Source organism: Pan troglodytes, chromosome 23 (genome assembly GCF_028858775.2).
Source record: "Pan troglodytes isolate AG18354 chromosome 23, NHGRI_mPanTro3-v2.0_pri, whole genome shotgun sequence".
In the NCBI taxonomy this organism is placed as follows: domain Eukaryota; kingdom Metazoa; phylum Chordata; class Mammalia; order Primates; family Hominidae; genus Pan; species Pan troglodytes.
In genome coordinates, this window is record NC_086016.1 from 44,579,858 (window position 1) to 44,720,533 (window position 140,676).

The following is a 140,676-nucleotide window of genomic DNA, read 5'->3' on the forward strand; positions in this document are numbered from 1 at the left end:
CACCATGCTGGCCCCAATAGGCAACTTCAAATGTGGTGTCAAGGCTCCCAGAGAATGTTCCAGGCACAGGAAATGGAGAAGTGACCATCTTTAAAAGCCTAGGCACAGAAATGGCAGAGTCACATCTGGTCATAGTAACAGAGCACACTTGGGTTCAGGAGGGGCACAGGACCCCACCTTCTGGAGAGGAGTATCAAGTAATTTGCATCCCTGGCGGGGAGCAGTGGCTCATGCCTGTAACTCCAACACTTTGAGAGGCTGAAGCAGGAGAATCACTTGTGCCCAGGAGTTCAAGACCATCCTGGGTATCATAGCAAGAAGCTGTCTCTATTTTTTAAATAATTAAGTTGCACCCCAAATGTTGAAATCCCTACAAGATTAAAACCCTTGGCTGGGCGTGGTGGCTCACGCCTGTTAATTCCAACTTTGGGAGGCCGAGGCAGGCAGACCACCTGAGGTCAGGATTTCAAGACCAGCTTGTGCAACATGGTGAAACCTCATCTCTACAAAAATTAGCCAGGCATGGTGATGCACGCCTGCAGTCCCAGATAATTGGGAGGCTGAGGTGGGAGGATTACTTGAGTCTGGCTGCGGAGGTTGCAGTGAGCCGAGATAGTGCCACTGCACTCCAGCCTTGGCAACAGAGTGAGACTTTGTCTCAAAAAAAAAAAAAAAGATAACTCAAAGGTAGGAATAACAAATGTTTATTCAGAAATGGATAAGTAATACATAATCACCCTTCATCTCTTAATGCCCCTTCCTGTCCTTCTGCACAGGAGACACAGATGGGTAACATAGAGGCATGGGAAATGGAGGAGGACACAGGACTAGCCCACCACCTTCTCCTCCCGGTCTCCCAAGATGACTGCTTATAGAGCGGAGGAGGCAAACAGGTCCCCTCAATGTACCAGATGGTCACCTATAGCACCAGCTCCAGATGGCCACGTGGCTGCAGCTGGACTCAATGAAACTCTGTGACAACCAGAAGATACCTGCTTTGGGATGAGAGGGAGGGTAAAGCCATGCAGGCAGGATATTTACCATCCCTACCCTAAGCAGAGTGCAAGCAGTGAGCCCCCTGCTCCCAGTACCTGAAAAACCAGGTCCTACTGCCTTCTGGATGCTCTCTTGGGCCAGGAAGGGTAAAGTGTGGGAGGAATGTCTTCCAGCTGCTAACGAGAAGTCTGCACCCACTTGAAAGGGTTAGGAGAATAAAAAGCAGCATTCTTCAAAGAACTGCAAGTGGAGCACCACCAGGCCCCTTCCTTGGACTTTCCCGTCCTGGGCAGCCTCAGAGCCTGCACACTGAAGCTGGGTTCAAACCCTGGGTCCTTCCTGCCTGACAGACTGACCCCTGGAAACATGAGTCTCTGGTTTGTCTTCACTGGGCTAGCCTCAAGCAAATCTTGGGAGCTCTTGAGTATCTTCAGCATGCGCCTTTCCCAGCACTTGCTACTGATTTTGCAGAGCTCCCAGAACCGTGCTCCCCAACTGGCTCCAGCTCTGCCAGCCTGGATTCTCTTCACTCCCAACCAGCAGGGGACCACTCAGTGACAACACTGGCCTGGTCATTCAGGGACTGCCTGGGCTCTGAAGTTTTGTCCCAGCTGCCTGCGCCTATGCTGGGGAAACACCTTGCCTGGCAGAGCTGCCCTGCTCCCTTGACTCCTCCTCCTCTGCCAAGGCAGGAAAATAATCCTCTGGTCATGGATGGATGGGTCACTCACATAAGTGGGAACAAACAGTGCCCCTTGGTGGCAGCTGGATATATGCCTCCAGGCATCCCTGACCACTGTCTTGTAGACAACTGAGGCCAGAAATGGAGAGCCAGGAACAAACTGACCTCTTCCATTCAAATAAGCTCCAAACCCAAGCACTGCACAATGGGAGGCTGAGCCTTTCAAAGGCACAAACAGAAGAGAGCTGGCGGCTACACAAAACCAGGGTGTGGTTAAGTGCCAGGCGAGGTGAGAACCGGGAGGGCTCACAACACAGCCCCCTCCCAGCAGAGACACCCAGAAGGGAAAGAGAGCTGGGGTGGGGCATTCAGCACAACTCAAGGAAAAGGGAAAGGTGAACTCTGGAGAACTTCCTCTGGGCAGAGACGACACGGGACTCCAAGCCAAGAGCTTAGATAGACTCTTCCCAGTGGTGCAGCCTCATCCTGCCCTTGCCACTAGTGAGGCCTGGAGCCACTGGGGAGAGGACAAGAGGCCTGAGACCTGCTCCCCACCCAGGCACCTCCACTGACAAGACAGAGGAGCGGCACAGCTCTCAGGCCGACCTGGCTCCCGTCAGGACACCAGGGCTTTTCATCCCCTCCATTGTTTGAAAAGCTTAATACACACAAAGGAAAGGCAGCCCCTCGGCCACTGGAAAAAGCAGGGTCCTTCAGACAGCCCCCACGCTGCATCCCATGGGGCCACAAGAAAGCCACCCAGAGAATTCAGTGTACCATTTCCAGATAAGAAATCAGCTTGGGGCTGAGGCTTGGGGAGGCACACACTGAAAAACACAAGCCTACCTTGGCGATGAGATGGAGAAGAAACATACTACAGGAAACGTTAACGTAGAGAGAAGAGCACAGGGCAGAACACAACACAGAAAGGCGGGTCCCATCCAGTGAGGAAGCTCTTTATCCCTGGCAACCCTTCCCACAATCAGGGGTCTCCAGTCCGATGGCCCATTGGTCATAAGCTTTGCCTTGGGGAAACAGAGCCACCCTCCTCTGCCCCCACTTCTGGCTGCCTCACTCCCCTGCTCAAAGCTTGATTTTGAATTCTGTGGGCTGCGTGGTCACAGAGGCCCCTGAGGACTTGAAGAGTGCCTTCAGGATGGTGTCAGGGTCCACTTCAGCAGGGGGGTTGGAGGAGGAGGCAGAGTTCACCCTGCGAGGCAGCTCGCTCTCCTTTTTCACTGATGGGCTGTCACTCAGCCGCCTGTGGAGAGCAGAGAAGAGTCAAAAATTCTTGTCAGTTTTTCCTTAGATGGGGAGGGGACCTACCATTTACTGGGCATCTGTCATGAGCTAGGCACTGGGTGTAACACTTTCCATACCCCTTCATCTCATTCCACCTTGCAGCAAACTCAATCACAGCTCACATCAGCCTCCATCTCCTAGGCTCAAGCAGTTCTCCTGCCTCAGCCTCCTAAGGAGCTAGGACTATAGGCGTGTACCACCATGCCTGGCTCATTTTTAAAAATTATTTGTAGAGACCAGGTCTCGCTATGTGGTCCAGGCTGCGTTTTTCTTATTTACTGATGAGAAAATGGAGACGCAGGCAGTGCTGTATGTTCTAGGGTTTTGTGGGGTTTTTTTGAGACAGAATCTCACTCTGTCACCCAGGCTGAAGTGCAGTGGCATGATGATGGCTCACTAGTCTCGATCTTCCAGGCTCAAGCGATCCTCCCACCTCAGCCCCCCAAGTAACTGGGACTATAGGTGCATGCCACCACACCTGGCTAATTGTGGTTTTAAGTTTAGGAAACACTGCATGTTCCTTCTGGATGGTAACATACATTAGCATATTACACAATCTGAGAAGCCCAAAAGTGAAACAGATGTAACTCTGTTTAGCCCAGTGGTTCCCAAACTTATTAGGTTACAAAACCCTAAGAAATATTTCTTATTCCTTGAACACAGTTTAAGAACTTATCCAAATCACATAATTCATTACCCAGGGTTCAAATCCTAGTCTTTTTAAATCTCAAAGTCTATTTCAGGCCTGCCCCACACTATCCCACTCACCCTGGCAAGTCTAACCTCCTCCCTGGTATCTGCTTCCTTATCTAGAACGTGAAGTCCTCACAGTCTCAACGTTTTATGCATCTCAGGCTTCAAAACATCCCTCAGTCCTGGGCGAGGCATGTATACTCAGCTGTGTGCAACAAAAGCCTTCAATGGCTTCCCACTGTACTTAAAGCCAAATCCAGCTGGGCGTGATGGTGTGCGCCTATAGTCCCAGGTCCTCAGGAGGCTGAGGGGAGAGGGTTGCTTGACCCCAGGAATTTGAAACCAACCTGGGCAACACAGTGAGACTCTCAAAATAACTAAAAAAGCAAAAAACAAACAAAAAAAACCTCACTGGGGAACAAAATAAGGGGTAGCATCTGGCACTGTCTCCATCAGGGCCAATCATGAGGTGGAGTTCTCTGTTACCGGGATGATGCACACAGCTAGGAGACCCAAGCAGCCTCCCCCTCCACCTTCCACTCAGATATTTCTAAATCAGAAAGCTGAGGACGAGATCATAATGCTAGCCCCTATAGGGTCAACCCCTGGGGAAATGACAAAGCAAACCATTTTGGTCAAGTTTAAGCATATGAAACGACCAGCTGCCATTAGAACAGAGGAAACGGAATGGGGGGATGAAGGGGAGCTGTGATGCAGGCAGTTTACCCATTAGAACAAAAAGAGATGGACGGAGCTCCCTCTCCCCAGCACCCCGCCTTTGGAACTCACAGCAGGATGGGCTGGTCTGAGGTGATAACATTCCCATTCATGTGAAGGTTGCACTTCATCGGCTGCCCTGAAAAACCAAAGAAAGAGAAAGGCTCTGCTATGAGACCTCGGCTCCTCACACAAGAGGACGAGGGCTGTACCTCCATTATCAATGGTCAAAGCACCCACCACTGGCAGTTCTGGCTCCACAGATGGAGATGGGGCTGCTAGGTTCCAGTCAAGCCAGACACTAAGAAAATCCCAGGGCGTGAGGAAACCTCAGCAGTGGGGCACCAAGAGGCAAAGTGGCCACAAACCTTGCTTCATACAGGAAGAGATGAGTGGGAAGTGAGGGAGAAACGAGACTCAATGTGAAGCCATCCAAGTAGTAAGGGAAAAGGTTTATGCTATCAAATTCAGTGAAAAGATGATCAAAAGCATTAAGTACAGGCTTCTACTCTGTCTACAAAGGATGAAGCACTAGGAAGACCACACTCCCACTGTATACAAAGCATAACATGTGTAATGGTAATAGCACAAAAAAGAGGAAGAAGGAACAGGGCCATGTGGGAGTAACATTTCCATATCTTACTCGAGTTAAGTTAGTGAATACATCATTAAAGGAATTAAAATATTGGGGAAAAAATGTGAAAGAAAAGCCACTGAAGAGGAACAAAAAAGTAAAATGGGGCCGGGCGCGGTGGCTCACGCCTGTAATCCCAGCACTTTGGGAGGCCGAGGCGGGTGGATCACGAAGTCAGGAGATCGAGACCATCCTGGCTAACACGGTGAAACCCCGTCCCTGCTAAAAATACAAAAAATTAGCTGGGTGTGGTGGCGGGCGCCTGTAGTCCCAGCTACTCAGGAGGCTGAAGCAGGAGAATGGCGTCAACCTGGGAGGAGGAGCTTGCAGTGAGCAGAGACCGCGCGCCACTGCCCTCCAGCCTGGGCAACGGAGCGAGACTCCACCTCAAAAAAAAAAAAAAAAAGTAAAATGGAAGAAATAAACCTAATTATCAATATTAAATATGAATGGATTAAATAATCCAATCCAAAGACAGATTGTCAGATTGAATTCAAATAAAAAAAAAACAGTAAGATCTAACTATACACTCTCTATAGGTGACACATTTTTCTTTCTTTCTTTTTTTTTTTTTTTGAGATGGAGTTTCGCTCTTATTGCCCAGGCTGGAGTGCAATGGTGCGATCTCGGCTCACAGCAACCTCCGCCTCCTGGGTTCAAGCGATTATCCTGCCTCAGCCTCTCGAGTAACTGGGATTACAGGCATGTACCACCACGCCTGGCTAATTTTGTATTTTTAGTAGAGATGGGGTTTCCTCATATTGGTCAAGCTGGTCTCGAACTCCCAATCAGGTGATCTGCCTGGCGGATTACAGGAGTGAGCCATTGTGCCCAGCCTAGGAAACACATTTTTACAGTCGATGAGAGAAAAAGATTGAAAGTAAGAGTGGGCCAGGCTTGGTGGTTCATGCCTGTAATCCCAGCACTTTGCAAGGCTGAGATGGGCAGATCACTTGAAGCCAGGAGTTTGAGAGCAGCCTGGCCAACATGGCAGAAACCCCATTTCTACTAAAAATACTAAAAATTAGCTGAGTGTGGTGGTGCACACCTGTAGTCTCAGCCACTCAGGAGGCTGAGGCACAAGAATCGCTTGAACCTGGGAGGAAGACGTTGCAGTGAGCCAAGATCATGCCACTGCATTCCAGCCTGGGCGACGGAGCGAGACTCCGTCTCAAAAAAAAAAAAAAAAAAGTGAACAAAGATACAGCACTTAAATAGCAACCCTAAGAAAGCTGGTCTTTTACTTATTAGCTTATTAGCTATTAGTAATATAAAATGAAATATACTTTAAAACAACAAAAAAAGTGACTAGAGGTAAAGAGAGATTTAAATTTGATTGAAGGGTCAATTCATCAGGAAGAAAACAATCAAACATATATGCAAGTAACAACAGAACCTCAAATATATAAAATAAAAATACACAGAAGTGAAAGGAACAGACCAACAGTAATAAAGATCTCGCCGGGTGCGGCGGCTTACACCTCTAATCCCAGCACTTTGGGAGGCCCAGGTGGACGGATCACTTGAGGTCAGGACTTCAAAACCAGCCTGGCCAACATGAGGTCAGGAAATCAAGACCATCCTGGCTGACACAGTGAAACCCCATCTCTACGAAAAATACAAATATTAGCTGGGCATGACAGTGGGCACCTGTAATCCCAGCTACTTGGGAGGCTGAGGCAGGAGAATTGCTTGAACCCGGGAGGCAGAGGTTGCAATGAGCCGAGATCATGCCACTGCACTCCAGCCTGGGTGACAGAGGGAGACTCCGTATCAAAAAAAAAAAAAACAAAAAAAACCCCAGAACCTCAGTATTTCACTTTCAATACTAGATAGAATCAAGCAGATCAACAATTAAACAGCACTTAAACATTACAAAGCAACAAGACATAATAGACATGTACAGAACATTCCACCTAACAACAAGAAAATACATATTTTCCTTAAACACTCACAGAAGAAAATAAAATCTGGAAAATTCATGAATATATGGAAATTGAAACAATCCTAAATAACCAATGGGTCAAAGGAGAAATCACAAGGGAAATTAGAAAATAATTCAAGATGAATGAAAATGAAGGCATGATATACCAAAACATGGAATGCAGTTACAGCCATGCTTAGAATATATAGCTGTAAATGCACATACAGTCATGTATCATTTAACCATGGGAATACATTCCAGAGTGCAGTGGCACGATCACAGCTCACTACAGCCTCAACTTCCCAGGCTCAAGTGATCCTCCCACCTCAGCCTCCCCAGCATCTGGGACTACAGGCACACGCCACCACGCGCCCAGCTAATTTATTTTTTGAGACAGGGTCTTGCCACGTTGCACAGGTTGGTCTCAAGTTTCTAGGCTCAAGCGATCCTCCTGCCTCAGCCTCCCAAAGTGCTGGAATTACAGGCTTGAGCCACCACACCCGGCTGTACAGCATGTTACTCTACTGAGTAGAGTAGGCAACTGTATTTGTACATCTAAACGTAGAAAAAATACAGTAAAAATATGGTATTATCATGTTATGGGCCCACTGTCATATATGTGGTCTGCTGTTAACCAAAAAGTCCTTATACTGCATATGAATACATTAAAAAGCAGAAATAAAAAAACCTACAGAATGGGAGAAAATATTGGTAAATCACTTATCTGATAAGGGACTTAAGAATATGTAAAGTATTTTTACAACTCAGTAATAAAAAAGAACCTAATTAAAAAGCAGACAAAGATTCTGTACAGGCATTTCTCCAAAGATAGCCGGGCACAGTGGCTCATGCCTATAATCCTAGCACTTTGGGAGGCCGAGGTGGGCAGATCACCTGAGGTCAGGAGTTTGAGACCAGCCTGGCCAACATGGTGAAACCCTATCTCTACTAAAAATACAAAAAAATTAGCTGGGCTTGGTGGCGTGCGCCTGTAGTCCCAGCTACTTGGGAGGCTGAGGCAGGAAAACGGCTTGAACCAGGGAGGCGGAGGTTGCAGTGAGCTGAGATCACGCCACTGCACCCCAGCCTGGGCAACAGAGAGAAACTCAAAAAAAAAAAAAAAAAAAAAAAAGGAAAGAAAAAGGAAAATAAGTATCTTTCCACATCCAAACATATGACAAAAAATAAGAAAAAACAAAAAAAAGAACAGAAATTCAAAACAAAATTAAAAATAATTTTTTTAATGACATACAAATGGCCAATAAGCACATGAAAAGGTGCTCAACATCATTAGTCATGGGGAAATGCAAATCAGAACTCCACTGACTCACCCAGGGGAGTTCACCCAGGTGCCAAGATTTAGCCAAGGCTCCAGGTCTTTTATTTGTATTTTTTTTATTGTTGTATTGTATTATTAGTCTCTGCTTCTCCACTTCTAGCACAGGGCCTTGGTCCACAGTAGGCACTCAATACATACTGAAAGAACAAATGAGTGGAAAAGGAGCATGGCAGACAGAATTCTTCTCTACAGGCTGTCTGGAGATGAAAAATATGAACCTCAAGTCAATAAAGTCTGTTGTTTACCCACCAGGAGCAGCTCTCACCCAGGTGTCAACATTCAGACAAAACTCCAGGGCTTGGAGGAACTTCTGCCCCAGCACTAAGCAGATCAACATCTGGGAGGCAACAGCTGTGCCTCTTGGCTTCCCTGGCAAGACCCCTTAAGAGAACCATCCATGGAGAAATGCTGTTTTCCTTTTTGCTGGGCTCAAAAGCTTAAGGGCTGGGTGAAAATCCAGGGCCCTGTGTAACCCACAGCTCAGGACTACTCAGAGACTGCACAGCAGTTCCTGGTGCAGACGAGGCCCCAGAGATGGGTTCCACCCATCTCACAGAGACTTCCCCTGGAAGGCCTGCTACCTGACAGCAAGTAGAGATGAGTGGGAGGGTCAGGGGACTGCTTTCTCCCTAACTTACCGTCCAGACACCGGTTGTTGTACTTCTTATATGCGGTGATGGCATCGTCCTTTTTCACAAACACCACCTCCGCTACCCCAGGATGGACCAGTCGAGCTCGCTTGAGGGCCCCACACACACAGAAAAGCTCCTGCACACAACAAGAGGGGTTGGGATTGGGGAAGGATTTCTCAGCACCTGCTGCTCACACACTCTGAAGGCCCTGGGGTGTGGTGGCTCTGCTGCAGCTAAATGCGCCCTGCGCCTGAGACTGCGGGGAGGCTCCACGCGAGGTGGTGCTCTGGAGACATCCACAGGCCTCAACACAGCACCAGATGAGGTCAGCAGTGGGAAAGGGGCTGGGCTTACAAGGCTTGGATCACCTGGGATCTCCCAGCAAGCCACCACCAAAGTCTTCAGTGCCCACCTCAACAGGGATAAAACAGTTATGAAAATTTTCGCAAAGAGCCCTGTCATTAGAATACATGTATACAAAGAAAGACAGCTGCTAATATGTCACCTGAGAATCTGTTAGAAATACAAATTCTGGAGTTCTACCCAGAGTCCTGGTTTGGCTGGACTGAAGGGTTTCCCTGGACATGAGACTTTGAGTGATGAAACCAGGAGAGTCCCCAGCAAAACAGGGACAGTTGGTCACTCTAAGTCAGACCTGAGTTTGATCCCCCAGGCTCTGCTTTCTATCTGCTATGAGACGTCTAGCAAATTACTTAACTTCTCTGAGCCTGTTTCCTCCTCTGAAAATAAAAAGGACTAGCTTACTTCCCAGCGTTACTGGAAAGCTCAACTGAGATAATTTTTAAGGCAGTGCTTTGCACACATTATTGACTCCGATCTCCACCTCATTTTACAGACAAGACGACTAAGGCCAGAGAGGGAGCAAAATGTAAAGATGGACAGAGGCTGACTAGCACTCACGCCATTTCTTCACCTGCAACTGCCTTCACAAGGTTGCTGTGAGAGCCAAAAGAAGGTTTATGAAAAGGTCCTTGACATGGTTTGTTTTTAATGGTAAATATCAAAACAAGATGCCCCTCTGCACCTGCGGGAGACTGGTTCCAGAACCGCTCGCAGATACTAAAATCTGTAGATGCTCAAGTCCCTGCTATAAAATGCTGTAGTATTTACACATAACCTATGCACATCATCCACTATACTTTAAATCATCTCTAGATTACTTATAATACCAAATACAATGTAAATGCTATATAAATAGTTATACTGTATTTCTAAAATTTGTATTATTTCTCATCATACTGTTATTTTTAAAAATTTGAGTATTTTCATTCAGTGGTTGGCTAAATCCACAGAAGCAGAACCGACAGATATGGAGGGCCAACTATAAATAGTAGGTGTAATTCCAATTTTATTACCATTGTCCTTTTAACATTGCCTATTTGGGTAGAAGAGAAGCGAGGGTGATTATTACTAGCAATTTCCCCTGAGCACTGATCATGACTGGTGTTTAGTTTTCCACCATTATGTATCTTCCAAGAGTCTGCCTAAAGTGACTGGCACATAGCAAGTACTCAGTAAATGGCAGTTGTTATTACGCTTCTTAACAGCTTTAATTCTTTTCTTTTTTTGAGACAGAGTCTCACTCTGTCACCCAGGCTGGAGTGCAATGGCGTGACCTTGGCTCACTGCAACCTTCACCTCCCAGGTTCTAAGTGATTCTCCTGCCTCAGCCTCCTGAGTAGCTGGGACTACAGGCACGTGCCACCACGCCTGGCGAATTTTTCTGTTTTTAGTAGAGACAGGGTTTTGCCATGTTGGCCAGGCTGGTCTCGAACTCCTGACCTCAGGTGATCCACCAACCTTGGCCTCCCAAAGTGCTGGGATTACAGGCGTGAGCCACTGCACCCGGCAATCAGCTTTAATTCTTAATGACTTGTCAAGTATTACACAAAATAGGCTACAATTTCCATCCTCAAGTGCACCATTCACAGCACTGTCCCTGCTAAAGGAGAAGGGGATATGAGTGACCCATCTCACGGCATGTGTGTGTTTCACAATTAAGATTTAACCTCAGCTGGGCACAGTGGCTCACACCTGTAATACCAGCACTTTGGGAGGCCAAGACAGGCAGATCATGAGGTCAGGAGTTCAAGACCAACATGCCCAACATGGTGAAACCTCATCTCTACTGAAAAATACAAAAATTAGCCGGGTGTGGTGGCACACGCCTATAATCCCAGCTACCAGGGAGGCTGAGGCATAAGAATCACTTGAACCCAGGAGGCGGAAGTTGCAGTGAGCCAAGATCGCACCACTGGCACTCCAGCCTGGGCGACAGAGCAAGACTCTATCTTTAAAAAAAACAAATCGAGGCGGGTGGATCATTTGAGGTCACAAGTTCGAGACCAGCCTGGCCAACATGGTGAAACCCTGCCTCTACTGAAAATACAAAAATTAGCCAGGCGTAGTGGCAGGCGCCTCTAATCCCAGCTACTCGGGAGGCTGAGGCAGAAGAATTGCTAGAGCCTGGGAGGCAGAGGTTGCAGTGAACCGAGATCACACCATTACACTCTAGCTTGGGTGACAGAGTGAGACTCCATCTCAAAAACAAAACAAAACAAAACAAAACAAAACAAAACAAAACAAAAAGATTTAACAAATGTAGTGACCAGTGCAGTCTGTGAGTCTGGGACTTAACTGCAGGGAGAGGCTGGATTCTCCAAACGTATTCATTTTGTGATCTGACAGTTCAAAGGATGCCTGGATTTCTAAACTAATGGCTCTTTTGGGTGCCTGAATGAAAATGATGTTGAAAAGAAGTCCTAGCTGCATCCAGAACCCCGCTCACAGACATTTGACAGGTTTTGCCCATGACTGCCATGGGTGGGACGGGATGGACCAGGAAGGTGGATACCACCAATCCATCTCACTTCTTTCACTTTGGAATCATCTTGTAATACCTCCAAAGGACACAGGAAAACACAACTACTGGATACTGCCCAGTGGGACTAAAGGATCCCATTTAGGACCCATTATAGCATAGATATCCCCTGACTCTGAGATTCAGGCCAGGCACCTGGCCTTGGCTAGAAGCTGTGCAGAAGAGTGAAGCAGCTGGGCTGACTGCTATTGTTTGAAAGGTCCGATTCCAGGGGGTGGCCCTTGGCTGGCATCTGGAAACTCGGATCTCAGGAGGGCTCCTGCCACCCCACAGTTCACTGTGCCTGGACTGTGCAAACAACATGGTTTCTGCTCAACAGCTGCTTTCCCTCTGGGAGTCTGGAATTTTAGTACATGCTACACAGAGAATGCCAAAGTGACCAGCCCCCAGTAAAACCTTTGGGTACTGAATCTTTAATGAGCTTCCCTGGTGTCACATGTATTGTCACAACTTGCTGCGAGTTGCACCCAGCATCCTGTGCGACTCTGCTGGGAGGGGCCTCTGGAGGCTTGCGCCTCGTTTCCCCCCGACTTCACCCCATGAGCCATTTGCTCTGCATCCTTTTGCTGTCATTAGTCTCAGCCCTGAGCGTGACTATATGCTGAGTCTGGTGAGTCCTAGCAGTCATCAAACCTGAGGGTGGGTCTTAAGAGACCTTTGCCACAGAGGCAGTTTGAGATTTAAATGTTTGGTAGGTCACAGTACTTACAACAATGTCCTCCTCAGTGACTCGAGGGTGCAGATTATTCACAGTCATCTTGGTGCCTTCCAATGGGCTGAGAACAGGCTGCCACATAGACAAGAGCATTACCAGAAGCCAGATGGCTGATAAGCATTCCCACAACAGAAATTCCTCCAGGCACGTGACTAGGAAGGCCCAGAGGAAAGCTCCATGGAGAGTTACCACAAATGGGACCCCTGAACTTCAGTGTCCACTACACCCCCCATCACTCTATGCTAAAAGCATGGACCCTCTCCCATCTCCCAGATACGCAAGCCTCTCAGGCCCTGAGCCTCTACCTGGAAGGCTACTCATGCTTCCAGACCCACTCAGCTAAAAGAGCCCTTTTTCCCAGACTTCCCAACTGGAATGAGATAATCTGTCCTCAGCCCTCCTAATAGCTTTCTTCTGAGAGAGTCTAACATATCACCAGATACCGCAATCTCTCAGCAGGTCTGCCGTCCCCACTAGCCTGCAAGGTCTTTGAGGGTAAGAGTCCCTAGGTCTTGGTTTGCTCATCTGTACAATGGGGGTGGCAATGCCCACCTCACAAAGGCGTTGTGGGGAACACAATGAGATACATATAAGCATACAGCCCTCCTGACCCCAACTGCTGCAGTGACCACCGTCACCTCACCTCAGCAGTTGGCAGCTCTTTGGGGGGTTCTTCCTTGTTCACCAGTGTCCTGGACATGTTGGTCAAGGCTTTTGTTCGAATAGAGGAAGGGAGAGCAGGAGCTGTGTATGCATCATTCTGAACCACTTTGGTGAGAGGGAGGGCCTTGGACATGGAAAGCTTGGAACTGCTTAGCCCAGCCTAAACGAAGAGACAGAAAAGAATCTCAGAAGCCAGATCTGCAATGTTCTGAAGAAGCCCCAAGAGGTTGACAACTTGCTGAGAGCATGAACCCTCGATGCCTCCCAGCTCTCTAATTCTATTAGAGGTCTGGAGCCAAAAAAGCTGCCGGCTGCCAGTGACATCCCATAGGGAAGGGGCAGGGGGAGAGAAAAACACACAGCCTGAACGTGCACTCACAGAAGCCACTCCCCACAGTGCTAGAAGCTCTTGGCAGGAAGCTTCCATACAGCCCTGACCTGGAAAATTACCCAGGAGCCACAGGCTCACCCACACCACTTAGACTTTCTAAAAATTCTACAATATGAGGCTGGTCAGAAGGCCAAAAGCTTGGCCAGGCATAGTGGATCACATCTGCCATCCCAGCACTTTGGGAGGCTGAGGTGAGAGGACTGCTTGAGGCCAGGAGTTCAAGACCAACCTGGGCAACACAGTGAGACCTCATCTCTATAAAAAATGTAAAAGAGCTGCTCTGCCTATGGAGTAGCCATTCTTTTATTCCTTTGTTTTCTTAATAAAGCTGCTTTTGCTTACAAAAAAAAAAATTAAAAGGCCAAAAGCTTGAGGCCAAGTTCATTCCCAGATATGCTTCTATCACAATGTGCTGATCACCACTCTTAAGAAGGCCCAGAATTCAGTGTTTTGGTTCCTCTTCTGGCCATCCAGAGGAACCACACACAGCCTTGGCCTCATCAGCTCCCAGACTATCAGGGACACTCGGGCATTTGGCAGTGCAGATCACCAAAAACAGCCCCTCCATCTGGATGTGGTCCCTTGGAAACAAAACTCCCCTGTATTAATGTGTCTGAGGAAAAAGGTGCATAAAGCAGAAGTGACGGGGGCCCTGCTGATTTAGGGCAGTGTTTACAGGCACTGACCCAGGGCAGGGAGAAAGGAGGAACGCAGCGGCCAGAGAGGCACATCAGAGCATGAGCAGGGGCAATTCACCACGCTCCTCCAAGTCTGGGTGAAGCAGCGTCATCCCCATGCTGAATTCCACATTCCTCACGTGGAATTCTGCGTCTCCAGAGCTGGGACAGCACAGTGACTCCACACAGGGCCCTGAGAGCGAGACTGCTCGGGCTCCATTCCTAGATCCACTGCTTCTCATCAGCTGGGTGATGTTGAACAGGCTTATTTCACCTCTCCATGCCTGTCCCTCATCCATCAACGAGGGTAATCAACAGTACCCATCTCACAGGGTACAAGACGCATGAGTATAAATATGGCATTTATTCAATTAGGGTATCAAATAGGGATAGAGACTCACTGAGCAAGCTGATAGTTCCCTTGATAGCAGACTTGAGCAGTCTAATAACTGGAAAGGCCTGGTCCCTTTGTAAAGAAACAAACTGGCATCATTCAGCTTCACGACTTTTTTTTTTTTTTTTTGAGACGGAGTCTCGCCCTGTCACCCAGGCTGGAGTGCAGTGGCGCAATCTTGGCTCACTGCAACCTCCACCTCGGGGTTCAAACAATTCTCCTGTCTCAGCCTCCCGAGCAGCTGGGATTACAGGCACGCGCCATCATGCCCAGCTAATTTTTGTATTTTTAGTAGAGACGGGGTTTCACCATGTTGCCAAGCTGGTCTCCAACTCCTGACCTCAGGTAATCTACCCACCTCAGCCTCCCAAAGTGCTGGGATTATACGTGTGAGCCACCATGCCGAGCCAGCTTCATGTTTCTTTTTTTTTTGAGACAGAGTCTCACTCTGTCGCCCAGGCTGGAGTGCAGTGGCGCAATCTTGGCTCACTGTAAGCTCTGCCTCCCAGGTTCACACCATTCTCCTGCCTCAGCCTCCCGAGTAGCTGGGACTGCAGGTGCCCGCCACCACACCCCGGATATTTTTTTTTTTTTTTTTTTTTTGAGACAGAGTCTCGCTCTGTCGCCCAGGCTGGAGTGCAGTGGCACCTCTCAGCTCACTGCAAGCTCCACCTCCTGGGTTCGTGCCATTTTCCTGCCTCAGCCTCCAGAGTAGCTGGGACTACAGGCGCACACCACCACGCCTGGCTAATTTTTTTGTATTTTTAGTAGAGACGGGGTTTCACCGTGTTTGCCAGGATGGTCTCGATCTCCTGACTTCGTGATCCACCCACCTCAGCCTCCGAAAGTGCTGGGATTACAGGTGTGAGCCACCACGCCCGAACTTTTTTGTATTTTTTAGTAGAGACGGGGTTTCACCGTGCTAGCCAGGATGGTTTCCATCTCCTGACCTTGTGATCTGCCCGCCTCTGCCTCCCAAAGTGTTGAGATTACAGGCCTGAGCCACCGCACCTGGCCCATATTTCTCTTAATTACTAACCAGGAGGCTGGTCCACATACTCAGGACAGTAACCAAAACTGAGTCTTTGAGCGTCTGAAGGAAAAACAAAAGAGGTGGCTGCCACAAGGACCCACCTAGGCAGCCCACTGGCCTCCCTGTCTGACACTTGGCTGTACCACTGAGCTGAGCAGCATGGACCTCCCTGATGATCCCAGATGTTGTTTTCTTTCCTTCTCTGCATGATGTCTGACCAACACTCTAGCCTAGCAAGCTTTCCCTGCATGCAGGCTGCACCTGGTAGAGCCCACAGATCAGGTGAGATGTATTCCTGCTAATGTCAACCAACAGAATCCAGACTCCAAGAGCAGCGCCAGAGCTGCTGACCACAAAGGGTTACGAAGCATGCAGAATGGCCAGCCACCAAGGAAAGAACACAGACTCCCCACTGTGGGATCACTCACATTTCCCCTGTAGTGTCTCAAACACAGCACCTAGGAGCTGCAGCCCTGTACTTCACTTGCTGTGGGACCTTGAACAAATCAGAAAGCACCCCAGTGTCTCAGCGTTTATAAAACTAAGGGATTGGACTAGTTCCAGCTCTGAAAATCTTACGGCCCAAACAAAGAAATATTTCTGCATTGAAAGGCTCTATTCACGCCGGGCGCAGTGGCTTACGCCTGTAATCCCAGCACCTTGGGAGGCCGAGGCGTGCGGATCACCTGAGATCAGGAGTTTGAGACCAGCCTGGCCAACATGGTGAAACCTCATCTCTACTAAAAATACAAAAATTAGCTGGGTGTGGCGGCAGGCGCCTGTAATCCCAGCTACTAGGGAGGCTGAGGCAGGAGAATAGCTTGAACCCAGGAGACGGAGGTTGCAGTGAGCCAAGATTGCGCCACTGCACTCCAGCAGCCTGGGGGACAAGAGCGAGATGTCGTCTCAAAACAAAAAAAAAACAACAGGTTCTATTCAACACAACCTCTCCCACCTGCCTGATCAGACACGCAGTGTAAGAAAACACGAAATGCCATACCATGTGGTGGAGAAAGCCGCCTGAGGCTGCAAACTTCATCTGTTTAGTAGGAACGGAAGCTATACCATCATCATCTTCATCCAGGTCATATAAATTCTGAGAATATAACATAAAGAAATATAAGCACATGTGGCATCTGGGCCCTCAACAGACATCTAGAACAGGCATGGCAAGGAAATGGCTGCTGGAGAAACAAAGGGACCAAGGAGAAGTAGGCACAGGGGTGACGGTGCCTGGAAAGACTGGGGCCCAAGTCTTCACAGGCTAACTCCCTGTCAACAATGACCCAGTGAAAGTCCTACAACTTCCAGATACATCAGAAGTCCTTTTTTCCCAGTGGGCAGTATGTACCAAGAGTCCCTAAAATGTTTCTTTATATCCTTTGGCTTGGAAAGTCCATCCTTGTTAATATGACCTACAGAAATAAATCCAAACCCTAGAAAGAGCTTTATTTACAAAGATGTTCATAGCAGAAGGATTTCTAACAGTGAAAATGACAGGAAAATGGTTTAAATAAAACTGGAATGCCAACTATATGGATTTTGCAGTTACTAAAACATGTACAGTAAATGTGAAATGTCACAGAGAAATGCTTGAGTTACAAAGTGAAAAAAGAATGATACAAAATTGGATAAGAATATAACCATGGCTGGGCTCAGTGGCTCAAGCCTGTCATCCCAGCACTTTGGGAGGCCGAGGAGGGCGGATCACGAGGTCAGGAGATCAAGACCATCCTGGCTAACATGGTGAAACCCCGTCTCTACTAAAAATACAAACAATGAGCCAGGCATGGTGGCATGCGCCTGTAGTCCCAGCTACTCGGGAGGCTGAGGCAGGAGAATGGTGTGAACCCGGGAGGCGGAGCTTGCAGTGAGCCGAGATCGCACCACTGCACTCCAGTCTGAGTGACAGAGCGAGACTCGGTCTCAAAAAAAAAAAAAAGAATATATAACCACAACCACAACTATGAGTTAAGTAAAAAACAGACTGGGGCTGGGCACAGTGGCTCACGCCTGTAATCCCAGCACTTTGGGAGGCCAAGGTGGGCGAATTACCTGAGGTCAGGAGTTCGAGATCAGCCTGACCAACATGGAGAAACACCGTCTCTACTAAAAATACAAAATTAGCCAGGCGCGGTGACTCATGCTTGTAATCCCAGCTACTTGAGAGTCAGAGGCAGGAGGATCGATTGAACCCAGGAGTTCGAGACCAGCCTGGGCAACATGACAAGACTCCATCTCTACAAAAATTAGCCAGATGTGGTGGTATGCACCTGTGATCCCAGCTACTCAGGAGGCTGAGGTGGGAGGATCATTTGAGCCCAGAAACTCAAGGCTGCAGTGAGCCATGACTGCACCACTGCACTCCAGCCTGGGGGACAGAGTGAGACCCTGTATCAAAAAAAAAGAAGCGTACATGTAAGGAACTACGGCAAAATTTCAACAGTGATTGGCTTTGGAGAATAGGAACTTGAGGGACTTTTTGGCAAGTTTTCTATATTAAGCACATAGAACTTTTATTTAAAAAAATTAGGCCTGGCGCAGTGGCTCACGCCTGTAATCCCAGCTCTCAGGGAGGCTAAGAGGCGGGAGGATAGCTTGAGCCCAGGAGTTCGAGACCTGCCTGGGCAATATAGCGAGACCCCGTTCTCGAGAAAAAGGAAAAAAAAAAAAAACAAAACAAAAGACAAAAAAAAAAAAAAAGCGTAAAAAAATTTAAAAAAACAAAACTTTTTTTAGCCTCTCTGCCCCCTATGCCTCCCTTCCTCTGTTAAGAAGTTTCTTCTTGGCTGGGTGTGGTGGCCCACGCCTGTAATCCCAGTACTTTGGGAGGCTGAGGCGGGGGGATCACGAGGTCAAGAAATTGAGACCATCCTAGCCAACATGGTGAAACCCCATCTCTACTAAAAATACAAAAATTAGCTGGGTGTGGTGGTGCACGCCTGTAGTCCCAGATACTCAGGAGGCTGAGGCAGGAGAATCACTTGAACCCGGGAGGCAGAGGTTGCAGTGAGCCGAGATTACGCCACTGCACTCCAGCCTAGCAACAGAGCGAGACTCCGTCTCAAAAAATAAAAAAAAAATAAAAAAAATAAAAATTTCTTCTTTAAACTCAAATTGCAAAAAGTTCGCTGTAACCCTGCCTCCAATACTACCAACTGGGAACTACCAACTGAGCAAGCCTCAGTCCATCCACCCAAGTAGGCCTCATCAAAACACGTGCACACCTACATGTTCGCTACGTACACACAGATTCTCTCTCTCTCACTCACTCACTCTACCTGTTTGGCCTGGTGGTTATTGACAACATTGATTCTCATTCCGGCAGGATGGGGATGAAGTGGTGCCATGGCTTTCTGCTGTGGAACCTGGAAACACTCAGTGGTCAGAATCCACCCCACAGGGTCCACATGCATTCTCTAGAAGAAGGGGGTTACTGAACTTGATACATGGTGGGCATGCAGCTTTGGTCTTTGGTAAAAGGCACTACAGAGGGCCTTATCCTCCACAGTAGGAAGTAACAGAAGAATCATCAATCCAGAGACCATGCCAGTAATGCACATGTAGGGCTTAATGGACTTGGCTCAGTAAATGTTTGCTGTGGCCACTGCTGTTCCTATTACCAAAGCTGCTATGAAGGTTAAATGACATTGTTTCCTTTCCCTCTGTGGTGGCAGCTGTGAAGGGTGGCCAGGGCCTTGGACTAGGGGCCAAATCCCACTGGGCCTGGGGGTGGAGTGAGGACTGTAAGGTCACAGATGTTAAGGGCCTGCCACATAGCATGTGCTCAATAAATCTTTTGTCCTTTCCTCTCTCTTTCTTCCACCAGTATCTCACCTGGGAAAGTCACCAAATTTCTATGGGCCTCCTTTTTCTTTTTTTTAGAACTGAGATAATACCTTTCCTTCCTTGTATAGTTCCTTGGCTATAATGTACTTAAAGCCTCTGTAAGGAGCAAAGTGTGTATTATACCAACACTTGAGAGGACAGTATTTTTGCCCAATCATTCCTGGCACCTTGCCTCTAAATCTACCTTTGTTACTAGCTTTCTGGGAATTCATGACAAAAGCCACAACTTACCTGGATGGTTTTGGTGAGCTTCAGAGCAGGGGTCACTGTCCCAATGGGTGGGTTTATGAAGGCAGCAGGGGAACTCCTCTTCAAGCTGATCTTCTCCCGGGCATCAGCAACCTGGCGGGGCTTCTGGGGCACCGTGGTCTGCTGCTTGCGAGAGTTCAACATCTCTCTGGCATCCTGCACTTTCCCTTTGATTCGAAATCGGGCATCTTTCTGCAAAAGCTTCTCCCGGGCATCCTTGACTCCCAGTTTGAGCCGGGCATCTGAGAGGCCAATCTTCTGCCGGGCATCAAATCTCTGTTGGAAGGTGGCTGTGCGTGTTGACTGGCTGAGAAGGCCTTGCTGGATCCCAACTCGAGATCGGACACCTCCAACTCCCGGTCTGGCATTAAGCCTGTAAATATAAATTGCAATCAATATTAAGTGGATCTGGGTATCTACAGCAGTCTATGAAAGTGGAACTGTGGTAACACTGGGGACAGAGGAGGCCCTGGAGAATCAGAAAGCGGCTCCTTGCCTGTGATTGAATAAACAATTATGCCTACATGATGACTCCTTTCCTGGTTTCATGATGGCTTTTAACTTTGCATTTTAAGCAAAATTAAGAGAGAGGGGCTGGCAAGTTTTATCCCTAGTTAAGACTGTTTTGCTTCCTAGACCACGTGTCTTGAGACACCAACATGGACAATAACTTCCCAACAATGCCAGTCAAATAAAATAAACATCCACCAAATCTAATCCCACTCATCTGAGGAGTAACTTTAGTTTCCAAGGCCCATCCCCATCCATGTTCTCACTCAGCCCTCTCAGCACCCTGAGAAGTACTTACTATGCCCACTTTACAGTGGGAGAAGCAGGTTTGGAGAGGCTCAATGATTAACACAGAGTGTCTCTAAGGAAGGCAGACACCATCTACTGGGCTAAGACCAAGAGAGCAAACATATGGGTCTGGCTTAGAGCTAGAGGAAAACAGAAAACACAAAGACTTGGTAGGAAAGAAAGAAAAAGTTGCAATAGCAAAAATATCAAATACAGAAACCACTGAAATTGGAAATGATCGGGTACAGGGTTCACTATTTCGGTAATGGGTACACTAGAAGCCTAATCCTCACCAGTATGCAATATAATCCATGGAACAAACATGTACATGTACCCCCTGAATTTAAAATAAAATTTTTTTTTTAATTGGTAATGAATTAAACTCCATAAACAGGCCCCGGTCTCTTTCTTGGGTTCCTCTGTTGGCCTACAGTGGCTCGAAAGTGAACAGAAGGCCCTCCTGAGTACAGTGCTGGAGATCCTCCCCAAGGTCTTTGGGCTTCTTCTGTCGCCTCCCACCCTCAGGCCTCCCTACAATAGCTACCCTCAACGGCCACTCATGCGGCAGACGCTCTGCCTGCGGACTCCTATGTCAAGGGGTGCTCTTTGGGAAACCCTCCCGGATTTCTCCAGGCCAACTCTCCTCTGTGCCTATTATTATACCTGCTTGTTTCCTTTTTTCTCTCCCTACCCTGGGTGGGGCAGGGGGAGGAGAATGGGGTTCAGTCCTTTTGCAGGGCCCAGCACCTCCTAAGCAGCATCGAGCCCTGGCTGAGTGTCAGAAACTCCTGTGGAGCTTCTTAAATACAGAGCTGTCCAGATCCCACCCTAGATACTGAATCCAAAATCTGGGGCGAGGCCTGGCCATCTGCATTTTTAACTCCATGGGTGATTCTGGAGAAGAGCCATGTTGGGGATCTCTGACCTGCTGTTAGAGGGTAAACTCTGCTGCATAAACGAGTTCCTGTACTGCCTCCCACTTCACTGCCGGGACCTCCCAGGAGGCATCTCTCATACTGGGTCAGTCACTGGCACTCTCCCACTGCTGCATTCCAGTGGCTGGAGTGAGATTGGCTGTCAGTTCCTCTGCTAATAAATACCAGAAGTGCAGCCAAAGGTGAGTCTACCTGGTACCAATAAAAGCAAAGGTGGACCTTCATCTTGTTATCCCTCAATGGAAAAACACCTGCTGCCTCCAATATGCCAGTACCAAACCTAAGGCGGTAATACAGACTGAACATCTGTGTCCCCCAAAATTCCTCTGTTGAAGCCTAATCTGCAATGTGATAGTGGTAGGAGGTGGTGGCCTTTGGGAAGTGATTAAGTCATGAGGACAGACACTTCACAAACGGGATTAGTGCCCTTTATAAGGAAGAAGCCCCAGAAAGCTCCTTGGCCCCTTCCACCATGTCAGGACTCAGCAAAAAGACCATCTAGAACCAGGAAGCAGGCAGGCCCTCATCAGACATGGAATCTGCCAGCATCCTGATCCTGGACTTCTCAGACTCTCTGTGACAAGAAAGTTTCTTTTTTTCAGTTTTGTTTTGTTTTGTTTTGAGACGGAGTCTCGCTCTGTCGTCCAGGCTGGAGTGCAGTGGTGCAATCTTGGCTCACCACAAGCTCCGCCTCCTGGGTTCTTGCCATTCTCCTGCGTCAGCCTCCCAAGTAGCTGGGACTACAGGCGCCCGCCACCACGGCCGGCTAATTTTTTGCATTTTTAGTAAAGACGGGGTTTCACCATGTTAGCCAGGATGCTGTCGATCTCCTGACCTCGTGATCCGCCTGCCTTGGCCTCCAAAGTGCTACGATTACAGGCATGAGCCACTGCGCCCGGCAGTTTCTGTTTCTTATAAGTTACCCAGCTTAGGGTATTTTCTTATAGTAGCCTAAACGGACTAAAACAGGCAGTGATGCATGCTATCATTTTTCTCTTTGGAGTGGCAAGTTCGGATTTAAAGATTTTCCAGTGGGTTCTGGGTAGAAGGGCCATTTATACAATTAATCAGATAAGGCTTAAGGTTTACTTGGCCATTCCTGCCCTATTTTTTTAATGTGAGGACTCTGGGAGATGGAGGCACTAGAGAAAGCAGGGCCAAAGGAAGGGGGTGTTCAGGGGGCTGGCATGCACGATTAGAAAGAAATGGTTGTATGTGGTAGATGGTATCCACCCTCCCTAGGACTGGGCTACCCTAGGCTTCGTGTTCCATGGCCTACAAAGCCATAGACAAACTGGGACTATGCTTTGGGGTGACCTCAGAAACTTGCAGCTAGGCCAGGCACAGTGACTCACACCTGTAATCCCAGCACTTTGGGAGGCCGAGGCTGATGGATCACTTGAGGTGAGGTGTTCAAGACCTGCCTAGCCAACATGGTGAAACCCCGTCCCTACTAAAAATACAAAAATTAGCCAGACGTGGTGGCACGCGCCTATAATCCCAGCTACTCGGAAGGCTGAGGCAGGAGAATCACTTGAACCCAGGAGATGGAGGTTACAGCAAGCCAAGATCACACCACTGCACTCCAGCCTGGGTGACAGAGCAAGACTCTGTTTCAAAAAAAATAAATGACATGATCAATGAAAACTTTTGAGTATTACTCACTACAGGTTGACAATTTTTCGCACAGACTTTTTTTTTTTTTTTTTTTTTTTAAGAAACAAGGCTGGGCACAGTGGCTCATGCCTGTAATCTCAGCACTTTGGGAGGCCAAATGGCAGGATGGCTTGAGCCCAGGAGATCGAGAACAGCACGGGCAACATAGCAAGACTCCCTGGGCATGGTGGCTCACACCTGTAATCTCAGCACTTTGGAAGGCTGAGGCAGGAGGACAGCTTGAGCCCAGGAGTTCAGGACCAGCCTGGGCAATACAGTGAGACTCCATCTCTATAAAAATGAAAGCAGAAAATTATCTGGGCATGGCAGCATGAGTCTACTCCAGAGGCTGAAGCAGGAAGACCACTTGAGCCCCAGACTGCAATGTTGCCGTGAGCCAGGATCGTGATACTGTCCTCCAGGCGGGACAACAGAGCAAGACCCTGTCTCAAAAACATATTTTAAAAAATTTAAAAGGACAGAATCTCATTCTGCTGCTCAGGCTGGAGTGCAGTGATCATAGCTCACTACGGCCTTGACCTCCTGTCTCAGCCTTCTAAGTCTGGGGCCACCATGCCCAGCTTTAGACGTCCTTTAAATGTTACAACCCCGTGAATCAGGTTATTGTTCACATTTTATAAATGAGGAAACTCAGAACCAAGGAGATTAACTATCCCAAGAGCTACTAAGGGGTGAGGAATGGACTTGAACTTCACCGTACCTGGTTTAAGCATCAATTAAATAAGCATGAGTCAAGAGTAAACACCAGAGCTGGAAGAGTTAAGAAAAAAACTTTTAAAAAATAAAAAACGCCAGGAGCAGTAGCTCATGCCTGTAATCCCAACACTTTGGGAGGCCAAGGCAGGCAGATCGCTTGAGCCCAGGTGTTCGAGACCAGCCTGGGCAACATGGCAAAACCCTGTCTCTACAAAAGATACGAAAAACTTCCCTCCCCCTCCCCCTCTCCCCGGTCTCCCTCTGATGCCGAGCCGAGGCTGGACTGGACTGCCGCCATCTCGGCTCACTGCAACCTCCCTGCCTGATTCTCCTGCCTCAGCCTGCCGAGTGCCTGGGATTGCAGGCGCGCGCCGCCATGCCTGACCGGTTTTTGTATTTTTTGGTGGAGACGGGGTTTCGCCGTGTTGGCCAGGCTGGTCTCCAGCTCCCGACCGCGAGTGATGTGCCTGCCTCGGGCTCCCAAGGTGCCAGGATTGCAGACGGAGTCTCGCTCAATCAGTGCTCTATGTTGCCCAGGCTGGAATGCAGTGGAGTGATCTCGGCTCGCTACAACCTCCACCTCCCAGCCGCCTGCCTTGGCCTCCCAAAGTGCCGAGATTGCAGCCTCTGCCCGGCCGCCACCCCGACTGGGAAGTGAGGAGCGTCTCTGCCTGGCCGCCCATCATCTGGGATGTGAGGAGCCCCTCTGCCCGGCCGCCCAGTCTGGGAAGTGAGGAGTTCCTCTTCCCGGCCGCCATCCCATCTAGGAAGTGAGGAGCGTCTCGGCCCGGCCGCCCACCGTCTGAGATGTGGGGAGCGTCTCTGCCCGGCCGCCCTGTCTGGGATGTGAGGAGCGCCTCCACCTGGCCGCGACCCCATCTGGGAACTGAGGAGCGTCTCTGTCCAACCGCCACCCCGTCTGGGAGGTGAGGAGCGTCTCTGCCCGGCCACCCCGTCTGGGAAGTGAGGAGCGTCTCCGCCCAGCAGCCGCCCCGTCCGGGAGGGAGGTGGGGGGCAGCCCCCGCCCGGCCAGCCGCCCTGTCCGGGAGGGAGGTGGGGGGCAGCCCCCGCCCGGCCAGCCGCCCCGTTCGGGAGGGAGGTGGGGGGCAGCCCCCGCACAGCCAGCCGCCCCGTTTGGGAGGTGGGGGGCGCCTCCACCCGGCCACCGCCCCGTCTGGGAGGTGGGGGGCACCTCTGCCCGGCCACCCCGTCTGGGAAGTGAGGAGCCCCTCTGCCCGGCCGCCACCGCGTCTGGGAGGTGTACACAACAGCTCATTGAGAACGGGCCATGATGACGATGGCGGTTTTGTCGAATAGAAAAGGGGGAAATGTGGGGAAAAGAGAGATCAGATTGTTACTGTGTCTGTGTAGAAAGAAGTAGACATGGGAGACTCCATTTTGTTCTGTACTAAGAAAAATTCTTCTGCCTTGGGATGCTGTTAATCTATAACCTTACCCCCCACCCTACAAAAAAAATTAGCTGCAAGTGATGATGCACATCTGTAGTCCCAGCTACTCAGAAGGCCAAGGCAGGAGGATCAACTAAGCCCAGGAGGTCCAGGCTGCAGTGAGCCAAGATCACGCCACTGGACTCCAGCTCGGGAGACAGAACAAGACCCTGTCTCAAAAATCAAAACAAAACAAAACAAAACAAAAACACCACCACCAAAACAAAAAGAAACAATCTTCCTTATCATTATTGTCTGGTATTTCAGTTTCAATATGTTGTTAAACCCTTAAAAATTTATACATATATATAAAGGAAGGATGAACAGTCCGCAGACTGAAGAAATCTTAGGACTCCGGTCATGCCCAGGGATACGGAGCACTCTCTAGCGACCAAAGGGTGAGCACAAGCAGCGAGGCGAGCGGGTGGTGCACGCACTGAGAACTCACATACCACAATGCCTGCCTGGCAGGAAGGACCACCAAGATGCTTTGTGCTGGCATTTTTATCTATTTGAACAGCCTAAAAGGCACATTTAGGGGTGGGAGTTAACGGTAGTTGAGGATGTAGTAGGAGCTCTCACGGTGGGAGGGAGTAAGCTATTTCCCTCAATCTGATGCACTCAGTTCCCTGGTTCCACCAGTGCTTTCAACTTCTTTCGTGAACAGCTTGAGGGGGCTTCAGTGTTCAGGCTTTTTATAATCACAGCTGCTCTTCCTGCATGAAAAGACAGCTATTCATCCCAGCAGGCAGCAGTACTGGTTTCAGGCAGGCATTAGTCATCGGAAATTTTTCAAATCAACGCTCCTGCCAGGGGTAGGTCTCTAAAACATAGACTCAATTATGTTACCCTCCCGCTTCTAGAACTGCTGGGGGCTCCTTAACAAAGCCCAACCCCTGGGGGGGCCTCGGCTCTGGCTCCAGCTTATGGCTGCAGCCTTACTCCCCACTGCAGTGACTACTGACGTTCCCAAAACACATCCTGCACTTTTATCCTCAGTAAATGTTTGGGAGGGCGAAGGAGGAAGGTTTTGACTGAGTCTCGTAATGCCCCACCTCCATCGCACCGAAACTATAGCTCTGCAACTGCTTCTAGGGCTTCACCAGGTATTCCGCGAGGTCCTGGCAAGAGCGCTGCTGCCAGGTGAGAAGGCAAACGTTCCCTGGACTCCAAATTCTCTCCCCTATACCCGCTACGGGAACCTGGCATAGGTGTGATGACCAGGGAGGGTCTGTCTGGGCTATAGGAATATTTCACCCTCCTGGCTGTCTGGGGAGGGCAGGGCTACAGCCCATTCTGGACAGATGTCCAGTCCAAAAGATTCAGGCCCATGAAGTGGGGCCCTGGATTATTATAAAGCAGATTTTAACCCATGGGTTTAAAATCCTCTGGGTTATGGGAGGCAGAGGTTGCCATGAGCCAAGATCGCACCACTGCACTCCAGCCTGGGTGACAGAGCAAGACTCCGTCTTATAAAAACAAACAAACAAAAAAAACTTCTGGGTTAGGGAGTGTTCGTTTAGGTGTGTGTTTAGGTCATTTTTATAGAGAGAAAACAGCTTAATTCTAACTATGATTGAGGGTCAACTCTGAATTAGGTGTTTAAGAGACACAAAGAAAAACAAGACACTAAAATACTATCCCCTGCTGGGCGAGGTGGCTCACGCCTGTAATCCCAAGCACTTTGGGAGGCTGAGATGGGCGGATCACTTGAGGTCAGGAGTTTGAGACCAGCCTGGCCAACATGGTGAAACCCCGTCTCTACTAAAAATACAAAAAATTAGCCGGGCGTCGTGGCACATGCCTGTAGTCCCAGCTACTCAGGAGGCTGAGGCAGGAGAATCGTTTGAATCCAGGAGATGGAGGTTTCGGTGAGCTGAGATGGCGCCACTGCACTCCAGCCTGGGCAGCAAGAGCAAAACTCTGTCTCAAAAATAAATAAAATAAAATACTATCCCCTTACCCAAGAGTCTTGTGCAGATGTTTCATTTTAAAACATAATTCGTTCCCTAGAGTTATGTAATAACTCATTTCCTCCCTTTTGTGTTTAGGTCTTTATTTCCTTTATCTTATTTCAACAAGGAAACAAGCAATCAGTACCAGGACCAGAGTCCTGGGCTGAACTGCAAAGTTTACAATCCACCCTGTCCCCCCACAACCTCCCACTTCCAGCTCCAAGGACTCCCCAGATGAGGCGTCTGGCCCAGAGAGCTGCTCAACTCCAGCCTCCAGCACATTCAAGGCTGCCACACTGAACTGCTTGGAGGCAGCTGACAGAAAGCTATCCGCTGAGGGTTAAACTCATCGAACTAACAAGAGCGGACATGTCAACTGACTTAACTGGGGATGCCCTCATATCTAAAGGAAGAAACTGCTGGGCACAGTGGCTCACACCTGTAACCCCAGCACTTTGTGAGGCAGAGGCAGGAGGACTGCTTGAGTCCAGGAGTTCGAAACCGGCCTGGGCAACGTGGCGAGACCTTGTCTCTACAGAAAATACAAAAATAATTAGCCAGGCATGATGGCATATGCCTGTGGTCCCAGCTACCTGGTAGGCTGAGGCAGGAAGACTGCTTAAGCCCAGGAGGCAGAGGTTGGAGTGAGCTGTGATCTTGCCACTGCACTCCAGCCTGGATGACAGAGCAAGATCCTGTCTCAAATAGATAAAGGAAAAAACCAACATGAGGGGCAGGCCAGCACTGCAACTGGTACCTAATGCTATCCTGAGGAGACTCTCTACGGATCTTTCACAACTAAAGTCACTGGAGATGTGCTGTGGTGAGGAAAGATAGCACCTCACCATGGAGGAAGGTATCACTCAAAACCACCCTCTTCTGGTTCAATCATTTCCCATTAGTCAAGGAATCTTTTAATAATTAATTGGAGGCCTAGGTAATAATAATGGTAATGACTTTTTTCTTTCTTTTTTAAAGAGATGAGGTCTTGCTCCGTCAACCAGACTGGGGTGCAGTGGTGCAAGCATGGCTCACTGCAGCCTTGAACTCAGGCAATCCTCCTGCCTTAGCCTCCCACACAGCTGCAGTTATAGGCATGAGCAACCACTGCATCCAGCTATGACCCTTTTCTTGACTCAGAAGGTGTGAGGAACACAAAACAGAATGGCTGCTTTTGAGAACAAGCACATTCCACAAATGTGATCCTTGGGATCACAGGAAACAAAGTGAGCAGAGTGGTGTGGAAAGAGGTTATTTACACTTCCGCAAGCTGGATCTTTGGCTATTTCTACTAAGAGGAAAAAGCTTTCTTAAACAACAAAATTCTTCCTGGAATATCCATGCAACATTAAAACCAAAGTTCCAAGTATGCAGATTCTTCTAGGCAGTATGTAAAATAGAATGTATGGCCAGGCACGGTGGCACTTTGGGAGGCTGAGACGGGTGGATCGTTTGAGGTCAGGAATTCAAGACCAGCCTGACCAACACGGTGAAACCCCACCTCTACTAAAAATACAAAAAAATTAACCAGGCGTGGTGGCGCATGCCTATGGTCCCAGCTTCTTGGGAGGCTGAGGCAGGAGAATCGCTTGAACCCGGAAGCCAGAGGTTGCACTGAGCTGAGATCATGCCATTGCACTCCAGCCTGGGCAACAGAGTGAGACTCCATCTCAAAAAAAATAAAGAAATAAAATAAAAATAAACTTACTGCAGGAAATGACATCTGTTCATTGAATTTGTTCACATCTTTCACATTATCTTAACAGTGACCACTGGATCTAGTTTTTCTTTGTTGGCTGTGCAAGTGAGATAAAAACAGAGTTTCCAGAAGATTTAACTCAAACTCAGCATGCACTCCAGGTTCTTCCATGCTAGTCTCTCTGCCTGCACTCTTTGCCCCAATCCAATCCTCACACAATGGCAAAGAAATATTTTCAAGCTAAAAATTGAATCATGTTACTCCTTTACTTTAAGAAGCCTTCAATGACAATAACGAAAGCTAACATCTATCAAGCACTTAACTACCCGTTGTCAGGAACTTTTCAATGCACTTTAGGTATATTAATTCACTCAGTCCTAACAATAACCTAATAAAGTAGATATTACTCATGTTTTATAGATAAGGAAAGAAAGGCAAGGAATGGTTAAGTAACTTGCAGACGGTTCTAGAGAAAGTGGGAGAAGCAGGGATTGGAAGCTTGGCGGTCTGCCTCTAGAGTCCCAGTGCTCACCTATGCTCCAGGGGCGTTGTGTGCTTCTATGCCTTTAAGGAAAGGTCCAAGATAATTACCAGCCTTTGCTGAACACTTGCCACATGGCACAAACTTTAAAACATACCTTCTGGCCCGGCGCAGTGTCTCATGCTTGTAATCCCAGGACTGGGAGGCCGAGCGGGGTTGGATCACCTGAGGTGAGGAGTTGGAGACCAGCCTGGCCAACATGGTGAAACCCCATCTCTACTAAAAATACAAAAATTAGACAGTCGTGGTGTCGGGCACCTGTAATCCCAGCTACTTGGGAGGCTGAGACAGGAGAATCGCTTAAACCCAAGAGGCAGAGGTTGCAATGTGCCAAGGCTGTGCCACTGCACTCCAGCCTGGGCAATACAGTGAGACTCCCTCTCAAAAAAACAAACAAAAAAAACCCTTCTCACATTTAATCCCCCTCAACCAGGAATCACCATTACAAGTGAGGAAACTGCCTAGTTCAGAACTCCCCTGGCCAGGGAAACAGAATCCAACAGTGGCAGGTGCCAGGTGTATCCAGCTGCAAGGCCCCTGTTCCTGTGGATCCACACATACCTACCCCCCATTCCTGCAGCCCCACCTACTGCCCAAAACAAAACTCTGCACACACTAAACCCAAAAACATACAGATCAAATAGACTACAGTGCAGTCCACCTGCAGTCAGAAACTGGGGGAGTGACCTCAGAGACAGAAGAACCTGGGGTGGATCATTCTGTCGTTTCCAAAGGAACCTACAAAATGTGGATGGACTTAGAAGTGGCCAGAGAAGCCAGCACCAGCTTCACATCAGTCACTAGATGGAGATCTGAGAGAGCTTTCACAGTCAGTAGTTGAGGAAACAAATACTAATGTGTGCCCGTTATGAACCAGAAGCCAGGTAAGTGCTGGCTGCGAATTATGAGGTGGTGGTGGCAGTTGTAGTTGATGCAAGTGTCCAGGATGGGGAAGGAGGTGAGGGATACATTTCAGACATCAAGAGAAAAACCTAGCCACAGGCATATGGGTGGTATTAATAAACATCTGCCGAATGGCCGGGCCGGTGGCTCACGCCTGTAATCCCAGCACTTTAGGAGGCCGAGGCGGGAGGATCACCTGAGGTCAGGAGTTTGAAACCAGCCTGACCAACACAGTGAAACTTCCATCTCTACTAAAAATACAAAAATTAGCCGGGCGTGGTGGTGCACACCTGTAGTCCCTGCTACTTGGGAGGCTGAGGCAGGAGAATCGCTGGAACCGGGGAGGCGGAGGTTGCAGTGAGCCGAGATCGCACCACTGCACTCCAGCCTGGGCGACAGAGCAACACTCCGTCTCAAAAAAAACATAAAAATAAAAATAAACATCTGCTGAGAGAACAAATGTCTGAGAAAACAATATCTAACATATTTACATCCTGGCTATTTACAAAGACATTTAAACTTAATGTGTGTTGGGAAACTATTGGGCAAAGTTCTCACTTCTTCGTACAGATGAACTCAGCTCACAAAGGCTTGAAATGACTAATAACATTTAAGGGTCTAGGGGAAGTTTGGGAGACATGACTGCAAATCACCTCCATGGCTCCTCAGCCAGCTCAAGCACTTTCTCCTGCCCAACCCACCAGTTTTTCAAGCCCATGTAGGAGGCCAACTCAGCCAGCAATTAAATCGCGCTCAGCCCGCCGCTCAGTTCTCCGTGGCCTCGGGCAAGTCACTCTACCACTTCCAGCCTGAAGTTCCCCATCAGTAAAAGGTGGGTAACATGAATAGCTAGCAGACAACAGGACTGTAAAAGATTAAATGAGGCATCGTGTATATGAACGGGCTCAGAAAACTTAAAACGCCGCACAAAGGGAGGCGAGTGTTAACAGGGGCCGCGTGGAGGGGGATTTGGGCTTGCGCCTCAGCTTCGGCCGTCGGAGCAAGTCACTTTCCTGCTACTAAACTTCGGTTGTCTCAACTCTAAAATGGGTGGAGACCAGGCAGCGCCGAGATCACGGAGCGGGGCCCAAATGCCAGTCCAGACATGCGAGGAGGCTGCGCCGCCGAGACCCCAGGACCCCGGAACGCGGGGGCCCCAGGGGGCAGCCCCTCAGGTCCACGAGGCGGCACCCTGTCACCGCCGCGGCCCCGTCGGCCTCCCAGGCCCGCCAGAGGGACTGCGCCTCGGCCAGTGGGCGGGCGGTCGGGGCCGCGGCGGGGACGGCGCGGACGGCGGCGGCCGGCCAATGAGGAGCGCGGCTGTGGTTGGGGGCGGGCGCACCCGGTCCTCCGCGTCGCTCCCGGACCGCTACCTCCCCCGCCTCGAGCTCCACTAGGCCGCGGACCCTAAACCCCGAAGAAAGGAAAGGCCTCTCACCGTCCTTTCGCCGCCGCCCCGCGCTTCCTGATGAGTTCGTCCAGGGAGATGTCCGCCATCTTGCTCCGCCGAGCAAGCCGAAAGCAGTCGAGACACCCCCAGCCCGCGAGTCCGCCCCTTCGGCCGCTAGGGAGCGACGAACTACTTCCGGCGTCCGCGGACCAACTCTCGCGACAGCCAGCTCAAAGCAGGCAAGAACCGGAAGGGGCGGGGACGTTCCCCGTGAGCCTTCGCGGGGCTGGCTGCTCATCTGCATACGGAAGTTCGGCACATTATGAATTATTTATTTTCCTCGACGGAAAAAAATTAAATGAAAAGCAACAAAATACATTATTAACAAGTAAGAAAAACTTCAATGGAACTAGATCATGACCTCGACAGTCAACTACGATAGTCATCATACGCCTAATGAGAATAGAATTCATTACCTAGGAAATAAACGAAGGGGTTTTTCATGCCTTAAACTTATGAGTAAGGAAAATAACGATTCGGGGTGACGCCCGAATCCTCACTGCTAATGTGAGACGAATTTTTGAGCGGGTAAAGGTCGCCCCTAAGGTGACCCGCCTACTTTGCGGGATGCCTGGGAGTTGCGATCTGCCCGACCCCATTCACACCTAAAAAGTAGACTGACAGGGGGGTGGCTGTGTTTCTGTTTCTTGTTCGTGGGTGGTAAGTGCGTTTTTTTCCTTGTTTTCTCCGTTACCCGCGCTGCCGGTTGCTTGGCAGTCTTGTTGTTGGCTGGGGACGCTGTGCACTTCATCACTGTCCCCAACTGCGCTTTGAGCTGGTCTAAGTGTATTGACGTTGTGACCCACGAAACTGGCAATTTCCATATGTGCGGCCTTACCCAGTTCTCCCAAACTTCCCCGTATAACCGCTTCTCTGTGCTTCAGAAAGATAAGTCCGGCCCCGGCCTCACACAGCAGCTCAGTTCTGACAGCGTTTAATATGTAAAATGGAGCAAATACTTTATAGGAGAGTTAAAAAGACTAATTCATTTACGTGTTAAATACAGGGAATGGCTTTTGCATTGATATAACCCCAGCCTCCAGCATGCGCCAGGCCTGAGGTAGGTGTTCGGCACATATTTTGTCCAATCACTCTAAAAATACACTCCATGCCCTTAGAACGGGTGGGGTTATGTCCTCTTGGCCATCAGGCATCAGGAGCTCCGTGTAGAAACTGGGTAAGAGGCCAGGAGCGGTGGCTCATGTCTGTAATCTCAGCACTTTGGGAGGCTGAGGCGGGTGGATCACCTGAAGTCAGGAGGTCGAGACCAGCCTGGCCAACACGGAGAAACCCCGTCTCTACTGAAAAAAAAAAAAAAAAAAAAAAATTAGCCGGGTGCGGTGGCGCGGCCTGAAATCCCACCTACTTAGGAGGCTGAGGCAGAAGAATCGCTTGAACTCGGGAGGCGGAGGTTGCGGTGAGCCGAGATCGCGCCATTGCACTCCAGCCTAGGCGACAGAGCAAGACTCCGTTTCAAAAAAAAAAAAAAAAAAAAAAGAAAAGAAAAGAAAAGAAAGAAAAAGAAAGAAAGAAAGAAACTGGGTAAGAGCAATCCTGCAATCCTCCTGCCTCAGCCTCCTGAGTAGCTGGGATTACAGGCCCGCCTCACCACGCCGGGCTCCTTCCCAGACCTCTTTTCCTCACCCATAGAACGGGACCTTAAATTAAGCCTTTCCTCCCTTCCAGGCGTGCCAGGAGGAACGCGCGAGAGGTGGGAGGAGGACAGGCTGGCCAGTCGGGTCAGCTGGACAGTGTAGGGCAGATGCGGAGGACGATTTTATTTTTATTTTTGAGACGGTGTCTCGCTCTGTCGCCCAGGCTGGAGTGCAGTGGCACAATCTCAGCTCACTGCAGCCTCCGCCTCCCAGGTTCAAGCGATTCTCCTGTCTCAGCCACCCAAGTAGCTGGGATTACAGGCGCACGCCACTACGCCCGGCTAATTTTTGTATTTTTAATAGAGACGGGGGTTTCACAATGTTGGCCAGGCTGGTCTCGAACTCCTGACCTCAGGTGATCCACCCGCTTCGGCCTCCCAAAGTGCTGGGATTACAAGCATGAGCCACAGCACCCGGCCTCCTTTCTTGCTCTTTTATAACTCATTTAGAGCTGTGTTGATTTTTAAAATTCTTCGCATAGGTAGGTGATACTGCCTGTGAATTCTGCAGCATAAAGGGCCTGTTACAACTGTTATTTTAAAGGTGTTGGCCGGGCATGGTGGCTCACGCCTGTGATCCCAGCACTTTGGGAGGCCAAGGAGGGTGGGTCACCTGAAGTCAGGAGTTTCAGACCAGTCTGACCAACATGGTGAAACCCCATCTCTACTAAAAATACAAACAAATTAGCCGGTGTGGTGGTGCACGCCTGTAATCCCCAGGTATTCCAGAGACTGAGGCAATAGAATCGCTTGAACCTGGGAGGCAGAGGTTGCAGGGAGCCAAGACCGTGTCACTGCACTCCAGCCTGGGAGACAGAGCGAGACTCTGTCTCAAAAATAATAAATAAAGGTGTCGAGTCGTAACGGAGAATCGCTGCCCTAGAGCCCTCTCCCATTTTCTGAATGGGGAAACAGACCTGGAGAGGGTGGGAATCAGGTCCAATTGATCCCCTTTTCCCAGGTCCCGGAGGCAGCCTCTTGTGGGCTCAGGCAGGCCTGTGTTCAAATCCTGTGCCTTTCAGCCTCAGACAGGGACAGAAATGAGGATGAAACCTAACGCGTGTCCATCGCTAGCAGTCCCCCGCCACAGTGTGAAGGCTATCTTGGGTCTGAGATTCCTTTTCCTGCCACTGTAGGTAGTGAGGTGGCCAGAGACAGAATGGAAAATGCGAAGTGAGAGGAGACAGGGCTCTCCTGGTCCCCGAGGTTGGTCTTGGGCCCTCCTTCCTGTGAACCTGCCCCGTCCCCTCTTCTTCCCCACTCCCCTCCAGCCACACTGGCCTCACTGTGCTCCTAGGGCCACCCAGCAAGTCGCCCGAGCACCAGCCTAGCCCCGCCTCCCTCTCCAGCCTCATCGTTGCTGCCCCTTCCAGCCACCTACCTTCTTTGATCTGTTTCTGAAAGTTTATTCCACAAGCTGGTCCCAACGGCAGGGCCTTTGCGTCTGCTGTTTCCACCATTTGAACAACCACCCACCCCAGCAGGGCCCGCTCTCTCTTCCCGTCCCAGCCCAAATCCATCTCCTTGGGGCCGTCCTGCTGCCCCATTTTAAGAACAGCCCCACACCCGCCTTGCCTCATCACCTCTGTAATTCACCACCATGCAGATGGCATCCTCTGACTTTCCTGAGCCTCGAGGGTCATCTGACCCTGACAGGAGGCAGCAGCCTCACGGTGCATTGGGGTGACTGGGGTTGCGTGGTTTCAGCTGGTTTGCCTCTGGGGGTTGGGAATTTTTCTTCCTGTGTATACTTCTCTGCACTTTCCAAATTTTCTACCATAAAGATACATCAAAAATAAATGCTGGAGCCCGGCGCAGTGGCTCACGCCTGTAATCCCAGCACTTTGGGATGCCGAGGTGAGTGGATCACTTGAGGTCAGGAATTCAAGACCAGTCTGGCTAACATGGCAAAACCCTGTCTCTATTGAAAATACAAAAACTAGCTGGGTGTGATGGTGGGCACTTTTAGTCCCAGCTACTCAGGAGGCTGAGGCAGGAGAATCGCTTGAACCCGAGAGGTGGAGGTTGTAGTGAGCTGAGATCATGCCACTCCAGCCTGGGTGACAAAGGGAGACTCCGTCTCAAAAAAAAAAAAAAAAAAAAGAAAAACAAAATGCTAGGTCTTCCCCAGCCCTTTCCTGACCCCGCCCCTTGTGTTGCAGGTCACAGACCCTCGAGGAGCTAGAGAAGGGTTAATATTAGCAAAGTTTTACTTTTTTTTTTTTTCCTGCTCATAAATGACTCTGAAAAAGCCGATACGCAAGAGGCTAACACAACTGTAGTCTAAAGGCAATGTCGAGGTCACTGATATGTCCCTCAGACAAGAGGCACTGCTCAGAATCCCCCTGTGCTGGGGTGAGGGAAGGAGGGGACGGTTTAGGACAGAGGAATAAATACATGTGGTTGTGGGAGTTCTGCCATCGGGGATGGTGGCCCCAGCCCAGGACCCCAAAACCCTGAGGCGGTGCAGCGGGCTGCCAACCCCCCAGCTCGGGGTTCCCCAAGGCTGCCTCAGTGTTTGGATGGGCTGGAAGGAAATGCTGAGGTTCTGGGAGGGCCCCATGGCCAGCCCCCTCTTCCCACTCTAGCCAGAGGAGAGCCAAGCTCCCGGCTGGCCAGGGCCCTGGGGTAGGGAGCAGTGCCCCCAAGAGGGCTTTCTGGTGTCAATGTCTCATGCAGCGCCAGGTGGTGAGGCCTGGGCCTGGCCCTGAGGCGGGAGTGGGGGTGACAGGCGAGGCTGGGGTGGGCCCTGGCACCTGCAGCTTTGGGCTGCCCATGTGTGTCTGCTGACATCCTGACTATGGTCCACGGCCGGCAATGGTGGGCAGACGGGGCTGCTGGCAGCCCTCAGCCTTGTAGTGTGTGTGTGGGGTGGACGAGGGGTCATGAGGACAGGGATGGGGCTGGGCGTCTCTGGTAAGGACCAGTAAGTGCCAGGCAGGACCTACTCTGAAGGCTCAGCCGTGGCCCACCTGGGACACAGCCCTGCTCCCGAAGGGGCCCCAGGGGGCCTGCTCAGCCAGGTCATTCACCAGGGCACGGGCAGGCCAGGCTGAACCCGGGGCCCCAGTGTGCGATGTGGGGAGGTGACCGGGTGAGCGTGAACAGGGCGTGGGGTACGCGGGGCGGGTGGCCGTGTGACCGTGCCCGGCCCTCAGAAGGCGAAGCAGCGCTCCTTGGGGTGGCCCACGCGGTCCAGGTTGGGAAGGCAGGCGTACTGGATCATGGGTGGGGGGCCACACATCAGCACTAGCGGCTCCTCCTCTGGGGGTGGAAGGTGGTCCCGGATCATCTCCTCATTCACGAAGCCCTGGCTGTAGTCCCAGGCTGTGGGGTGAGAGACCAGGTAAGCTGACGTGTGGCTGTGTGGTCACCAACCTGCTGACTGACCAACCCTAGGCGGTGAATTCCTTAAATGCTGAAGAATGGAGAGGCTGATCCCAGCAAACTGTCACCAGGACCCCCTGCCCCCAACCCTGACTCAAGCCTATGGCCTCAGGCCCTGCAGCCTGAAACCAGTGTACAAAGCCCATCATGGTTCCCCTGACTGCACTTTACAGTTTGCAAAGCCTTTTGCTTCCATTTGGCCTCCGGGGTGTCCCTTGGAACAACCCAGTGGGTGGACAGGGCGGGGAATATGAATCCCATTTTACAGATGTGGCAACCGAGGCCCAGAGGACCCAGAGTTGAGTTGCTCAAGATCACACAATGAGGCAGGGACACGACTGAGATGTACCTTCCAGGATCCAGAGGTCCCCAGGCTGGTGCTCTGCCCCAGGCTGCTCAGGGTGACAGTCTCTAACTGCCCCCACCTCCATGAGCCCACTGTAACTCCCCAAGAATGTCGGCCCATGAGGAACCGAGTCTCATCCACAGCTGTGTGTCCTGCCCCCTCGAGCCCTGAGCGCCCACGATGATATGGCTGGTCTCTATCCTTAGTAACCAGAAACAACCACCCCACAGCCCTCAACACCAAGAGAAAAAAGCTGCTGAAGCCTCAGGCCAGGAGGGCTGGCACTGGCTGACACAGACACCCTGCCTAGATGACCCAAGTTTACAGCATACACTCCACACTACGAAGGTCCTGACGGGCAGGGGCCAAAGCAGTCCCAGCTTGCCCCGGAACCAGGAAGAGTCTACCGTGCTGAGCAAGGGGGTCCTCTTTATCTCATGGACTCCATGAGCTAAGTAACTGACCACAGTTCCCTTTTCACCTTGGCTGCTGGGAAGCCTGGAGTGATAACGCGTGTCCCATTCACAGCAAGCATGCATTATAGTCCGTTTTTGTACAAACCCCAGTCCTGATTCCATTCATTTTATAGCCCTGCACTTGTTTTTCTTTCACTCCCACTTCCCATTTGTGCCACTCTGACTCACCAGATGAGTCTTTGTAAGCCTCCTAAAATCCCTCTGGAACAAGGCGAGGCACAGAAAATAGTTTTATAGCTGGGCAATGGACCTGAAGTGGATCTGAAAGTACCTTGTAAAAACTGCATGGGCATAAACTGTATTTGCTAGTGTACAAAATGTGTAGGTATGTAAGACACCTTTCAATTTCACAGCGATTTCTTTTTAGTGTGTGTGTTTTTAAGAGACAGGAATTGGCTATGTTGCCCCAGCTGGCAGGCAGTGGCTATTCACAGGTGTGATCATAATGCCCTCCAGCCTGGAGCTCCTGGGCTCACGTGATCCTCCTGCCTTAGCTTTGAATAGCTGGGACTACAGGTGCATGCCACCGTGCATGGCTTAATGTATTTTTCTCTGTACCTGTCCTGAAAGTGGCTCTGTGGGGGAAATAGTCACTGCCCCTGCCTGGAGTCCTTGGGGCTCTCCTCATCCTTCACTTAGCTACGGTACAGCCAGACTGGCCCGTTACCACTTTCTTTCTCAACCTCTGGAATTTCAGCTTACATTTAATGCTACAGCAGTACCTCAACTAATCTTGAATTGTGGGTCACAGTGGCAACAAATGTACACGAAAAATGCTAGGAGATCACCCAACTATTCCTCTCATTGGCAGGTAACTGTCCGGTGGTGGTGGTGCAGGTGCTGCTGCCTGTTGCCACCAGGGGTCAGCATTGGCCCCTCACTGGGGGACCAGGCCTCGCTCCGGCCACAGGGCAGGGGCTCCTGCATGCACCAGGGATCTGGATCACTCATCTGGAATTGGGATGGGGCTAAACCCTGCCTCGCAGCAAGCTGGCCCCGCCCATGCTATTAGAAACTGCAGTCAGAAAGGAGTAAAGCTGCCTATCACTTCCTCCCTTTAGACTGACACATGGGTACAGGATAAAATGCTCTTTTCTTTGAGACGGAGTCTCGCTCTATCGCCAGGCTGGAGTGCGGTGGCACCATCTCAGCTCATTGCAACCTCCGCCTCCCGGGTTCAAGCGATTCTCCTGCCTCAGCCTCCGAGTAGCTGGGACTACAGGCACGCGCCACCACGCCCAGCTAATTTTTGTATTTTTAGTAGAGATAGAGTTTCACCATGTTGGCCAGGATGGTCTCGATCTCTTGACCTCGTGATCTGCCTGCCTCGGCCTCCCAAAGAGCTGGGATTACAGGCGTAAGCCACCGCGCCCGGCCTGCTCCTTTCGTTAGTAGAAGAGAAACAGCAGCTAGACTCCCAGAGCCAGTGCCCTGGCTGACCTCCGCTCCAGCCGCTGCCTGGCTCTCCTTGGCCCCCCACATCACAGGAACCCCGCCACCATAACCGCGCTATAATTTACTGAGAAACCTGCTCCCATTAGTCCTCTGCCTCCCCCACTGGAAGGTCAGCTGCGGGGTCAGGTTGGCTTCTTGAGCACACCAGGTGGAGCAGCCGACCTGGAGGGGGTGGGCTGACCCAGGACAGCAGGTCCAGCCAGAGGCCGGACACGGTGACAACCCACACATCCACCACCCCCTCCAGGCCTGGGTCTCTCAGCCTGGAGGCCTGGAACCCAAGCTGGTCATCTGAGAAGGGCGGCTGCTCCCTTCTCAGGGATGGGCCCAGGTGACCCAGCTCCTTGGTGCTAGCCAGGTGGTGCAAGTCCCGGAGCCCATGTGCTCCTTTCTGGGAGGAGCGGAGGGTGGTGTGGACAGAGCTCCCTCATCAGTAGAGGGCATGCACCCCCTGCCATGGATCATCAGCAGAGGGTGTGCGCCCCCCACCGTGGATTAGTCCTGAGGAAACTGTGGGGCCGTAGGAGGTGCCGGAGGCAAAGCAGGGGCAGATGGCAGGACATGAGACCCCAAACTGGTGCTCACACAGGTGTTCAAAAATGGTGCTTCCAACACTTAGAAATTTCCCAGAAAATGCAGGTCCCCAGCTTCTCTTGAAAAGCAGAGGCCCTGGCCACACAGGGCTATACTCCACAGCGGGATTGCCCACGGCGGATGGGGCTGTGTCCTCCGGACCAGGCAGATGCGCTCCAATTTACTGCAGTCGCCGCCACTCCCTAGTCTCTCAGCCCTGAAGCTAAACATCACCAGAATGATTCCTGGGGAAGGCTGAGCTCTGCTTTTCTTACAGCAAAGAAATTGAGATATTACTTATACCTACATCTCTATCTGAAGCCGAAAAGGGAAGGGCGCTTTAACTCCCAGAGGCAACCTCACTGCAAGTGGTGGGGGTGGGGCGGCCCTCACTCGCTGCCTCCAGCTTGGCTCTCCCACAACTCCCTTGGCAAGCAGCTCAGCCACTGCACAGGTGGAACAAGGGTAACCCAAACGTCGGCCCAGCCCACTCCCCAGGGCTGACAATGGGAGAGAAGATGGCCTTGGTGTACTCGGCAGCACCTGAGAGTATGCACGCTGGGATGTGGAAGCAGCAGCCGCCACCGCTGCCCCGAGACTTGCCCCAAAGTGAGCCCCACCCAGGGAGGGGACACTGGCCTTCTCTGCCCAGCCGGGCAGTGCAGTGCGCCCGGGAAAGGACTCCGCCTCTGGAGGCGAGGACCTGGGTTTCAGGCCGGGCTGTGGTGGTTTCCGGCTGTGTGGCTTCGGTGAGCCCTCGTTCCTCATCTGTGAGATGGGGCCACACCACCTGCCTCCCACAGGGCCATAGTGAGTGCCAGACGTCGTCCAAAGGCTCAACGCCACAAACAGCTGGGCAAAGGTGAACTGTGGGCTGGCACCTCCCACCCACCCAGTGAGGGGCCTCCCTCACTCACCTTCAGGGGCTCTGTCCAGCGTGTACCAGAGCTTGAAGCGTGCAGAATGTTCGTTCCTGAGTTCCTCCAGCTCAGGTCGCAGCAGGATGTCCTTCTCGGTCTGCAGGGGACAGGGCCAGGCGGTCAGGAAGGATGGGTGGCAGACTGCCCCTGGAGACACTCAACAGAGACGCACCTCGTCATCGCGCCTGCCTGCGGGCCACACACTTGCAGAGCTTTCAGGAGGGGACTCGGCCAGAGATCACCCTGGCACCCCTCTCTCCTTGTCTAGCCTAAGGAGCCCCCCAAAGCTGCTGCCGAAGGGGCGAAGGCGTTCGCTAGAAACTCAGTGTGTCAACTGCTTCTGCTGTTGTGAGGAAATGGGCTCGATGTCCTGAGAGTGGGAAAAATGGAAAAAACTAAAGGCGGCCAAGCTGCGCGACAGCAGAAAGGGAAGAGACGGGAAACGTGCCAAGATACTCCAGGGGGTCAGCCCGGGAGCGGGTGTAACACATACAATAAGCAATGGCCCCGTGAGAAGGCTCAGGGTTTGCACCCTCAGCCCTCCAGCAAGTCTTTTTGCGTTCTGGGATCTCATTCAGGTTGTACCTCCAGAAACCAGGAAGTACAGACACCACTCCCCACCCAACCTGGCCCCCTTGGGCCTTGCCCACACCCATCCTCCTGGCTGGCCTGCGGCTCCCCCACCCCCACCCGGCTGTCACAGAGCCCTGCAGAACTCAGTCCAGCGTCATCCCTTCCAGGAAAGCTTCCTGGACCCTCCAGGGGCTATCAGGGATCTCCCCCTGAATCCCCTACCCGAGTCCCCGCCCGCCCCCCCGCCCCCGTTCCACCTCTGATCACATCACAGGCTGCTGCCCAGCGTTTGCAGGTCACACAGGGACAGAAGGGGCTCCTTAGGTCAGTGTACAGTGTCCCTGACCTCATGGAACTCAAAGAAACCAGGGGCCAAAGAGCGCTGCCACCCAGAAAGGGCTGCCCACTAACAAATCGTTACTGAGCTCCCAGGCTGGGCAAGGGCGGGGTGGACTCTCCCCAGGAGGCAGCCACAGACGTGACTCCTCTGTTCCCAGGGCCGGGGAACTGCACCCACCCTCCGCGTAGCCCAAGGGTGCCTGAATACGGGAATCGCCAGGGTTGGGGATCGCAGGTCCAGCTCCTTGGTGCTCCCCTCCAGCAGATGAGCTGTGTGAGGGGCATAAGCCTCAACACATCCCAGGGAACACGGGGTGTTGAACAGTTTCTCCAGTTTCTGAGAGTGGGAGGCTGAGGGCCCTTTCTGCTCTAATGGGGTGAGGACAGGGACAGGGACAGGGACAGGCTTTGGGCTAGATGAACTCAAGGAAAAAAATACAGAAAATATGGAAGAAAAAGCACCTGAAACCCTTCAGAAATAATGACTGTTAGGATTTTTGTGTGCATCTTTTCACTTTTTTTTTTCTATTAACTATGTGTAACTTTCTTTTTAGGCCAGGCATGGTGGCTCATGCCTGTAATCTCAGCACTTTGGGAGGCTCAGGTGGGTGGATCACTTGAGCTCAGGAGTTCGAGACCAGCCTGGCCAACATGGTGAAACCCCGTCTCTACTAAAAATATAAAGAATTAGCTGGATGTGGTGGCGGGCGCCTGTAATCGCAGCTACTCAGGTAGCTGAGGCAGGACAATCGCTTGAACCCGGGAGGCGGAGGTTGCAGTGAGCCGAGATTCACGCCATTGCACTCCAGCCTGGGCAATAAGAGTGAAATTCCGTCTCAATTTTTTTAAAAAAAGTTATGTCTTCCTCTCTGAGCTAAAGTGTGTCTCATGCTTTAATCCTCACCACCATCCTTTGAGGTGGTCACCACCACGACCCACCTGACAGATGAACAGAGGGATGGAACCTTGGGGGGCTGCTACTCGAGGGTAGGGGGCTCCCAGCTCAAAACCAGGCACTGAGGTCACGGAGGAAGGAAGGAGAGAAAACGAGCAGCAATGACCCGACTGGCACGGTTCTCAGAGTATAGCATGGGGACCCCTGGGGTTGGGACCCTGGAGAGGATCCCTGAGGCCAAATGGTTTTCATATAATACTGAGACACTGGTATTTTTCACTCTTCCTCTCTCAGTAGATGGGGCCACTTTCCAGAGGCTGCGTGACTGGCAACATCACACAGATGGGATGCAGAAACAAACACAGGAATCTAGCTGTCCTATGAAGCCAGACATTCCAAGGTTTGCAAAAACGTAAAACAGAATGATGTTTTCTAAAATAGTTTTTTAAAAATAAAAATAGGCTGGGTACTGTGGCTCACGCCTGTAATCCCAACACTTTGGGAGGCTGAGGCGGGTGGATCACTTGAGGTCAGGAGTTCGAGACCAGCCTGGCCAACATGGTAAAACCCCATCTCTACTAAAAATATAAAAATTAGCCGGGCATGGTGGCGCACATCCTGTAATCCCAGCTACTCGGGAGGCTGAGGCAGGAGAATCACTTGAACCAGGGAGACGGAGATTGCAGTGAGCCAGGATTGCGCCATTGCACTCCAGCCTGGGGGACAAGAGCGAGACTTTGTCTTGAAATAAATACATAAATAAAACCCTGGTTTGCATCCTGGTTTCAGCACTTCCCACGAGACATGCACAGTCAAGCCCCTCCCGGAGCCTGTGTTCGGAGGTACGAGATGAGGCGACCACACTGCCCTCGCTACCAGCTGCAAAGATGGCCTGTGCGGGTGACAGACGGTCTGACGGCCTCCACAGACTCTGAACCAGCACCACCAAGTCTCACGGCTGCCCTCCCTCCCTCCACACCAGCCAGCTTAGAATTTCTGGCTCTTTCTCCGCTGGGCCTGGCAAGGCCATCTCGGTTGGCCTTGCGGCAGTTTTCTGCAGCTGCGGGGAGGCAGGGTGGGGCAAGGACCCACATCCAAGGACCTCAGGCAAGCATCTTCTCCCCCAAATCTATGTCATCAGTCACAAAACACTAACCTGAAAAGACCTTGCAACAACCCAGTTTCATCAGCTCATTCTACAGATGAGGGAGTGAAGCTCAGAGAGGGAAAGTAGCTCGTCCAAGGCCACACAGCAGGCCAGGGCAGGCAGGCAGTGGGCTCGTGGACAAGGATATGAATCAGGAGCCAGAGGCACCAACATTCAAATCCTGCCCTGACAACCTGTAGCTCAGGGGCTTCGTGCAAATGTCTGGTCATTTGTAAGATGGGCCCCTCCATGTCCAGGCCAGCATTCTTCCCACTCTACCAGTGGGTTCCACACCGTGCTCACGGTGAAGGGAGTTCTGAGTTTTGGAGGAAGCAGCCAGGGGAGGGGGTGCTCAGGGAGCTCCCCGCAAGGCAGCCCCCTCAGATAGACACAGGCGCTGCACCACAAAGCCTGCCCGCCGTGCTGCTGCCAAGGCCGCCAGTGCACAGAACATTCAGGGCCCCCCCATCCCGGTCATCCCCAGAATCTCAGCAGAGCTGTGCAGACCCCTGAACAGCACCTGACCAGGCCCGAAGTCCCCTCTCAGGGTAAGCTGAGTTTGCCCATCATGGGGATGCCCACTGACCTGGTTGGCAAAGAGCAGGTGGCACACAGTGTGGTCATCAGGGTCCTTCATGATGGCACGGATCACCTGCAGCATCGGGGTGATGCCTGCAAAATAGCCGGCCGGGCCTCGCACGTGCTGAGCAAGGCCTGTTCACAGGCACCGCCCCGCCCAGGTGTACTGGGGTGGAGGGGCCAGGACCACTGGGCCTGGGCCCCTGACCTCCGGTAGCTCCCAGGCACTCAGAACCTGCGCCTCACCCACACCCCAACCCCACCCTTAACATGAGCCGCCGGACGCCTCAGTGGGGGGTTCCATGTACCTGTCCCTCCCGCGATCATGCCCACAGACTTCACTGTCCTGATGACAGGGTTGGACTTTTTGTCAGGTCGGATGGCGAACTTCCCTGGGGAGAGAGAAGGGGTAAGGCCCGGCCATCAAACATGCCATGTGTGGTGGCTGGAGAGGCTGGAGAGGGGGCTGGAGAACCTGCCCCGACTGTGAGGTCCGAGGTAGAGGCAGCTGCCATTCTAACACGAGCCATTAGGAAGGTGCAGGAGCAGTGGAGAGGTTGGGAACCTGGAGGCTCAGCTCTGTCCTCTTGCTTGCTTGTTTCAGATGCTGAGAAAGCCAAACGGAGGCTGGCAGTGGGTGAGACGTGGCCCCCAGGAGCGGCCTGTCTGCAACCCCTGTGCCAGCAACTTACCCCCTCTACAGCCAGGGAGACTCAGTTCCCAGAGAGGGACAGCTGGCCTGACGAGAGTCACCCATCCACACAGAGCCAGGGGCCTGCACCCTGCACCCAGCACCCCCAAGCTCTCCAATTCTCTGAGCCTGCCGTGTAACCAAGGGATTCCGACCCGAATCACCTTTGCCCTGGTAGACCAGCAGCCCGTTGGGGCCCCGGAACTCAATGGTGTCTCCAATCTGCATGCTCTCCAGGTACTGAGACATCTTCCCTCCGGCGGGAAACTTGGGATGGGTGTCCTTGAAGTAAACCTGCAAGACACCCCCGCAGCCCTCAGTCCCCAGCTCCAGGTCTCAGGGGCGAGCTCTTGCCCACAGCGGGAGACAACTGCCTCTTCTGCAGCTCTTCTGAGACCCACACATGGCCTTCTCCTGTGGAGCCCCATCCACCCAGCCGTCAAATCGTACCTGTCCTGCACCCCGTCCTTCACCCCGTCCTCCCAGGAGTCAGCCTCCACCTGACATATCCGGGGAAAGCAAACCACCAGCCTCGTGTACAAGGCCAACCAACTCCAGGGCTGGATGCGCTCACATTTCACCAACTGTCTCCGGGGCCCCCTCCCAACGGGAGACACTGAACCCGTCAGCAAAGTCAAGGCTCTGGGAGGCCCACTCAGCCATACTCCTCCTGGTGGACACTCAGTCCCTTCCGTTTTGTGCTGTCGCTAAAAACCTCCCTCACTCTTGGGACTACTTCCTGCCCTGCACTCTCTAGGATTACTGTCTTGGGAAAGAGAAGGGCCTCAATCCGACACCTACAAAGAAATGGGGAGACAGAGGAGGAGCGGCTCACCCTGCCCAGGGAGTCTGATGGATGGAGAAGGGGAAGGTGGCTGGGGGAGGGACAGCGTGTACACAGTGCCTCAGGGAGGGGAGCCTGTTGTGGCTTCAGCACAGAGAGTGGCTACGGGGTGTGGAGGCAGAGGGGAGTGGAGGGCCAGGGACAGGCAGGCAGAGCACACTGTCCTGGGCCCTGGGTGCTAGGCCAGGACTCTAACCTTTATCAAGGACCAAGGGAGCCCGCGAGGTCTCCAAGCCAGGAGAGGCCTGGTCACCTGTGAGTTTTTCATCCTCAATTTGAATCCTCCTAATAGCTTCTCCACATTTGGCCAGAGAGACTTCAACGTGAACAGATGCTTGAGCCCTCATCACCTCCTCTGTGCTTCTGGACAAAGCCCCAAACCTTACTGGGGCCTCCAAGGCCCTGTCTGGCCCCACTGACCTCTCCCACCCCTTGTCCCAACCCTCCAGCCACTTCGATCCTTGAGCCTGCTGCTGACTTCAGGGCCTTTGCACCTGAAGCTCCTTTTCTTCCTTCTTCACCTGGTCAGTGCCTACTCAGCCCCAGATCTCGCCTTCACTGTCACCTGCTAGGGAGCCACTCTCACCAGCCAACCCCACCCATCCCTGGTGGCCCTTCTGGAAGCTTGGTCGCAGGTACCTGTCCCTGCAGGGAGCACTGGCTTCCCCATGACTATGTGTCCAGTGTCCGTCCTCCAGCCAAAGACGGGCTCCTGAGGCCAGGCCTGGGCGCCCCAGCAAGGAAGGAGCCCGGGCCAGGGCCCCTCCCACCCTTGAGATCCAGTGCCTGCCCCCAGACCTGGCAAGGTAAGGGCCTCAGCTGCGGCCCAGTAAGGGGGCTCCAGGGGTACCTGAGGGTGCTGGGCTGGGGAGGCTATAGGGCTTTGGCCTTGATTGGGGAGGGTCTCCAACACCCCACATACCCACTGGTCTAGGCTGCTTCTCACCCTCTGTTCTGCAGGAAAGCTTGTATTTCTTTTTTTTTGACTGGCTCTCATTCTATTGCCCAGGCTGGAGTACAGTAGCATGATCTTGGCTTACTGCAACCTCTGCCTCCCAGCTTCAAGTGATTCTCCTGCCTCAGCCTCCCAAGTAGCTGGGATTACAGGTGCGCACCACCATGCCCAGCTAATTTTTTTGTATTTTTAGTAGAGACGGGGTTTCTCCATGTCGGCCAGGCTGGTCTCTTAACTCCTGACCTCAGGTGATCCACCCGCCTTGGCCTCCCAAAGTGGCTTACAGGTGTGAGCCACTGTGCCTGGCTGAGAGCTTGTATTTCTAATTTTCATAAAAACGTCCCTGCTGGGGCTGTCATGCTGCCTCTTACTTCCCACTTGGCGTGTGTGTTTCAGGTTCCGGGCTGCTGCCCCTAACGCCTGCATCTTCTCCTGTGAACCTCCACCTCGAACCCCGCAGCAGACCCCAGAAAGCCCATCACTCCAGCTCCCAGACAACACCCCACGAGCCCCTCACATGTTTCCCTAGCAGGCCTGAGGGACATTTCTTAGGGAAACGAGTAAGAACAGGGCCTGCGTGTCACAGAGGCCCGGCCGCTGACCACGGTAGAGTGGCTGCCTCACCCCGCACACTCGGGACCCAACTCCCAGGGATCTCCCAGCCTGAGAGCAGGGATGGGACTGCGCCGTCACACCTTGCAGCAGGGGCGTCTGTACCGCCAGCCGGCCTTTCTGGAGCCTCTGCTGCAGGTACCTGTCCTTGTTTGAAGGCACTTGCCCTGAACCCTGGCCCCTGTTCTCTGCCAAGACCCCCTTCTTTGGCTTTTGTTGGTAAATTATGACGTGCTATTTACTCAGAAACCAGGCACAAGGGAGCACTGGGTCTTTGGAGTCTGGGCTGCAGGGGGACGTGGACTCCAGAGGGGCTCTAGAAGCCACTGCCCCTGCAAGCCCCTGAGGAAGTGGGGCAGCCATGACCGAGGCTGGGCTGCACAGGGCGGGAGCGGGAGACTTCCCTGTCCAGGGGGTCCACATGGGCTGTTGCCATGGCCACCCACCCACAACCCCTCCACAGTCATGACCCAGAGGCTTCACCTTGATGACCAGGTCCACGAAGCCCTTGTCATCATCACTGGAGACGGGTGTATAGGGCCGGACGACCAGGTTTCCATCAATTCGAGCCGAGAGGTAGATGTGCTGGCCTGCAGGACAGAACGGGGTCACTCTGGGCCAGAGATCATCCTGCGGGTGACCCCTGGGTCTTGTCAACCCACTCCCCTGCACCCCACCCGGCATTCAAAGCCTGGCCTGGCCTCAGCTCCCACGGCCCCCTCCCACCCCTCCCGGGGATTCCCCTCACGTCCCAGCTTCCTGCCTCCATGCCTTCACTCCTGCTGGTGCCACTGCCAGGGACTCTGGGCCTTCCCACTCTCATTCCAACAAACTCGCCCTCAAAGGCCCAGGGCAGCTGTCACCTCCTCCTGAAGGCTTCCCCGCTCTCCCTGGTGGAAATGTGAAGCTCCCATCTCTCTGATCTAGTGCCCCAGCAGCCTGCCGGGCTCCGAGTGGGCCCAGCAGGGGCGTGACTCACCGACAGGGAGGCCCAGGATGTGCTGGGGTGACGGCAGGGCAAAGCGGAAGCGCCGGGTGTCATGGCTGATGATCTGGAGAGAGGCCCAAAGCTGCTGAACGGTCCCCAGGGCAGGGCCTCCCAGGGCGGCTCCCAGGCCTCGGAGCCTCCATCCCATTCCTCCTTTGTGTCCCCACCCTTCCCCAGTGCCTGCTTGTCCTTGTAAGACGTGACGCCAACACCAAGCACAGATGCACACACATGCACGCTGCGTGTGAGGTGCTGAGGCCAGGCGCACGCTGGGTGTGTCTGTCCTGCTGGCCTAGAGGGGCCACAAACAAGGTGGCCAGAGCAGGAAATGAACCCAGGGTCCCAAAGGGAGGATGCCAGACAGGACGGGGAGGGAGGAATCCATCTCTGCCATCAGCTCAAGCAGTGGCCTGAAGGGGCAGGAAGAACTCGGGGGCTGGATGGGCAAACTGGGGCAGAGCTAGACAAGGCTGCACGTGCCCAGGCCTGCATCCCAAGAGAGGGGCTGCAGAAGCCACTGCACCTGACAGCCCCTTGGGAAATGGGACAGCCAGGACTGAGGTGGGCTTCACAGGGCAGAAAGTGGGAGCCTTCCCTGCCCAGGAACTCCAAGAGCCCAAAGCCAGGCTTCCACCCTGCACGGGGTGGGCACCCAGGGCATGGTCAGTGGCTGGGACAGTGGCAGAGGAGGAGGGGGGCTGGCTAAGAGCCAGATTGGGCCAGGGAAGGAGCTGAGACTAAATCCCCTGAGGTCTTGTTAAGTGGGTCTTACGCTTAGGCCAGGGACAATCACATAATCAGTTCCAGTTGGAGCTGGAACCAAACCCAGCGCCCTGAGGGTGCACTTCCTGTGGGGTCCCCAGTACCCAGCATGGCCAGGAGAGGGAGTGTGAAGAAGCCACGCGGAAGGTCGGCGCTGCAGAGGCGCTTACATCCAAACGTGGCAAAGTCCACATGTGGATGGTGTCATCACTTAGAGGGGGACAACAGACCTCTCCAACAGGGCAGGACATCACAGATGCCCATCTCGGCTCAGTACGAGAACTCTCCGACCTGAGCAGTGTTCCAGCACAGAGCAGCTGCCTCAAGGAGAGACCCGTCCCTACACGTGTGAGCAGAGGCAAATCGCAGGAAAGATGGTGCAAACGCCACTCAGGATCAGGTGTGCAGGGGGCCCACAAACCTCTCCCAGGCAGCCCAGGCCTCAAAGCTGCCTCTACCAGAAGCTTCTGTATTAGGGGCAAACGGAGCCCCAAGGCCTTCTGGAAGTGGATTCCAGGACTATCAACTGGTCCTAAGGGTCAAGGTCAGACACCCATGTACCAGAAAATATTTGGAGGAAGAATAGAAATGAGATGGCCAGGCGTGGTGGCTCATGCCTGTAATCCCAGCACTTTGGGAGGCCGAGGCGGGCGAATCATCTGAGGTCGGAAGTTCGAGACCAGTCTGAACAACATGGAGAAATCCCGTCTCTACTAAAACTACAATGTTAGCCAGGCGTGGTGGCGCATGCCTGTAATCCCAGCTACTCAGGAGGCTGAGGCAGGAGAAACACTTGAACCTGGGAGGCAAGGTTGCAGTGAGCTGAGATCGCACCATTGCACTCCAGCCTGGGCAACAAGAGTGAAACTCTGTCTCAAAAAAAAGAATAGAAATGAGGACAAGAGACAAACAATTATGGTACTGGCCAACCTCTAGTAGGGCAGCTGGGTGGGGCAAAGCACAGAGCACCCAGAGCAGGCCCGCTGCGGACCCCGCAAAGCCACCATGGGCACAATGAGGGGGCAAAGCTGCAATCCTAGGACATCTGCCACATGCTCCCTTGTGTAACATCCCTATGATGAAATACTAAAAGGATCCATGTTGTATGGCTGGCTAAAAAACCAGGTTATCAAAAAAAGAAACTGAGTGTGCACACACCCGCACCTCCACACACCCGTGTATGAACGTGATACCCACATAGGGTCTGGCAGGCTCACGCTGAGCTGTGACCTGGGCCCTCTGCATGGGGCCCTGGGATGCGGCAATGGGGCAGGGGTGGAGGTCATACCTTACAGAGTTTTTGCTGTGAGCACATATAAATCATACATTATTTCTGGAATTAAGAAACAGTAGGGTCAGACGTGGTGGCTCATGCCTGTAATCCCAGCACTTTGGGAGGTTGAGGCGGGCGGATCACCTGAGGTCGAAGTTCGAGACCAGCCTGACCAACATGGAGAAACCCCATCTCTACTAAAAATACAAAATTAGCTGGGCATGGTGTCGCATGCCTGTAATCCCAGCTACCTGGGAGGCTGAGGCAGAAGAATCACTTGAACCTGGGAGGTGGAGGTTGCGGTGAGTCGAGATTGTGCCATTGCACTCCAGCCTGGGCAACAAGAGCGAAAGTCCATCTCAACAACAACAACAAAAAGGAACGACAGTAACAGAGCCAGGCATAGTGGTGCATGCACATGGTCCTAGCTACTCAGAAGGCTTGTGCCCAGGAGTTTGAGGTTGCAGTAAGCAGCCTGGGTGACAGAGCGAGACCTTGTTCTAAAAAAACACAAACAAAAACAAAACAACCCACCAATAACAATAACAAGGGAAAATACTGTTAAAAAACAGGTTTCAAAATGTTATTATTTCATTTGGGTAAGAAAAAAACATGTGTGCCTGCTTACATAAGTATAAAACATATCACAGGGCCAGGCACGGTGGCTCACGCCTGTAATTCGAGCACTTTGAGAGGCCAAGTTGGGTGGATCACCTGAGGTCAGGAGTTCGACACCAGCCTGGCCAACATGTCGAAATCCCAACTCTACTAAAAATACAAAAAAAAAAAAATTAGCAGGGCGTGGTGGTGGGCACCTGTAATCCTAGCTACTTGGGAGGCTGAGGCAGGAGAATCACTTGAACCTGGGAGGCAGAGGTTGCAGTGAGCCGAGATCACGCCATTGCACTACAGCCTGGGCAACGAGAGCAAAACTCCATCTCAAAAACAAACAAACAAACAAAAAATCATATCGCAAGGTTAAGTGTGGTCTCATCTGGGAGGTGGTGATTTACTTTTTTTTGCTTTTTATTTTTTTGAAACAGAGTTTCGCTCTTGTCACCCAGGCTGGAGTGCAATGGTGTGATCTTGGCTCACTGCAACCTCTGCCTCCCGGGTTCAAGCGATTTTCCTGCCTCAGCCTCTCAAGTAGCTGGGATTACAGGCATCTGCCACCACGCCTGGCTAATTTTCATATTGATTGATTGATTGAGACAGAGTCTTGCTCTGTAGCCCAGGCTGGAGTGCAGTGGCACGATCTTGGCTCACTGCAAGCTCCACCTCCCAGGTTCACGCCATTCTCCTGCTTCAGCCTCCGGAGTAGCTGGGACTACAGGTGCCTGCCACCACACCCGGCTAATTTTTTTTTTTTTGAGACGGAGTCTTGCTGTCACCCAGGCTGGAGTGCAGTGGCGCAATCTCGGCTCACTGCAAGCTCCGCCTCCCAGGTTCACGTCATTCTCCTGCCTCAGCCTCGCCAGCAGCTGGGACTACAGGTGCCCGCCACCACGCCTGGCTAATTTTTTGTATTTTTAGTAGAGATAGGGTTTCACCGTGTTACCGGGATGGTCTCGATCTCTTGACCTTGTGATCCGCCTGTCTCAGCCTCCCAAAGTGCTGGGATTACAGGCGTGAGCCACCACGCCCGGCCTAATTTTCGTATTGTTAGTAGAGATGGGGTTTCACCATGTTGGCCAGGCTGGTCTTGAACTCCTGACCTCAGGTGATCCACCAGCCTCGGCCTCCCAAAGTGCTGGGATTACAGGCATAAGCCACCGTGCCTGGACGATAATTTACTTTTCATTTTGTATTTTTTTGCTTCTCTCTGGTTGTCAACTTCTCTGTGAGCTCCTGGGACAATTACAGATACTTGCCCCAACAGTTACAGGAAACGGCCAGCTCCGTGCCATGGAAGCCTGAGATTCCTGTGAAGCCTGAGTCAGAGGCACCAGGCACAAGCCCAGGGTGGAGACTTGGGCCCTGGCAGATGATGTTCTCTGCTGTGACTCAGTTTTCCCTGCCACACCCCTCCTGTGCCTGCTGGGGGTGGCCAGAAATAGAGCAAGGGAGGGGCTCTGAAGAGGGCAAGTGACCGATGGAAGCAGCCTTTACTGGGGGCAAGGCAAAAGAGGGAGAGGATGGTTTTAAATCATAATCAGAGCTTTGAAAAAAAGGAGTCAGGCCGGGCACCACGGCTCATGCCTGTAATCCCAACACTTTGGGAGGTGGAGGTGCGGGGATCACTAGAGCCCAGGAGTTTGAGACCAGCCTGGGCAACAGGACGAAACCCCACCTCTACAAAAAATACAAAAATTAGGCTGGGCGCGGTGGCTCACGCCTGTAATCGCAGCTACTCAAGGGGCTGAGGTAGGAGAATCACTTGAGCCTGGGGAGGCAGAGGTTGCAGTGAGCGGAGATTGCACCACTGCACTCCAGCCTGGGACACAGGGCAAGACTCTGTCTCAAAAAAAAAAAAAAAAAAGTATGAACTAACTAACGAAAGAAAGTAAGAATCAAACAGGGCAGAGGAAGCCCACACGGCTCAGAGCACCCAGGGAATCTGCACAGATGTGAAAGGTGTCCAGGTCCAGCAGTACCAGGCTGTGGGGAATGATGCTGGGGGAGGGGGAGGAGGGAGGAGACCTTATCTTCAAATCTCTCACCCCCTGCATTCCTACCCCATAAATGGGGGATTGAACCTAAAAGTTCTGAGGGGTTCCTTCCACTCTGACCTTCCATGAGGCAGTGAGTGTGGTTCAGAGAAGGGGCTCTGTGGACAGAGAGACCAGGGTTTAAATTCCTCTGCTACTTCCTGGTGGCCTTAGCAAGAGACATCACCTTGCTTTCTCCATCTGTAAAATGGGTGGACAACAGTATCTACTTCAGAGCAGGACCATGCCCTGAGCACACAGTAGGTGCTGGGCAATGCTGTGATGCTGACGAGGTAGCGGCGGCGGCCGGCACTCACCTCCCGGTCGATGAGCCGCAGCGGGTACTTGATGTCCGGGCTCTCGAGGGTGATGGCTGGCGTGGAGCGCTGGAACAGCTTCATGAGCAGACTGTACAGGAACCAGACTGGGAAGAGCACCACATGGCCCAACTGAAACGACAGGACCCGCTGGGTCAGTGCAGGAGCCTGCCTTTCCCTAAACACACCGGCTTGTCCACACTACCAGGCCTCTGCTCACGCTGTCCCCTCTGCCAGGAGCACCCTCTCCCCACCACCCTCATCCAGAAAGCTTCATCATCCATTTTGGTGCCCACTAGGAGAAGCTATAAAGACCAGCCTCATGACACCTGTCACTGAGCATTACCCGGGCTTCTATGCTCAGTACCACGAGAAAAAGCTCCATTTCCTCTGAAGAGCCAGGACCAAAAAGCGCTGTGGGTCAAAGCACATATCCTTTTTCACTTTGGCTGCTAGGAATCTCAGAGTAAAATTAATCTTGAGCATAATGTATTTGTGCTCCTTCCTTCTCTTCCTTCAGTCAACTTCCCTGGTCTTATTAAGTGATGTCAAGTTCTAGCTTGATTTAGACAAACAGACAAATAATAACCCCAACTCAGAATCTATCTGAAAGGCCTACACTGACCAAATGGCTCTATGGCACCTTTAAATCCAGTCCCTTGCAGCCACTGGGATTGATGCTCTCCTCTTTGCTCTCCCACAGAGCACACTAGAACAAGCCAGTGAAGCTGAGTAAACTGAGCCACTTCCCCCAAATGACATCCATGAGTGTCCCTGAGCCCTGGGGTTCTGCCATCAGGTGTAAGGGGAAGCGAAGCACTGAGCCAGGCACTGGGAAGGTCACTGGCTGTGTGACCCCGAGAAAGTCCCTTCCCCTCTCAACCGGAGTGGACCAGGTGATCTGCAAGGCCCCCAGAGCTGAGACCCTACAGCTCAGATCACCAAAGCCAACAGCCTCTGGGATCCCAGGGCCACGTCAGGTACCACACAGGCACGGCCCTTGCAGCAACCCCGTGTGGTAGGCACTGTCACCACCACCATTTCGCAGATGAGGAAACAGCCCAGAAAGGCAAAGCAACTCACCCAGTCACACAGCTGGCAGGTGAGGAGCTGACCCAGAGTCCACCCATCCCTTATACCACGCTGGGATACCTCAGGCCCAAGTGGACCCTGCCACACGGCCCTGAGGGGCTGTTCCTCTCCAGCCCCTGCCCCCGACATCTCAGCCTCATGAAGGCCCTAAAAGGGGGCTGGGCATAGTGGCTCAAGCCTGTAATCCCAACACTCTGAGAGGCGGAGGCAGGTGAACAGTTTGAGTCCACGAGTTCAAGACCAGCCTGGGCAACATGGTGAAACTCCGTCTCTACAAAAAATATAAAAAGTTAGCTGGTTGTAGGCCCAGTGCAGTGGCTCACGCCTGTAATCCCAGCAATTTGGGAGGCCAAGGTGGGTGGATCACCTGAGGTCAGGAGTTCGAGACCAGCCTGGCCAACAGGGTGAAACCCCATCTCTACTAAAAATACAAAAATTAGCCGGGCGTGGTGGCAGGTGCCTGTAATCCCAGCTACTTGAGAGGGTGAGGCAGGAGAATCGCTTGAACCTGGGAGGCAGAGGTTGCAGTGAGCCAAGATCATGCCATTGCACTCCAGCCTGGGCAACAAGAGTGAAACTGCATCTCAAAAAAAAAAAAAAAAAAAAAAAAAAGTTAGCTGGTTGAGGTGTCACACGCCCGTGGTCCCAGCTACTCAGATGGCAGAGGCAGAAGATTGCTTGAGCCCAGTAGTTCACGACCAGGCTGGGCAACATAGCAAAACTCTGTCTCTGTTAAAAAAAAAAAAAAAAAAAAGACCCTAAAAGTTGCTTAGAAAACCTGAATCCCTGGCCAGGCACAGTGGCGCATGCCTGTAATCCCAGCTACTCAGGAGGCTGAGGCAGGAGGTTGCCTGTAGAGGAGGTTGCAGTGAGCCAAGATCGCACCACCACACTCCAGCCTGGGAGACAGAGCAAGACTCCATATTAAAAAAAAAAAAAAAAAAAAAAAAAAAAAGGCTGGGTGCGGTGGCTCACGCCTGTAATCCCAGCACTTTGGGAGGCTGAGGCGGGTGGATCATCTGAGGTCAGGAGTTCAAGACCAGCCTGGCTAACATCGTGAAACCCAGTTTCCACTAAAAATACAAAAAATTAGCTGGATGTGGTGGCGCATGCCTGGAATCCCAGCTACTCAGGAAACTGAGGCAGGAGAAATGCTTGAAGCTAGGAGATGGAGGTTGCAGTGAGCTGAGATCGTGCCATTGCACTCCAGCTTGGGTAACAAGAGTGAAACTCCATCTCAAAAAAAAAAAAAAAAAAAAAAAAAAAAGGCCAGGCGCTGTAACTCACACTTGTAATCTGAGCACTTTGGGAGCCCAAGGCAGGCAGATCACTTGAGGTCAGAAGTTCGAGACCAGCCTGGCCAACATGGTGAAACCCCGTCTCTACCAAAAATACAAAAATTAGCTGGGTGTGGTGGCAGGCTACCCCAGCTACTCAGGAAGCTGGAGCAGGAGAATCATCTGAACCTGGGAGGCGGAGGTAGCAGTGAGCTGAGATTGTGCCACTGCACTCCAGCCTGGGTGACAGAGCGAGACTCTGTCTCGAAAAAAAAAAGGGCGGGGGGACCGGGCATGGGGGCTCACGCCTGTAATCCCAGCACTTTGGGAGGCCGAGGCAGGTGGATCACCTGAGGTCAGGAGTTGGAGACCAGCCTGGACAACATGTAAAAACCGCGTCTCTACCAAAAATACAAAAATTAGCCGGGTATGGTAGCAGGCGTCTGCAATCCCAGCTACTCAGGACACTGAGGCATGAGAATCACTTGAACCTGGGAGGTGGAGGTTGCAGTGAGCCGAGATCATGCCACTTCACTCCAGCCTGGGTGACAGAGCAAGACTCCCTCTCAAAAAAAAAAAAAAAAACACGCAAAAAATTAAAGAACAAAAACTGCTGACAGCCTCCAGGAGCTGAAGGAGGTAGAAGGATCCTCCCCTACACCTCAGAGGGAGCACAGCCCTGCCCTGCGGACACCTGGATCTCAGACTTCTGGCCTCCAGAACTGTAAGAGAATAAGGTTCTGTTGTCTTCAGCTGCCTGGTTTGCAGAAAATTTGTTATGGCAGCCCTGGTAAACTAGTACAGAGGCCAAAGAGCCAGAAGGACTAACTCCAGCATATGGTTTTAGGTTAGCACTGGGCCAGGAAAAAATTGTTACAAAGGACAATACTGAGACAATTGATGAAATCTAGCCAGCCTGGCCAACATGGTGAAACCCCATCTCCACTAAAACTACAAAAATTAGCTGGGCGTGGTGGCGAATGCCTGTAATCCCAGCTACTTTGGGGGCTGAGGCAGGAGAATTGCTTGAACCCAGGAGGCAGAGGTTGCAGTGAGCCGAGATCATGCCACTGGACTCCAGCCTGGGTGACAAGAGCCAAGACTCCATCTCCAAAAAAAAAAAATTGAATAAGGCTTGTGGATTAGATAATAGTGTTGTACCAATGTTACTTTCCTGTAATTATTCTGTGGTTATGCAAAGGAATGTCCTTGTTCTTAGGAGATACACACTGAAATATTTAGGGGCAAAGGGGCAACTTACTCTTAAATGGTTCAAAATATAGACACAGTTGACCCTTGAACATGGGTTGGAACTGCTTGATTCACTTTTTTTTTTGAAATTTCTGACAAATCTTATTTTATTCAGATCGCAGTCTGATCACACCTGGTCCAACAACACTCAAATAATAAATCAAATATAATCAGATGTTAAGACTGGTCTTCAAACATTCTAGCCAATGATGCCACGCTTGCCTATGATCTCTCTGACATAAAACCACATCGATACCTCAGTGGCCACCAAACCATTCAGCAAAGCTTCCTTAACTGTGAGCTGTTTGAAGCTACCAGTCTGAGCACTACTGACTATTTTTTTCAGGCTCTGAATAGCTCTAGGGATCTCAGCAGGGGTGGGAGGAACCAGCTCAACCGTGGTGTAGTATCAAAATGCGGCCAATCGAGGCTTCAAGTAAGTCACAGCAGCATTCACCAGTGCTGGGGTCTTCTCCACAAGGTTACGGACAAATGGAGCCATGGTTCTGGGATGGAAAGTCCATCATCCCGAATGGCCAGCTGAAGGTCACCCCCCGGAAGGACCCTGCGTGGTTCACTTATTTATTTATTTATTTATTTGAGATGGAGTCTCACTCTATCACCCAGGCTGGAGTACAGCGGTGTGATCTTGGCTAACTGTGACCTCCGCCTCCCGGGTTCAAGTGATTTTCCTGCCTCAGCCTCCCGAGTAGCTGGGATTACAGGTGAGCACCACCACGTCTGGCTAATTTTTGTACTTTTAGTAGAGACAAGGTTTCGCCATGTTGGCCAGGCTGGTCTTGAACTCCTGACCTCATGATCCACCCACCTCGGCCTCCCAAAGTGCTGGGATTACAGGCGTGAGCCACCGTGCCCGGCCAGGACTCTGTGTGGTTCACTTATACAAGGATCTTCTTCCTCTTCTGTCACCCGAGACAGCAAGACTACCCCCTGCCTCCTCCTCAGCCTTCTCAACGTGAGAACAAGGATGAAGACCTTTATGATGATCCAATTCCTCTTAATGAATAGTAAATATGTTTTCTCTTCCTTATGATTTTTTTTTCTCTTTATTCATTTTTTGAGACGGAGTCTTGCTGTCACCCAGGCTGGAGTGCAGTGGCACGGTCTCGGCTCACTGCAACCTCCAACTCCCAGGTTGAAGCAATTCTTCTGTCTCAGCCTCCCGAGTAGTTGGGATTACAGGCGCACGTCACCACTCCTGGCTAATTTTTGTATTTTTAGTAGAGACAGGGTTTCACCATGTTGGTCAGGCTGGTCTTGAAGTCCTGACCTTGTGATCCTCCTGCCTCGGCCTCCCAAAGTGCTGGGGTTACAGGCGTGAGCCACCACACCCAGCCCCTTATGATTTTTAAAATAACAATTTTCTCTAGCTTACTTTACTGTAAAAATATAGTATATAATACATACAATATACAAATATGTTATTGGTAAGGCTTCTAGTCAACAGTATATTAGTAGGAAAGTTTTGGGGGAACCAGAAGTTATACATGGATTTTCTTTTTTTTTTTCTTTTATTTAAGACAGGTCTGGCCCAGGCTGGAGTGCAGTGGCACGATCTTGGCTCACTCCAACCTCCGCCTTCTGGGCTCCAGCGATTCTCCTGCCTCAACCTCCCAAGTAGCTGGGATTACAGGCGCACGCCACCACACCTGGCTAATTTCTATTTTCTGTTTTGTTTTGTTTTTTTGAGATGGAGTCTGGCTCTGTCACCCAGGCTGGAGTGCAGTGGTGAGATCTCAACTCACAGCAACCTCCACCTCCCGGGTTCAATCGATTCTCCTGCCTCAGCATCCCAAGTGGGTGGGATTACAGGCGCCCACCACCACACCCAGTTAATTTTTGTATCATTAGTAGAGACGGGTTTTCACCATGTTGGCCAGGCTGGTCTCGAACTTCTGACCTCAGGTGATCTGCCTGCCTTGGCCTCCCAAAGTGCTGGGATTACAGACATGAGCCACTGCGCCTGGCCAATTTTTGTACTTTTAGTAGAGCCGGGGTTTTTTCTCATTGGCCAGGCTGGTCTCATCGAACTCCTGACCTCAAGTGATCCACCCGCCTCAGCCTCCCACAGTGCTGGGATTACAGGCATGAGCCACTGCACCCAGCCTATACGTGGACTGTCAACTATACAGGTCAGCCCCTAACCCCCATGCCATTCAAGGGTCCACTGTATGGATATGCACACATGTAGTATCTAATATATTTAACATACATTAGATATATACTGTATAGAGAGAAATAAAGCAAATGTAGCAAATAATAACATTAGGTACATCTGGGTGAAGAGTACATAAGAGCTCTTTTTTTTTTTTTTTTTTTTTTTTGAGACAGGGTTTCACTTTATCACCCAGGCTGGAATGCAGTGGCGTGATCTCAGCTCACAGCTCACTATAGCCTTGACCTCTTGTACCCAAGCAATCCTCCCAGCTCAGTCCCCGAAGTAACTGGGGCTACAGGCACGTACCACCAGGCCTCGGTAATTTTTTTGTATTTTTTGTAGAGATGCGGTTTCACCATGTTGCCCAGGCTAATCTCAAACTTCTGAGCTCAAGCCAACAGCCAGCCTCAGCCTTCCAAGTTCTAGGATTGCAGGTATAAGCCACCGCGTCCAGCCCATAAATGCTCTTTTACAGTAACTTTGAAATTATTATTTTTTTTGAGATGGAGTCTCGCTCTGTTGCCCAGGCTGGAGTGCAGTGGCGCGATCTCGGCTCACTGCAAGCTCTGCCTCCTGGGTTCACGCCATTCTCCTGCCTCAGCCTCCAGAGTAGCTGGGACTACAGGCGCCCACCACCAAGCCCGGTTAATTTTTGGTATTTTTAGTAGAGACGGGGTTTCACCGCGTTAGCCAGGATGGTCTCGATCTCCTGACCTCGTGATCCGCCCGCCTCAGCCTCCCAAAGTGCTGGGATTACAGGCGTGAGCCACCTCGCCCGGCCAGTAACTTTGAAATTATTTCAAAATAAAAAGTGTGTGAAGCCCATACTGGTAGTTCAACTAGAGAGGCTGAGAAGCCAAAGTTCATATAAAACACTGGCTCTCAAGAAAGCTGTTTCAGAGCTTGTTTATACACCCTCCCCATATACCTCCGACTGTAGTTCTCCCAGCAAATGTGCATGTGTGTTCTCTTATCATTACCCTACAAGTTCCCTTTTCACCTTGAGTGCCAGGAAGCTGAGAAACAAGTTCCTTGCATGCGTGCAGGCCTCTCTACTTCCTTTGTGGGACCTGCTACGGGCCCCTTGAGGTAGTGTATCCTGCAGAACACAGACAAGTGCCTCTGCTCTATTCAGAGCCAGGTAAGATGCTCCTAACCTCTCAAGGCCTAGCCCCATTGCCCCTCCCCTTCTGGAAACACTACCAGGAGTCCCTACTCTCCAACAATTTGAGGAGGGTGCTCTGGTGGAGCCACGTGTCCTGTCTGTAGAAAGCGAGGGCCACTGCCTGGCCTATCTCCTTGAAGCGATGTGAGATGAGATGAGCTGGGGCCCAGGTCACGTAGGGGTCTATAACCTGGGAAGTCCCGGCTCACACACAGGAGCTTTTCCTGCCACCCTCACGGGGCCACTACCAACTGAGAGGAGTGGAATAGCCAAGTGAAGGAAGGGCAGGGTGCTACAACCTCACACCAGGCCTGGCCCCCGCCCCCCCACCCCCCACCCCGCAACGGCCCAGCAGCTCCAAGCTGCCCGGCTACAGTTACAGGTCCTTTGTTGGGCTTAAAACAAAAGGCCTCTCTCCCAGGCAGGGCCTCCATGCCGGGTGCAGCTGAGGCCTCGCTCCATGGTGCCCTTGGTATTTGACCCGTGGGTCTAAAGGAAGGCTGTGGATGCCTAGCCCGCCCCTCACCCATGCCCAGCGCCACCCAGCTGGGGTCTCTGGCCACCACCCATTTAATCAGCATGGCCCAGGTGTTTCACTCATCCCAGGCCTCCTTTAAGGCCCGAGTTGGCAGCTGTGGACTTGGGTCAGAGAGACCAGGGTTTGAGTCCCAGCTAAGGATGGCAGGAGAGTCGCTTCACTTCCCCGGGCCCTACCTGGAGGATGGGGAGGGTGGGGAGAAAGGAGGCACACAGTGGTCAGTGCCCCTGAGCTGGCACTGTTCTGAGTAGGGGCCGCGGGTTTCCTGGGATATTCCCCACCTCAACCCTAGGCTGCGGGTACTGTGATCATCCCAGCACGTGAGGAAACTGAGGCCAGGAAAGGGGAGTGACCTGCCCGGAGTACACCAAAGCCAGCCCTCCAAGCATCGCTCACCACATGACACTGTCATCTGTCCCTCAGATAGATGAAGTGACCTGCCAAGGTCATGTAGCCATTCAGGGTGGGCCGGGAGTGGACTCCCAATGTCCAGCCCAAAGTGCTGCTCTTCCTGAGCCACCTCCCAGGACAGGGGCACTCTTTCTGCTCCAGTCACAGAGCTCACAGCCCAAATCTGACATCCTGCCTCCCACAGTGAGGCTTGAGCACCTGCCCCCAGCCCCGGGGGTCCGAACCAACAGGCGGCTCCACCCCCTCCTCAAATACCCACCATAGCTCCCCACTGCCTACCTGAAGGCACCCTCTCTATGGCCCCAACTCTGGACTCACCTCCCAGCTCTTTGCTCTTTCAACATCAAGCCCATCTTGCTTCAGGCGTTTGCATATGCTCTCCTCTCTGCCCCAAATGTCCTTGCTCTGCATGCATCCAACCAGCAAACTCCTATTCATTCCTCAGAGCCTAGCTCAAACATCAAATCTTCCCTGATGAGCCCTTCCCTAGCTAATCAGGCCCTTGGTAGACTTTTCACAGCCCCTGGTCCCTTCTGGAAACTCCCTGGGGCAAGTACTATTCCCAGGATTCCTCTGCTATCGACCTCTCCCTCAGTCACAGAAACCACGCCCACATGGAATAGAGTCTAGGGAAAAAGTTGGCAGAAGTTACATTCACAGGAAATCACCATTGTTGGGGGCCCTGGCAATGAACCTGAATGACATTAGGAGCTGGAGTTATGCTTGGTGCTCCCTGGAGTTCTGTTTTTCCAGCACAGCTGTGTCAGTGCACAGCCCAGCTTAAGGCCCCTCCGCGGGCAGCTGGCTTCACGGGCTGCGAGGCACCTTCCCCCATTTCCTCCCTGGCCCTCCCACAGTGGTGCAAGGTGGGAACAACCAGGCTCCCCGTGTGACAATGAGGGGACAAATGTAGCTCAAGGAGGCCCAGGGTGGAGCCTGGTTTCTGATTTTCTGTTGCTTTCCCACTTCCCTCCCTTGCCCTAAACCTAAACCCATGGACGTGAGCCTGGGTGGGCGGTGGGCCAAGAAAAAGACACCCGCGTATTAGTGGCTCCGATAAGTCCCCGAATGCTGGCCTCCAACCCCAGGCCGCCGGCTCCCCACAAGTCTCCAGAAGTGGCCGTGGAGCAGACCGCAGGATCTGTGTCTGTCGTCACCACTGTATCCCCAACACTCCATACAGAAAGCACTCAACAAATATTTGTGGAATGAATTAGTGAAGGGACAACAGGCTCCCACCCTCCCAGTCTTTTTATTTTGCCTACAAGTTTCCAGAACCAGGACAAGAGCCCAGACTCCTGGATGAGGGCGGGGCACAGCCTGTCCTGTTTGTCAGAAAAGCCCGCTTGTCCTCCAAGAGCACAGGCCTCAGAGGTGGGCTTAGGATCCGGCTCCAGGCTGTTTCCACGCCTGTTCCACACTCAGAGAGGACACACGCAGCTCCCGTGGCTGAGCTGGGAGTCAGGCACTGCTCAGAAGGCCGGGCTCGCCATGGGCAGCAGATGAGAGTCAGGGACCTTCCTTCCAGTGTCCGCTCCCAACAACAGGGGCTGCCCGGAGCCAGGCGGGCAGCCTCTGCTCACGCCACCTCATTCAGTCCTCAAGCCTGTTCATGACTCCTCCCACTTCAGGTGAGGAAACCAAGCCTCAGGGGACAGACTTGAGCCCGGGGACACCTTCTGGCCACTAAAGAGAAGGGGTGGGCTTTTTATAGGTAAAAGTTCTTATCTGGGGAGGCAGCCACAGGCAGACCATCACCGTCTGTCAGTCATTTAGTGCACAAACCCCAGTGGGCACTAAGGTGGCAGGTCCCATGTGCAATGCGGGGGACACAGGCCAGGAGGCCCCACCCGAGTTCAAGCCAGACGGGGAGACAGACACTGGCAGAGAGGGTGCACCACAGCCAGGAGCAGTGGAGGGGTGAAGGTTTCACCTCCAGAAAGCTAGAGGCCCTGCCAGACTCACACGGTGGGGTGCACTCTCTTCCTACCCACACGGGTTGGAACAGGCTCTGCCCCGTCCTCGTCCACAGCACCACCCCCACCCTCACCAGCAGTGGGCCAAGTAAACAGGAAGCAGATGGCTGAGGCCAAGGTCCCACCCCTGTGCCTCCTCAGCTGTGCTGCGTGCACACTTACACACACACTCACACACACAGACCACCTCACCCCAGCCACCTGGGGGCCCAGGGGACAGCTGCCTCCCAGCCCCTGACCTAATGCCTACAAGCCATGCTCTGCCCCACCAGGGAACCCATCACCCGCCTCTCCTTGCCTCTAATAACACAGAGGGGAAGAGGGACACAGGGTGCCAGAGTCCCAGGGAGCCCCCAGCTCATGCACCATAGCTGAGGGGCTGCGTAGCTCTGCTCCCCACACATAGAATGCCCTGCGCAGCTGCCCACCCCTGGAATTCCCCACTGGGACCCTGGCCTCCACTCTGCCCAGGCCAGGTTTGGGGTGGGCAGAGAGAGCTGCCAGGGCCCCCGACCTGGCAGGCCCGGTCCTCCCCAGGTGCCAGCTCCCTGCCCTGGAGCTTAGACAAGCCAGTCGGGTGACTTGCTTACCTGTCCCCTGCCTGCCCGCCAGTGGTCCTGCCAGAATCTGAGCGGCACCTCCCTCCTGGTCCTGTTCTAACCGGGAGGAAGTGGGAGGGAGTGGAGGAAGTTCTGCAGTGGGGGGCTCTGGCTTGGCTGGGAACTGTGGGGGAAGGGAACCCAGGAGAAGGAACAGGTGGACACAGAGCTGGGATCTGGGCCGCAGAGTAAGCATGGGGCTGCCAGGGACAGTAGGAAAGCCCGGCAGACTGTACCTGTCAGCCTGTCAGGATCGCTGAGCACTCACAGCCGGGCTGGGAGGCAGGGGAACCACAGTTCAGGATGGCAGACCAAGCTCCAATGTTTTCCCAGTGTGGCTGGCAGACTCCAGGGCCAACCCCTGGCCTGGATCCCACAAAGTGTTGGGAGAGGCCTCCCATGGGGCCTGCATGTCTTAGATAAGACACCTAGAGCACCAGGCCCCTAGCCAGCCTCCTCCAGACTGTGGGGAGCCCGTAAGCCAGGAGGCCTGGCTCAGAATGTGCTGGAGACATTCTGGGCCAAGCGAGGATCCCAGCAGCACCCACAAAGGGTAATCCCCACCCACCCTTGGAGAGATGGGGCTGGGCGGGGGAGGGTTGGTGGAGGTCTCCCGACTCCCAGGCAGTGCTCTGCCCCTTACAGAGGACTGCTCAGCCATTCAACAGAAATATATGGAATGAGGCCAAGAACGGCGTTCACACCTGTAATCCCAGCACTTTGAGGAGCTGGGACGGGACGATCACTTGAGCTCAGTTTGTGGCCAGCCTGGGCAACATAGCAAGACATTGTCTCCGTTAAAAATACAAAAAATTAGGCCAGGCACAGTGGCTCACTCCTGTAATCCCAGCACTTTGGGAGGCTGAGGCAGGTGGATCATCTGAGGTCAGGAGTTCGGGACCAGCTTGGCCAAGATGGCGAAGCCCTGTCTCTACTAAAAGTACAAAAAATAGCCAGGTGTGATGGCGAGTGCCTGTAATCCCAGCTACTTGGGAGGCTGAGGCAGGAGAATTGCTGGAGCCCAGGAAGTGGGGGTTGCAGTGAGCTGAGATCATGCCACTGCACTCCAACCTGGGTGACAGAGAGAGACGCCATCTCAAAAAAAAAAAAAAAAAAAAAAACTTAGCCAGGCATATTGGCACATGCCTGTACTCAGGACACTGAGGTAGAAGGATCACTTGTGCCCAAGAGGTTGAGGCTGCAGTGAGCTATGATCGCGCCACTGCACTACTGTCTGGGTGAGAGACTCTATCTCAAAAAAGAAAAAAGAAATGCATGGAGCAGCCAGGTGCAGGGGACGTGGCCATAAATCCAACCACCAGCTGGAAGGTAAGGAACACCACCAAAAACAGCAGGGAAGGGTTGGGTGGAGACCAGGGGAAGCTTTAGAGACACAGGCAGGACATTTCAACAATAAAGGAGGCAGATGCTTTCTGGGGAAAAATGGGCCGGGTGTTGCATGGAGGCTGGGGTGATGCCCACAGGTTCACCCTGGCCAAGGTTGCCTGGGGTCTGAACATCCCGAAGTTCTGGGTTGGGCCACACTTTCCTTAGCAACCACCCAAGCCAAGAGGCCTTTTGCCTGGTTCCCCAAGGAGGGAGGACCCAGGTGCCCTCCAAGTGGCAGATGCCAGGCATAGAGGTGGAGGTGGAGGGGCACTGGGCTGATTCCTCCTGTGCCAGCCTCCCCACGCCTAGCGGGTCACAGTTGACAGGAGAGCTGCCCTCTGCAGCCGCAGCCTCCACATGTCCACACAGACTCAAGCCTCCAGCCTCACCATGGTCAACTTTTGAGAAACTGGGGAGAGGAGGTGGCCTGGGGGGACGGGAAGGTGGCTCTAGGCCAGCCCAGGAGTGACAGCAGCAGAGTGGACTTTGAAACCCCATGGAGCAGGCTCCTTCCGGCGGCGGCGTTGTGGGACGGTGGCCAAGACTAGTTTGCATTTCCCCATCTGTGAAATGGGGCAAACAGCACTGACACCACAAAGTGTGAGGTCCCCAGCACAGCTTGCAGGGTCAGTGGGAGCCTGGCCTTGCTGGGAGCCTGGCCCACTGAGCATTGGGAGGATGCCCCAGTGTCATCCGGGTTCTGTTCCTTGTTGCTAAACGTGCAAAACCCTCTGACTCAGTGACATCGCACACACACACACGTTCGGTCGCAGTCAGTGACATCGCCCATTCACATACTCCCATACACACACACACACACCATCACACGTTTCCATGCCCGCCCTTCACACCCACGGTCACACTCACACACACATTCACTCTAAAGCCATTCACACGCTCGCTCACACACTCACACTCAGCGGCACACACGCTCACAACCACGGGTCCCTCCAGCAGCCAAGGCCCCACGGCGTCCAGGGCAGGGCCCAGGTGCCCCCGGGTGCTGGGCTCTGGCGCGCCCCCCGGGCAGGAGGGCTGGGTCCCCGCTGCAGACTGCCAGGGCGTAAGTAGCGGTCACCATGTAGCTCGCCCAGGCCCTTGTGGGGTGGGGCGCGGCGGGCTGGGCGGGCGAAGTGGGTGCGGCCGGGTGCGGCCCGGGTCCCGCGTCCCCTCCCGCAGGCCAGCCCGCCCCCTCGCCGCCCGGTCCCAGTCCCTCGCGACGCCCCGCGGCCCCGGCGCCCCCTCCCCGCCTACCGTGCTGAGCTGGGCCCCCATGGTGGCCCCGCGCCGCGCTCGCTCTGCCGCCGCTGCCGCCGAGACCGTCGCGCCCGGGCTCGCGTCACCCTGGAGCAGGGGCGGGGCCGAGGGGCCAGGCGGGCGCGCGGGGCGGGGCGGGCGCGGGGGCGGGGACCGGGTCGCTCCGCCTGCTTCTGCCGGGGCTGGAGACTGGGAACTGGGGATGCGCCCCTCTGCGCTCGGAGCTCTCCCGCCGCTGTGCTGCCCCGCGCGGGACGGTGGCCTCTCTGGGCCTCGTTCGCCGCCATAAAGGAAGCAAGATGGCGCCCCCCGGATGGGAGCGAGAATAAGAGGCGGAATCTTCCCCCGGCCTCCGAGACTGCAGGGGCCGGTCCTGCCTGGCCTGGCCTGGGCCTGTGCCTGCAGCTGCTCAGCGCGGCCCTTCCCCGGGCCTTTGAATTTGCAGTTCCCTGGGCAGCACTGTTCCCAGCTGCCTCGGGCCGGGTTAAATGCTGCGGTCTCAGCACGGCCCGCCCGGAGCCTCCTCCCCGGCGGCGCCTCCGCTCCCCAAGCCATTGTCCCACTGTGGAGTGATCTTTGTCCCACTTAGCTGAAGGCCTCCTGCGTGTTTCCCCCACTCCCACCCCATCCCAGTGGACTGTGCGCTCCCGGAGGGCAAGGCCCTATCTGGTTTGAAGTCCCGTACATCCCCAGAGCCTAGCCACACAGAGCCTAGCATATAGTAGGTGCTCAATAAATACGTTTTTTTTTTTTTTTTTTTTTTGGTAAAGCAGGGTCTCACTCTTGCCCAGACTGGAATGCAGGAGCCTGATCACAGCTCACTTTAGCCTCAACCTCCCAGGCTCAAGTGTTCCTCCTCCCTCAACCTCCTGAGTAGCTGGGCACGTGCCACCACGTCCGGCTAATTGTTTTTTTTTTTTTTTTGAGACGCAGTTTCGCTCTTGTTGCCCAGGCTGGTATGCATTGACGCGATCTCGGCTCACCGCAAACTCCGCCTCCAGGGTTCAACAGATCCTCCTGCCTCAGCCTCCCGAAATTACAGGCATGTGCCACCACATCCGGCTAACCAGCTATTTTTTTTTTTTTTTGAGACGGAGTCTCGCCCTGTTCCCCAGGCTGGAATGCAGTGGCGCCATTTCGGCTCACTGCAAGCTCCGCCTCCAGGGTTCACGCCATTCTCAGCCTCCCGAGTAGCTGGCACTACAGGCGCCCCACCGCGCCCGGCTAATTTTTTGTATTTTCAGTAGGGACGGGGTTTCACCATGTTAGCGAGGATGGTCTCGATCTCCTGACCTCGTGATCCGCCCGCCTCGGCCTCCCAAAGTGCTGGGATTACAGGCGTGAGCCACCGAGCCCGGCCTAATTTTGTATTTTTAGTAGAGACGGCGTTTCAACATGTTGGTGAGGCTGGTCTCGAACTTCCGACCTCAGGTGATCCACCTGCCTCGGCTTCCCAAAGTGCCGGGATTACAGGTGGGAACTACCGCGCCCGGCCATTTTTGCATTTTTTTGTAGAGATGGGTTTCACTATGTTGCCCAGGCTGGTCCGGAACTCCTGGGTTCAAGCCATCCTCCCACCTTGGCCTCCCAAAGTGCTGGGATTACAAGCGTGAGCCACGATGAGCAGTCTAAATACTTGTTGAATGGATGAATTTGACAGACAGTGGGCACCTTCTCTGTGTAGGCTCATGCTGGGCCTTAGCATCATTCTCTTGCCTTGCTCTCCTGGTAGGGTCTTGGACCCAGATGTGAGCTCCTGGTGCTCTGAGGGGATGGGGTGGGCTGTGTGTTCAGGCAACGTGGCACAGACCAGGCAGAGAAAGGGAGAAGCGCCTTGCTGGCAGGGCCTGGAGGTGGAGACAGGTGAACAGAGGCCTGATGGGCAAGGTTAGAGAGGCTGATACAGCCGAGCTGGGGTGCGATGTGACGTTGGGGAGGCAATGTGGAGCCCCGGGTGGAAAGAACTGGAATGTCAAGGAGAATGGGGAGCCCTGCAGGATCTAGGTAGCTGAGGGAGTGACTTACTGGGTTTATTTACCCAGAGAAGAGATCTCGCTCTGATGCCCAGGCTGGAGTGTAGTGATGCAGTCACAGCTCACTGCAGCTCAAGCCATCCTGCCACTCCCGGAGCACTGGGATTACAGGCATGAGCCACCATGCCCGTCTGCCTACCCACCCACCTGACCTACTGTTTTTTGTTTGTTTGTTTGTTTGTTTTTTTGGTTTTTCTTTTTTGAGACGGAGTCTTGCTCCGTTGCCAGGCTCACTGCAATCGCGGCTCACTGCAACCTCCGGGGTTCAAGCGATTCTCCTGCCTCAGCTTCCCTAGTGGCTGGGACTACAGGTGCGTGCCACCATGCCCAGCTAATTATTATTATTATTATTATATTTTTTGAGACAGAGTTTCGTTCTTGTTGCCCAGGCTGGAGTGCAATGGTGCGATCTCGGCTCGCCGCAACCTCCGCCTCTCAGGTTCAAGTGATTCTCCTACCTTAGCCTCCCGAGTAGCGAGGATTACAGGCATGTGCCACCACGCCCAGCTAATTTTGTATTTTTAGGAGAGACAGGGTTTCTCCATGTTGGTCAGGCTGTTCTCGAACTCCTGACCTCAGGTGATCTGCCTGCCTCGGGCTCCCAAAGTGCTGGGATTATAGGCGTGAGCCACCACGCCCGGCATGTCCAACTAATTTTTGTATTTTTAGTAGAGACAGGGTTTCACCATGTTGGCCAGAATGGTCTCGATTTCATGACCTCATGATCCACCCGCCTCTGCTTCCCAAAGTGCTAGGATTACAGGCGTGAGCCACAGTGCCCAGCTCACCTACTGGTTTTAAAGAGGGAACTCTGGGGGCAGTGTGGAGGGAGGGACCTACTGCCATAGAATACAAAAGTAAATCTTGACTTGGGATCAGCTAAGCATTATTTCAATTTTATTTTATTTTATTTATTTTGGTATAACTTTTTGCTGAAAGTATCTTGGATTCATGATGGATCTTTCTGGGTTTTGCCACATATTTTCATGTTAAAGGTTAAATTATTTTTTACGTGCAAGTAATCTGAATAGTTTTACCCCCATGGGAACACTGGTTGTAGAAAGATGACACTACATGGGTTAGGTGTCTTTTTTTAATTGAAAAGCTAACAAAAAGAGGAAAAGAAAAACACACAGGCCAGGCGCAGTGGCTCACGCCTGTAATCCCAGCACTTTGAGAGGCTGAGGTGAATGGATCACCTGAGGTCAGGAGTTTGAGACTCAAAAAAAAAAAAAAAAGAAAAGAAAAGCTAGCCGGGCACGGTAGCTCACGCCTGTAATCCCAGCACTTTGGGAGGCTGAGGTGGGTGGATCATGAGGTCAGGAGATCGAGACCATCCTGGCTAACACGGTGAAACCCCGTCTCTACTAAAAATACAAAAAAAATTAGCCGGGCATAGTGGTGGATGCCTGTAGTCCCAGCTACTCGGGAGGCTGAGGCAGGAGAATGGCGTGAACCCGGAAGGCGGAGGTTGCAGTGAGCTGAGATTACACCACTGCATTCCAGCCTGGGCCACTGAGAGAGACTCCATCTCAAAAAAAGAAAAGCTAACAAATTGTCCAGTTGCATATTTCTCTCTCTCTCAAAAAAAAAAAAAAAAGATGGGGTCACTGGAGACCCCTCATTGTCCATACCCTCCAGCTGGCTTGGTCCCCAGTTCCAGCAATCCTGTCCTCTGGCTGCCCCCAACCCTGGCACGGGACTGTGCCAAGGGTGTTTATTTTGCCCATTTATTGATCTGGGCCTCAGCTCCCAACACATTTCCTTTCTGGGGTTTGGATCTGCTTGCAACAGCCAAGTGAGGCCCCAGAACTTGCTGCTTTCCAGGGGACACTGTTAAAATGTCCTTTTTTCTGCCAAGCTTGGTGGCTCACACCTGTAATCCCAGCACTTTGGGAGGCCAAGGCAGGCAGATCACCTGAGGAGTTCGAGACCAGCCTGGTCCAACATGGTGAAACCCCGTCTCTACTAAAAATACAAAAATTAGCCAGGCATGGTGGAGGGCGCCTGTAGTCCCAGCTACTCAGGAGGCTGAGGCAGGAGAATTGCTTGAACCCGAGAGTTGGAGGTTGCCGTGAGCCGAGATTGCACCACTGCACTCCAGCCTGGGCAACGGGCGAGACTCTGTCTCAAAAAATAAAATAAAAAATAAAATAAAATAACATATCGTTTTTGCTCTGAGCCCTCCTTTTTACCCTGAGGTCTAATCCTGCCTGCACCCAGGGAGGTAGGGATGTCTCCCCAGTGTGATCAGCAGAGCAGGTTGAGGGAAGTTGGGGGTCCAGTTTCTTTGGAAAGGGAGGGGTAGGTTTCTCCCCTGAAGCTCATGGGGGCTGCTCACCTCCTGCAAGGTGCTGACTGTGAGGCAGCCCCGGGGAGCAGGGAGACGAAACAGGAAGGACATTGACTAGAGGCTCGCCTGCTGTTCTTGGGAGCTCTCAGACCCTGGGCTGGGGCCTCGTGTTTGCAGCTAGCAAGGTTGGGTCTGGCCAGCTCTGCTACGGCTCATGGAGTGACCGCAGGCCAAGGCCTTTCCTTCTCAGGGCACTTGTCTGAGAGAGGGCGGGCAGACCTCGAGGTCTTTAAAGCTCCTTCTGCTTCTGATATTTTATATTTATTCTCCCTCAGACTTTTGTTCGGGAAAAATATTTAACGTACAGAGAAGTTGCAAGAATAGTATAAATACAACAATCACATTCACCAGTGGTTATCATTTCAGCTCTCTTTCTCTTTCTCCCTGCTTTTCTCTCTATCTCCCTATCTCTCTATTTGGTTTTGGTGAACCATGTGACAATTAGTTGCAGACACTTGACCCTTCACCCCTAAACACTTCCCCACACTTCTCCCAAGAACAGGGTCGCTCTCCTACATTGTGTGATTATCAAATTCAGGAAACTTAACATTGACCCGATGCTATTATCTGTCCATATTCCCAATTACCCCATAAAGTCCTTTCTAGCTATTCTTTTTTTTTCTGACCCAGGCTCTAATCCCAGGTCAAGCATTGCATTTACTTGGAAAGTCTCTTTAGTCTCCTTTAATCTGGAGACCGATGGGATCGGGAGGTACAGGTATGTGATGTCAGCTTGTCCCATTGTTGGTGGCGCCTGCCAGGCCTCCCCGATGTAAGATAACCTTTTGCTTTGATACCCTGTGAATGCCCTGATCCCCAGTAAACTTCATATAATGGTTTCTGCATCTAGCCAGGATCCTGGCCTGAGTCAGTTATCATTGAGTGGTTTAACTGGTTTACAAACTGCTTCGGGAAGAAAAAAAAAAAAGAAAGACCCTTGTCCTATTCCCTCAAAGTCCTGCTGTGATTCAGAAACTCCCTACAAACCCCTTTTACTTCGGGCATGTTAGCTGAGGATCTCTGACCCATCCTGCTGAGGAGTTTGATCCTTGGGAAAGGCTGGGAGGTAGATGGGGCAGAGAAACAGTCATTTTCTAGAGGAGGAAAATGAGGCCCAGAGAGAGCAGAGAATCAGGAGGGTAGTGGAGCAACTCCCTCAGGAATCTCTGAGCTCCAGCCCTTCTATGGCCTAGAGGGGGAGTTTGGGAAGGAGGCTCCTAGGCAGATGCAAGGGCAGAGTTTTGGGCCTGGGTTGGAGCTATATTACTCAGGCAGTCCCCTAAGTCCCTGTCAGAGGTGCAGGAACTAGGTTGCCAGACTGAGTGAATAAAAACACCGGGCACGGCTGGGCGCAGTGGCTCAGGCCTGTAATGCCAGCACTTTGGGAGGCCGAGGCGGGTGGATCACCTGAGGTCCGGAGTTTGAGACCAGCCTGACCAACATGGAGAAACTCAGTCTCTACTAAAAATACAAAAAATTAGCCAGGCATGGTGGTGCATGCCTGTAATCCCAGCTACTCGGGAGGCTGAGGTAGGAGAATCGCTTGAACCTGGGAGGTGGAGGTTGCAGTGAGCTGAGATCAAGCCACTGCACTCCATCCTGGACGACAGAGCAAGACCCTGTCTCAAACAAAACAAAACAAAACAAAACAAAAAACAAAACAAAAACAGGGACGGGTGTGGTGGCAGTAATCCCAGCACTTTGGGAGGCCGAGGTGGGTGGATCACCTGAGGTCAGGAGTTCAAGACCAGCCTGGTAAACATGCTGAAACCCTGTCTCTACTAAAAATTAGCTGAGCATGGTGGCGCGCATCTGTAGTCCCAGCTACTCCGGAGGCTGAGGCAGGAGAATGGCTTGAACCTGGGAGGCAAAGGTTGCAGTGAGCTGAGAGCACCACTACACTCCAGCCTGGGAGACTGAGCAAGACTCTGTCTCATATATAAATAAATAAATAAAACCACAAACACACACACACACACACACACACACACACACACACGAGGTATCATTAACTGAGGGTCAACAGTGTGCCCAGGGCTAGACTGGGAAACCAGAGATGAATGAGGCTCAGTCCCCAGAGACAGACACCAAGCTGAAAACGGTGGGGAGGAACACCAGGCTCTTCACTGATGTGAAATCAAGGGAGGTGACATCTGAGCTCTGAGGACCTAACACGCTGTTGTGATTTTATGCAAACGATGGAGGAAGGGCGGCGCCCTGTGATGAGCTACACGGAGCTTCTGACAGGTGCCAGGTGCTTTGCCTGTGTGGAGAGATAGGATCGTGATGTTCTCTCTGTTTTCTCCTGTATTTTCCGCTTCCCTTTCCCTGTGTTTGCTGCCCCAGGGAAATGGCATGGTGGGGCAGAAAGCTGCAGCCTGCCAGGAGTGAGCCGGAGAAAGTTCCCTGGCCTAGGCAGAGCTCCTTGAGAACATGTGGAGGAAGAAGGGCTCCCACCTCTGACCAGATAACCCCTCAGTGGATTCTTGCTGCCCACTGAACAGGCAAAACCAATTCACTGAGAGTAGGGCATTGCAATAAAGAGAGAGTTTAGGCCAGGCACGGTGGCACACGCCTGTAATCTCAGCACTTTGGGAAGCTGAGGCGGGTGATCACAAGGTCAGGAGTTCGAGACCAGCCTGGCCAATATGGTGAAACCCTGTCTCTACTAAAAATACAAAAAAAATAGCTGGGCATAGTGGTGGATGCCTGTAATCCCGGCTACTCGGGAGGCTGAGGCAGGAGAATTGCTTGAACCCATCCCAAACCAACCACGCCACGTGGGAGGTATAGTTACGACTCAAAGCAATCTCTCTGAAAATTCAGAGGCGAGGGTTTTTCAAGGATTGCCTGGTCAGGGAGTCAACTTCTGAGTGTGGCCATGGAACTAGTCTGTGGGTGTCAGGGTCTGGGCGGAGTCATCGGTCACAAGAAACGCAAAAGCCTGAGAAGACATCTTGAAAGGCCAAGTCTTAGGTTCTGCAGTAGGGATGTTATCTGCAGAAATAACTGGGGGAGTTGCAAATCTTGTGGCCTCTGGAATGATGGCTGGTAATGATTTATGTCTACACGTTAGCAAAATTCAGGCTCCTCATCCTCTTAACCTGGTGGGTCTTTCGTCTGCTTTACAAAGGTGGTTCAGTTCTGGGGAAAGGCTACGATCATTTAAACCAAGCTTGTCCAAACCTTGGCTTGCGGGTCGCAGGTGGCCCAGAACGGCTTGGGATGTAGCCCAACACAAATTCATAAAGTTTCTTTTTTTCTTTTCTTTTTTTTTTTTTTTTGAGATGGAGTTTCGCTCTGTTGCCCAGGCTGAAGAGCAGTGGCGCGATCTCGGCTCACTGCAACCTCTGCCTCCCAGGTTCAAGCGATTATCCTGCCTCAGCCTCCCTAGTAGCTGGGACTACAGGCGCCCGCCACCATGCCCAGCTAATTTTTGTATTTTTTAGTAGAGACGGGGTGTCACCATGTTAGCCAGGATGGTCTCGATCTCTTGACCTTGTGATCCGCCCGCCTCGGCCTCCCAAAGTGCTGGGATTACAAGTGTGAGCCACCGCGCCCGGCCAAGATTTTTCTATTTTTAGTAGCAACCGGGTTTCACCATGTTGGCCAGGCTGGTCTCGAACTCCTGTCCTCAGGTGATCCACCCACCTCAGCCTCCCAAAATGCTGGAATTACAGGCATAAGCCACCACACTCGGCCTTCACTGTTACAATTTTCAAAAAGACCGTCTCACCAGGACTGGGGCAATTAGGGGGAGGCTAAGGGAGGTCTATAGATCCTGGAGTCCAGGGGCCTTCCCAACCATGCCACGTGGGAGATGTAGTTATGACTCAAATAAATAAAACCACACACACACACACACACATACACACACGAGGTATCATTAACTGAGGGTCAACAGCGTGCCAGGGCTAGACTGGGAAACCAGAGATGAATGGTTTCCTACTGGCCTGTAGCATACCTTTCTGCAATTAGAGAAAGATGCCCTCTCTGGGGAACTGCCCCCCTCTGCCCCCCTGTTCCCTGGGCCTGACGTAGTCACACTGTTTCAAGCTCCACTTCCCACCTCTATGGGTTATTGTGCAACAAGGGAAAGGTTTTTGCTGCACTTGTTTCCTGGGTGGGGTAATGCTGAAAGACAGCAGGGGTCTTCCCGGTATATATGGGCTATTAGGATCCAGGGGGATGGGAGGACAGTGGGGAGCTGCTCAATGTGAGCTGTCCCAAGCTGATTTGTGAAGATGGGCAGCCCTGCAGAAACTTGGGAGGACCAGTGACCAAGAACCAGTCCCACCTTGTCCTTCCCCTTGAAACTCCTGAGCCTCTAGAACTGAAGTCATGTTTCCTGCCAGCCTGGCTAAGAAGGGTCTTCAAGACGGAAATGCCTTTATTTTTATTTTTATTTATTTATTTATTTATTGAGACGGAGTCTCACTTGTTCGCCCACTCTGGAGTGTAGTGGCGCGATCTCAGCTCACTACAACCTCTGTCTCCCAGATTCAAGCGATTCTCCTGCCTCGGACTCCCAAGTAGCTGGGATTACAGGCTGGCAAAACCACACTCGGTTAATTTTTGTATTTGTAGTAGGACAGGGTTTCACCATGTTGGCCAGGCTGGTCTTGAACTCCTGACCCCGTGATCCACCCACCTCGGCCTCCCAAAGTGCTGGGATTACAGGCGTGAGCCACTGTGCCCAGCTGAACCGAGGACCAGCCTGGGCAACAGGGCGAAAACTCATCTCTACAAAAAACACAAAAATTGCTGGGCGCGGTGGCTCATGCCTGTAATCCCAGCACTTTGGGAGGCCGAGGTGGGCGGATCACAAGGTCAGGAGATTGAGACCATCCTGGCTAACACGGTGAAACCCCGTCTCTACTAAAAATACAAAAAATTAGCTGGGGATGGTGGCGGGTGCCTGTAGTCCCAGCTACTCAGGAGGCTGAGGCAGGAAAATGGCGTGAACCCGGGAGGTGGAGGTTGCAGTGAGCCGAGATTGTACCACTGCACTCCAGCCTGGGCGACAGAGCGAGACTCTGTCTCAAAAAAAAAAAAAAAAAAAAAAAAAAAAAAAATTACCCAGTTGTGATGACACATGCCTGTAGTCCCAGCTACTAGGGAGGCTGAGGTGGGAGGATGGCTTGAGCCTGGGAGGCAGAGGTTGCAGTGAGCCAGGATCACACCACTGCACTCCAGTCTGGGTGACAGGGTGCCATGGTGTGGATATATACTTTATTTATTTGTTTATGGGTATTTACGTTGTTTTCACTTTCTGGCTATTATGAATCATGCTACTGTAAACATCTGTGTACCTTTTGTGCTGACATATGTTTTCATTTCTTTGGGGCATATATACTTAGAAGTGGAATTGCTGGGTTCTATATATTGTATGTCTACCTTATTGAGGAACTACCAAAATGTTTTCCAAAGTGGCTACACCATTTTACATCCCCACCAGCAACACAGGAGGGTTTGAATTTCTCCGCATCCTCACCAACACTTATTATCTGACTTTTGATTATAGCCATCTCGTGGGTGTGAAGCATCTCACTGTGCTTGGTGTTGGTTTTTGGTTTTTTTTTCTTTTTTCTTTTGAGATGGAGTTTCACTCTTATAACCCAGGCTGGAGTGCAGTGGCGCAATCTTGGCTCACTGCAACCTCCGCCTCCCAGGTTCAAGTGATTCTCCTGCCTCAGCCTCCCCCATAGCTGAAACTATAGGCGTGTGCCACCATGCCTGGCTAATTTTTGTATTTTTTGTAGAGACAGGGTTTCACCATGTTGGCCAGGCTGGTCTAGAACTCCTGACCTCAGGTGATCCTCCCATCTTGGCCTCCCAAAGTGTTGGGATTACAGGCGTGAGCCACCGTGCCTGGCCCTATTCTCCTTTCACAACCCTATGAAACAGGGGTCCCCAAACCCCAGGCCATGGACTGATACCAGTTTACGGCCTTTAGGAACTGGACCACACATCAAGAGGTGAGTGGGGGGCGAGTAAGCAAAGCTTCATCTGTATTTACAGCCGCTCCGCATCGCTTGCATTACTGCCTGAGCTCGCCTTCTGTCGGATCAGCAGCAGCATTAGATTCTCATAGGAGAATCCTATCGTGAACCCTATTGTGAATGGTGCATGTGAGGGATCTAGGTTCCATACTCTTTATGAGAATCTAATGCCTGATGATCTGTCACTGTCTCCCATCACCCCCAAATGGGACCGTCTAGTTGCAGGAAAACAAGCTCAGGGCTCCCACTGATTCTACATGATGGTGAGTTGTATAATTATTTCATTATATATTACAATGTAATAATAATAGAAATAAAGTGCAAATAAATGTCATGTGCTCGAATCATCCTGAAACCACCCCCTCAGCCCCCCATCCGTGGAAACGTTGTCTTCTGCAAAACTGGTCCCTGGTGCCACATAGGCTGGGGACCACTGCTATAAAACTAACCCACACAACACCCCTGGGGAGCAGCCCGTTCCTTTTCCTTTCTCAGTGCTGGCTTCCTTGTGCACAAGCTAAAATAAACTTTCTTTTTGCTGCTATGTCTGGTGATCTCTCTTGATTTCTATCCTGGAAGATTACAAGAACTCAGTGTGCTGGTAACACTTTTGACTGTCCAGCTGTAAGTTGGAGTTCCCAAGACCCGCCACTTACGTTTGATTAATTTGGTAGCATGGCTCACAGAACTCAGAGGAACACTAACATTTACAGGTTTATCATAAAGGATATTCAGGGGCCGGGTGTGATGGCTCACGCCTGTAATCCCAGCACTCTGGGAGGCTGAGGCAGGTGGATTGCTTGAGCTCAGGAGTTCAAGTCCAGCCTGGGCAACATGGCAAAGCCCCATCTCTACTGAAAATACAAAAAATTAGCTGGGCATAGTGGTGTGTACCTGTAGTCCCAGCTACTTGAGAGGCTGAGACGGGAGGACCACTTGAGCCTGGGAGGTGGAGGTTGCAGTGATCCAAGATCCTGCCACTGCACTCCAGCCTGGGTGACAGACTGAGACCCCATCTCAAAAAATAAAATAAAATAAAATAAAATAAAGCATATTCAGAAGGATACAGAAGAACAACCAGATGGAAGAGATCCATAGGGCAAGGGAAGGGGAAGTGTGTGGCACCTCCATGCCCTCTCCAGGCACACTACCCTCCAGGCACCAGCAAGTGTTCAGCTGTCCAGAAGCTCTCCCAACCCCGTCCATTATTTCTTTCTTTTTTTTTTTTCTTTTCTTTTCTTTTTTTCTTTTTTAAGATGGAGTCTTGCTCTTGTCGCCCAGTCTGGAGTGCAATGGCATGATTTTGGCTCACTGCAACCTCTGCCTCTTGGGTTCAAGTGATTCACCTGCCTTGCCTTCCGAGTAGCTGGGATTACAGGTGCCCACCACCATGGTCAGCTAATTTTTGTATTTTTAGTAGAGACGGGGGTTTCATCATGTTGGCCAGGCTGGTCTTGAACTCCTGACCTCATGTGATCCACCTGCCTTGGCATCCCAAAGTGCTGGGATTACAGGCATGAGCCACCACGCCCGGCCTATTTATTTCTATATATATTTATTATATTTAATAATATATATTATTATTTATTTACATATTTTTAATTTTATTTTTTTGGCTGGGTGGGGTGGTACACGCCTGTAATCCCAGCACTTTGGGAGGCCGAGGCAGGTGTATCCCCTGAGGTCAGGAGTTCGAGACCAGCCTGACCAACATAGTGAAACCCCATCTCTACTAAAAATACAAAATTAGCTGGATGTGGTGGTGCACGCCTGTAATCCCAGCTACTCAGGAGGCTGAGGCAGGTGAATTGCTTGAACCCGGGAGGCAGAGGTTGTAGTGAGCAGAGATCGCGCCATTGCACTCCAGCCTGGGCAACAAGAGTGAAGCTCCGTTTCAAAAAAAAATTATTTATTTTTAAAAATTGAATTAACTTGGCTGGGTGTGGTGGCTCACCCCTGTAATCCCAGCACTTTGGGAGGCCGAGGTGGGAGGATCACCTGAGGTCAGGAGTCCGAGACCAGCCTGGCCAACATGGTGAAATCCCTGTCTCTACTAAAAATGCAAAAATTAGCCTGGAGTGGTGGCGCATGCCTGTAATCCCAGATTGCTTGAACCCGGGAGGCGGAGGCTGCAGTGAGCGGAGATCACGCCACTGCACTCCACCCTGGGCGACAGAGCCAGACTCTGTCTCAAAAAAAAAAAAGAAGAGTTGTATTATTATTTGTAGATGAAGAAAACTGGTTCTGTCCAACCAATGCAGAATAGATCTCAATGGATCTTTGAGCGTCCAGAAATAGACCTAAGTATAAAAGGGGGCGTTTGCAGTTGAGTAGGATGGGCTGGGTACGGTCGCCAGGTCGGTAGTGCCAGCAATTTGGGTGCGCTTGATGTCAGGTTCCGGCCTCCAGGGGGCGCGCCCGAGCCAGGAAAAGGCTCCCGGCGCCCGGGGCGCGGGTCCAGCGGGCTCCATCCGAAATCTCCACTCCCACCGGCTTCGGCGGGGGGTTCTGCCGCTGCTCTGCTCCAGCCAAGCCCCAAATCCTGCCTCCTCTACCCCTTCCTCGGACCCAGCCCGTGCCCACCTTGGGTCCCGGCAGCCTGGGAGGGGTGCGCCTCTTGGGGCTCATCCCCCACAACCTCCACGCTCTGGAGGTGTTCAGGTTCCTTCGAGTCCGTGTCCCCGAGCCCCGCGCCGCTACGGGGAGCCCTGCAGACGCCTCGGTGGGGAAGAGAGGCCGCTGTCCCGGGATGGGTGCTGCCCCTTGGGCTGCGGGGCTCCGCGGAGAGCGGCCGAGAGAGCGGGAGCCCGGGCCGGGCGGGCCGGGGTGGACGGTCGTGGGGGCTGCCGGGGAGGCCCGGGAGCGGGAGGAGGTGACGGTCGGAGACGGGTGATTCTTGTGAGGGCACGCGGAGCCGGGGCGGGATGGGGGCCCTACCTTGTCCAGGCGCCCTCTGGATCCGGGTCTGCCTCGAGGCGGCGGAAGCCCCACGAGGCGCTGGGCGGCGCCCTCCCCTGCCTTGCCCTCGTGGGGTTACTCCCCGCAGAGCTCCCAGCTGGTCCCCCAGGACTCGTGGGGGTGAGGGGAGGGGGATGTGAAGCTCCCGAATGGAGGCCGAGAGGGCAGCGGGGCAGGGGATGCTCAGGAGTTCAAGTCCAGCCTGGGCAACATGGCAGGGCCCATCCCAGGGTGTCCAGGGCAAAAACAGTTCCCGCTCATGGGCTCAGAGAGGTCACGCCTGCCCCTGCCGAGGACAGAGCCTGTCACAAAGAAAACGGCACGCTCTGGAAGTTTCTTCCATCCCTTTCCACCTCCTCCTTCAAAACAGAGTCTGCGTCCTTTTGGCCGGGCTCGGTGGCTCACGCCTGTAATCCCAGCACTTTGGGAGGCTGGGGCAGGCAGATCACGAGGTCTCAAGAGATCGAGACCATCCTGGCCAACATGGTGAAACCCTGGCTCTACTAAAACTACAAAAATTAACTGGGCGTGGTGGCGCATGCCTGTAGTCCCAGCTACTTGGGAGGCTGAGGCAGGAGAATCGCTTGAACCCTGGAGGCGGAGGTTGCAGTCGACTGAGATCATGCCACTGCACTTCAGTCAGGTGACAGAGCGAGACTCTGAGACTCCGTCTCAAAAAACAAAACAAAACAAAAGAAAGACAGGAGCTCCTCCCCTTCTATAATTACAAACTTTTAACAGTTTTCCCTCAGGGTATCATTTATATTTCATGAGAAAGTTCTGGCTAATGAGAACCCAAAACCCAAAGGAGGTGATGAGTTCAGGCACAGTGCCAGGTGCTTCTAATCCGGCCAGGAGCTAGGGGCTGCTCTGGGAGCTGCTGGGTGAGGAAGGGGTGTTGGGGGTCTACGCGTTTAAATCCCTATTAATGCCAGGCGCAGTGGCTCATGCCTGTAATCCCAGCACTCTGGGAGGCCAAGGTGGGCGGATCACCTGGGGTCAGGAGTTCAAGACCAGCCTGGCCAACATGGTGAAACCCCATCTCTACTAAAAATACAAAAATTAGCTGGGCTTGGTGGCACATGCTTGTAATCCCAGCTATTCAGGAGGCAGAGGCAGGAGAATCGCTTGAGCTCAGGAGGCGGAGGTTGCAGTGAGCTGAGATTGTGCCACTGCACTCCAGCCTGGCTGACAGAGCGAGACTCTGTCTCAAATAAATAAGTAAATAAATAAATAAATCGCTGTCAGCCATGGAGCCAGGCCTAGGTGCTGAGCCCAGTGGCGGTGGGAAGATGGGTTTTCTGAGCACAAACTCTGGGTTGAACCGTTTCCCAGGGGGCTTCCTGCAGAGTCTGAGCAGGTGAGGACCAAGGAGGTGACGCCCAGGCCGATTCAGCTGGAGGAGTACACGCTGCTGCAGGACCTCAGCTATCTCAGGCCACCTGTCCTCCTGGGCCTTTCCCGTCACTGAGGCCACCTGTGCCTTCTGTGAAACACTGCCCCATTAGTTCAGAGTTCAAAGAGGGGGCTGTTACTGAGGCCGGAGGGGCCTCGGCCTGGGCTCTGACACTGATACTGACCTTGAGCTGGTGACTTAACTCCCTGAGCTTCAGTCTACTTGTCTATAAAGTGGGAATAATTCTACCTACTCTATTCCCAGCAACCTTTTTCAATGGCCCAAGCCTCAATTGTTCTCATCTGTAAAATGGGCTTAACCATGGCCTTTCCTGTGTATCTTACAATTTTGTAATTAAATCCATCCATCAGTTATCAAATAATAGTAATAAAGAAATGAGAGGCTGGGCGCGGTGGCTCACACCTGTAATCCCAGCACTTTGGGAGGCTGAGGCAGGTGGATCCCTTGAGCCCAGGAGCTCGAGACCAGCCTGGGTAACATGGTGAAACCCCATCTCTACAAAAAAATACAAAAACTAACCGGGCACGGTGGTGTATGCCTGTAGTCCCAGCTACGTGGGAAGCTGAGGTGGGAGAATGGCTTGAGCCTGGGAGGCGGAGGTTGGCAGTGAGCCAAGATCGCACCTCTGCACTCCAGTCTGGGTGACAGAGCCAGACCCTGTCTCAAAAAAAAAAAAAAAAAAAAAAAAAGAAAGAAAAGAAAAAGAAAAAAGAAATGAGACTGCTTGCTATATGCCTGGCACTGCGTACATGCCTTAACTCATCCATTTCTCCTGGCCACCCTGGGAGGAGAAAGCCTATGTTACTGCCATCCCACAGAAGAGAAAACAGACCAGTAATTCACACACTCAGCATCACACAGCTGAACGTGCTGCAGATGCAGGCAGTCTGGCCTCACTGGCTGCCTCCCTCTACCCAGGCTGCCTCCCTGTACGCAGGCTGCCTCCCTGTGCCCAGGCTGCCTCCCTGCGTACAGTCCACCATGCCAGGGCCCGGAACATGGTGGCCCTCAATAAATAATGGCTGAATGAATGACACTGCAAAAGTGCCTGTAGAGTGGAGGTCCAGCACAGCTGCTCCGACGTACCCAGTTCAGACTGGAGTGGTCTGAGGGCATCCACACACCATCCTGCTTGCTGAAGCAGGTGAGTACCACAGGTTTTGCATTGTAACATGCAAATGATGGCATGTATTTCTATCCTCATCTGAGATCTGGGACTTTTATGGGTTTCCTGGTATTCACAGGGCAAGGCCTTTGGGAGAAAGCTTGAAACCCCCTGATGTAGTTGACAGAGCATGAGTTTATCCTCAGAGAGACCACAGTTCAAATCTTGGCTGGGTGACTACTTTTATGAGCCTCACTTGCTTCGTCGTGGCAGCCCGAATTGGCCTGATGATTTCCTGCAAGTTCCTTGACACCTGGAGGAAGATCATAGTACCGAGCCCTGAGCATCACTGACTTGGCATCACAGATAACCTCTTCTAGGGAGCAATCTGTGGCTGATGGAGGGGAGTGGGGATACCAGAAGAAAAAATTTAACTGCCTGGAAAGTACCTTCCTGGTGGCTTTCAGTCATCTCAGCTCCCCAGATGCCCTACTTTTTGCTGGAGTCACATGCTCTGCTCTTGCTCTCTTCGAGGTAACAGATTCTTGTCCGTTTGCAGGCAGCAACTTGAGAAATAGAAGAAGAACAGGTCTCAGACCGCATTTATTCAGATGTCAGTGTGGATAAGCACCATGCCAGGTTCTGTCCTAGGTGCAAAAACTGCCAAGATATTTTTTAAAATCTTTTACTGCGAGGCTAAGTTTATAATAAAAGAAACTAACCTCATTGCTTAAAAAATGAAATTAGGGCCAGGCAGAGTGGCTCACGCCTGTAATCCCAGCACTTTGGGAGACTGAGGCAGGTGGATCACTTGAGGTCAGGGGTTCGAGACCAGTCTAGCCAACATGGTGAAACCCCATCTCTACTAAAAATACAAAAATTAGTCAGGCATGGTGGTGGGTGCCTGTAATCTCAGCTCCTCGATAGGCTGAAACAGGAGAATTGCTTGAACCCGGGAGGCAGAAGATGCAGTGAGCAGAGATCGTGCCACTGCACTCTAGCCTGGGCGACAGAGTGAGACTCGGTCTCAAAAAAAAAAAAAAAAGGAACAAACAAACAAAAACTGAAATTAGGTGGGGTGCAGTGGCTCACGCCCGTAATCCTAGCACTTTGGGAGGCTGAGGCGGGAGGATCGCTTGAACCCAGGAGCTGGATTCCAGCCTGGGCAACAGGGCGAAACCCCATGTCTACCAAAAATACAAAAATTGGCCGGGCATGGTAGTTTGCACCTGTAGTCCCAGCTACTCAGGAGGCTGAGGTGGGAGGATGGCTTGAGCTGGGGAGGCAGAGGTTGCACTGAGCCAAGATTGTGCCACTGCACTCCAGCCTGGGTGACAGAGCTGGAACCTATCTCAGAAAAAAAAAAAGGAAGGAAGGAAGGAAGGAAAGAAAGAAAGAAAGAAAGAAAGAAAGAAAGAAAGAAAGAAAGAAAGAAAGAGAAAGAAAGAAATTACATGATAGTTTATATGTTTGAAACCAGCAAATCCTGGTTCCTTTATATGCCCTCGTAATTCTACCTGAGACCTGAATCCTTCCTTTTTCACTCATTATAATCTTGAATTTTATCATAAGCAGCTAAAAGAAAATAGCTGGTTGGCCGGGCGCGGTGGCTTACGCCTGTAATCCCAGCACTTTGGGAGGCTGAGGTCAGGAGTTCAAGACCAGCCTGGCCAACATGGTGAAACCCCGTCTTTACTAAAGATACAAAAATTAGCCGGTGGTGGCAGATGCCTGTAATCCTAGCTACTCAGGAGGCTGAGGCAGGAGAATCGCTTGAACCCAGGAGGCAGAAGTTGCAATGAGCCGAGATCGCGCCATCGCACTCTAGCCTGGGGGACAAGAGTGAGACTTCATCTCAAAAAAAAAAAAGAAAGAAAATAGCTGGCATTTTCAACATTTCAACATAACGTACTCTAGCCAAGTGCCAAGCAATCCTCCTTATCAAGTGGACCGGGTAGAATTCCTGCTTCCCCCTGAGTAGCTGGTTTCAGTTCCCTGCCAGCCCATGGAATTATAAAAACAAGCCAATCACATACACCACGAAACCAGAGGACACCTCAACTTTTTTTTTTTTTTTGAGATGAGTCTCGCTGTGTCACCCAGGCTGGAGTGCAGTGGCACGATCTCGGCTCACTGCAACCTCCATTTCCAGGTTTCAAGTGATTCTCCTGCCTCAGCCTCTCAAGTAACTGGGATTACAGGCACTCACCACTATGCCCGGCTAATTTTTATATTTTAGTAGAAATGAGGTTTCTTTTTTTTTTTTGAGACGGAGTCTCGCCCTGTCGCCCAGGCCGGAGTGCAGTGGCGCGATCTCGGCTCACTGCAATCTCCACCCACTGGGTTCACGCCATTCTCCTGCCTCAGCCTCCCAAGTAGCTGGGAATACCGGTGCCCGCCACCACGCCCGGCTAATTTTTTGTATATTTAGTAGAGACGGGGTTTCACCGTGTTAGCCAGGATGGTCTCGATCTCCTGACCTCGTGATCCACCCGCCTCAGCCTCCCAAAGTGCTGGGATTACAGGCGTGAGCCACCGCGCCCAGCCAGAAATGGGGTTTCACCATGTTTGGCCAGGCTAGTCTTGAACTCCTGACCTCAAATGATCCACTCACCTCAGCCTCCCAAAGTGCTCGTATTACAGGCATGAGCCACCACGCCCGGCCACCCTTACCCTCTTGATACTACAAAGCCTCTTGTGGTCCACTGGTACCAGGCACAAGCCCTGTGTGGCCCTGCAGAGTGTGTCCTCCTCTCCTGAGCTGTGAGTACATGTGACTCATAAACTGCTCTGGATCTCTTCTGTCCAGATTCGGGTGTCCTGTGTTCAGCCATTGCCATAATCCTAGGTCAGGAATCCCTCCTGCACTGATGAAGTCAAGAGAGGTGATTAAAACAAGCGTTCCAGTATATCTCACTTGGGTTACACAACTGGGCCTTATTTTCTTCAGCTTCCAATAGTAATTTCCTGGGCTGGGCGCTGTGGCTCATGCCTGTTATCCCAGCACTGGGAGGCCGAGGCAGGCAGATCATCTGAGGTCAGGAGTTCGAGACCAGCTTGACCAACATGGTGAAACTCCATCTCTACTAAAAATACAAAAAAATTAGCTGGACATGGTGGTGCATGCCTGTAATCTCAGCTACTCAGGAGGCAGAGGCAGGAGAATTGCTTGAACCCGGGAGGTGGAGGTTGCAGTGAGCTGAGATCGCACCACTGCACTCCAGCCAGGGCAACAGAGTGACACTCTCTCAAAAACAAAACAAAACAAAAAATAAAAACAAAAAAAATAAAAAAACTCTATATTGGGCCAGATGTGGTGGCTCATGCCTGTAATCCCAGTGATTTGGGAGGCCGAGGCAGGTGGATCACCTGAGGTCAGAAGTTCGAGACTAGCCTGACCAAAATGGTGAAACCCTGTCTCTATTAAAAATACAAAAAAATTAGCCGGCCATGGTGGCAAATGAGCAGTGAGCCAAGATGTGCCACTGCACTCCAGCCTGGACGACAAGAGTGAAACTCCATCTCAGAAAAAAAAAGAAAAAAGTAATTTCCTCACTGTTCTTTAAGCTTTTACTAACAGTTTTGTCAAGGTCCTTTCTACTCTCTGGTCCCCAAACCAATGCCAGGTGTACTTTTCGTTTCTGTACCACCCTACTTCTATGTGTCACACTGTCTTCCGTTCATTGATCACTGCATAACAAACCACCCCAAAATTCAGTAGCTCAAAACAATAGTTGTTCATTGGCTTACGATATTGCTATATATGTGTGTGTATATATATATATATATATATATTTTTTTTTTTTTTTCTTTTCTTTCCTTTTCTTTTTTTTTTTTTTTCTCTTTTTTTTGAGACGGAGTTTTGCTCTTGTTGCCCAGGCTGGAGTGTAGTGGCATGATCTCACCTCGCTGCAACCTCTACCTCCCGGGTTCAAGTGATTCTCCTGTCTCAGCCTCCCCAGTAGCTGGGATTACAGGCGCCTGCCACCACGCTCGGCTAATTTTGTATTTTTAGTAGAGATGGGGTTTCTCCATGTTGGTCTCCTGGCTAGGAGACTGGTCTCGAACTCCCAACCTCAGGTGATCCACCCACCTCGGCCTCCCAGAGTGCTGGGATTACAGGCATGAGCCAATGCGCCTGAACTATATATATTTTTTTAAAAGAGATGGTGTCTTGCTGTATTGCCCAGGCTAGTCTCTAACTCCTAGGCTCAAGTGATCCTCCCACCTCAGCCTCTCAAAGTGCTGGGATTACAGGCATGAGCCACCGCACCTGGCCACAGTATTGCAATTTTGTGGGCTCAGCAGGACCATCTCTTAGCTCCATGTGGCGTCAGCTGGGATACCTTGACTGGGCTGGAAGGCCCACCTCCAAGATGGCTCATTCTCCTGGCTGGGAGAATGCGGGGTGGCTGGGAGCCACTGTTACCCTCCGTGTGGACCTATCCATGGAGCTGCTTGTGAAATTGCCTGAGGAGTTTGTCTTGTCCGCTGCACAGATAAACCCAATTCACTGAGACAGCATTGTTGCAGTAAAGAAAGTTTAATTGGCCGGGCGCGGTGGCTCACGCCTGTAATCCCAGCACATTGGGAGGCCAAGGTGGGTGGATCATGAGGTCAGCAGTTCAAGACCAGCCTGACCAACATGGTGAAACCCCGTCTCTACTAAAAATACAAAAAAATTAGCTGGGCATGGTGGCAGGTGCCTGTAATCTCAGCTACTCAGCAGGCTAAGGCAGGAGAATCACTGGGTGGCGGAGGTTGCAGTGAGCCGAGATCGTGCCACTGCACTCCAGCCTGGGTGACAGAGAAAGACTCCACCCCCACCCCACCCCCCTAAAAAGATGAGAAAGTTTAATTAATGCAAGGCTGGCCAACTGGAAGGACAGGAGTTTATGATTGCTCCGATCAGCCTCCCCAGGAACTCAGAGGCTAGGCTTTTAATGGATAATTTGGTTTGCAGTTGGGGGGTGGGAGTGAAGGGGGGTGAGGAGGGTGTAGCAGGGAATGGGTGCTGCTGATTGGTTGGGGATGCACTCAGAAGTGGGTGGGAACAATCCTTGTGCTCTGAGTCCACCCCTGGCTGGGGGCCACGGACCGGTTGAGTCATGAGTCGTCATAGATCCAGGTCGGGTCAGTAGGTTGTCAGAATGCAAAAGTGTGAAAAACATCTCAAAAGACCAATCCGTTTCTACAATAGTGACATTGTCTATAGGAGCCATTGGGGACGTCATGAATCTTGGCCATATGACTCCTGAGCAGTAAGGGATGATGGAAACTAGGTCTACATTTTAGCAGAATTCAGGCCCCTCTGTTATCCGAATCTCATGGACTTTTCTTTAGTTTAGCAAAGGCGGTTTCAGTTTCCAAGCAAGGAAGGAAGCAGTTTTAGGGAGGGACTATTACTGTCTTTGCTTTAAACTATAAACTGGACCCAAAGGCCAGGTGCAGTGGCTCACGCCTGTAATCCCAGCATTTTGGGAGGCTGAGGCGGGTGGATCACTTGAGGTCAGCAGTTTGAGACCAGCCTGGCCAACATGGTGAAGCCCTGTCTCTACTAAAAATACAAAAATTAGCTGGGCGTGGTGGCGCATGCCTGTAATTCCAGCTACTTGGGAGGCTGAGGCAGGAGAATCCCTTGAACCCCGGAGGTGGAGTTGCAGTGAGCCGAGATCGCACCACTGCACTCCAGCTTGGGCAGCAGAGCGAGACTCCATCTAAAAAAACCCACAAAACAATGGGCCAGGCATGGTGGCGGGTGGCTGTAGTCTCAGCTACTCCCAGCTACTTGGGAGGCTGAGGCAGGAGAATGGTGTGAACCCAGGAAAGCGGAGCTTGCAGTGAGTCGCGATCACGCCACTGCACTCCAGCCTGGGCGACAGAGCGAGATTCCATCTCAGAAAAAGAAAAACAAGCAAACAAACAAACAAAAAAACCCAAAAAAACCCACAAAACAACAACAACAAAATTAAACTGGGCACAAAGAGGGGAACAACCGACACCAGGGCCTACTTGAGGGTGGAGGGTGGGAGCAGGGTGAGGATGGAAAAGCTACCTGTCAGGTACTGTGCTTGCCACCTGGCTGATGAAAACATCTGTGTAGGAAACCCCAGCCACATACAATTTACCCACGCAACAAACCTGCACATGCACCCCCTGAACCTAGAATAAATGTTGAAAAAGAAAACAAACAAACTATAAACTAAATTTCTCCCAGGGTTAGTTTGGCCTACGCCCAGGAATGCCTAAGGCCAGCCAGCCCGTGAGGCTGGAAGCAGGATGGAGTCAGCTGCGCTAGACTTATCTGGCCGTCATAATCTTTGCAAAGGTGATGTCAATCGGGCTTCCTCGCAGCACGGTATTTGGGTTCCGAGAAAGGAAGTGGAAACTTCCTGTTCTCTTAATGGTCAGGCCCCAAGTGGCACATCCTTACTTCTGCCACTGTGCCAGGTCCAGGCTGGACCCAGGGAATTCGATGTAAGTTCCATGTTGTTCTGTGGTGAGCAGGTCTGGGCAAACCTACTCCCAAAGGCCCAGGAAGCTGAGAGATTCAAAGAAAGCCTCAAAGAAAGAGGCTGCCAATTGGGTGCGGTGGCTCACACCTGTAATCCCAGCACTTTGGGAGGCCAAGGCTGGTGGATCACGAGGTCAGGAAATCGAGACCATCCTGGCTAACACAGTGAAACCCCGTCTCTACTAAAAATACAAAAAAATTAGCCAGGCGTGGCGGCGTGCGCCTGTAGTCCCAGTTGCTGGGGAGGCTGAGGCAGGAGAATGGCGTGAACCTGGGAGGCGGAGCTTGCAGTGAGCCAAGATTGCACCACTGCACTCCAGCCTGGGTGACATGGCAAGACTCCGTCTCAAAAAAAAAAAGAAAAGAAAAGAAAAGAAAGAGGCTGACAAATGCATTTTCTCAGAAAGAAACATTTACTAAAGACTTACACACAGAAGCCATGTCTCAGGAGGCCACGAGATTAGATGGATCCCTGTGCCCCTACCCCCAAGACCCAGGGCTTTAAATACCATAGAGAAATTGTATACATACTTTAGAAGAAGTTTGTAAGACAATTGAAGTAATTTGACTAAGGGCAGGATAATGTTGTTTTGACCTATGGGCAGGATTTACACTACGTGCACACTCTTTTTTTTAGACAGGTTGTTGGCTGGGCATGGTGGCTCACACCTGTAATCCCAGCACTTTGGGCAGCCGAGGCAGGTGGATCACCTGAGGTCAGGAGTTCGAGACCAGCCTGGCCAACATGGCAAAACCCTGTTTCTCCTACAAATACAAAAATTAGACAGTCGTGGTGGCAGGCGCCTGTAATCCCAGCTACTCAGGAGGCTGAGGCAGGAGAATCGCTTGAACCCAGGAGGTGGAGGTAGCAGTGAGCCAAGATCACACCACTGTACTCCAGCCTGGACAACAGAGCTCAACTCCATCTCAAAGGAAAAAAAGACAGGCCCTCGCTCTGTTGCCCAGGCTGGAGGGCAATGATGGAATAATAGATCACTGCAGACTCAAACTCCTGGGCTCAGGCAATCCTACAGCCTCAGTCTCCTGAACGGTTTGGGACTACAGGCCCACGCACCATGCCCAGCTAATTTTTAATTATTATTATTATTTTTTTGTAGAGATGGGGTCTCACTATGTTGCCAGGGCTGGAGGTACGTGTTTTTAACAGTAGATAAAGTAGTCCTGGAACTGAGGGTAATCAGAAGTCAACATGGCAGATTAGCATCTGAGACGGAGTGGCTTTGGCCTCCAGATACCTCTTGTTAGGACTGGCGTATGTGTGCAGAAAGGGGAAGAATTATTTGAAACCATCTTTGGAGATCAGCTACCACACCCCTGATTACAAAAATGAAGAAGCTGAGATTCAGAGATGGGACTGGTGGCTCAGGGGACAGAGGATTCGTTGAGCTGTTTCTATGTGCCTGTGCTGTGCTGGGTGCTCCCTGACGCAATCTCTTTTTTTCTTTTGAGACGGAGTCTTGCTGTGTCACCCAGGCTGGAGTGTAGTGGCCTAATCTTGGCTCATTGCAACCTCCACCTCCCGGGTTCAAGCGATTCTCTTGCCTCAGCCTCCCGAGTAGCTGGGATTACAGGCGTGCGTCACCTTGCCTGGCTAATTTTTTTTATTTTTAGTAGAGTCGGGATTTCACCATATTGGCCAGGCTGGTCTTAAATTCCTGTCCTCAGATGATCTGCCTGCCTCGGCCTCCCAAAGTGCTGGAATTACAGGCGTGAGCCACCGCACCTGGCCACTCACATGAAATCATATGAGGTAGAAGCAATTGTGTTTTTTGTTTGTTTGTTTGTTTGTTTTCTGAGATGGAGTCTCACTCTATTGCCCAGGATGGAGTGCAGTGGCATGATCTTGGCTCACTGTGACATCTGCCTCCTGGGTTAGAGTGATTCTCCTGCCTCAGCCTCCTGAGTAGCTGAGATTACAGGCGCACCCCATCATGCCTGGCTAATTTTTGTATTTTTAGTAAAGACGGGGTTTCACCATGTTGGCCAGGCTGGTCTCAAACTCCTGAGCTCAAGTGATCCGCTCACCTCGGCCTCCCAAAGTGCTGGGATTACAGGCATGAGCCAATGTGCCTGGCCAGAGGCAGTTGTTATCCCCATTTTACAGGTGAGGAAACTGAGGCACAAGCAGGTGGGTAACTTGCCTACAGCCACACAGCTGTTGGAAGAGGGCCCAGAGTTAAATCTGAGCAGTCTGACTCTGAGCCAGTAGCAAAGTCCAAAAACCGTTACATTTTTGCCTTGGGAAGTGGATTTGGCATTAACAACAAAGTGGAATTGTGCCCAAGATGCTAGGGAGTTCAAATAAAACAAAATGTGACATTCTTCATGCTGCAGCATAGTGCATTCTGGGAAATCATGGCATACAATGACTTGGATTTTCCCAGAGGAAACCTCTCTAGCAGACATGGCTAGTTCCTCTCCAGCACCCACTCCACTGTCATACACCACAATGGGGTTTTCAGGTCAGCACCTGGCTCCCTACCTAGCAACTGTTTTTCCCAGATCCTCTTGCAAGGACGGGAAGTAAGGGCTGGCCAATGGGATAAGAGAAGAAAGAAGTGACATAATGATCTCTGGGTCAAGTCAGCTGGCTCAGTGTGGGTGCAACAGCAGGAGCTGGAGCAGCTGCTTTGGACCATGAGATGAGAGCTGAATGTTAAGGAACAGAGCAGGGTTGCAGGAGTCTGGGGTGTTTGGATGACTTTGGGGGAGAAGATCAATCTTTGGGCCCTGACTGCCCACCTCTGGTCTCTTACCTCAGAGGGAAATACAGTTCCACCTTCTTTACGCCATTATTTTATTTTATTTTATTTTTTATTTTATTTTTTTTTTGAGACAGAGTCTCGCTCTCGCCCAGGCTGGAGTGCAGTGGCCTGATCTTGGCTCACTGCAAGCTCCGCCTCCTGGGTTCACGCCATTCTCCTGCCTCAGCCTCCCAAGTAGCTGTGACTACAGGTGCCCGCTACCATGCCTGGCTAATTTTTTTGTATTTTTAGTAGAGACGGGGTTTCACTGTGTTAGCCAGGATGGTCTCAATCTCCTGACCTTGTGATCCGCCTGCCTCCACCTCTCAAAGTGTGGGGATTACAGGCGTGAGCCACCACGCCCGGCCCTTTAGGCCATTATTAATGGAGGGTGTTTGCCTCCCTGTGTGGGTCTCCTGGGTATTCTGTATGGTACTGTGTGGTAACTTACAGATTGTCTTTTTTTTTTTTTTTTTTTGAGACAGTCTTGCTCTCTCCCCCAGGCTGGAGTGCAATGGCGCGATCTTGGCTCACTGCAACCTCCACCTCCTGGGTTCAAGCAATTCTCCTGTCTCAACCTCCCGAGTAGCTGGGACTACAGGCGTGTGCCACCACGCCCAGCTAAATTTTTTTAGTAGAGATGGGGTTTCACCGTGTTAGTCAGGATGGTCTGGATCTCCTCAGCTCATGATCTGCCTGCTTTGGCCTCCCAAAGTGCTGGGATTACAGGCGTGAGCCACCGTGCCCGGCCCAGATTGTCTTAAAGTGGGAGATGTGTGCTTCTCTAGGGATGTGCCAGCTGGACCAGTAAATCTCTATGGTCTATGGTCCCTCACAGTTTTGTTTGTTTGTTTGTTTGTTTGTTTCTGTTTTTTTGTTGCTGTTGTTGTTGTTGTTTTAGATGGAGTCTTGCTCTAGCTCCCAGGCTGGAGTGCAATGGCGCCATCTTGGCTCACTGCAACCTCCGCCTCCTGGGTTCAAGCAATTCTCCTGTCTCAGCCTCCCGAGTAGCTGGGATTACAGGCGCCTGCAACCACGCCTGGCTAATTTTTGGATTTGTAGGAGAGACAGTTTCACCATGTTGGCCAGGCTGGTCTCGAACTCCTGACCTCAAGTGATCCACCCACCTTGGCCTCCCAAAGTGCTGGGATTACAGGTGTGAGCCACCGAGCCCAGCCCCTCCCAGTCTTGAAATTCAGTGGTTATAGGATAGGACAGGTTTTGGTTAGGCTGAGGAAACCCAAAGTTTCAAAGCTCTGGACTGGATTCGGAGTTTTCCTTTCCTTTCTTTTCTTTTAGACAGAGTCTCACTGTATTGCTCATGCTGCAGTGCAGTTCATCATTGCTCATCACAGCCTTGATCTCCCGGGCTCAGGTGATCCTCCCGCCTCAGCCTCCTGTGTTGCTGGGACTACAGGCTCATGCCACCATGCCAGCTAATATATATAGATTTATAAATACAGACAGATCTTGCTATGTTGCCCAGGCTGGTCTCAAACTCCTGGGCTCAAGTGATCCTCCTGCCTCACCCTTCTGAGTAGCTGGGATTACAGGTGCTTGGCTAATTTTTTTGTGTTTTTTGTAGAGACGGGGTTTTGCCGTATTGCCCAGGCTTGTTTCTAACTCTTGGACTCAATTGATCCACCAGCCTCGGCGTCCCGAAGTGTTGGGATTACAGGCGTGAACCATCACACCCAGCCTGATCTTTTCTATCCTTCCTTCTTTCATGTGAACTCTTTTCCCTCGACCTCAGTTCTGACCTTCTGTAATTGAACTAGGAGATGGACTGCACTTAACGGAAAATAAAAAAGTAAGAAGCTCTTTGCGAATTTTCCTTTCAGTCTCTCTGGGAAGTTGGGAGAGTTGATGACTATTTTGCAATGCCAAAAATCCAGTTTGTGAAATCCTGTTTTTTTTTTCCTCTCTGTCAAAACAGAACAGAGTCATTTGGGGATTTTTATTGCCTCTCATTTTTTTTTAAGCCTTGTTTTCCCAGCGTGGCTGGGATGTTGAGTTTCCTGTTGAAGAAATATTTGGGTTGATTTGGCTCTGAGGCCTGTTAGGCAGGTGGGGGACTTCCCTGGGACAGGGAACAGGATGAGGGGGCTCAGAGGCTGGAGTTTACAAAAGTAGAACTGAAGTGGGGAGGGGTTTCTGGGGCAGGAGTGGGTGGGGCTCAAGCCCAAACCCTGGAGAGGCTCGAGGCAGGGGCAGAAAAGGAGGAGGGGGCCAGGCACAGTGGCTCACGCCTGTAATCCCAGCACTTTGGGAGGCTGAGGTGGGCGAATCACCTGACGTCAGGAGTTCAAGACCAGCCTGACCAACATGGAGAAACCCTGTCTACTAAAAATACAAAATTAGCCGGGGTGGTGGCGCATGCCTGTAATCCCAGCTACTCGGGAGGCTGAGGCAGGAGAATCGCTTGAACGTGGGAAGTGGAGGTTGGGGTGAGCTGAGATCGTGCCACTGCACTCCAACCTGGGCAACAAGAGTGAAACTCCGTCTCGAAAAAAAAAGAAAAGGTTTTGTCATGAGGAAGTTTCACACTGCTATTAAAATATTGAATTGCTAAAGGCAAAGAAGGAAGGTGCTGACATTCTCCTGAAATCTGAGGAACTTTAGGGTTGGCATTTGTGTTTTTTAAGCACAATTAGTGTTGACACATATTTGTTGGATGGGTTTCAAGTTCAGACACAGATTTTGTCACAGTGGTCCCTAGTTGATATGGTTTGGCCCTGCGTCCCCACCCAGATCTCACCTTGAATTGTGATAATCCCCACATGTCAAGGGTGGGACTAGGTGGCAGTAATTGTATCATGGGACCAGTTTTCCCCTATGCTGTTTTCATGATAATGAGTGAGTCTCACGAGCTCTGATTGTTTTATAAGTGTTTGACATTTGCCCTGCTGGCACTCATTCTCTCTCCTGCCACCCTGTGAAGAGGTGCCTTCTCTTATGATTCTAAGTTTCCTGAGGCCTCCCTAGCTATGTGAAACTGTGAGTCAATTAAACCTCTTTATAAACTAACCAGTCTTGGCCAGGTGCAGTGGCTCATGCCTGTAAGCCCACCACTTTGGGAGGCCAGGGTGGGTGGATCACTTGAGTCAGGAGTTCGAGACCAGCCTGGTCAACATGGCGAAACCTCATCTCTACTAAAATACAAAAATTGGCCAGGTGTGGTGGCAGGTGCTTGTAACTCCAGGTACTCATGAGGCTGAGGTAGGAGAATTGTTTAAACCTGGAGGTAGAGGTTGCAGTGAGCCAAGATCGCACCACTGCATTCCAGCCTGGGTGACAGAGCGAGACTACCTCTCAAAAACAAACAAACAAACAAACAAACAAAACAAACAAAACAAAACCCAGTGTCTTGGGTATTTCTTCATAGCAGAATGAGAACAGACCAGTAAATTGGTAGCAGGAGTTGGGTGCTGCTATAAGCATAACTGAAAATGCGGAAGCAACTTTGGAACTGGGTAACAGGCAGAGGTTGGAACGGTTTGGAGGGCTCAGAAGAAGACAGGAAAATGTGGAAAAGTTTCGAACTTCCTAGAGACTTGGAGGGCTCAAAAGGCAGGAAGATGTGGGAATGTTTGGAACTTCCTAGAGACTTGTTGAATGCCTTTGCCCAAAATGCTGATTGTGGTATGAACAATGAAGTCCAGGCTGAAGTAATCTCAGGTGGAGATGAAGAACTTGTTGGGAACTGGGGTAAAGGTCATTCTTGCTATGCTTTAGCAAAGGGATTGGCAGCATTTTGCCCCTGCCCTAGAGATCTGTGGAACTTTGGACTTGAGAAAGATGATTTGGGGTATCTGGCAGAAGAAGCTTCTAAGTGGCAAAGTGTTCAAGAGGAAGCAGAGCATAAAAGTTCAGGAAATTTGCAGCCTGACAATGTGATAGAAAAGAAAAAGCCATTTTCTGGGGAGAAATTCAAGCTGCCTACAGAAATTTGCCTAATGAAGAGCTGAATGTTAACCACCAAGATAATGGGGAAAATGTCTCCAGGGCATGTGAGAGACCTTCACGGCTGCCCCTCTCATCACAGGACCTGAGGCCTAGGAGAGAAAAATGGTTTCCTGGGCTGGGCCCAGGGTCCCACTGCTCTATGCCACCTTGGGACATAGTGCCCTGTGTCCCAGCTGTTTCAGCTCCTGCCATGGCTAAAAGGAGCCAAGGTCAGGTCAGGCCATTGCTTCAGAGGGTGCAAGCCCCAAGCCTTGGTGGCTTACACGAAGTGTTGGGCCTGCAGGTACACAGAAGTCAAGAATTTAGGTTGGAGAACCTCTGCCTAGATTTCAGAGGATGTATAGAAATGCCTGGATGTCCAGGCAGAAGTTTGTTGCAGGGGCGGAGCCCTCATGGAGAACCTCTGCCAGGGCAGTGCAGAAGGGAAATGTAGGATTGGAGCCACCACACAGAGTCCCCACTGGGGCACTGCATAGAGCAGCTGTGAGAAGAGGGCCACCATCCTCCAGACCCCAAAACAGTAGATACACCAACAGCTTGCACTGTGTGCCTGAAAAAGTCACAAACACTCAACACTAACCTGTGAAAGCAGCCAGGAAGAGGAGCTATATGCCACAAAGACACAGGGGTAGAGCGGCCCAAGGCCATGGGAGCCCACCTCTTGCATCAGCATGACCTGGATGCAAGACATGGAGTCAAAGATCATTTTGGAACTTAAAGGTTCAGTGACTTCCCTATTGAATTTCAGACTTCCATGGGGCCTATAGCCCCTTTATTTTGGCCAGTTTCTCCCATTTGAATGGGTGAATTTACCCAATGCCTGTACCTGCATTGTGTCAGGAAGGAAATAACTAACCTGCTTTTGATTTTACAGGCTCATAGGCAGAAGGGACTTGCCTTGTCTCAGATGAGGCTTTGGACTTGGAGTTTTGGGTTAATATTGGAGTATGTTTAGATTCTGGGGGACTGTTGGAAGGGCATGATTGTGTCTTGAAATGTGAGGAGATGAGATCTGGGAGGAGCTAGAGGCAGAATGATATGGTTTGGCTCTGTATCCCCACTCAAATCTCACCTTGAATTGTAATAATCCCCACATGTCAAGGGCGGGACCAGGTGGAAGTAACTGGATCATGGAGGGCGGTTTCTCCCATGCTGTTCTCATGAGAATGAGTGTGTCTTATGAGATCTGATGGTTTTATGTGTCTGGCATTTCCCCTGCTAGTGCTCATTCTCTCTCCTGCCGCCTTGTGAAGGGGTGCCTTCTGCCATGGTTGTAAGTTTCCTGAGGCCTCTCCAGCCATGCAGAACTGTGAGTCAATTAAACCTCTTTTCTTCATAAATTACCCAGTCTCGTGGATGGCTGTACCACCCTGAATATGCACAATCTCATCTGATAAATTACCCAGTCTAGGGTATTTCTTCATAGCAGTGTGAAAATGGAGTAATACACTGACCTTACCTCACACTTCCCATCTCATTATTATTATTTTAATTTAGTTATGGTAAAACAAGCCTGGTGCAGTGGTTCGCTTCTGTAATTTCTACACTTTGAGAGGCTGATGCCAGAGGATTGGTTGAGACCAGGAGTTAGAGACCAGCCTCAGCAACATAGCAAGACCCTCTCTCTATTAAAAAATAATAAGACCGGGTGCAGCGGCTCATGCCTGAATTTCAGCACTCTGGGAGGCATTTTGAGCCACTGCACTCCAGCCTGGGTAACAGAGCGAGACCCTGGCTCAAAACACAAAAAAATTGTGGTAAAATATACACAAGATAAAAATCGATCCTTCTGGCCATGAGTAAGTGTACAGTTCAGGAGTGTTCAGTGCATTCACATTGTTGTGGGGAGTCATGCTCTTTATTTTGAATATTACCCTGCAGGGTTGTGGAGGTGTGCATTTCTTGTTTCTCACTGAGCCTTCACTGTGATCAATCCCTGTTGTTTCCTCCCAGACTCAAATAGAATGAACGCCCCCTGATATTTTAGCCTGGAGGGGATCACATTTGGGGACTTTAGACCAAGCTGGGGTCAAAGGTGATGTTCCACCACCCTTTGCCTTCAGCCCCCAGCCTGGCTCAGCAGCACAGGAGAGGACTGCTGGGTGGGCTTCCTCCATGACCTAGTGGAGGATCTTCCAGGGCAGAGTAGGCCCTTATTGTCTCTGAGATACCCCTCCACCCAGAAACAGCTGGTCCAGCAGCATGGTGGTGGCATGACCTCCTGAAGGCTCAGGTACAACCCCAGTTGGGAGGAAACACGCTGAAAAGATGAGGCTCTGTCTTGTAGGATACAGTGTGTGGTGACTCAGAGACCCGCACATTCCATGACAGAACACACAGCCAGGAATCATGACTGCACCGAGTCATCACCCACAGAATTGTCATTTCCGGTTCCTGAAACTTGGAGCTCTGCTGGGGTAAAGGTCTTGGTCCCCAAGAGAGGAGTGTTTCTACCAGCAGACAACAATGGTTCCACTTAGTCAGAAGCTGAGATTGCCACCTGGCCATGTTAGGCTCCTTATCCACTGAACCAAAAACGCATGCACACACACGCAAAATAAAATAATGCACGCACACACACAAACGTGTACGTATTTTACACATACATACATACATTTCTTCCTTTCCTCCTCCTCACTCTTCTCCCCTCCTGTCTAACTTCCTATTGTCTTCTCCTCTCTTCCTCCTTCCCCTGATTTATTTCAGCATTGATGTTGGTGATTAAGTTTAAAATGTATTATATAAATATTTTATATATATTTAACTACTTAATTTTTTTTTTGAGACATGGTTTTGCCATGTTGCCCGGGCTGGTCTTGAACTCCTGAGCTCAAGGGATCCGCCTGCCTTGGCCTCCCAAAGTGCTAGGATTATAGGCATGAGCCACCATGCCTGGCCTATACATCTATACATTTTCTTTGCTTTTCTTTCTTTTTCTCTTTCTTTCTTTCTTTTCCTTCCTTCCTTCCTTCCTCCCTCCCTCCTTCTTTTTTTTTTTTTTTTTCTGGAGTCTCGCTCTGTCACCCAGGCTGGAGTGCAATGACGTGATCTCTGCTCACTGCAAGCTCTGCCTCCCGGGTTCACGCCATTCTCCTGCCTCAACCTCCCAAGTAGCTGGGACTACAGGCACCTGCCACCACTCCCAGCTAATTTTTTGTATTTTTAGTAGAGACGGGGTTTCACCGTGTTAGCCAGGATGGTCTCAATCTCCTGACCTCGTGATACACCTGCCTCGGCCTCCCAAGTGCTGGGATTACAGGTGTGAGCCACTGCGCCTGGCTCTCCCTTCCTTCCTTTTCCTTCTTTCTTTCTTTTCTTTCACTTTCTTCTTTCCTTCTCCTCTTTCCCTCCCTCCCTCCCTTCCTTCCCTCCTTCCCTTTCCCTCCCTTCCTCCCTTCTCTCTCTCTCTCTTTTTATTTTTGAGATGGCGTCTTACTCTGTCACCCAGGCTGGAATTGTCAACCAGGCTGGAATGCAGTGATGTGATCTCGGCTCACTGCAACCTCCGCCTTCTGGGTTCAAGCAATTCTCATGCCTCAGCCACCTGAATGGCTGGGATTACAGGCATGCACCACCATGCCCGGCTAATTTTTGTATTTTTTGTTGAGATGGGGTTTTGCCATGTTGCCCAGGCTGGTCTCAAACTCCTGGGCTCAAGTGATCTTCCTGCCTCGGCTTCCCAAAGTGCTGAGATTACAGGCACGAGCCACATCGCGCCCAGCCTAAAATGTATTCTTTAGATTGCAGAACACACAGGTGAGGTTGTGGTTGACTTGGAAGAGTAATTAACCTTTCCCAGAGATGGACACAGTGATCCTTTGGACTTTGTGTCTCCTCTGGGGGAAGGGAGTGAAAGTATCTTTCTAGGAAGAGAAGGTCCATCACTCGAAGCAGAAGGATGACATGCTTGTTGCTGTTGATGGAGGTGCACCTGTGTTAGTGGGGCCGCCCATGCTATGGGGCTGGGCTCCCAGCCCCCTGCTTGGGTGGGAGCCTCTGCACACTGCGTGTCTCCTTTGCCATCTGGCAGCCTGTTGTGCTCTGCCAACAGGAGGGACTAGAGAGAGACTGGAAGGCTGGAGGAGAGAGGAAAGACTTATTCCTTATTTGCTCAGTGTCCTGCCAAAATCACCCTGCTGATGGCTCTTCAGTCAGCAGCAGCACACAGTTCCAAAGTTCTCTCTGTGCTCTGAGAACCAGCTGCTCAGAGGCTCTGGCACTCCCTCCTTTGAGGCCTGGGTGCTGCCTCAGGGGGGTTCCCTTCTCCAAGATCCTGAGGCTGGGCAGCCTCTCCTCCTCCTCCTCAGAGGTGTGACTTCTTTTTCGAGCCAGAGTGTCACTCTGTCACCTAGGCTGGAGTGCAGTGGTGCTATCTCGGCTCACTGCAACCTCTGTCTCCCAGGTTCAAGCGATTCTCCTGCCTCAGCCTCCCAAGTAGCTGGGACTGCAGGCGCCTGCCACCATGCCCAGCTAATTTTTTGTATTTTTTTTTTAAGTAAAGACGGGGTTTTACCATGTTAGCCAGGCTGATCTTGAACTCCTGGGCCCAAGTGATCCACCTGCTTCGGCCTCCCAAAATGCTGGAATTACAGCTGTGAGCCACTGTGCCCTGCCTAGAGGTGTGACTTCTAGCCCCGGGCACCCCCTCCAAGTTTCTAGGCTCTAGTAGCTCCCACCTCTTCGTCTCGCCTCCTCTGGTGTGGTAGCTGCTTCTTGGAGATGGCCTTTTCTGCTGCCTTCAGGGTTCTCTTTATGGCTTTGTCAATGCCTCTTTAGCTAACTCCCTACACATTAAATACTTTATGGTAAAATAACTCATAAGGTTCCTGTTTTCCTAACTGGACCCTGGCTGATTCATGGAGACGATGCTTCATCCATTCATTCCTTCACTCATTCATTTAGCAGTCACCTGACACTTCCTTTGTGCCAGGTCCCAGGCAGGGCGATGCTGGCAGCTCACAGATAAATCACAGTTCTTATCCTGGAGGAGCTCGGTCTGATGGGGGAGATGCTTACAGGCAAAACAGAGCAAGTGCAGTGCAGGTGGATTCGGGGCCGTGTCCACCGGTCAGCATGGGATCCCCGTCCAGCCCAGGGCCTCTAGACAACCCTCCCTGAGGATTCACACTCTCCATCCCTGGGAGCTGCTGTGAGCTGGGGACAGATGGGAGTTGCATCAGTGCAGCCAGGGGTGAGGGGGGCTCTCTGGGGGCTGTTGAGGCCATTCTGCTCAAACCAGCTCATGACAAGCTTATGGGATCCAGATGCCTCCGCTGGCTCCAGCGCCTGCAGAGCCCGGGCCAGGCCTCTCAGAGCAGCCAGGGAGGCCGAGCCAGGCACTGGGCATGGTTGCCAGCAGCAGGGCGAGCTAGGGGAACTTACTCCCCAGGGCTTCACTCTGCCTGGATGCCCACATTACACTCAAGTTTCTTGGCTTCTAACAGTCTGCACTTTCCCTGACAAAATGGACCTGACCGTGGCTTGCATGTGACTGTGTGGAAAGAGGGGTGGTCTTGTGGCCCTGCCTGCATTTCCCCATTAGCAAGTTGGCCCTTCTTGGTTTATCTGAGGGAGGGTGGAGCACAACATAAGCCCAGGCTTGGGTCAGACAGATCTGGACTGTGGCCCTGTCTCCTAGGAGCTGTGAACTTCGGGCAAGGCCTCCAACTTCTCAGGGCCTTGGAGTTCTCCTGGGTCACACGGGGCTCATGTCTGCCTTTCAGAGTTCTGTGCAGAAGAGGGAGAGGGAGTGCTTTGTGAAAGGTAAAATCCTGTAGCCGGTGAAAGGGGTTATTCTACAACCTGGTCTTGTCCTTGAGATGCTTACAGCCTGCAGGGAGACAGAGGTACTCTATGGACAGAAGGTCTAGGATAGAGGACAGAAGAGGACCATAGGGCCAGGCTGGAGGTGGGAGTCATTCTGGGCTCAAGATTGAGTTGCTGCCACTGTTCTGGATGGCAGGAGCTGAAGATGCCCTAGACACAGCTGTGTGACTCTGAAAATACACTTGCCCTCTCTGGGCACTCCTCTGGCAAAATGACAATCATGATACCCATGTCAGAGGGCTGGGTGAGGTAGCACGTGGTGGGCACTTTCCCTGGACCATGGCTGCCACCCAGGGACATCACATGGGCCTCCACTGCCCCTGGACTTTGGGATGTGGCCTCCTGGAATGGATGCCCTCTCGTGGCTCTGCGGGCTGCACCTGGACCAGTCCTCCCAAGCCCTGACTCAGGCAGCTTCCAAGGTAGCTGGGTCCAAACCCCCAATCCCAGATCCCACCCATGCGTCACAAAGGGCCTATGGCCACATTCCAGCTCTTACCCCAAGACCCCTGAAGATCTTCATCCAATCAGGAATTTTAGGGCCAGAAACTGGGCAAAGGCTCCCCGGTTCCCTGCCCAGCTTTGCAGATGGAGAAACTGAGGCTCCAAGAAGATGTAACTTGCTCAGATCTCACAGGGAGTTTGTGGCCGGTTCTATCAGCTGCTAGAAAAACATTCTGTCCATGACACTGCAGGGCAGCCCTCCAAGGGATCTCTCAAGTGTGGTTTGCACATCCTCAATTAACTCTCTCTTGAGTTTCTTTTTTTTTTTTTCTGAGACGGAGTTTCGCTCTTTTTGCCCAGGCTGGAGTGCAATGTCAAGATTTCGGATCACTGCAACCTCGGCCTCCTACGTTTAGGCGATTCTCCTGCCTCAGCCTCCCAAGTAGCTGGGATTACAGGCGCCCGCCACCACACCCAGCTAATTTTTTTTTTTTTTTTTTTTTGAGGTGGTTTCTTGCTCTGTTGCCAAGGCTGGAGTGCAGTGGTGCGACCTCGGCTCACTGCAACCTCCACCTCCTGGGTTCAAGCAAGTCTCTGCCTCAGCCTCCCGAGTAGCTGGGATTACAGGCACTCGCCACGCCTGGCTAATTTTTGTATTTTTAGTAGAGATGGGTTCTGACCATGTTGGCCAGGCTGGTTTCAAACTCCTGACCTCAGGTGATCCACCTGCCTCAGGCTCCCAAAATGCTGGGATTACAGGCGTGGGCCACTGCGCCTGGCCCTCTCTTGAATTTCTAAGGTAATTTTTGAGGTGAATTTCCCAGGGGCCCCAGGGCTCTAAATTCCAAGGCCCAGCCTGGCCCCTCCCCACTCCCTGGTCTGGAGGCCTAACTCACCCTATCAGCAGCCCCTGCTGTTGGGGGCACTGAGGGGTTTTTTTTTTTTTTTTTTGAGATGGAGTCTCGCACTGTCTCCCAGGCTGGTGTGTGCAGTGGCATGATCTCGGCTCACTGCAACTTCTGCCTCCTGGGTTCAAGCAATTCTTCTGCCTCGGCCTCCTGAGTAGCTGGGATTACAGGTGCCTGCCACCATGCCTGGCTAATTTCTGTATTTCTAGGAGAGATGGGGTTTTGCCATGTTGGTCAGGCTGGTCTTGAACTCCTGGCTTTAAGTGATTCACCCACCTTGGCCTCCCAAAGTGCTGAGGCTACAGGTGTGAGCCTCTGCACCTGAAGGCCCTGAGGTCTTTAGGGCAACATCAGAGGGGTGTGGGTGGCCAGGAGAAGGCCTGGGGTTTGTGCAGGTCCCTCAGCCTCTGGGGACGTGAGTTTCTCATTTATTCATCCTTCAGTAAGCAGGCATGTCCTGTCCAACCCTGGACTGGGCTGGGGCCAAGAGGGAACCCCACCCTGGGCTCCAGGAGGAGTATATGGTCTCATGGCATAGACAAATGGGGTCTCCTATACCACAGGAAAGGACAGCAAGGCCAGAGAAGAAAAAGCTCCCTCACCCCACAGAGCACAGATGGACAAAAGCCCCTGCTCCTAGGCCCAGCTGTGCCTGCAGGGTGCAGTCGGCCCGCATCTGTCCCAGATCTCCTTGAACTCTGGCCTGGCCTCTGCTCTGAGGGTATGGGCGGGGCTGGCAGAGACCTGGCGGAGCCTTCATCATCCCCTGCCAGTGCCCCCTCCCCCAGGGCCCCTGTAAGGCCCCCCTGATCCCTGCCAGCCGCCTTCTATAAATAGGTGGGTGTGGCCACTTGCCTTTGTCCCAGACCAGGGTGCCTGGCGCTGCTGACACAGGGGGCTCTGAGGGCCCCAGCTTTTGGTTCTCTTACCTGAGGCCACGTGTCAGCAGCAGCTCCAGAACTTCTCCATGCTACCCTGCTCACTCCTTGGATGCTGCTGGCTCTGGTCCTCTCCCCATCTCCCCCAGGCCCTCCTCCAGAACCCACTCTCTGGGGGCAGGCAGCCCCTAGAATGGGTGCTCAGGTTCCATGCCCCTCATTCAGCTGCCTCACCCAGAACCAGCCCTCCTTCCTACGGCACCACTTCCCATCACCTTAAGGTCAGCTTCTCAATCTGGGTCCCTGAGCCACATCTCTGGGGGGCCCCTCACATTCAGTCTCAGCTGCGTGTCTCATCTGCTCATCCTCCCACCTCTCCAGCCACTTGGCCAGAAGCCAGGCTGCACCCTAAATCCCCAACATCCAGCCCTGTTCCCTGGCCCAAGTGCCTCTCTAACTGCCCTCTCCTCCACCCTCACGGCCTCTGTCTTGTTGTTCATGTAAATGTTCTTGAAGTCCACAAACTCTAAATCTAAAATCGGTGAATTTTCACCAAATTACACACCACTTAACCAGCACCAGATCAAGAAACAATAACCAGCCCGGGCGCGGTGGCTCATACCTGTAATCTTAGCACCTTGGGAGGCCAAGGCAGGTGGATCCCTTGAGGCCAGGAATTTGAGACCAGCCCAGGCAACATGGTGAAACCCCAACTCTACAAATAAAGTTAAAAATTAGCTGGGCGGGCGTGGTGGCCCATGCCTGTAGTCCCAGCTACTTCAGAGGCTGAGTGGGGAGGATCTCTTGAGCCCAGGAATTTGAGGCTGCAGAGAGCCATGACTGCACTACCGCACTCCAACCTGGGTGGTGGTGCAATGGCACCATCTCGGCTCATTGCTACCTCCACTTCCTGGGTTCAAGCGATTCTTGTGCCTCAGCCTCCCAAGTAGCTGGAATTACAGATATGCGCCACCAAGCCCAGCTGATTTTTGTATTTTTAGTATAGATGGAGTTTCACCATGTTTGCCAGGTTGGTCTTGAATTCCTGACCTCAAGTGATCCGCCCGCCTCGGCCTCCCAAAGTGCTGGGATTACAGGCGTGAGCCACCACACCTGGCCTCAGCCCAGCCTCTTAATGCAACTATGTAAATGGGCCAGGATCCAGCTGGCCAGAAATAAGAGTAGCATCCTGGAGAACACAGAGGCAGTGAGGACAGGCACAGGCAGGGCAGAGGTAACAGCAGAAAGGCTGCAAGGCCAGAAGATGCCCGCTGCCACCACACCACCCGGCCAGGTGAGGACCCCAGCCTCTGCCCATCACAGTGCTGTGTTCTTGCACCTCTGGGCTGGGAGCAATGGGTCTAAGGCCCGGGGCAGGGCAGGGGTCCCAAAGATCCTCCGTTCCTGCCTCCTGGCCACCGACCCCTGGCCAGAGTTGTGCATCTCCTCTTTTGCAAAGAGATGGGTGGTGCCCCCTCCCAGCATGGTTGTAATGATCAAATGAGCCAGCCCAGCCCCTGGCACAGAACACATTCTCTACGACACAGAGTGGTGTTATCACACCTCCACTTTCCACACGGAGAAAGAGGCTCAGCAAGTAGGTGGCGGTGCTGGGATTTGAACCCAGACCTTCACTGTTCTGTGCACAGGGTAGGAAGGAGGCTGGCTGGGGAGCCAAGAAGGGGTCCAGTGCCTGCCTCGGGGGGCAGCTACCACTCTTCACCTCCCTGCGCCAACAGCCACAGACCAGAGTCTAATGTCCCCTTCCGAGCCCCCACAGCTACCGGAGGAGTCTGGCTCCTGCCCTCTGCCTTGGGGGATTCCAGAGGGACCTTGCACTTTGTCCTGCCCCTGCCTAACAGAGCTGGCTGTCGCCTGAGGCCCTGGTTTCCTCAGGCTGCCCCCGCCTCAGGAGCAGGAGCTGGAACAGTTGTTGGGCAGCTGAGTTCTGGGAAAGGAGGAGGGAGGGGTGCTCGCTCTGGTGGAAACCTGCCCTGGGGAAATGTAATCAGATCCTCAGAGCAGCGGTTTGTTCCTGGCTTGTTTCTAGTGGGTGTGTTCACAGACGTTTTTGGCCAGGACTGAGAAAGACGTGGACCTATCCTTTACTGGGGGAGCACTGCGTGGCCTGGGACCGGCGTCCAGTCGGTTATTTAAGAATCTTCCCAGCTGGCCAGGCACAGGCAAGCAGGGAGTCGTTTTCCCAGCAGCTCTAGGGGAAGGAAAATAATTCCCCCTTGCTGGTGTATCAATATTCAACTTCTTGTTTAAATATTAAATTGTAATGTCCTCTGAGTGCCCAACAGAGATCGGGGATGAGTGAGCCCCCGTGTTCCTGGAAGTCTGGTTTCATGGTTCACTTGTTCCTAAATCTCTGCTTGTTCTAACTTGGACTAGCCCAGTGCAAGGCGTGCTCGGAATTCTGCTGTGAGGTTGGGGGTCAGGGTGGGACCAGGCTTCAGGCCCTGGACTCAGGTGTGATCTGTGCTGTGGTGGGGTTGGGGGAGGAGGAGCATCCCCTTCCAGGGTGGGTGTGGCGGCAGCAGCAGCAGCAGCAGCAGGAAACCAAGGGGAGGTGATACGTGAGACATTCCTCCCGGCTCTAGTCCACTGCCAAAAATCAGAACCCAGCCCCGGTCCCCACCAACTTCCAAGGAGAGAAACGAGACCAGGCCAGGCGCAGTGGCTCATGCCTGTAATCCCAGCACTTTGGGAGGCCAAGGTGGGCAGATCACCTGAGGTCAGGAGTTCGAGACCAGCCTGGCCAACACAGTGAAATCCTGTCTACTAAAAATACAAAAATTAGGCCAGGCACGGTGGCTCATGCCTATAATCCCAGAACTTTGGGAGGCCGAGGCGGGCTGATCACCTGAGGTTGGGAGTTTGAGACCAGCCTGACTGACCAACATGGAGAAACTCTGTCTCTACTAAAAATACAAAATTAGCTGGGTGTAGTGACGCACACCTGTAATCCCAGCTACTCGGGAGGCTGAGGCAGGAGAATAGCTTGATCCCGAGAGGCGGAGGTTGCGGTGAGCCGAGATCGCGCCATTGCATTCCAGCCTGGGCAACAACAGTCAAACTCTGTCTCAAAAAAAAAAAAAAAGAAGATTGTTTCTGTCTCACATTACAGTCCCAAGGTGAGTGCTCCAAGGCCACTGGGGCCACTCTGCCACCCCCAAAATGTGCCCTGCAAAGCACTCCAGCTGCTGCCATGCTCCAGCCAGTGGGAAGCGGGTTAGAGTGCCCAAAGCAAATGTCTTTAAGATCATCCATGAGTTGCCCGCATCACTCCTGTTCACATCCCATTGGCCTGGACTTAGTCACATGGCCACAGCCAGCTGCCAAGGGGAGGTGATACGTCTGCCTAGAACTCGCTGTGTTCTTTTTCTAAGGACCACAAGAAGAATAGACACTTGAGGATGGTAAATAGCATCTAACACACGAGACAAGGAGTCGGGATAGGGCGCTTTCAGGGTTGGTTAATTCAGCAGCTCGCTGAGGTCTTCACGTCTTCAAGGATGCAGTATGGTGACATTTGATCTCAGACTTGTCCCCTCACGGCCTCAAGATGGCTGCCATTGCTTGGAGCATTACACCCTTATGCCAAATGCAGAAATGTTGCTTTCTTGTCTATGAACATTTTCTCAGAGCCCTCTTTTCCAGCTGACTTGCCCTCTCATTGGCCAGAATAGCATTATATGCCCATTTCCACTCAAATTACTAGGAAGGGACTGGAATGACTAGGACTGGCTTAGACCAAAAGAGATTCACCCCCAGGCCTAGGGAGGGCCCACTTCCTCTACAGCCCTAAGCTACCTGAGGGTTGAACAAACTTCGGGTTTCCTTAGCAAGAAAGAAGGGGGAGGAGAATGGCCGTGGATAAGGAGTCAACAGCATCCTCCCTGGGAACTGGCACTTCCTACCCACCTCTCTGCCCTAAGCAGACATTTATGCACATAATTTCATAATTTCCATTTTTTTTTTTTTTGAGATGAAATCTCAGTCTGTCACCCAGGCTGGAGCGCAGTGGTGCGATCTTGGCTCACTGCAAACTCCGCCTCCCGGGTTCAAGCAATTCTGCCTCTGCCTCCCGGGTAGCTGGGACTATAGGCGCCTCAAATCATGCACAGCTAGTTTTTGTATTTTTAGTAGAGATGGGGTTTCATCATATTGGCCAGGCTGGTCTTGAACTCCTGACCTTATGATCTGCCTGCCTCAGTGTCCCAAAGTGCTGAGATTACAGGCATGAGCCACCGCGCCCGGCCTTTTTTTTTTTTTTTTTTGAGACGGAGTCTCGCTCTTGTCAGCCAGGCTGGAGCACAGTGGCGCGATCTCGGCTCACCACAACCCCTGCTTCCCAGGTTCAAACAATTCTCCTGCCTCAGCCTCCCGAGTACCTGGGATTACAGGTGCCCGCCACCACGCCTGGCTAATTTTTGTATTTTTAGTAGAGATGGGGTTTCACCATGTTGGCCAGGCTGGTCTTGAACTCCTGACCTCATGCTGGCACCGAGTAGGCACTCACTGTATGATGGTCAAATGACTAAACAATGCTGGACTCTAAAAGGTCATCTCACTTGTTCACATACATATATAGTTAGTATATGATTTGTATTATTTAAGTAAAACCTGCTCATTTGAAATGCTGCTGTGGCTGGAGAAATCACTGACTTAACAATCCTTTGTATTCATCAAAAACAAAACCTGGGCCAGGTGCAGTGGCTTACCTGAGGTCAGAATCGCTTGAACCCCGGAGACAGAGGTTGCAGTGAGCCGAGATAGGGCCACTGTACTACAGCTTGGGTGATAGAGCGAGACTCTGTCTCAAAAAAACAAAGAAAGAAACCCAAGAAAACAACACATAACCTGCTCTTGAGTACTCCTAAGAGCCAGGGAGCTCACCTCCTTCCCACGCTGCTCAAGACGGTCTGTGGGCAGAAAACGGAGGCCAATGAATGCCTCCCCGTTCAGCTGCCAAAAAGCAGCCTGCTGGGCCCTAGTGTTCCTGGCAGCACCCCCAGTCCTGGTGGGGAGCTCTCTTCCAGCCTGGTGGGGAACGCCTAGGCAGCTTCCACAATGCAAACCAGCTGGGGTCTCGCCCTGCGGGGAGCAGATATTCCTATGGCCCAGTCCTGGAGCCGCCCACAAGGCACTTCAGGTCCCTCCCGGGATTTCAGCCACAGGCCCTCACAGCTCCCTCACTGGGACCTCTCCCTGGATGGGTGGCAGCTCAGCCCTGCTCCAGCGGTGGGCTCTTCAGTGTCCACATTTGGTCCCATTTATGTTAAACAGATTCAGGCTTGTCATGGGGGGAGTTGTGCTGGTGGGACCCAACCTTCCGTGTTTGTGAGCCTTGAAAAAGGAGGAGGGAAAAACAGGCTCCCCCCATTCCCCACTGCGGGGGCTCTCCATCACCAGGGACACTGGGGCTATGAGCCAGGTCCCGAGCCCTTCCGTGCTGGGCAGGTTGTGAGACCTTGGCAAAGTCACCACCAGTCCACCCAGTGGATTCCCCGTCAGAAGAATGGAGCGGAGGAGGCTGTGAGCCTGAACACACTTCACCAATCACAAGGCCCGAAGTGACAGTCGGTCACTTTTATTCTATTGATTATTCGCCTGTGTTTATAATGCGGGCGGCAGGGTGGGGGTTTCTTTAAAATGCTTCTCCTGAGCCTAAAGAGCCTCCCCACCCAGCCCCCGTCTGAGGGAAGGGGCAGAGCATACACGCCCCCCTGGCATCTCTGGAGAGGAGGAAGGATGGGGTGGGCAGAAGGGGCTGCCCCTAAACGGCTCCCCAGGCTGGCACTTCTGGGCCTCTGCCCCACTCAGTCCCTGTTGACCCCCCCCCAACCCCCCGCGAAAGAGGAACCAAAACCAGAAAAGAGCAAAGCATCCTCCGCCCCGGACCCTTGGGGCTGGGTCTCCCCCAGCCCTGCCACTTTCCTACCAACAGCCTCCTCTCCTCTCTGGGAATCTTGTCCCTTCTTCCCCATCCCCTTAGCACCGGCCTCTGCCCTCGTGGGCACCTCTGTCCCAACTGCCTGGCTTTCCGCACCACCTGGGGGTGCCCTGAGGTTCATCCTTCCTGCCTGTTGTCTAGAAGGCCCGGGGCGCTCACTGAGCGCCCTCCGCTGGCTATGGCACCATGTGTCAGCCCTGCCTCGAGACAGGACACTGTCCTGGGGGTGTCCACAGCCTCCCACTGGGCCTGCTCCCACAGCTCCTCAACAGCCTGCCTAAGCCCGGTGGCAGCTCGGGCCTCCCTCTCCCGGGCCCCCAATCTTGCCTCCCCAGGAAGGGCGGCCCAGTGCCCCAACAGGAGCAGGTTGGGGAGGTGACCTGGCGGGCCCCTCACAAGTACATCTTCATGGCCTCGTGCGTCGTGGGGCAGTAGCGGGCATGGAGCTGGGCCAGCAGTGCCCTGGACGTGGCCTCGAACCGCGTGCCCTGGCTCTTCTTGTTCCACACGTGGACAGCATAGGTGGCACTGAGCAGCCGCGGCAGCTCCTCGGGGTTGATGTCCTCAAAGTACTTCTTCCAGTCCTGCCAGGGTATGGGGTAGAAGGCCTCAGGGGGCAGGGTGGTGACGCCGCGGCAGGAGCGGCTCTCGGCCAGGCTGCGGATGGAACACCACTTCTTGAAGACCCGCGTGAGCAGCTGCGGGCCCTGGTGACCCCAGATCCAGCCGTTGTAGTGGTCCACGAAGTCCCGCATGCACAGCGCCATGAACTCGTGCCGGCGCTCGAAGGCCAGGAACGCGCCGTTGAGGACGTAGCGGGACTGGGTGCCCAGCACGTTGGTCAGGTTCCGCAGGTTCTTGAGAACAATGAAGTCCGTGTCCAGGTAGATGCCGCCGAACTTCCACATGAGTGCGATCCTGGAGGCGTCGGAGAGCACGGGCAGCAGGTAGGGCTCCCAGCGCCCCTGCACGGCCGCGTACCAGTCGGCCAGGGGTGTGTCCCGGAACAGCTCCCGCAGGTCCAGCGGGAGCATCTGGACATTCGGGAAGCAGCTCAGAAGTGAGATGCCCAGGTGCCGGGGCAGGGAGGCGTTGCCACCCGGAAGCCCTTTCATCAGGACCAGCACGTGGGATTCGGGGTGAGTTCTGGCGGCCGACTCCACCGAGCACATGAACAGGAAGTTGGGGTTGGTCCGGTCTGAAGTCTCCAGGAAGAAGATGTTGCCTGGAGTGGGGCCGTGGGAGGGTGGGGTGGGGGGTGTCAAGGTGGGGCAGGGGATCTCTGCTGGCAGGTTATAGAGCTGCCCTTTCTCCTTGGGCTCTCCCACAACGTGCCAGTAGATCATGATGGAGACGAAAAACGTGAACTTGAAGCCGATGATGAACAGGGTGCAGACCCGCTGCCTTGGGGCGCCCCGGAGCAGCCGCAGCAGGAGGTCGGGGGGCTTGGACATGGTATCCCCAGATCAGACCAGGAGCTTCCAGCAGGAACCGGCTGGTCTGCAAGAGATGAGCACCCGCCATCAGGGAGGCCGTTGGCATTCCCGATCCACAAGGAAAACGCTTCCTGTGAACATCAGCCAGAGCCAAGGCTGGCTTCCAAGCCCATGGGCTCCTGGGCCCACAGCGGCCAAGGCTTGAACCCCAGCCTGCTGGCTGCTCACCTACGAAATGGGAGCACAGTGGGCCATGGACTGGGTTCTGAGCAGGGTCCCTTCCACTCTCTGCGACACACCTGTGAGCTCCCCCAAGGACCAGGCCAGTGCCACCCATGGTGTGTAATGGTGTGTAACCATCACAGGCCCAGGCCAGAGTCTGGTCTGCGTAAGGACTGTCAGAAGTGATGGCTTCGCCATGTGACACACAGGGCTCTGTGAGGATTGGCAGCCTGGGATTTGAGGCCCAGCTCATGCCCGCCTCAGCTCCATAAACCAGGCCTGGGGTTCGTCTAAGGACAGGCCACTGAGGGGCCCTGAGGATGTTCAGCATGAGGTCTGGGGCTCCGGCAGGCCCAGGTGTTGGTTTGCTAAGGGCTGGCCCGGCAGGTGCACTCACAGGGCACTCGCTCCAGGCACATGACGCTGACTGGTACTACTGCCGTTAGACCTCTCTTTCCTGGTGGCCAGGAACATGCCCAGGTGCCTCGCAGGTGGTTGGAGGAGCAGCAGGCTTGGACCCTGCTCCTGGGGAAAAGACTGTGGGAACACCTGGGAGGCATGAGACCCCAACTCTGCCTGAACCGGCTGGGTGACCTGGGGCAAGTTACGGAGCTCTCTGAGCCTCAGTCTTCCCACGGACAGGATAGGACGCTGGAACCCACTAAAGGGTAACATTCATTCATTCATAGTTCGATAAATACTGGCTGTCCATCCTGTCCATGCCAGGTGACTTTCTCAGCATCTCACACATAGGAACATGTGTGGCCCCTTATAACCACCCTATGGGGTGGCAATCACCACCCCCACCCTACAGATGAGGAAATTGAGGCACAGAAGTACAGTACCTTGTGCAGAGTCCCACAGCCAGCAGTGACAGTGCAGGGGGTTAGGACCCAGGCCACCTGGCTGGGGTCCCTGCTCTCACCACTGCACCGCCCTGCCTGGGAGAGGTGGCTAGCAGATGTACCTGGTGTGTTGGAGGAACTTGGTGCGTGCTGACCTGAACTGTATCGATGTTAACAGCCAGCGGGATCACCATCAACTCAGTGACTTCTACGCTCCATGACAAAGTCACACCCCCTCTGACCCTCAGCAAGCCCGAGGGGCAGTTGCATCGTTTCTACTTTAGGTGCCAGGAAACCTGGGCATAAAGTCAAGGGACTGGGTGCAACCTGATTGCTAAGGGGAGCTGAGAGTCGGTCCCCTCCCAAGGACAGGCAGAAGGTGGGGTGGCAATCCACATAGGCTGAGGGTGGTACTGGGAGCCTGGGGCTTGGTAACTTAGGCTGGGCCCTTCCCAGGGTAGAGAGCAGGGAACCTCGCTGATGTCACTGGCTGGTAACTGACCAGCCTGGGCAGCCCATTGCAGAGAGGTGGGGATCCTGGCAGCCCACAGGCCTCCGGGAGACACGCCCTGGCTCAGCAGCCGACCTTCTTTGCCAACACGAACACGGCCCTTCCACACACTTGCAGCGGCTGCAAATCCATCTGCAAAAGATGGCAAGAAGAGAGTGAAACAGGTCGCTGGCTCTCAGAGGCCTCGTCCCCCTGGCCACACAGGCAGGTCAGGCCTGGGGCTCATGTGTTCACTGATTCATTCACTCGCTCCACCTCTCAGGGGACACTCAGGGAATAGGGGCAGTCCCTGCACTGGTACCCAGGAGAAGGGGAGAATCAGACACAGCCTTTCCCTAAAGGAGTTCTCAGTCTGGTGGGGGCATCATTTAGAAACAGACAAAGAGGCCAGGCGTGGTGGCTCACTTGAGATCAGGAGTTCGAGACCAGCCTGGCCAACATGGTGAAACCTCGTCTCTACTAAAAATACAAAAATTAGCCAGGCGCGGTGGTGTGCACCTGTAATCCCAGCTACTCAGGTGACTGAGGCAGGAGAATCGCTTGAACCAGGGAGGTGGAGGTTGCAGTGAGCCAAGTTGTGCCACTGCACTCCAGCATGGGTGACAGAGCCAGACTCTATCTCAAAAAAAAAAAAAAAAAAAAAAAAAAAAAAAAAAAAGCCAGGCGCGGTGGCTCACGCCTGTAATCCCAGCACTTCGGGAGGCCAAGGTGGGCAGATCACTTGAGGTCGGGAATTCAAGAACAGCCTGACCAACATGGAGAAACCCTGTCTCTACTAAAAATACAAAATTAGCCAGGCATGGTGGCGCATGCCTGTAATCCCAGCTACTCAGGAGGCTGAGGCAGAAGAATTGCTTGAATCCAGGAGGCGGAGGTTGCAGTGCGCCGAGATTGCACCACTGCACTCCAGCCTGGACATCAAGAGCAAAACTCAGTTTCAAAAAGGAAAAAAAAAAAAAAGAAAAAAGGAAACAGACAAAGATGGTGACTCCCTTGGGGAGGTGACACATGGTTAAGCACCAAGGATGAGCAGGTCAGATGGAGGAGACAGTGGTGGCTCCAGACCTCTGCAAGCGCCATGGGAATAAGCATCTAGGGTTCACCTGCATCTTCTCTCCCCAGCACCCAGCTAGGTTCCCAGCACGCAGCAGGCACATGGGAAAACGGCTCACTCTGACCCATTCACTCAACAGCCAGCAGGATGCTTTACAAGTACATCAGCCATGTCATTCTCAGCTCAGACCCTGAATGACGTGAGGCCCTGATCCACTGGGCCCCATGTGTCCCCCTGACCTCATGTTCTGCTTCTCTCCCCGCCACCTGTGCCCCAGCCACACCTGGCCGCCTGTTTCTCAGGCCTCACATGGCTGCTAGGGCCTTGGCACCTGCTGTTCTTCTGCTTGGAGGGTTCTTCTCTCAGATGCCCACTCAAAAGACCCCTTCCCACCAGGTCCTCCCTGGGCCCCCTGAAATTCCAACTCCCCCCATCACCTCAGAGCCCCCTCGTTTCCTCATCCTTGCATTTATTCTAACACACAGTACATCCTACTTATTTGCTTTGTCTGTCTGTCTAGAACATAAACCCATGAGGATAGGTATGTTTTGTGTTTTGTTCAGCTCTGAAATGGTAGAACGGTGTCCAGCTCTTAGTATGTGGTCAATAAATAGCCAGTGATTCCATGAGTTAACCAATGAGTGAATTAATGAATGATCAGTAAATGAATGAATGAGTGAACGAGTGAGTGACCAGTAAGAGTGAACCAATGAGTGTGTAGATCGCTGTGTGACCAAGTGGGCCAGTGCGAAAGGTGGGGGGCAGAGGCCGGGTGAGCTCCCTGGGATGCGGGTAGCAAGGACACGGCTGTGGTGTGAACCAAGACATGGTGCCCCCTGCCCCTGTCTTTCTTCTGCAGGGAGAGGGGCTATTTTGGTGCTGAGTACTTTTAACCCCACGTGAACCACGCGGACGGGTGGACAGTTGGAGGGCCAGTAGCAGCAGCAGGAGCCTCTGCCCACTTGGGGGCCCCGAGTGCTGGCATGATCTGACTCCATGGTGTGGGCGGGGTCCGGGCCCACTTGGAGGAGCAGGATATGTCGTCGGACCACAGTTGGGGGTGCCAGACTCAGGCCACGCCATATTTGGTGTCAGAGCCCAAGACCCAGGAATAGAAACTGTGTATGGGCCCAAGTTGGCCGCAGCCCAATATCCGGGTGACCTCAGGCCCAAAGCATGCTCCTGGCCCCCGAGACGGGCCTCGCAGTTGCAGCCTATGTCCTGGGCCTTGTCAGCTGGGCCTGGCACACCCCTGCTGCCTGCCCCTGCCTCCAGGCTCACTACTTCCCGCCCTGTCACCAGGGAGCTACTCCCAGTTAGTCTGTTACTGTGGCCACTCCCCTGCTCTAAGCCCTTCCATGGCTCCCATCGCCAGGATCCCCCATGACTCATCTTAGGCAGGAAGTGAGGAGAGAGGAGAGGTGCAGGGCATGGCTGGGCGCGGTGGCTCACGCCTGTAATCCCGGCACTTTGGGAGGCTGAGGCGGGCGGATCATGACGTCAAGAGATTAAGACCATCCTGGCCAACACGGTGAAACCCCATCTCTACTAAAAATACAAAAATTAGCTGGCATGATGGTGCACGCCTGTAGTCTCAGCTACTCAGGAGGCTGAGGCAGAAGAATCACTTGAACTCGGGAGGCAGAGGTTGCAGTGAGCTGAGATCGTGCCACTGCACTCTAGCCTGGCAATAGAGTGAGACTCCATCTCAAAAAAAAAAAAAAAAAATCGAGAGGTGCAGGGCAATGGAGACAGAAGGCCAAAGGCTGGGTCAGACCCCTACCAGCCAGGTTCTTGGCACCAGCTCTGCAGACCCCAACTAGGGGCATCAGCATCAGGGGCTAGGCCCAAGGGCCTAGAAAAGGCCCTCCAAGCTGGTGCTTTTCATCCCTACACAAATTGCACCCCCACCTGTCCCTACAGTAAGGGCGCTACCCCTCCAGCCCTGTGTCCAGCCCAGCTCAGCCTAGCACTGGCCAACCATGACCCAACAAAACAGAGTCCGCACTGAGCCCTCCATCCAGGCTGAGTGCTGACAGAGAGGCTCCCAGAGCACCAGGGTTATGCCCTTGGAGATTCCGATGTCCCGACGGGAACACAGAGGCCCCGAGAGGCAAAGGTGTCAGAGGCGTGTGAGCCAGACCAACACCATCTTAAATAGGAGCTGAGTAAAATGAGGCTGACACCTACTGGGCTGCATTCCCAGACGGGTAAGGCATTCTAAGTCACAGGGTGAGATAGGAGTTCAGCACAAAATACAGGTCATAAAGACCTTGCTGATAAAACAGGTTGCAGTAGAGAAGCCGGCCAAAACCCACCAAAACCAAAATGGCCATGAGAGTGACCTCTGGTCGTCCTCTCTGCTACACTCCCACCAGCACCGTGAGTTTACAAATGCCATCGCAACATCAGGAAGTTACCTTGTGTGGTCTAAAAAGGGGAGGCATGAATAATCCACCCCTTGTTTAGCATATCATCAAGAAATAACCATAAAAATGGGTAAGCAGCAGCCCTAGGGGCTGCTCTATGGAGTAGCCATTCTTTTATTCCTTTACCTTCTTTTTTTTTATGAGTCTTGCTCTGTCGCCCAGGCTGGAGTGTAATGGCCCGATCTCGGTTCCCTAAAACCTCTTCCTACTGGCTTCAAGCAATTCTCCTGCCTCAGCCTCCTGAGTAGCTGGGATTACAGGCATGTGCCACCATGCCCGGCTGATTTTTTGTATTTTTAGTAGAGATTCGGTTTCACCAAGTTTGCCAAGCTAGTCTTGAACTCCTGACCTCAAGTGATCCGCCCACCTCGGCCTCCCAAAGTGCTGGGATTACAGGCATGAGACACTGCGCCCGGCTCCTTTACAATCTTAATAAACTTGCTTTCACTTTGCACTGTGGACTCATCCTGAATTTTCTTGCCCCTTGGTGTGAGTGGCCACGACCCTCCTGTCACTCTCGGTCACATCACTCGACATTTCCTTCAATGCCCTTGGTCATGGGCCTGGCCCGGGGAGCTGACTGAGGACTTGGAGAGCCCCATGCAGGGCAAGGGGAGGGCTCTGGGTCCCTGTGAGGGCAAGGGACGCAGGACTGCACAGAGGGAGATGTTGAGCTGTGAGGCTGTCATTGCCACAGGGGCCTCGGCCAGTCCCATAGGAGCTCTGCAGCTCGGGTGGCCATCAGAGATGTTTGTTCCAAACCAGAGTCGGGGCTATGATGCTTAATTTCATGTGTCAACTTGACCAGGACACAGGGTGCCCCAATTAAACGTTACGCCTGGGTGTGTCTGGGGGTGTTTCCGGATGAGATTACCATTCGAATGGCAGACTCAGGAAGCAGATGGCCCCCAGTGTGGGTGGGCCCCCAACCCTCGAGGGCCTGAGTAGAAGGAAAGGCTGAGGACGGAGGAATTCGCCCCCGTTCTCCTGCCTCACTGCTGAGCTGAAAGAGGATGTCTTATTTCATCTTCTCATCGACTGGTTCTGTTTATTTGGAGAACCCCGACTAACCCAGGGGCCTACACCAACACTGGCCCGCAGTGGGTCACTGGGGATGGGCTGCTCCTGAGGTAGGGGGCAATCTACCCAGGAGACGGGGGCTCCAGGGCTCAATGGTGGGACCAGATGGGGCCACCGCGCCCAGCGCAGCCCTCATCCCCTGGAAATGATTGTATGTGTTTTCCGTTGTCTCAGTCCTAAGGGGCAGGGGCTCCTCGCTCTCATTCTGTTCCTGGTGCTGACGCAGGTTCAGCCGACAGCAGGAGCTCAACAGATACTGATGAGATGAGGAATGACCCTCCAGGAGAGCCAGAGGCTATTTCCACTCTTCTCATGTTCTTGGGGTCTCAACAAGAGGGCCCAGGAACTGGAACTCCAGGAGCAAAGCCACGGTCGGGTGGTGGGAGGCCAGCAGCTCATTCAAAGGTGGGAAGTGGGGAGAAACAGGCCCAGCAGTGGCCAAGGGGGGGCGCATCAGTGACCATGACTGGATACTGCTGTGGCTTCCAAGCCTCTCCAGATAAGGAGCTGGCCCCTGTGCGTGGCCAGGCTGGGGTGTGGCCACCCCTGCTGACCTGTGATTGTGACCCCAGACCCCTGAGGTGTAAGACACCAGCGCCAGGGTCACACGGGTGCTCCCACTGTGTCACCAGCCATGTGAGTGCAGTCAGGCCATGCTCCTCCTCGGAGCCTCAGTCTCTCTGCCCACAAAATGGGATTAACTCCACTTTGGAGGGATGGAGGGAGGCAATGCATCTCCAGGGCCCAGCCCACGGAACAGGCCCTCAACAGATGTGGCCACGGCCATCGCATTATAGGCCTTTCCTCCGGCAGGGGAACTGGTGGGTATCTGTGTGCAGAAGTCTCTGATGGGGCTGGAAGTGAAGGACCACTCAGGCTAGTGTTTAAGGTCAGGAAGCAGGGACATGCAGCCAGGACGTAGCATGCTCTTTATCATGCTCCCAGTCCCACAGCTGTCACCAACTGGATGGTGAGAGCCTGCCATCCCTGTCCCATGGTCATACTTGCCTCTAGTGGAGCCAAATCGGGTCCCCTCCCCACCCACCTCCACCCTTGCCTGGTCAGACAGGGACCAAGGTGGGCTTCACCCCCAGGGTCTCCCAGCTCGTTGCCTCACGGCTTCCTTCCTGAGCAGGACTTTATGTGGCCAGGCCTGGAGGACAACGGCCCGCACCAACATACCTGAGCTTCCTTCCTGGCCCTGCCACGTGCCCACAAGACAGGCCACCTCTCTGAACCTGTCTGTGGACACGGGTAACACCAGCACCCAGGACACAGGTTGCTGTGGGGATTAAGTGTGGTCAGGGCTCAGCTAGATCCCAGACTCAGACAGGAGCCCGAGGTGGACCCCTGGCCAGGGTGAGGTAGAAAGGAAACTTCTCCCACTACCTTCTCCAGAGTCCCCATGACCCTAAGGTCACATGTGGCTTTGAACATCACTAACATGGCAGCTCCATAAAGAATGCTCCCGCCGCAGCAGGAGAAAAAGGAGAAAAGTCACATGCACCGCTGTTGTGCAGTGGAGGCAGAGGGGTCATCTAGGTTTACCTACCCCGCACCCATTCATCCTCCTGAGAACACCTGCTGCCCTGTGGGGAGCCACCCCTGCCTGTGGGCCCTGCTCCCTGGCTGTTGCTGTAAGCACTGACTCAGGTCCAGCTAATGATAGCACCACATTCCCCTGGCCGCAGTGGTCCGGCTGAGGCACACAGAACCTAGTCAGGTCCAAGCAGAGGTATGTGCTTCCCATGGGGTCACTAGGTGTGAGCCAGGGACCGTCAAGGTAGAGGCTGCCTGGTAATGAAGGCAGCCCTGAGGCAAGCAGAGCCAAGGGAAGGAGACAGAGACCCACGCGACACTGTCATGACACGTGGATCCCACCCTACGTAGTCCACACAAGAGGAAAGGAGAGCCCAGAAGTCAATGACGGAACCTTCTGATGACCTCCTCAATCGACCAATGAATGTCTCATCCCCCTGATCAGTGTCTTCTTCCTGCTTTTTCTCCCTGGGGCTCCTTGTCCCTCCCCTCTTTCTCTCCCTCCTGCCACTCCAGGTTGGTCTCTCTCTCCCTCTTTCTCTCTCTCTCCTTTCTCTCTCCTCATCCCCCTCAGCAGACACCGGGATGCCTTTCTTGGTCCCTGACCCCACAACATCATATCAGGGGCGGGGCTGCAATGGCAGGAGACAGAGAGGGCCAGGGCCGGGCTCACAGGACTGAAGGCACCTAGATGTGCAGCCACTATTGAGGACTTGTGTCCCCCCCCGGAAAAAGGGGCTCCCCCACCAGAGGAACACACTCTTTTTTTTTTTTTTTTTCAAAGATGGAGTCTTGCTCTGTCGCCCAGGCTGGAGTGCAGTGGTGCGATCTCGGCTCACTGCCAACTTCCGCCGCCCGGGTTCAAGCGATTCTCTTGCCTCAGCCTCCCAAGTACTACAGGAGTGCGCCACCATGTCCGGCTAATTTTTTTGTATTTTTAGTAGAGACGGGGTTTCGCCATGTCGGCCAGGATGTTCTGGAACTCCTGACCTCGGGTGATCCGCCCACCTCGGCCTCCCAAAGTGCTGGGATTACAGGCGTGAGCCGCCGTGTCCGGCTGAAACACACTCTTTACCCCCAACTGGCACGGGAGCCCCCTTGCCAGGAAGAGGACACCTGGACTCACTGGAACTGGGTGGTTTTGGGGAGGGGACGTAGTGGGAGACAAAGGGTCCGGAGCCTTCGTGCAGATAAGGTGGAACGCCCACCGGGTTCCTTCACTTGCCGAGGACGCACCTGGTGGAGTCAGGCGGTCCTGGCCCAAATAATGGGGTTGGCAGGTTGTCTTAGCTCAGCCTGACCCCCAGTGAGGGATGCGGGGATTACTCCAGCCAATCCCAGTCCCTGCTCCCCTGTTTAACTTTCAGAAAAGTAAAGGGGCCACAGTGGCACTCGGGCCGGGGTACATCACAGTGTGGTCCACTGGCCGCAGCACCTCTGCTCTCCACACTGCAGCCTCGGCTGGCACATGCTGCCCTGCTCTGTGTGTGTGTGTGTGTGTGTGTGTGAGAGAGAGCATGCTGCCCCACTGTGTGTGTGTGTGTGTGTGTGTGTGTGTGTGTGTGTGTGTGTGTGTGTGTTGTCCCCACCAGGCTGTGAATGCCTTGGGGGCAGAGACTAGCCCAGCCTAGGGCTCAGCCACATGTATTAAATAAATAAGTAGTGGGCTTTTTTTTTGTTGTTTGTTTGTTTGTTTGTTTTTGAGACAGAGTCTCACTCTATTGCCAAGACTGGAGTGCAGTGGCGCGATCTCAGCTCACTGCAACCTCTGCCACCCAGGTTCAAGTGATTGTCCTGCCTCAGCCTCCCGAGTAGCTGGGATTACAGGCACCTGCCACCGCGCCTGGCTAATTTTTGTATTTTTAGTAGAGACGGGGTTTCACCATCTTGGCCAGGCTGGTCTTGAACTCCTGACCTCGTGATCTACTGGCCTCGGCCTCCCAAAGTGCTGGGATTACAGGTGTGAGCCACTGTACCTGGCCTGCAATAAGGAGTGTTTTGAAAACTCTGAAAGTGCAGAACTAGGAAGCTGTCCTTGGCCCACTCACCAGTGACATCGGGAAGATGACTTGCAGTGTGACCTTAGACAGGTCACTTTCCTTTTTGGGCCTCAGATTCCCTTCTGCACAGTGCGGGGAAGGGAGGGTGCAGGCTAACCAAATGCTCTAACCTTGGCGGACACATGGGCACGTGCTGCTAACTGCATGGGATAAGTAACACCTTAGCACAGACCTGAGGCGCCAAGAACTCTGAGGGATCTGGGGCGGAAGGCCACAGAGCCAAGAAACAGCGCCGAGTACAGAATTCAAATCCAGGCCCTGCCTGACAGCTTCCGCACCTGCTAAGATTTGGCAACGTGACCTTGGACCCACCTCTGCCCCTCCCTGGGCCTTCACTGCTTTGTCCATCAAAGGAGGGGGTGGGCTCCTTGGGCTTGGAACTCAGACCCCCCTTGATGTGAAAACTCAATGCCCAGAGCTTCCAAACCCTGCTTGGAGGACCAAGTGTCCTGTTCCCCATCCCTAGCCCCACAATGTTTCAAGGCACAAATAAATATAATATTTCTACCCAAGAAGTAAGAATGACAGTTTTTAGGAGGAAGTAATTGGCATAAGAAGGACTGTTTGTGGCCGGGCGCAGTGGCTCATGCTTGTAATCCCAGCACTTTGGGAAGCCAAGGTGGGCAGATCATGAGGTCAGGAGTTCAAGACTAGCCTGCCCAATATGGTGAAACCCCATCTCTACTAAAAAATACAAAAATTAAATTAACTGGGCATGGTGGCACATGCCTGTAATCCCAACTGCTCAGGAGGCTGAGGCAGGAGAATTGCTTAAACCTGGTAGGCGGAGATTGCAGTGAGCTGAGGTTGCACTACTGTACTCCAGCCTGGGCAACAAAGTGAGACTCTGGACTCAAAACATAAAAAAAAAATAAAAATAAATTAAAAAAAAAAAAGAAGGGCTGAAGGGCTGTTTGTAAGAAGGGCAGAAGGGCTCTTTTCAGAGCAGAGGTTACAAAATATTCTTCCTCCCAGGCGTTTAACGCCTCAGAAGCCAGGAATCAAGCAGGCGGTCTTGCTCTCTGGGTGGACGTTACAAACAGAAAACTCAGGGAGGTGGACTTCATTCCAGGAGGAATAAAGGCAGCAGCTTAGTTCTGAATTTTCCCTCTTCTACCAAATTATACAAAGCAACATGGGTAAAGACAAACGAGAGAAACTAAGAGGCAGGGAAAACCCGCAAACTCCCAACCACAGTTGAGTGTGGCCCAAAGCACCTGCGGGCAGCAGACATGGCAATGGGGGGGGGGGGGGGCGGCAGAGGGGGGGGGGCGGCGGAGGGGGGGGGGCGGCGGAGGCGGGGGGGCTCAAGAGTGGAAGACCCCAGAAAAGGCCACTTCTAAAAGGGAGATGGCAGAAGGCATGAGCTACGGCCAGAATGAACTGGGAGTACTCAGGGCTGGAGGCAGGTGACCTCTTCAGACAGGTTAGGTTCTGGAGGTGAAAGAGGAGTGGATGCAGAGAAAGGCCATACTTTAAAAAGCACAACCCATTACCATGGCAACAGAGGAGGGAGCCTTTCACCAGAGAAACCCAGAGAACTGTCCTGGCTTCTCTCCCAATTTCCACCAAAACCTCCTGTTAATTGCCACTCCAGGAAAATTCAACTAATTCAAATATGGAAAAAAATTTAAAGGCATAAAACAAAATGGAAATGGGGGTGAGGAGCACAAATACTCGCTTATATATAAAGAAAATTCACTATGAAAATATTGCCACAGCCGGGCGCAATGGCTCATGCCTGTAATCTCAGCACTTTGGGGGGCCGAGGTGGGTGGATCACTTGAGGTCAGGAGTTCGAGACCAGCCTGGCCAATAAGGGCGAAACCCTCTCTCTACTGAAAATACAAAAAATTAGCTGGGCATGGTGGCGCGCGCCTGTAGTCCCAGCTACTTGGGAGGCCAAGGCAGGAGAATCATTTGAACCCAGGAGGTAGAGGCTGTGGTGAGCTGAGATTGTACCACTGCACTCCAGCCTGGGCGACAGAGATTCTGTCTCAAAAAAAAAAAAAAAAAGAAAAAGAAAAAGAAAAAGAAGAAAATACTGGCACAAGACAAATACAAATTCGAATCCAAAATTACAGCATGAATTTAAAAATAAAAACACTTTAAAAAGTAATTCCAGGCCAGGTGCGGTGGCTCACACCTGTAATCCCAGCACTTTAATAGGCCGAGGCTGGCAGATCGTTTGAGGTCTGGAGTTGGAGACCAGCCTGCCCAACAAGGTGAAACCCCATCTCCATTAAAAATACAAAAATTACAGCCTGACCAATATGGTGAAACCCTGTATCTACTAAAAATACAAAAATTAGCCAGGCATGGTAATGTGTGCCTGTCATCCCAGCTACTCGGGAGGCTGAGGCAGGAGAATCGCTTGAACCTGGGAAGTGGAGGTTGCAATGAGCCAAGATCGCACCACTGCACTCCAGCCTGGGTGACACAGACTACATCTCAAAAAAAAAAAAAAAAAAAAGTTGGCCGGGTGCAGTGGCTCACGCCTGTAATCTCAGCACTTTGGGAGGCCAAGGCGGGCGGATCACGAGGTCAGGAGATCAAGATCATCCTGGCTAACACGGTGAAACCCCGTCTCTACTAAAAATACAAAAAATTAGCCAGGCGTGGTGGCGGGCACCTGTAGTCCCAGTTACTCGGGAGGCTGAGGCAGGAGAATGGTGTGAACCCGGGAGGCAGAGCTTGTAGTGAGCTGAGATCACGCCACTGCACTCAAGCCTGGGTGACAGAGCGAGACTCCGTCTCAAAAAAAAAAAAAAAAAAAAAAAAGTTTCACCCACTAATCTTGAAGGAGAAAAAGATTTTTAGATTAGATTTCAAGCATAACCTATAACCTATCTCTATTCTCTATTCAAGAGACATACCTTAAACGAAGTAACTTAGAATGGTTAAAAATATAAGAACAGCCGGGTGCGGTCGCTTACGCCTGTAATCTCAGCACTTTGGGAGGCCAAGACGGGTGGATCACCTGAGGTCAGGAGTTCGAGACCAGCCTGACCAACAAGGTGAAACCCGTTCTCCACTAAAAATACAAAAATTAGCTGGGCATGGTGGCAGGTGCCTGTAGTCCCAGCTACTTGGGAGGCTGAGACAGGAGGATTACTTGAAACCAGGAGGCAGAGGTTGCAGTGAGCCAAGATTACGCCACTGCACTCCAGCCTGGGTGATGGAGTGAGACTCCATCTCAAAAAAAAAAAAAAAATTAAAAAAAGAACAAGCAAAGATATAAAAGCAAATGCAAACAAAATGCTGGGGCAATAATCTTAATATAAAATGATGCAAAATCACAACAAACCTCACTAAATTAGCCAAAGAAGGGCAATTTATTATGCTAACGGTATAATTAATAATGCATCAAATAATACTGTAGCAATTTTCAGAATAGAAAAATTACAGATACTAGGATAAATATATCAAAACACTAATAAGAGATTTTAATTTACCACTTTCAGTTCAAGAAACATTAAGTAGCATGAACAGAAATAAGAATTCAGAAGACCCAAATAAGATAATCAGTAAGGTACTATAATATTTCAAACTCTCTACCCTAGTGATAGATACTGTGCTTTCTTTTCAAGAGCTGAGCTGATGGAACAGTCATGAAATCTGACCATATTCAGCCCAAAGAAAATGTCAATAACATCCAAAAAATATTTTAAAAATTTATGATTATGAAGCAATATGACTAGAAATTAATTTAAAAATTGGGAATTTAAAAAAAAATTTTATCTATGGGATTCCTAGCAAATAAAAATAATAAAAACACCAGGCTGGGCGTGGTGGCTCACGCCTGTAATCCCATCACTTTGAGAGGCCGAGGCAGGCGGATCAGTTAAGGACAGGAGTTTGAGACCAGCCTGGCCAACATGGTGAAACCCAGTCTCTACTAAAAATACAACAAATTAGCCAGGCATGGTGGCACATGCATGTAGTCCCAGCTACCTCGGGAGGCTGAGGCGCGAGAATTGCTTGAATGGGAGGCAGAGGTTGCAGTGAGCCGAAACTGCATCATCATTTTCTACCCTGAGTGACTGAGTGAGATTCTTTCTCAAAATATAACACCACCACCACCAACAAATACCAAAACACCAAGTATCCATATCTACAGGATACAGCTACAGCAATGATCAGGATATTTTTAGCCACCAGTGTATGTAACAATTAAAACAGAAAGGATAAAAATAAATAAAGCACCAGTTTAAAAATGTTAGAAAAAGAACCACAAAATAAAACACAGAAACAATAGCTAGTCATGGTGGCTCCTGTCTGTAATCTCAGAGCATTTTGGGAGGCTGGGGTGGGAGGATCGTTTGAGACCAGCCTGGGCACCAGTGAGACTGTCACTCCAAAAAAAAAAAAAAAAAAAAAAGGCTGGGCACGGTGGCTCACGCCTGTAATCCCAGCACTTTGGGAGGCTGAGCCAGGCAGATCACCTGAGGTTGGGAGTTCAAGACCAGCCTGACTAACATGGAGAAACCCCATCTCTACTAAAAATACAAAATTAGCCGGGTGTGGTGGCGCCTACCTGTAATCCCAGCTACTTGGGAGGCTGAGGCAGGAGAACCCAGGAGAAGGAGGTTGCAGTGAGCCGAGATCGCGCCATTGCATTCTAGCCTGGGCAACAAAAGCGAAACTCCCTCTCAAAAAATAAAAAAATTTAGCCAGGTGTGGCGGTGTGTACCTGCAGTACCAGCTACTCAGGAGGGTCACCTGAGCCTGGGAAGTTAAGACTGCACTGAGCCATGATGGTGCCACTGCACTCCAGCCTGTATGACACGGCAAGACCCTGTTTCGAGAAGAGGAAATAGAGAAGGAAGGAAGGAAGGAAGGAAGAGAAATAAATTAGGGAAGAAATAAGCAGTAGAACTAATAAATAAGGTAAAAAGCTGGCTTGTTGGAAAAAAGCCAGTAAAATATACAACCACCAACTAACCTAATCAAGATAGGAGGGTGGGGAGAAAGCTTCCCATACAAACTAGGAAATGCTAAATGGGAAAATAACCAAATAAGCAGATAATTGTTTTAAAAAATAAGATAGTACTTAGCAAATAAAATTTAAAACCTGAATAAAATAATTTCTGGACAAAAATAATAAATCAAATGGATCCCAGAAGACATAGCTAATCTACACAGGACAACTTCCACATTAGAAACAGAATTATAAAAGGACTACCATTACAAAACAAAAGCACCAGGGCAAAACATTTTGGGAGGGAATCCTGGAAAACTCAGAAATAACAGATAATGTTTAAACTGTTAAACAGGAACATATAGAAAGGAAAATTTAAATATATATATATATATATTTTTTAAGACAGGGTCTGCTGTCACCCAGGCTGGAATGCAGTGGCACGATCATGGCTCACTACAGCCTCTACTTACCAGGCTCAAGTACATGATCCTCCCACCTCAGCCTCCTGAGTAGCTGGGACTACAGGCACATGCCACCATACCAGGTTCATTTTTAGTAGAGATGGGGTTTCACCATGTTACCCAGGCTGGTCTTGAATTCCTAGGCTCCCACCTGCCTTGGCCTCCCAAAATGCTGGAACTACAGGCACGAGCCACTGTGCCAGGCAAAAAAAAAAAAAAAAAATTTAAGTAAAGCAAATACTTAAACCAAAACCTGACAACGGCTTCACAGAATATCCTTCTGACCAATTTCACTTATGAATATTATTGTAAAAATCCAAAATAAAATATAAGCAAATAGAATTCAGCAGCACATTAAAATTAAATGGAGGCCAAGTATGGTGGCTCATACCTGTAATCCCAGCAGTTTGGGAGGCTGAGGCAGGTGGATCACTTGAGGACAGGAGTTTGAGACCAGCCTGGCCAACATGGCAAAAACCCATCTCTACTAAAAATACAAAAATTAGCCCAGTGTGGTGGGGCACAACTGTAATCCCAGCTACTCAGGAGGCTGAGATATGAGAATCGCTTGAGCTTGCGAGGCACAGGTTGCAGTGAGCCAAGACTGCACCACTGCATTCCAGCCTGGGTGGCACAGTGAGACTCTGTCTCAAAAATTAAAAAAAATAAAAAAATGGGGGTGATTCAGGAATGCAAGTGGGGTTTATTCAAAGAATGCAAGGATGGTTCAACATAATTAGGAAATCATGAATATAATTCATCATATTAAATAGATCTAAGCAGAAAAATCATCATCCCCAGTGACACCAAAAAACATTTAACAAAGTAGCCAACACTTAGTAAATTATGAATCAATGGACACTTCCTTAACAAAATTATATAGATTAACACAGAAGCCAGGAACCAGCTTCATACTCCAGAGAGTACGAATACACAGTTTCATACCTGGGCACTAATACTAAGCTCAGGGAAGACACAGATGCTGCCACCACCATCACTATACTGGGTGTATTTATCAGAGGAATTTGACAAGAGAAAGAAAACCCAATAGAAATAGTTAAAACTATTGCTATTTTCGTATGATATTATTGTATACCTGGAAAAGTCAAGATAAATAATTGAAAAAGTAAAAACTAAAGCATACTGGAAGATGGTAGTGTAAACACACACACTTAAATATAAATAACAAGTCACTAGAAGGTATGGGAAAAGAGAAGACCCTGCTTACAACAACAGCCGTGATACTCAGGGTTAAACTTAACAAAAGATATTAAACATCTATGTGAGGCCAGGTGCAGTGGCCCACACCTGTAATCCCAGCACTTTAGGAGGCTGAGGCAGCCAGATTGCTTGAGCCCAGGAGTTCAAGACCAGTCTGGACAACATGGTGAAACCTCATCTCCACAAAAAATTACAAAAATTAGTGGAGCATGGTGGTATGCACCTGTGGTCCCAGATACTTGAGAGGCTGAGGTGGGAGGATAGTTTGAGCCCAGGAGGGGGAGGCTGCAGTGAGCCAAGATGGTGCCATCTCACTCCAGCCTGGGCAACAGAGCAAGACTCCAGCTCGAAATAAATAAATAAATAAATAAATAAATAAGAACAATGCAGCCTTGTGGCTGACGCCTATAATCCTAGCACTTTGGGAGGCCAAGGCTGGTGAATGGCTTGAGCTCAGGAGTTTGAGACCAGCCCAGGCAACATGGCGAAACCCTATCTCTACTAAAAATACAAAAAAAATTAGCCAGGTGTGGTGGTGCACACCTGTAACCCTAGCTACTCAGGAGGCTGAGGCAAGAGAATTGCTTGAACCTGAGAGATGGAGGTTGCAGTGAGCCAAGATCACACCACTGCACTCCAGCGTAGATGACACAGCAGGACTCTGTCTCAAAAAAAAAAAAAGAAGTGACAACCTGGGACAACTTAAATGCAGCTCATATCACATAAGTCGAATTTTTCTAATATATAAAGAGCTCCCAGAAATCAATAAGAAGACTAACACCCCAAAACAAAATGGGCCAAAGACAATTCACACACATACAAAATATGACCTCTAAACAAGTAAGCTAGAGCAAGGATCTTTTTATAAGTAATAGAAATGCAAATGGACATACTCAGATAGCATCTCTCACCTATCAGATTAGCAAAAATCCAAAACACTTAACACATTATTTTGGCAAGGCTGTGAGCAAACAGGCATGCTCATACACAGCCAATGGGCATGCAGACAGTGCTCAGCCGCAATTTAACAACATCTATCTCACTCTGGGGCTTTATCCTACAGATGAATGACATTTGCACAAGGTCACAGGTTTGCAGTTGCAAAAGATTAGAAACAACCCAAGGTCTTTCTTGAAGAGGCTGATTAAATAAACAATGATATAATGATAGCATGGAAATGGGCAGAGACCAATGCTGTTTTTACTCAGTCATCTCCCCTGGGGCCAGCACAGATCCTACCACATAGTAAGTGCTCAATACATATTTTCTGTATTTTGTTTTTTGTTTTTTTTTCCACCCCCGAGTCTCGCTCTGTTGCCCAGGCTGGAGTGCAGTGGCATGATCTTGGCTCACTACAACCTCCACTTCCTGGGTTGAAGAGATTCTCCTGCCTCAGCCTCCCAGGTAGCTGGGACTACAGATGCGTGCCACCACGCCTGGCTAATTTTTGTATTTTTAGTTTTACCATGTTGGCCGGGCTGGTCTCGAACTCCTGACCTCAAGTGATCCACCCACCTCGGCCTTCCAAAGTGCTAGGATTACAGGCGTGAGCCACCGTGACTGGTCTCAGTACGTATTTTTTGAAAGGATGAGTAAATGATACCGGTCCTGCCCACAAAGCCGGGATCAAATGTGATAACTAATCCTGGGAAATGCCCTTTGCAAACTATAAACTCTACGCAGATGCAAATTACAGCTGCCTCATTATTTGAAGGTACAAATCAAGTCACATGCCTTTAGCTCTTCATGGTAAAGTACCTGACTACTTGCCAGTCCCAAGAGCGCCTTTCTTCCTTCCCTGAGGCCACCCTTCCCTCCCAGGGTCACTCTAGCTCCCCACAGGAAGCTGGATCTGGCTGGGTGGGGCTGGCTTCTCAGGGGCAGAGTGAAATTCCCCGCAACCCCTCCACCGGCTTTTATCTCAGTTCCGAAAGCACTGAGTGACCTTGAATCTGGGCTCTTACACCTTCACTCTGGACACACGCACATGCACACGTGGGGATATCCTGTCGTGCCAGGCTGCCTGGATGTGGATAAGTTTTCTGACTTGGTCCCTTGCTATGCGCAGAGATCCCAGAGATGCAAATCGCAGGGAAAGCTCTTCACAGGGAAATCTTGCCTGGCAAATGCAATGCCCATGGAAAGGGCATCTAGAAATCTCGGTCTGAGTTAGAAGAGTCCTGAGTTCGTTCTATTTGAAAGAAAGTTTCCATATTGCTTCACTTTCACCTGTTTTACTGTCTTAAAGATTAAAAATAACCAGTAGCAAGGCCGAGTGTGGTGACTCACACCTGTAATCCCAGCACTTTGAGAGGCCGAGGTGAGTGGATCACTTGAGGCCAGAAGTTCAAGACCAGGCTGGCCAACAGGGTGAAACCCTGTCTCTACTAAAAATACAAAAATTGGCTGGGCGTGGTGGCGGAAGCCTGTAATCCCAGCTACTTGGTAGGCTGAGGCAGGAGAATCGCTTGAACCCAGGAGGCAGAGGTTGCAGTGAGCCACTGCACTCCAGCCTTGGCGACAGAGTGTGACTCCGTCTCAATAAAACAACAACTACAACAAAAATAGTAGCAAAAGAGAGTGCTCATTCTCCGCCCGCTCCCCCAGCATCACCCACTGCGTGTTCTTGTCATTAACCACCTTTGCTAACTGGATACTGCCTGAGAAGGGGCCTGTCTATCTTCTACACCCTGCTCTGTAGCCTCCCCCTCAATTCTAAGCCTCAGTTTCTTCATCTGTAAAATAAAGAGCTGAGAAAAGATAATCTCTTAGGACCCTTCTAGAAAGACCTTCCTAATCTGGTCTCCTGGCACCACCTCTGTCCATTCCATCAGAAGCCAACATCACTGACCTCTTAGAGCGGCTCCATGCCACCCGCCCCCTTGGGTCAAGGCCAAGGGTACAGAAGACAAAGTCAGGAGGTGACAATTCACAGGTGAGAGTTTCTGCTCAACCTCGTGCAAGAAGTCATCCTGGAAAGAAACCAGACAAGTCCCCAGCACTGCCCTTCGCACCTCGACTGTTCATCAAACAAGTGCCTGGGCGCCAATGTTGTGGCGGCCCCTCTCCAAGGTCAGGGAATATGTACAACAGGGAAGAGAAGGATTGTCTTTGGCTTCATGGAGCTGACATTCTAGTAGGGGAAAATTAGTGAAGAAATACATTAGGTGCTGGCCGGGCGAGGTGGCTCACACCTGTAATCACAGCACTTTGGGAGGCCGAGGCGGGTGGATCACCTGAGGTTAGGAGTTCGAGACCAGCCTGGCCAACCTGGCAAAACCCCACCTCAACTAAAAATACAAAAATTAGCCAGGCATGGTGGTGGGCACCTGTAATCCCAGCTACTTGGAAGGCTGAGGCAGGAGAATTGCTTGGACCCGGGAGGTGGAGGTTGCAGTGAGCCAAGACCATGCCATTGCACTCCAGCCTGGGCAACAAGAGCAAAACTCTGTCAAAAAAAAAAAAAAAAAAAAGAAAGGCAGACAGACAGACAGACATCAGGTGCTGACTGGGCGAGGTGGCTCACACCTGTAATCCCAGCACTTTGGGAGGCTGAGGTGGGAGGATCGTGAGGCCAAGAGTTCAATACCAGCCTGGGCAACACAGGAAGACCTCATCTCTACAAAAAATAAAAATAAAAAAATTAGCCAGAGGCCAGGCACAGTGGCACATGCCTGTAATCCCAGCACTTTGGGAGGCTGAGGCAGGAGAATCTTGAGGCCAAGAGTTGCGTGGGAAACATAGGGAGACCACATCACTACAAAAAATAAAAATAAAACAATTAGCCAGGCGTGGTAGTCCCAGCTATTCAGGAAGCTGAGGTGGGAGGACTGCGTGAGCCCAGAAGGCTGAGGCTGCAGTGAGCTATGCTCCTACCACCGCACTCCAGCCTGGGCAACAGAGCAAGACTCTGTCTCAAAAAAAAAAAAAAAAAGGCAGGAATGGTGGCTCCCTCCTGTAATTCCAGAATTTTGGAAGGCCAAGGCGGGAGCATCACTTGAGCCCAGGAGTCCGGGACCAGCCTGGGCAACATAGTGAAACCCCGTTTCTTCAAAAAATACAAAACTTAGCATGTGCCTGTAGTCCCAGCTACTTGGGAGGCTGAGGTGGGAGGATGGTTTGCACCCAGAAGACTGAGCCAGGGTTTCATAACTGCACACCAGGTTGGGCAACAGAGCAAGGTCCTGTCTCAAAAAAAAAAAAAAGATCAACCTAGCCAACATGGTGAAACGCTGTCTCTACCAAAAATACAAAAATTAGCCAGGCATGGTGGCTGGCACCTGTAATCCTAGCCACTCGGGAGGCTGAGAATCGCTTGAACCCAGGAGGCGGAGGTTGCAGTGAGCCGAGATGGTGCCACTGCACTACAGGCTGGAAAAAAGAAAGAAAAGGAAAGAGAAAAAGAAAAGAAATAAAGAAATACATCAGGGGGTAAAGTGTGCCAGGAGAAAAATGCACTCAGGGAGATGGGCTGCGGGGCAGGGGCTACTACATAGAGTTGGGTTAGGGGGTGCTGCTCTGAAAAGGGGACATTTGCGCTGAGGCCTGAAGGAAGCCAGGGAACACACTGTGGGGCCCTGGGGTAAGTGACTCAGGGAGGAGGAAGATCAGGGATTGCAAAGATCCAGGGGCGAGTGTGGCTGAGTTCTGAGCAAACAGCAGAGTATGTGGGGTGGGGGGGTTCCAGGACAGGAGGTCAGAAAGAGAAGGGGAGGGTGGGCCACAGGGGGCCTTGAGAGCTGCTGAAGGACTTGCCTTTTGATTGGGATGATTTTGGGAGTGCTACAGTGTGACTTACGTCTTAGAGATCTAAGAAAGCAATACAGCTTCATACCATAAATTCCAAGGCAACATTGTCTCCCATCTTAAGGTAGTTCCTGCCTTCATTTCATACATTTCCTATCTTGACCACCAGAAATGTGGTCAAGATAGGAAATGTTTTGATCTTTTTGGCTTTTATAAACAACACCATGGTAACCATCACTTACATCTTTGAGCATGTCCTTAATTACTTCTATAGGATTGGTTCCTAGAAGTGAGCCCTCTGGGTCAAAGGAAATGTAATTCAGGGCTGGGCAAGGTGGCTCATGCCTGTAATCCCAGCACTTTGGGAGGCGGAGGTGTGAGGATCACTTGAGCCCAGGAGCTCCAGACCAGCCTGGGCAACATAAGTGGACTCCTTCTTTGCAAAAAATTAGCAGGGAATGGTGGAGGGTGCCTGTGGTCCCAGCTACTCAGGAGGCTGAGGTGGGAGGATCGCTTGAGCCCAGGAGGTTGAGGCTGTAGTGAGCCATGATTGCACCAGTGCACTCCAGCCTAGACAATAGAGCAAGAACCTATCTCAAAAATTATATTAAAAAAAAAAAGGTAACTCCTGGAATCAAGCAATCCACTCCCTTCAGCCTCCTAAAGTGCTGGGATTACAGGTGTGAGCCACCACACCTGGCCGGAAAGATACAATCTTTTTTTTTTTTTTTTTTTTTTGAGATGGAGTTTCCCTCTTTTTGCCCAGGCTGGAGTGCAATGGTGCAATCTCAGCTCACTGCAAACTCCGCCTCCTGCGTTCAAGCGATTCTTCTGCCTCAGCCTCCTGAGTAGCTGGGATTACAGGAATGCACCACCACACCCAGCTAATTTTGTATTTTTAGTAGAGATAGGTCTACTCTACTAAAAATTTTGTATTTTTAGTAGACCATGTTGGTCAGGCTGGTCTCGAACTCCCGACCTCAGGTGATCCGCCCGCTTCGGCCTCCCAAAGTGCTGGGATTACAGGCATGAACCACTGCGCCCGGCCTCAGAAATATAATTTAAATCTTCAGATATGGAGCCCTAACCTGCTCTCTCCCACTCCTACTCCAGGCTCAGGGCACACTTGCCTCACCACAGGCTCTCCCAGGGCATAGGAGGGCAAGTGGGGTGCATGACCGTCCTCTCCACCACTGGGGTGAGTGGCAAATGTGATCTCACTGTTGTTTCTGTTTGCACTGCTGACGGGGTGAGAAGGCTTCTCCAGTGTTGAGTTAACATTTATTAAAAGCTCACTGTCAGGCCTGGAGCTGTGTGGTTTAATAATAACAATGGCGTGTATTTTCTGAGCACTGACCATGTGCAGCCGTTGGTCAAAGTGGTTTTCTGCTTTGACTTGTTTAATCCCTTACCATCCTGTGTGGCAGGTCCTCTTATGATTAACTACAGTGTAAGTGCAGAGGAAACCAAGGCCTGCTGGGCAGCGGCAGAGCGGGGTTCAAACACCCTTTGCTGGGGGAAAGGGGTCTGTCTACCTGTGGCCCAGCCTCATTTGCCTGGGGCTGCACCAGGGCTAGGGGCTCAATCTCACCGTGGCCAAGAGGAGGTGCTTGACTCTGAGACTCAGTCTCCTTGTCTGTAAAATGGGAATAACAGAGCATGGTGGCTGAGAGGGTCTGGTAAGGTCAGGAAACAGTGTCTGGCTTAATGGGTAGAGGCCTACCCCCAACTGAAGGGGAAGGAGCAAATGATGGTCACAGATGATTGGGGCTCTCTGGGTCCCGTACCTATATCTGGGACAATGACTTTCAAACAGGTGAAGACAGACACTCTTCCTGTTTCGCTCTCATGTGCTGGTCCACCTGGCTCCCCGTCTGCCAGCTGACTGCACAGCGTGACCGCAGAAGGCTGTGGTGCTCCTGCTGGAGTAGGCTTGTGGTGGGTGACAGTGCGGGCACAGCGGAAGGTGTGTGGGCACAGGGGAGGGTATGTGGACACTGGTCTGGAAGGGAAGGGGGCTCCCCTAGTCCTGTGGCCAACTGCACAGCTGGAAGCTCCTGAACCCCCAGGATATGTCCAGAGGGAAGACAAAGGTGGCAGATGGGAGAGGAAAAGGCACTTATTCAAAGAGCTGCCACTTCCTGATAGCTACAAGAAACGGAGCCTCGGAGAGAAGAGCAATTCCCAAGGGCTTGTGGTTGGTATGTGGACAGCCTGCTTTGAACCTGGCCCTGCATGGACTCACCCTGAACTAGGCTCTCTCCTCCCTGCGTAGTCATCAATGGGAGTGTTCACACCTGCTCCCTCCCAGGGAGGAAGCACCAAAGACTGGGGCCCTCCCCTCCGCTGACTTCCAACTCCCTCTGGGGAAGATCAAAGCCAATTCATCAAGTGTCCCCCAAGCCCCTCCCTCTTGCCTCCTGTCCTCACCAGCCAGGGAGGATCCTTGGGAGCAGCACTGCATCCTCCCACCTCCTCAGTCCTCGGAGACCTCAGCCTATCAACCTGTCCCTCCTTCTCCTGGGCCTGAGGGAGCTGAGCTCTCTCTTCTAGCTTTCCCATCAGCTCATAAATGCAGCCAAGTCTCCCTCATCAGAAAGCACACACACAGATAAAGTAAAACAAAAAACTTGCTGCTCCTCTCTATCTCTCTGTCTCACAGACATACACCCAAACACACACCCACGCACGCACAAACACACCCACAAATAAGAGCCAAATGATAAACTGGGGAAAGATCCTTGGCACACAGAGACCAGACAAGGGGTAAAACCTTACTGATGAGCTCAAACCAATCAATAAGCAACACACAAAGAACCTGGCTTCTCATACTCTGACCCAGGAGTTTCATTTCTAGGAAATACGAAGAAATATCTAGCTGGGTCCAGATACAGCCATTCTAGAAGTTCATACGCACTGATTACCAGGTTAATTCCTTCCCAGGAAAGATCTAGCCATGTATAAATGTATGCAGAAATTCAATGTAACATTATCGAAAAGAGCCAAATATATTTTTAAAAAGTCAAGAGATCCAATAACTCAACATGACGTAGCAAAATGCAAGCATTGAAAAATATAAAAAATGTCTGCGATGAGGAATGCTCATGAAATTATACTAATGGAAAAATATTTTATATAGACAAGATATGCAAATATGGAAAAACGTGTTATTTTATTATTTATTTATTTATTTTTGGAGACGGAGTCTCGCTCTGTTGCTCAGGCTAAAGTGCAGTGGCGCCATCTCGGCTCACTGCACTCTCTGCCTCCCAGGTTCAAATGATTCTCCTGCCTCAGCCTCCTGAGTAGCTGGGATTGCAGGCACGTGCCACCACTCCCAGTTAATTTATTGTATTTTTAGTGGAGATGGGGGTTTCACCAAGTTGGCCAGGCTGGTCTCGAACTCCTGACTTCAAGTGATCCACCCGCCTCAGCCTCCCAAAGTGCTGGGATTACAGGCGTGAGCCACCGCGCCCGGCTGGAAAAACGTGTTTTTAAAGGTCTGGCAAAAAAAAAGGCAAATGTTGACAATAGTTGTCTACAAGTATGCAAACAGGAATGGTTTTTCCTACTTCTTTCGGTTAATTCATTCAAACAATATTCAGGAAGCACCTGCTAGGTGCCAGGCCTGGCACTGGGCTCTGGGATCTGGACAAGGGTCCTTCCCTCCAGGAGCTTCCAATCTGGAGGGAAGGATGCGGTGAGCCAATGAAAATGCAGGGTGATCAACAGGAGTTTGTGAGCACGCCTAGCAGGTCGCCAAAGAAGGAGGCAGCTGGGGAGAGTGAGAGGAGGTGCACTTCAGAACTCAGATGGCTGGCTTGGTGGTGGAGGCCGTCCACCTGCCACCACCTTCCGGGACCTGCATCCCCAGCTGAACTGCATCCTTGGAGGTCTGAACCCAGTGGCCCCGTGGCCAGGTGGGCTTGGGAGTTGCTAGCTGGGGCTGATGTGGTAGTTCACAACCTCCTGGTGTTCCACACAAACCACCTGGAGATTCTGCCAATCCTGCCCCACACTGGGGTCCCAGGGCCCATCACACGAACTGGAAATTAATGGACCCATTAACCTAGCAGCTAGAGGGCTTCCATTAGTACAAGGAAACAAAACATATTTTGTAGATGGCTGTCCATTTCGGAGTTTATCCTCTAATACTGAGCTGTCCTAGCAGACAAGAAACGACAGGCACCCAAGGCATTAGAAAAATGTTTGAGAGAAAAACTGATGACAACATTGGGTGTAGTGGTGTGTGCCTGCAGTCTCAGCCACTAGGGAAGCTGGGGTGGGAGGATCGCTTGAGCCTAGCAGTTTGAGACTACAGTGAGCTGCCACAGCATTCCAGCCTGGGTGACAGAGGGAGACCCTAAAAAACAAACAAACAGAAAACTAATGACAGACAGGATTCCATCTCTCCTCTTCCTTTCTTTTCCTTTATATTTTGTTTTCCTTTGTATTCCTTTGATTTGGAGACCCTCTTTTTGGGGGTTGCAGCTATGGAAACACAGTGTAGCAGGGTTTCGGGTCCTGGAGAAGGTTTGAGGCTGGAAGAGGGCTGTGGGAAATCTTGAGGGAGGCCTGGCTCCATCCGCACTCTGCTATGGGACCCTGGGCAGGGTGGCTCCCCCATTCTTTGGGAGGAGGTGACAAAGGGAAAGTCTTTGGGCAGCTGGTGGCGGGAACGGGAAGGCTAGACCTGGCCTGAGACCCACCAGGTGCTCGGGGTTATTTGCTGAGTGCAGGGTACGTGACCCCAAGGGGCCTTCGCGGAACAATCACTCGACGTTGGCGGAGGGGAGGAAGCCGCAGAGAGGGTGTCGTGAGGGAAAGGTGGGTGCAGGGGAGATGGCGCTTTAACCCACTCAGGGCCAGAGGCTCCGCCGAGACTATCCAGGTGGGAACTTGTCCCTCCGGATGACAGGTGATGAAACTGAGGGAAGGGGACTCGCCCTGGCAGTGAAACGGGATGGGCGCTGGGACCAGGTGCCCCAGCAGATCCTCTCCCAAGCCCAGTTCCGCTCCCGCTCAGTCCTCAACCTTCCCCAGCTGGAGAGGAGGGAGGGGCGCCTGCGGATCCGAGGCGAGCGCGGAGGCCGGGCGACTCCAACCGGCTCGCCCCGTGCCCAGCTCGTACCCAGGCCGCTTCCCGCACGGGGAGGGCCCTTCCCGCTTCTGGGCAGGTCCAAATCCTCACCCTCCCTAAGGCCGGCGCCGACGCTTCCAGCCCGGCAGAGCCCCCTCCTGCCGGCCGCTCTCCATCCCCGTCCCCAGTCGCATCCGCTCCGGGGCGAGCACCGCCCGACGCCCAGGCTTCCCCCGGACGAAGGAGCGCGACTCACCCACGGTGGCCGGGCAGAGCCTGCCTCGAACCCGGCTTCTCCCCGACGCCCTCTCTCCAGCCCCGGGACCCAACCGGGTGGGGCTGCCCTCGAGGGCTCCGGAGCCAGGCGCGTCCTGCCCGCGAGGGCCGGGGCTCCGGGTCCCGCCGCCGCGCTCCACTTCGGGGCGCAGTTGGGGTGGAGGCGGTGGCCGGGACCGCCGCGCGGGGTTCGTGCGCGCACAAATGTCGCCTCCAGAACAGGTGGCCCGGGCTAGGGCGGCGGCCCAGCCCCTCCGCCCCTGCCCCTGCCTTCCCGAGGCGCCTCCTCCCCACTGCGAGCCGCAGGATCCCCCCTGGAGCCCCCGTCCCCCGCAACATCGGCGCAGCCCCTCGTACCTCTAGCTCCAGCGGCGGCGGGCAGCGGACAGCGGGGCCCCGCAGGGCGGGCGGCGCGGCGGCCGGAGGGCAGTGCCTGGGGCCCGGCGGGAGGCAGCACCGCCCCTCCGGCCCGGGGCGGGGTCAGCGCCGCCCCGCCCCGCCCGTCCCGACCTACCCTGCGGGTCCCGGTCCCCAGAGCCCCTGCGGGGTCCCCGCGACCCCGCCCGCGCGCCCTCGCTGCTCCCCGGGGCGGGTGCGGACCGTCCCCAGCCCGCCGGCCAACAGGTAGGGAGCGCTCCCCGGCCTCCGCGCCGCCAGTATTACGGGTTACCATCCCGTTTTCCCTATTGAACTGATGAGAAAACTGAGGTTCAGAGGGTTGAGTACCTCGATGTTCTGCAGTGGAGAAGGGACGCTGTCACCCCTGGGACCCGGGTCGGCCTGATCCCACCGCCTCCTGCCGGGACCGTGCTAAGGGCGTTGCCTGCATCACCCCAGTGTTTGCGGAATTCCAGTTATTTGCTGTATCCTTAACGCCGCCCCGTCCTTTCTCTACTCCTCCTCCTCACTCTCACCTCGTCCATCTTCACAGCATATTGCTATTGGTAATTTGTTCAATGTGAGAAATTGGAATGTATCACACACAATTCGTGTATCATAAAACTGTATTTTATTCTCTTTGGAACATGCCATGTTTCCAGCATGTCACTGTCCTGGTGCTTTTAGTTCTTACTCCTCTGGGACAACAAAGACTGCAAAAAATGAAACCATTGGGTGACTTCTTGAGTGCTGACGCCCATCCTCTCACTCAGCTGATGACCCAGTGCCCAAGCCACTGAGAAAATGGAACCTCTATCCTAGCCCTGAGAAAGAGCCTGGCACTCAATGGGTGCCCAATAAATACACTTCGAATGAAGGAATCAGTAGAAAATTCCCACCAGCTCCCCCACCCACCCGCTGAGGTAGCACCCAGTCCCTTCCCTCTTGGGACCGGGCTGAACCCGTCCAGCTCCTGGCCACGACCACCCCCTCCAGAAGATCCCAACCCTTCAAGCCAACACTGATCCCGAAACCCTGCCCCCTCTCCATTCTCCCTGGGTCATTCCCATCACAGGCTGTTACTTCTCCCATCTTAAAACGGAAACAAGAGGCCAGGCAAGCACTCACGCCTGTAATCCCGGCACTTTGGGAGGCCAAAGCAAGCAGGTCACCTGAGATCAGAAGTTCAAGACCAGCCTGGCCAACATGGTGAAACTCCATCTCTAGAAAATACAAAAATTAGCTGGACATGCTCACTTGAACCCAGGAGGCGGAGGTTGCAGTGAGCCTAGATCATGCCACTGCACTCCAGCCTGGGTGACAAGAGCCAGACTCTGTCTCAAAAAAAAAAAAAAGAATGAATATGGACCCTTTCTCCACTGGTAATACTCTTTTTTTTTTTTTTTTTTTTTTTTTTTTTTTTGAGAAGAGGCTCACTCTGTTACCTAGGCTGGAGTGCAGTGACACCATCTCGGCTCACTGAAACCTCTGTCTCCTGGTTTCAAGTGATTCTCCTGCCTCAGCCTCCTGAGTAGCTGGGACTACAGGCATGCACAACCATGGCTAATTTTTGTATTTTTAGTAGAGACAGGGTTTCACCATGTTGGCCAGGCTGGTCTTGAACTCCTGACCTCAAGTGATTCACCCGCCTCAGCCTCCCACAGTGTGGTGATTACAGATGTGAGCCACGGCACCTGGCCCATTTGTAATACTTTTAATGCTTTTGCTTTATGTTGGCTTTTCCATGATCACAAATGTATTTTTCAGAGAAACTTTGTATTGCTACCCTAAATGGAACACCAGTATCTCAGAGACTAGAAGGCAACAGTAAAAATAAAACTAAAACAATGTTATAAAGCCCGGGTAGGTCCTGTTGCCCCTCCAAGAGCTGAGTTCCTCCTGCCCTCTCCTTGTTAAAAGGAAGATTCATCCCAGCACTTTGGGAGGCCGAGGCGGGCAGATCACAAGGTCAGGAGATCGAGACCATCCTGGCTAACAAGGTGAAACCCCGTCTCTACTAAAAATACAAAAAAATCAGCCGGGCCTGGTGGCGGGTACCTGTAGTCCCAGCTACTCAGGAGGCTGAGGCAGGAGAATGGCGTGAACCCGGGAGGCGGAGCTTGCAGTGAGCCGAGATCACGCCACTGCAGTCCAGCCTGGGCGACAGAGTGAGACTCCGTCTCAAAAAAAAAAAAAAAAAAAAAAAAAAGGAAGATTCGAAAGGTGTAGAGAGATATTCAAGGCAGGCCAGCACCCAGCAAAGACTTGCCCCTGGACTTAAGCAAAGGGATTAAAAGAGAATTGAGAAGGGAATGGCTTTCTTAGAATAGCCATCGCTGGAGCTGTGCCCAGACCCACAAGCTCTTCCTGGCTATGCCTGGGGAAACGGCCTCCTTGCAGCTTGTTAATCTCACAACCCTCTGAGGTCACCCTGTTATCCCCATTTTACAGATGAAAAAAACGGAGGCTGGGCCAGGCGCAATGGCTCACGCCTGTAATCCCAGCACTTTGGCAGGCCAAGGCGGGCGGATCATGAGGTCAGGAGATTGAGACCATCCTGGCCAACATGGTGAAACCCCCTCTCTACTAAAAATACAAAAATTAGCTGGGCGTGGCAGCATGCGCCTGTAGTCCCAGCTCCTCGGGAGGCTGAGGCAGGAGAATCACTCGAACCCGGGAGGCAGAGGTTGCAGTAAGCTGAGATCATGCCACTGCACTCCAGCATGGCGACAGAGCGAGATTTCATCTCAAAAACAAACAAGCAAAAAAAAAAAACGGAGGCTGTTGGCTGGGTGCAGTGGTTTAAGCCTGTAATCCCAGC

The 140,676-nt window shown here is 52.0% G+C and overlaps 4 protein-coding genes and 1 non-coding gene across 16 annotated transcripts; 1 reads left to right on the forward strand and 4 right to left on the reverse strand.

Annotated features, from left to right (window-relative positions):
- Window positions 1–688: 688 nt before the first annotated feature.
- Window positions 689–35,657, reverse strand: POLDIP3 (DNA polymerase delta interacting protein 3). Of its 3 annotated transcripts, XM_063807990.1 has the most exons (12): window positions 34,930–35,609; window positions 34,466–34,678; window positions 32,733–32,818; window positions 31,883–32,132; window positions 19,775–20,165; window positions 18,976–19,062; window positions 16,695–16,790; window positions 13,180–13,359; window positions 12,531–12,608; window positions 8,926–9,055; window positions 4,463–4,529; window positions 689–2,939 (listed from the first exon to the last, which is right to left on the reverse strand). In XM_063807990.1, the coding sequence occupies exons 4-12, from the start codon at window positions 31,939–31,941 to the stop codon at window positions 2,762–2,764; spliced, it is 1,266 nt and encodes a 421-aa protein (XP_063664060.1). In that variant the 5' UTR covers window positions 31,942–32,132; window positions 32,733–32,818; window positions 34,466–34,678; window positions 34,930–35,609; the 3' UTR covers window positions 689–2,761. The 3 variants fall into 3 exon arrangements, with proteins under 3 accessions (XP_063664060.1, XP_515172.3, XP_003317328.1); XM_515172.8 differs by having other exon boundaries at window positions 32,733–33,195; window positions 34,466–35,657; XM_003317280.6 differs by lacking the exons at window positions 18,976–19,062; window positions 32,733–32,818; window positions 34,466–34,678; window positions 34,930–35,609 and having other exon boundaries at window positions 31,883–32,173.
- LOC112206783 (U12 minor spliceosomal RNA) lies at window positions 32,337–32,486 on the forward strand. The gene has a single exon (XR_002941256.1). It is a non-coding gene; the product is annotated as a U12 minor spliceosomal RNA (small nuclear RNA).
- A 77-nt stretch (window positions 35,658–35,734) lies between the features above and the next one.
- CYB5R3 (cytochrome b5 reductase 3) lies at window positions 35,735–66,719 on the reverse strand. 4 transcript variants are annotated; one of them, NM_001302418.1, is made up of 9 exons: window positions 61,560–61,803; window positions 53,329–53,460; window positions 48,320–48,392; window positions 47,824–47,930; window positions 45,094–45,223; window positions 44,547–44,630; window positions 44,246–44,331; window positions 40,703–40,802; window positions 35,735–36,875 (listed from the first exon to the last, which is right to left on the reverse strand). In NM_001302418.1, the coding sequence occupies exons 2-9, from the start codon at window positions 53,410–53,412 to the stop codon at window positions 36,703–36,705; spliced, it is 837 nt and encodes a 278-aa protein (NP_001289347.1). In that variant the 5' UTR covers window positions 53,413–53,460; window positions 61,560–61,803; the 3' UTR covers window positions 35,735–36,702. The 4 variants fall into 4 exon arrangements, with proteins under 4 accessions (NP_001289347.1, XP_001171082.1, XP_009436806.1 ...); XM_001171082.6 differs by lacking the exon at window positions 61,560–61,803 and adding an exon at window positions 66,460–66,719 and having other exon boundaries at window positions 35,741–36,875; XM_009438531.4 differs by lacking the exon at window positions 61,560–61,803 and adding an exon at window positions 64,053–64,364 and having other exon boundaries at window positions 35,741–36,875.
- On the reverse strand, window positions 57,057–57,532 carry ATP5MGL (ATP synthase membrane subunit g like). The gene is given in 1 exon segment (XM_063807994.1): window positions 57,057–57,532. A coding segment is annotated over 1 exon segment (303 nt). The 5' UTR covers window positions 57,451–57,532; the 3' UTR covers window positions 57,057–57,147.
- Window positions 66,720–109,214: 42,495 nt separating the features above from the next.
- On the reverse strand, window positions 109,215–138,340 carry A4GALT (alpha 1,4-galactosyltransferase). Of its 7 annotated transcripts, none has more exons than XM_009438458.4 (3): window positions 138,204–138,340; window positions 112,599–112,739; window positions 109,215–111,093 (listed from the first exon to the last, which is right to left on the reverse strand). In XM_009438458.4, the coding sequence occupies exon 3, from the start codon at window positions 111,045–111,047 to the stop codon at window positions 109,986–109,988; it is 1,062 nt and encodes a 353-aa protein (XP_009436733.2). In that variant the 5' UTR covers window positions 111,048–111,093; window positions 112,599–112,739; window positions 138,204–138,340; the 3' UTR covers window positions 109,215–109,985.
- Between the last annotated feature and the right edge of the window lie 2,336 nt (window positions 138,341–140,676).

Coding starts and splice junctions, on each gene's coding strand:
- CYB5R3 (XM_001171082.6), bottom strand. CDS start 66,480: ATGGGGGCCCAGCTCAGCACG. Junction 48,393..53,328: donor TGCGGCTCATCGACCGGGAG/GTGAGTGCCGGC, acceptor GCCTCTCTCCAG/ATCATCAGCCATGACACCCG. Junction 40,803..44,245: donor ACCTGCTCTTTGCCAACCAG/GTCAGTGGGCAT, acceptor TGTCCCCTGCAG/ACCGAGAAGGACATCCTGCT.
- POLDIP3 (XM_515172.8), bottom strand. CDS start 31,941: ATGGCGGACATCTCCCTGGACGAACTCATCAGGAAGCGCGGGGCGGCG. Junction 20,166..31,882: donor GGGGCGGCGGCGAAAGGACG/GTGAGAGGCCTT, acceptor TTATATTTACAG/GCTTAATGCCAGACCGGGAG. Junction 13,360..16,694: donor GCGGCTTTCTCCACCACATG/GTATGGCATTTC, acceptor CTCTTCGTTTAG/GCTGGGCTAAGCAGTTCCAA.
- A4GALT (XM_009438458.4), bottom strand. CDS start 111,047: ATGTCCAAGCCCCCCGACCTCCTGCTGCGGCTGCTCCGGGGCGCCCCA.